At 37.5% G+C, this 144179-nt stretch overlaps 2 protein-coding genes, 1 long non-coding RNA gene, 1 other non-coding gene and 1 pseudogene across 5 annotated transcripts; 3 read left to right on the top strand and 2 right to left on the bottom strand.

The window, feature by feature from the left end:
* The first annotated feature begins 47562 nt into the window (after window positions 1–47562).
* On the top strand, window positions 47563–52151 carry LOC143546404 (polypyrimidine tract-binding protein homolog 2-like). Its single transcript, XM_077038083.1, has 10 exons — window positions 47563–47776; window positions 47842–48051; window positions 50403–50465; window positions 50559–50632; window positions 50744–50836; window positions 50924–50981; window positions 51063–51167; window positions 51240–51321; window positions 51396–51508; window positions 51579–52151. The coding sequence occupies exons 1-10, from the start codon at window positions 47591–47593 to the stop codon at window positions 51951–51953; spliced, it is 1359 nt and encodes a 452-aa protein (XP_076894198.1). The 5' UTR covers window positions 47563–47590; the 3' UTR covers window positions 51954–52151.
* A 2425-nt stretch (window positions 52152–54576) lies between these two features.
* Window positions 54577–119235, top strand: LOC143546406 (uncharacterized). Its single transcript, XR_013137585.1, has 4 exons — window positions 54577–54692; window positions 54804–54922; window positions 55046–55096; window positions 119225–119235. It is a non-coding gene; the product is annotated as an uncharacterized LOC143546406 (long non-coding RNA).
* LOC143546405 (ATP-dependent zinc metalloprotease FTSH 11, chloroplastic/mitochondrial-like) lies at window positions 55632–58636 on the top strand (annotated as a pseudogene). The gene is made up of 9 exons (XR_013137584.1): window positions 55632–55858; window positions 55937–56062; window positions 56132–56212; window positions 56294–56423; window positions 57114–57262; window positions 57350–57632; window positions 57704–57793; window positions 57871–57924; window positions 58265–58636. The product of XR_013137584.1 is annotated as an ATP-dependent zinc metalloprotease FTSH 11, chloroplastic/mitochondrial-like (transcript).
* LOC143546402 (trehalose-phosphate phosphatase B-like) lies at window positions 59071–72483 on the bottom strand. Its single transcript, XM_077038080.1, has 7 exons — window positions 72349–72483; window positions 72206–72277; window positions 71990–72118; window positions 59836–59892; window positions 59665–59766; window positions 59364–59582; window positions 59071–59232 (listed from the first exon to the last, which is right to left on the bottom strand). Exons 1-7 carry the CDS (start codon window positions 72451–72453, stop codon window positions 59071–59073), a joined length of 846 nt encoding a protein of 281 aa, XP_076894195.1. The 5' UTR covers window positions 72454–72483.
* TRNAT-UGU (transfer RNA threonine (anticodon UGU)) lies at window positions 87751–87823 on the bottom strand. The gene has a single exon. It is a non-coding gene; the product is annotated as a tRNA-Thr (tRNA).
* Window positions 119236–144179: the final 24944 nt, after the last annotated feature.

Genomic DNA, 144179 nt, shown 5'->3' with positions numbered 1-144179 from the left:
CCACTTGGCCCAATAGATTATTATTTTAATCTATATAATTTATATACCCCAAAATCCAAATATGTGAATCATGGGCCATTTTAAATGATCAAAATTAATAATGTGCCCGAACTTTAACTTCTATGTCGATAATTGCGTTAATTTAAGGTTTTGGTTAAAAGATGTAAATAACACCTCAAAAAACATATAAAATACATTGTGTGCTGAAATTTTATCAAATTTGTGGTAAATATGTGTTTAAACTTTGAAGATATCTTTAAGACTTTTAAGTTTAAATTTTGGATAAGTTAGCATTTCTAAGAGTTAACTGTCTAACACATAGAATGTATTATTTGAGGTAAAAAAACCAAAAGAATTAATGTTAGCTAAAAACATATAATAAGTTTTGTTGTATTGAATTAGAATGATACACGAGATTCATACCCCTAATTTAATTGAAAAAATTTTAAAACTTAGTTATTATTCTATAGAGTAAACCATTTTTATAAACCAACAACCCTAACAAAATTAACCCTATCACACCCTGCCAGAGAGCAACTGTAATATCGTGAAAGTTTCGGGTTTAAAATACCAAGTTTTAAAGTTAAAGGACCAAAATTGTCAAATTCTAAACTTAAAGGTTTTAAATAAAAATTCTGATTTTATGTCCTATAGCGATACACGATGGAACAAGGGACAAGCCCATCGCGTATCGCGAAGGGTTTGGTCAAAAATCAAGAAGAGAGGTCAACGGCGATACGCGATCGCTGATAAACCAACGTCATCGCGTATCGCGATGACGTGGTCTGACAGGCCAGGACACGTGTCGCCACGTTTCACCACGTGGCGCCACATGGCAGACCTAGTGGTGACTGGTGAAGGCTACGTCGCGATACGCGAAGAGCAAACCCAAGGGTCATCGCGTATCACGATGGGCCCACTGGATTGGCTATAAATAGCAAGCTCCGGGTTTGTTCATTCTCACACCTAAATTTCACATACATATCTCTTTCTAACTTCTCTCTAAAGCCTCGTAAAGTGTACCCTCTATCACCTCGAAAACGTGCCCAAATCCTCGATTCCCGTGCCCGTTTCCTGGATATTCATGCCACGTACCAACGACGTTCCAACCAAGAAAGTGTTTCCATCCTAACGTCCCGACGACCCGCCTCGTAAAGCATGCCAACGTGGGAAGAAGTGTTGGTGCCTAGTTTTGCGTGCAAAGGATAAGGTGTCGAAAGGAAGGTGTTTGATCAAGAAGATAAAGAAGTCAAGGCGGTGCTGAAGTGCGGCTCAAATGTATAAGGTTTTCTATAAGCCGACCAAGGTAAGCTTGATGTCTGAATAAAATAATAATAAAATATTGAAAAGGCTTAAAACCCTAAGTCGAGGTTATACTCGATACCTCGATAAATAAAAGAAAATATAACAAAGAAAAGAAAAGAAAGAATATGAATATATATATATATATGTGTGTGTGTGTGTGTGCGCGCGCGTGTGTGTGTGATTAATATATAATTCTTTGTTACAAATTATTATTTAAGTAATTATGAATATTCTTAAATAATAAAGAGAAGATAAGAATATGTTTCTTAAAGAAGAATAAACGTAGGGTTTTAAAGAAAAAAAGATTTAACTAAAGGTTATCTTATAAAAGAAAAGGGAAAGAAAATGAGTTAAAAGAATGAGTTTTAATTTATAAAGAAAAGAAAGAAAGATTTAACTAAGGTTTTAAAGTAAAGAAAATATAATCGAGGTAAAGATTATAAAAAGATTAAAGGTCTTAGGCCGGATTGTATATCCGACTAACAAAAGTTATACTCGTACTATAGGTGCGAGATAGCAAGGGAAAGACCCTCGGACAGTGTATTGAAGCTGATCCAAATCAAAAAGATGAATACGCCCCAAACTTTACTTGTTTAAAACAAGTCAAATGTATTAAATGAAAAGGTTTACATGGGACTACGTGACTCTAAAACATTATAAACAAAAGTAAAAGCGCTAGCCCTCAGGCTGTCGTGTACGTTTGTCTGGATCCTTACATATGTGGTATACGTAGTGGGCACGTCGCACCACACCTGGTCATATGACGCTTTCCTGCGGGGAGCATGACCATGTGTATACGAATAGTACTTAACTAAGTCGAACGCTGCGGTGTTTGCTGGGGTATTTAGTGTAGAGACTTGAGTTTATAATTGTATTTTTTTAAGCTTGATTATTCCTAAGCCACGATGGGCCTAACATAACTTTGTTCGAGGGGTAATCAAGTAAAAGAAAATATTTTAGCGTCAGCATATTCACCAGCATGTGTTGCTGACGTATTTTCTAAACATTTTGCAGGTAATCAAGAATATGGCTTGGGATGACGAAGTGCTCAAGATATCTGATGGCTCAGATCTTTTAGTTAAACTTAAATATGAAATGGTGGTTTTGTAATTAAACAAGTAATCTTTTTGATAAACTTACTATGGGTATTTATAATCCCTTCTTTTGTTAATGTAAATATTACATTTTAGATCCACATGTTTTAAAGACTTCCGCTTTAATACGTAACTCTGATTTATTTTCAAATGTGGTACCAACATATGTGTCGCACGCCTAGGCCGAGGTCTGGGGTGTGACAAGTGTTGGTATCGGAGCCATCGATCTTAGCGAATTAGATATTAAAAGATAATACCTAAGCTTCGATCCAAGTATAAGAAAAATGTTTTATTTACTTGTTTAAAATTTAAAATTGGGATAAGATAGGTTGGTAAACCTTTTCTATCCCTCCTCAATCTAAACCATCTAACCTATAGATGTCATTCAAGAAGATCATGGATGGATTTATGCGAGGTACACGAGGAGCTGGAATTCCTGAACCTCTACCAAAAGATAACATGAGTGAGGATTACAATGAGTCTTTCTTCAACCAAGACCAATTCATTGCCTGAACCAAACCAATATACTTCCCTGGAGCCGAGCAATGTCCGATTAACCTACCTAATAGCCCACCAATGCCAAGGAATAATCCTCCAAGACACTTAAGCTATCACCCGACAAGTATACCAATGTACCACCCATTCGAGATCCCGACATATCACCCTTCCGAGATTCCGACGTACCAACCATCCGAAGTTCCAACATATCAACCGCCAAATCCTCATCCATCGTACGCCTTCCTCTCCAACAAACAAATCAAGGAGGAACCTATGCCCGACTCGTCCGATTGGATGCAATGCCACTCTGACAACCGAAGATGGCACACCGAAACCTCTGCTTTTGACTCTGTTGACTCTCACCCCAACAACAATGGAGGACCTTCTCGAAAGCCAAAAATGAGAGTCATGATGCAGTATGAGGGTTTTCGAATGCCTCCGATAGTGAAGGATACTGCCCAATTGATGGAGGAGGAGGATCCTGAAGAAAAGGAAGACCTAGAGGAAGAAGAGGACCCTGAGGAGGAGAACCCCAATGAAATGAAAACACCAATGGAAGAACCGTTCGACTGTGACTGCCCACCTGGACAAAGATGTGTGCAACCACTCTTCCATAAGAACTTGAGTTATGGCTCCGTTGATCCCTATGTGCAATACCTCGAAGAGCTCAAGAACAAAGCATCATCAAGTTTCCCACCATATCAAGGCACGATCCCGTCAATAGAAGAGCAAGCAAATGAGATCCGCGAGCAAAATGAAGCGGCCGAAGCTTTCTTTAACTACCCATCTGACATGACATCATCGCCATATCCAAACCCAAAGAACCACTACGATATAGTCATGATGGGGTACCGCAATCCACCAACTCGTTACGGATATCCGAACGAGATTCCGCAATCGCATGAGGAACATCTTGATAGGGCGTTGCACGCGACTGATGACTTGAGGAAGAAGGTAGCCATTGATGAAGTTAAGAAGAAGAAGATAGGAGATAAGCTTTTTCGAAAGTGTAACAAAATGACAAAGATGGTGAAGAAGTACCTGAAAGACTGAAGAGAATCGAATAGGGTTGTTTGTAATGTTTGTTGTAATGCGTGTTATAATCATGTGTGTGATAAAGGATGTTGAACCGTCCCAGTAATAAGGATAGGTGTATATATATAAGTATGTGTATTGTAATAATATATATCAACTTTGATATATATAAGTGTTTTAATGATGAATAAAACGTGTGTTTTAAGAAAAGAATAGTGTTTAAAATTTCAGCTAAAAAGAAAAGGTTGAAAAAGAAAAGAAAAATGTCGCAACAAAGTAACAATGTTGAAGCTTATCGAAAAGAAGCAGACAAAAGAAAAGAAAAAGAAAAAGAAAACGAGAAAGAACCAGAAGAGAGAATTCCCGATAAATATATGAATCAAATTCAGCAAATGATCAAAGAAGTCGTTAGGGCTGAATCTGAAGCTAGATCTCAATCTAGGAAATCTCAATCTGTTGAACCCTCTCGTAAGTCCGTCAAATCTCGTCCGAAACCGTCTCACGTTGAAGAGAGTGTTCATGAGTCAAATGTTGATGGTGATGTGAAACAAAAGTTAAAGAAAATGAAAATCAATAGTTGTTCCTTTAAAGACTTCAAGTATTTTGGACCCAAGGAGTTCTATGGCGACAAAGGCGCCATTAAGACCGTTAGATGGCTCGAGGAGATGGAGTCAATCGTGACCATAAGCAAGTGCTCCGACCAAGAAATGATTCAATACTCTACCTAAATGCTCAAGGGAGAAGCATTAGAATGGTGGAATACGCTGATTTTGAGCAAAGGTCGACAAATGCTGTACGACTTGAAATTGGAAGAATTCAAGGAAATGATGATGGCGAAATTTTGACCGATGCATGAAACCGACCAAATCCAAACTAAATTTCTTAATCATATGGTCGTAGGAACTAACCTCCGCGAATATAATACCAAATTTAACGAGTACTGCCGACTCGTTCCCCAACCGGTTAACCCTGAGTCCAGCAAAGTCACGCGATACATATGGGGATTGCCACAGGAAATCCACGACATGGTGAGGTCACACCTCCCACAAACCGCTGAATCTGCGATGGAGTTGGCTGGATATCTCATGGGCGGCCTTGTCCGCAACAAGGAGGAAGATAAGAAGGTCGTGCCGACTAACGACCAAAGGATGACTGTTGGAAGCGCCTGATTCAAGGGCAAAGGCGTAAACCAACACCGAGCTAGATTCAATGCTAATTCCACGCAATGCAAGACATGCAAAAAGTACCATAAAGGTCAATGCCATTTTGCTCCGTCTTCAACCGCAACTGTTTGGGATTCATGTCATAAACCCGACCATGCCGCTGCTGATTGCTGGAAAAAGACGATGATTTGTTTCAGCTGTAAGGAAATGGGGCATCTAAGTTTTGAATGTCCTAAAAACAAACCCGCGACTGGTGGTGCGGGTGGAAGTGGTCAAGCCAAGAAAGGCAATGCAAGAGTCTTCATGCTCGATGACCGAAAAGGGCCGACATACCCGAAACCATTACCGGTACATTCTTAGTTAACGATACATATGCTAGGGTTTTATTAGATTCAGGTGCCAACTTAAGTTTTGTAGATTATTGCTTTTGTGGTATATTAAACGAACCCTTAACAAACTAAATAAAACTCTAAGCGTCGAGACCGCTAGTGGTGAAATCGTTAAAATCTCCGAAGCTTTAGAAAACGTAAAAATCTTGTTAGCTGGTTATATTCTCCTGATTCAATTGCTACCCATGAATCTTGCTGGTTTTGACATCGTACTTGCTATGGATTGGTTATCCGACAACCATGCTCGTATCATTTGCAATACCAAAACTGTCGAACTTCGAGCCCCTGATAAACGAACCATTCGAATTGAAGGGGACAAAGACGCTGGTCAAGTTAGCATAATTTCCATGATTAGGGCAAACAAATGTTTGTATCAAGGATGCTTAGCATTCATGGCCTACGTCACCAAAGAATCAAAACCGAAGTAGATAAAAGACGTGCCTATTGTCTCCGATTTTGCCGATATTTTCCCGACGAACTTCCTGGAATCCCTCCCGATCGTGAAGTAGAGTTTAGGATCCATCTAATTCCTAGTACTACTGTGATCGCCAAAGCCTCGTATCGTCTAGCTCCAACTGAAATGAAAGAACTGAATAAACAACTTGACGAGCTTCTCAAGAAAGGCTTCATTCGATCAAGTTCATCACCGTGGAGAGCGCCAATCTTATTTGTCAAAAAGAAAGATGAATCAATGGGCATGTGTATCGACTATCGGGCGTTAAACAAAGTCACAATCAAGAATCGATATCCACTTCCTCTAATCGACGATCTTTTCGACCAACTTCAAGGTGCAAGCTGTTTCTCGAAAATCGATATGTGTTCTGGTTATCACCAACTCAAGGTTCAATCCGAAGATATCCTGAAAACTGCGTTCCAAACGAGGTATGGCCATTATGAGTTCACGGTCATGCCGTTCGGACTCACCAATGCGCCAGCCGCATTTATGGATATGATGAACCAAATCGTAAGCCTTACTTGGATAAATTTGTTATCGTATTCATCGAATACATACTTATTTATTCTAAGTCTAAGGTTGATCATGAAAACCACCTTCGAACCTTACTTGAAATACTAAGAACCAAGAAGTTGTATGCCAAGTTCTCAAAATGCGAGTTCTGGTTACACGAAGTACAATTTCTTGGTCATATCATAAACGTCAATGGTATTCAAGTGGACCCCGCTAAGATTGAAGCTATCTCTAAGTGGGAGATCCCAAAGTCGCCAATCGAGATCCGAAGTTTCTTAGGTTTGGCCAGCTACTATTGTAGGTTCATAGAAAACTTTTCTCGTATAGCTGTTCCCATAACTTCTTTGACTCGCAAAAATATCAAGTATGAATGGGGGACTAAACAACAAGAGGCGTTCGATATACTTAAACAAAAGCTTGCCCAAGCATCTATACTAGCCTTGCTAGAAGGTACTGAGGACTTTTCCGTCTTTAGTGACGCGTCTCACTTTGGTTTGGGATGTGTACTAATACAACGAAAGAAAGTGATTGCTTATGCCTCTCGTCAACTCAAGGTGCACGAAAAGAACTATACAACTCACGATCTAGAGTTAGGCACCATAATCTTTGCATTAAAGATATGGAGGCACTATCTCTATGGAGTAAGATTTATCGTGTATACCGATCACATGAGTTTGAAACACATATTTGATAAAAAAGAACTTAACATGAGTCAACGACGCAGGATGGAAACTCTAAATGACTACGACTGTGAGATCGTATATCACAAAGGTAAGGCCAACGTTGTGGCCAACGCCTTAAGTCGTAAAGGACATTCCGAGCATTAAGACTAGAACTCCAAATTTATCTCATCGAACAAATCAAATCCTCCCAACTCCAAGCGATCAATGAAAACAAGATCTCCGACGAAAAACATAACGGCACCGTTGACTCGCTAGTCATGGGTGACGATGGTATACTTAGAATGGGAAACCAAATTTGGGTACCAATCGTTAGGGACTTGCGTGAAAAGATTATGAATGAAGCTCACAAGTCCAAGTACATGATGCACCCTGGCAGTGACAAATGTACCAATATCTCAAACCGAACTACTGGTGGAATGGGATGAAAAAGGGCATCGCTTCGCATGTTGCGAAATGTCTTAACACGTTTGAAAGTCAATGCTGAACACTAAAAGCTATCAGGATTGCTTCAGCAACCCGAACTTCCTATTTGGAAGTGGGAGTTGATAACCATGGACTTCATCACTAAACTCCTGAAGGCGACCTAACACCATAATGTTATTTGGGTTATTGTGGATAGACTAACAAAATCCGCACACTTCATACCCATCAATGAATTGTACTTAATGGATAGATTAGCGCGTATCAATGTGAACAATATCGTTGCTTTGCATGGTGTACCGCTGTTTATTATCTCTGATCGAGGCAGTCGTTTTATGTCTCACTTTTGGAAAAGCTTCCAACAAGCGTTTGGTACAAAGTTATACCTTAGCACCGCCTATCATCCATAAACTAATGGGCAAAGCGAAAGTACAATTCAAACGTTGGAAGATATGCTCTGCACTTGTGTGATTGACTTAGGTGGAAGTTAGGATGACCACTTACCCATAATGGAATTCTCATATAACAATAGCTATAACACAAGTATACAAGCCACACCATTCGAGGCTTTATATGGACGTAAATGTAGAACGCCCGTGTGCTGGTCTGAAACCGGAGATAATCAATTGTCTAGCCTCGAGATAGTCCAAGAAACAACCGACAAAATCTTACAAACCGAGAACAACTTAAGACGGCCCGTGATCGCCAAAAGAGTTACGCCGATGTCTCTCGCAAGCCGTTAGAATTTAATGTCGGTGGCAAAGTTTTATTGAAAGTCTCGCCATGTAAAAGCATAGTTCGCTTCGGCAAGAAAGGATAACTTAGCCCTCGATTCGTAGGACCATTTGAAATACTTGAGCGAATCGGGACTGTTGCATATCGCTTGCGACTACCCGAAGAAATGCAAGGGATACACGACGTATTCCATGTCTCTAATCTGCGTAAATGACTTGTTGAGGAATCTTTGTCTACGCCACTAAAAGACGTTGAAATTAACGAGCACTTAAAATTTTTTGAAAAACCAATTCAAATAGAAGATTCGAAAACAAAAAAATTAAAAGGGATGAACTATAAAGATTGTGAAAGTAAAATGAGACTCACGAAGACGCCCCGAGTATACTTGGGAACTCTAATCTGTAATGAAAAAGAAATACCCCCACTTGTTCTAATGAAGCAATCTCGAGGACGATATTTATTTCAAGGTGGGGAGGATGTAACATCGTGAAAGTTTCGGGTTTAAAATACCCAGTTTTAAAGTTAAAGGACCAAAATTGTCAAATTCAAAACTTAAAGGTTTAAAATGAAAATTCTGATTTTCTGTCCCATAGTGATACACAACGGAACAAGGGACAAGCCCATCGCTTATCGCGAAGGGCTTGGTAAAAAATCAAGAAAAAAGGTCAACGGCGATACGCGATCGCTGATGAACCAACGTCATCGCGTATCGCGATGACGTGGTCTGACAGGCCAGGACATGTGTCGCCACGTGACAAATGGTGGCACTATGTGTCGCCATGTGGCACCGCGTCCGCCACATGGCAGACCTAGTGGTGTCTGGTGAAGGCTACGTCGCGATACGCGACGGGCAAACCCAAGGGCCATAGCGTATCGCGATGGGCCCACTGGATTGCCAATAAATAGCAAGCTTCGGGTTTGTTCATTCTCACACCCAAATTTCACATACATATCTCTATCTAACTTCTCTCTAAAGCCTCGTAAAGTGTACCCTCGATCACCTCGAAAAACGTGCCCAAATCCTTGATTCCCGTGCCCGTTTCCTCGATATTCGTGCCCCATACAGACGAAGTTCCAACCATGAAAGTGTTGCCATTACGACGTCCCGACAATCCGCCTCGTAAAGCGTGCCGACGTGGGAAGAAGTGTTGGTGCCTTGTTTTGCATGCAAAGGAAAAGGTGTCGAAAGGAAGGTGTTTGATCAAGAAGATAAGGAAGTCAAGGCGGCGTTGAATTGCGGCTCAAGTGTGTAAGGTTTTCTATAAAGCGACCAAGGTAGGCTTGATGCCCGAATAAAATAATAATAAAATATTGAAAATGATTAAAACCTTAATTCGAGATTATACTCGATATCTCGATAAATAAAAGAAAATATAACAAAGAAAATAAAAGAAACAATTTGAATATATATATATATATATTTGTGTGTGTGTGTGTGATTAATATATAATTCTTTTTTATAGATTATTATTTAAGTAATTAGGAATATTCTTAAATAATAAAGAAAATAAAATAATATGTTTCTTAGAGAAGGAGAAACGTAAGGTTTTAAAGAAAATAAGATTTAACTGAAGGTTATTTTAGAAAAGAAAAAGGAAAGAAAATGAGTTAAAAGAAAGAGTTTTAATTTATAAAGAAAAGAAAGAAAGAATACTATTAACTGAGGTTTTAAAGTAAAGAAAATATAATCGAGGTAAAGATTATAAAAAGACTAAAGGTCTTAAGCCGGATTGTATATCCAACTAACAAAACGTTATACTCGTACTATAGGTGCGAGATAGTAAGGGAAAGACCCTCGGACAGTGTATCGAAGTTGATCCAAATCAAAAAGGTGAATACGCCCCAAACTTCACAAACTTGTTTAAAACGAGTCAAATTTATTAAATGAAAAGGTTTACATGGGACTACGTGTCTCTAAAACATTATAAACAAAAGTAAAAGCGCTAGCCCTCAGGTTGTCGTGTACGTTTGTCGGGATCCTTACATATGTTGTATACGCGGTGGGCACGTCGCACCACACCTGGTCATATGACGCTTTCCTGCGGGGAGCATGACCATGTGTATACGTATAGTACTTAAATAAGTCGAACGCTACGGTGTTTGCTGGTGTATTTAGTGTAGAGACTTGAGTTTATAATTGTATTGTTTTAAGCTTGCTTATTCCTAAGCCACGATGGGTCTAACATAACTATGTTCGAGGGGTAATCAAGTAAAAGAAAATATTTTAGCGTCAGCATATTCACCAGCATGTGTTGCTGACGTATTTTCTAAACATTTTGCAGGTAATCAAGAATAGGGCTTGGGATGACGAAGTGCTCAAGATATCCGATGGCTCCGATCTTTTTGTTAAACTTAAATATGAAATGGTGGTTTTGTAATTAAACAAGTAATCCGTTTGATAAACTTAGTACGGGTATCTTATAATCCCGTCTTTTGTTAATGTAAATATTACATTTTAAATCCAAATGTTTTAAAGACTTCCGCGTTTAATACGTAAATCTGATTTATTTACAAATGTGGTACCAACATATGTGTCGCACGTCTAGGCAGTGGTCTGGGGTGTGGCAGCAACACAAAACCAACCAAAGAGAAACAATTACATGAGAAGTAAATTTACACCAGTTTAATTATATTTATATTATTACTAGCCAGATGCTTGCGCGATGCGGCGGAGACGCACCTGTGGCACTCCATAAATTAGGTCGTTTTCCGTACAAACATTAATCATGATTTCTTAACGTTAATTCTCACATAATTAAATTTTGCTAAGTTTAATAACAACGAGTCTAGCATAGGCCGCGTATGCACTATACATTGCATATAAATAATTTATTTTTATCTAAATTACTCGAACTTATGGAACTTGCCCAATAAATATGGACGTTGGTGATAAACTATTTTAACGATTCGAATGTATGTAAAAGGACCTATAAGAGTTAAATTCTTTGTTACACAAATTATTTCATAAAATAATTATAAAATATCAACGGCGAATACGGAACGGGTGCTGCTAAACGTACCCCCCTTACACCATTTTTACTAAACATACACTCCCCTTAACTTATTAGATAAATTACTATTACCTCTTAACATTATTTATATACATATTAGTCCCTATAACATTTTTTTCACTTAATAATCTCCACTACATATATCAAATTAAAAACTATCAAGTATTACTATTAATTTATTTTTTTAGTATTAATATTGTAAATATTTATAATATCTATTTTTTTTAATTTTAATAGTATATATATTTATAATATCTTTTCTTTTACAAAATAAACCCGAAACTCGAAAACCTAAAACCCTAAACCCGAACCCGAAACCGTAAACCGTAAACCCTAAACCCGAAAACCTAAACCCTAAACCCGAACCCTAAACCCTAAACCCGAACCCCAAACCCTAAACCCTAATCCCGAAACCCTAAACCTGAACCCTAAACTCGAAATCATAAAAAACGCAACTTGTAAAAATATATATATATATAATCCTTGTTTTTGTGCTAATTTTGTAATTATATAATTTTAAGGGGTAATATGAAAGTTGGTTTTTCCAGGGGGGGGTATGACAAGCAACCAAGGGGGTACGTTTAGCCTTACCCATACGAAACAGGTCAGAGCATTTATTATTTATTTGTGGTACCAGTTTTACAAAACGTTATGGAGATACAAACAAACGCATGCGCCTTTAATCTGATTAAGGGACGTTAGTCTTTATTAGATTACCACTCCATCACCAAAAAAAAAAAAGAAAACTATATCTAGTCATCCTGGTAACCTTAAACTAAGTTGCTCACTTGTTCATAATCACATAAATATCTTTCTACCTACTTGAGACATCAATTTAACCATATCTATGAATCTTATCAAAATCTTCCATCACTCAATTTGTTACCCTACGTCTCTGACCGACAAACATATTCACCACCACACCTCTTTGGCTTTTCAAACTGAAAACCACACTCAACAATCACAACTACTATTCATGAATATTCATAAAATTATTTGATCATTGAACCATGCTCATTCATTTTATGATTTATAAACAACTTAAATTAAGAAATACAACACAACAACTAACTTTCCTTCCCCCTAGTGTACGTTGAATTCACAACCCCTCCAGCTCTAGTTCCATATATCAGCCACACCACACCATCAGAAACCACCACCAACAGCCACCTACTACCACCCAAACACCAACCCACACAATCACTTTCCTTGATTCTTTAGTACCGCATCACACCACTATCACCTTCACGGCAACCGGTGCCCCACACTAGTTGCAACCACCTCCGCCACCAGCAGCAACCGTCACCGCCACCATCCTACTCCTCACGGAAACAGGAGGAACATCGCAAAACCACTACATTCCACCACACAAAACACCACCAACTACCTTCAACTCTCTCTCGCTTCATTTACGTTACACGGTACCACCGGCGAACCACCTCTTCTCCCTACAACCTCTTCGGGTAAGAAAATACACATACTAACACTCACTCTCTCTCTCTCTCTCTACAAAACGCTCTTATCTCTCTAGGGTTCATATACAAATACACTCAATCATCCTAACTAATCTATATCTCATTGTGTTTCAAGAACGAGATGGTGTAGGAGGCCTCTTCCGAAAGTCGAACTTAGTGAGCTAACTTTCCTAAATCTAGTGTATGTTTACATAAATGGTTATGCTAAGCTTTCACTTTATATAATAACCTACACATTCATTATGTTAAAATAAACTCTAAACATATGTATATAAACTTATCATGATTAAAGAGAGTTAAACATATGAGAGAATCACTAAAAATGAGTCAACCGAGCCTACAACAAGATAATAACAAGTGTGCTTAATTACATGACAAGAAGGTCTAAAATAAATAACATGTTTGTAAAGTGGGTTTTATGGTTACAACTTGGTAAAAAAAATGGTTAATGTCTAGATATAAATTTATAAAAGATATAACTCTTTATGACTAGAATTTGGGTTAAGGATTACGAATGCTTAAGTGATAAGATTTCTAGACATGATCTTTAAAAAAGGTGAATTTTATTAGGTAAACACATAAATATATAAATATGATGGATTTTGATGAAAAAATATATGTTGAGATAATATATATGTTTTGATATAAAAACATAATTTTAAAAGGATGTATTTTGTATACGTGAGTATACACGTTCAAAGAGAAAATAAACGTATTATGAGACTAAAACGCATTTTATAGTTTTAATAATGAAAAATAGACTATTTATGGGTTTTCATTCAAAATATAAGATTAAATATCTTTATAAAGTTCATATATGATTTCAAATAAAAGTAGATAATGGTTATGATTGAAACAACAAAAAGAAATATTTTATATTTTGTCACTTATACAACAAATAAACAATCTAAACACAATTGTATAGATATATTTTGGACACAAAATATAATCCTTTGTTAACAGTGATGATTTTTACATAATGTAACTTTTACGGGTCAACTGACCGAAACGGTACATGAAGTTGGGTTTTGAAACTAAAAACGAAAACAATAATATATTATGTTTTACTGAAAACTTAATCGTAACCTTACGAAATAATATTTAAAAATAAACATATACCTTTAAATATATTTATTTATCACCTGATCAAGCAAATTGTTTGTATTTAGCCAAATGACAAATAAATGAAACTGACGTTAAATATGAAGTACATACTTAATATTTATATAGTTATATAAATGTCCATTTTCAAAAAGATTATACAAACTTATCATCAGCGAGTCGTCTAAAAACTAACATATGAAAACTAGTTACAAAACAAGCGAAATGATTGGTTGGTGAAATCAACCGACACGACAAACGAAACGACTGATTGGTGAAAGCAACCGGCATAAACGAATTAACGAAACGACTAGTTGGGTGAAAGCGACTAGCGTAAACCGACTTGCGAGTCAATAACGGTAACTAACTGACCTTGCGCGTTTAGGAAGTGTGAAGGAACCGGGCCATGGGTTTAAACTGAAACTGTTAGAGAAATGAACGCTAAACTAACAAGGTGAGTTTCACTACCCCCTTTTATTGTTTTATTGTTTTACTAATCCGGGGAGGGCATACACATCTACTTATATATGCGATAATTAGAAACAAAACACACAATCCTTATGCGAACTTGAGTTGAACTATGTAGTGCTATAAGTTATCACAACCCCCGACCCCTATACCCTGGGAGGGAAGCCGTGAACATTGATTGGTGGTATCGGTGTTTATTAAATTATTTTGCAGCGGAAAATTTTATCAGAACCGTAGTTAGGAAAAATGATCAGAGTTATAAAAACACCATGATTATTATTATAAACTAAAAATTTAATCCATTTTGATACAAACATAAACTTTACAGGGATAAACCCTAATTTACAAAACACATTTCTTAATTCTTGTGACAAGCCACTTATTTAAGCTGGAAGCCCGCAGGCATCATTCCTTTGTCTCTAACAAGTCACCTGAAACATGTTTAAAATATTTGATCAGCAATAAATACTAGTGAGTACATTCATTTATAAATGACACATTTTACAGTTACAGCATTAAGATGTTTTTACATCTGCCTGCTTACAAATTACCGAAAGGTACTTGTTACTCGACCGTATCTATGACTGTGGTCATATTACTTATTGGCTAACCCTTGTCCAATAAGTAACATGTAATAGCCCAGTAGGCAAGCCTTGTATACAGAACCCCACAATATCAGTAGTAACCATCCCATAAGTCTACAGAGACTTAATCACTGTAATGTATTTAAAATACTTTTAAAAATATAATTAAAAACATTTAGACCATCTGTCATGAGTTTTATAGGTTTTGAAATTATCATGACAGTGTCGGAAATACAGTTGTCTCACGCAAATGTGAGTGGTACAAAAACTCGAATGTCTCACCTTGCAAGTTTACAATTAAAGAACGCTTCCTGGTATTAAGATCCTAATTTAAACACAATGTAGTATATCTATATTAGTATAAAGCCAATAATCATAAAGATAATCACGATATTAGAAACTTTACACGATGGCACAATGTCTTACCTTAATAGGCAGAGCTTTTGGATACGCGTATATAAGTTTCTTTCGATCGGATAGGATATCGTTACGACACTCGGGTATTATACCATCTCCTTAATATATATATATACATATATATGTGTAAATAAATTCAGAGAGAAAGAGAGACTTTGGACGAAGAATGAACATCTCATCTCCAACCTATTTATAGAAAATTCTGGAGCCCGTCGCGATACGCGATGGTCCTAAACAAATATCATCACGTATCACATAGAATCTAATAGTGTTGCCGAGTTAGCCCTAGGCATGCGACGTGGCACGCCACATGTCTCGTCTGCGTAACCTCCATGTCGCGTATCGCGATGTGTTACTTTGATAGCTCATCGCGTATCGCTACGCCTCAAAGTTTCTGGATAATGTTACACGTCATCGCGTTACGTGATAAGGCTAATCCAAACCTGTCACGTATCTCGATGGGAGGATTAATAAAAATCGGAATTTTTCACAAAAAAAACTAAGGCGGCCCTTAAGCGTCGATGCTAGCGTGCGAAGTGCAAAGTGCGCCATCAAAGCGCCACATTGCGCCCATCGCACTTCGCCCAAGCCCGTGCGCGTGCGCATTCGGGTCCTTTGCACCCTCCGCTAGGACCACTGGGTGTGATTTGTCTTATAAGAATATTAACATATGAGTTTTCTTTCTTATAAAGCACTCACTAGTTTTATAATCTAGCGATGTGGGACAAGAACTTACACTCCCATTTATACCATGGTGGAAGCTTCTCCTTTTCTTTCCTCCACCAATGTGAGATGGAATTTTCTTTATTTATTTCTTTATTTTTATTTTGTGGTTTGTTATAGTCTCCCCTTCTTATTTTGAATCTCGTCCTCGAGATTTACTGGAATAAGTGTGGGTACTTTCGTTTCATTTCTGATTCCAATTCCTAAGTATCTTTTAGCCCACGTTTTGAATCCCACTTCACTTTGACCAGAATATTCTTTTATGCTTGAGATTCTTGATCTTTCTATCTTCAATTTGCAAGGGTTTCTCAACGAATTTCCACTTTTCATTTACCTTTATATCTTGAAGGGATACTTTTTATGATTTATCAGCTAAGCATTTCCTTAAGTTGCTTACATGAAATACATCATGTACACCTGTCATTTCTTCTGGTAATTCTAGCTGATAGGCTATTGGTCCAATTCATTTGATAAATTGAAATGGTCCAACAAATCGTTGACTTAACTTTCCTCTCTTACCGAATCGGATTACTCCTTTCCATGGGAATACTTTCAGTAGCACCCTCTCTCCAACTTGAAATTCCAATGGTTTGCGACGATGATCCGCATAACTTTTCTGATGATCTCGTGCGGTCTTTAATCTCTCCTTATCTTGATTTATCTTGTCAGTTCTTTCTTGTATGATTTCAGGACCTGAAAATTGTTTACCTCCTATTTCTGCCCAACACACTGGAGTTCTGCACCTTCGTCCATAAAGGGCTTCAGATGGGGCAGCATTAATACTTGTATGATAACTGTTATTATAGGAGAATTCTAATAGTGGTAAATGGTCATCCCAATTTCCACCAAAATCTATCACACATGCTCTTAGCATGTCTTCCAATGCTTGTATGGTCCTTTCACGTTGATCATCAGTCTGTGGATGGTATGTTATGCTCAAGTTTACTTTTGTTCCCATAGCTACTTGGAAACTTTTCCAAAAATGAGAAGTAAAACGGCTATCCCGATCAGATACAATGGATAATGGAACTCCATGTAATGAGACAACTTTGTCTACATACAGCTTAGCTAATTGTTTCATTTTGAAAGTTTCTTTCATTGGTATAAAATGAGCTGATTTTGTCAATCTATCCACAATCACCCAGATTGTGTCATTACCTCTTCTTGTGGTAGGTAATTTGGTGAAAAAATCCATTGTTAGAAATTCCCATTTCCATTATGGCATTTCTAATTGTCGAAGTAATCCTGATGGCTTTTGATGTTATGTTTTAACTTGTGAACAAGTTAAGCATTTTGAAACATAACTAGTTATGTCCTTTTTCATTCCTACCCACCAATAGATTTTCTTCAAGTCTTGATACATTTTATCTTTTCCATGATGCATTATGTATTCGGATTTATGGGATTCTTCGAGAATCTTTTCTCGTAATCCTCCTATGATTGGTATCCATATCATGTTCCCCATTCGGAGAATTTCATCATTTCCTTTGACAAGTAAATCAATGGTACCATTTCTTTTCTCATCAGCGATATTATTTTCTTCTATTGCTTGTTCTAAGCATTCTTTACTTCATCAATTAAATTGATTTGAAGTTCTAATCTTAGGGCTGGCACTCTTTTAGGTTTCTCACGCTCTTTTCTGCTTAATGCATCGGCTACTATATTAGTCTTACCTTCGATATTGGATTTCACAATCATAGTCGCTATGAATTTCCATCCAACGTCTTTGCCTAATGTTAAGCTACTTTTGCCCAAAAACATATTTTAAACTTTTATAATCTGTGAATACAGTAAACTTACTACCATGTAAATAATGTCTCCAGATCTTTAGACAAAAATTATTGCTCCCAATTCTAAGTCATGTGTTGTGTAATTCTATTCATGCTTCTTTAATTGTCTTGATGCGTAGGCAATAATTTTTTCACGTTGCATTAGTACACATCCTAGTAATGATTTAGAAGCATCACAACAAATTGTGAAATCTTCAGTTCCTTCTAGCAGTGCGAGTATTGGGGCTTTTGTTAATTTTTGCTTCAAAGTTACAATAGCTTCTTCTTGCTTAGGTCCCCATTCAAACTTGACATTCTTACACGTTAACTTGGTTAGCGGTGTAACAACTCGAACTTTTCAAAAATTTATATTTTATTAAAACCCGACCTATTACGATGTTCGAGGAAATTTTACCGCTTTCATCGAGGTGATTCATTATTATCATATTATTATTAGTTCCTTATTATAATTTTTAACCATGTATATATTATATGACTTTCAATATATGGCAAAAATCACCCAAACTCAAACTTTTACCTTTATTGTTTACATCTTCATACCCCAAGGTCTAAAATGCAAATTTATATTCTAACCCATGAAACAAATCTGGATACCCACTATCCAACCCAAACCCGTGACCCGTTTTATTGAACCCGTTTACCCAATTGATTAAATTTGACCACAATTTTCGTCTCAATCTTAGAAATCGAATCAAGAATATTCTTATTATTACTATAACGAGTTGCACCGACTATTGTATTAAGGAAATTGATATCTGTTTGATCCGTATTGCTTAATTATACTAGCCGACACCCTTGATCACCAATCTATATCTTAAATGATAATTCAATTAAACGTGTCTGGAGCATCATATCATCATCGCCAACTGAACCCTATAAACAATTGTGTTGTTTTTACTGTTTGACTAGCTGCTGCTCATCATCCTCCGTCGCCGGCCCTGTTCATGCTCTAGTAACCCTCCTACAATCATCGTTACAGGTAACTGCATATATGGTTATGATCGCATTCAAGTATAGATCAAAAGCCCTAAACCCGTTTTGATCAATTGTAAACGGATGGATCAAATCAGATTTTCTAGGGTTTATGTAACCAATTTTTGATGAACGGCTTTTTATTTTTAATTTATGGAAACTATTCTTAATCAGTTGTAGTTCGTAGCTCAGTTGGTAAAGTGCACTCGTTAAAGGGGCATGGGTCGCAGGTTCGACCCCCTGCACCTGTTTTATGGAAAATTATTAAAAGTATTCTTTTAAGTAATAACTAATTATATTAATAATAATAAAAATAACTAAATAATGTTTATTTTACTAAAAACCCACTTTGTAAATACCGATTAACTCTCGTTTCCATTCTCATATTTACATAAAGGGTTTATACATATATATATATATATATATATATATATATATATATATATATATATATATATATATATATATATATAAAGTATTTTATAACTTAAATAAACATGTTTGAATATTGAATAAACAAACTTTACATATACGTATTCATAAAAATAAAATATATATTAAGTTAAGTTTTCATAAATCAAAATAATAATTTTATATAATAAATCCTTAAATAAATATAATATTATTATAATATCATTTGGTTATTGTTTAACTAGTGTCATAATTAAAATCTCTCAATATTTAACTTTCGTAAGAGTATACCCGATCATTAAATTCCGAACCACTACTTAGTTTTAGACTCTTATTCAACTTGTATTTATTCCACAACTATTGTTACTTAGGACTTCTCATCGGTATCATTCCCGAAGAGCTTTGTTTACGGCTTTCTTACCTATTCATTTCCACTTGCTTAATCATCGAGGTGAGTACTACATTCCCATATTTTACTTCTTTTTCCATGTTTTGGGGACATATGCGTAAATTATATTTCTCATATATACTTATACTCAAAACTGAAACTATTGTCTTATGTGTTAACAACTTATACCTTACTTGTTTATGTGCTTATTTGCTTTATATGCTTCCGCATTCGGAGATGTCCAACATAATCGCAGAATAGTATGATCATACGCCAGTCGTTATAGTCTTTGTGCTTCTCGACATCTCAGCTATACTTGCTCATTTGGTTAATTTGTTATTCTCATATGACTTGTTGCAATTACTTATTTTTATATATACTATATGTACATTTAAACTGGTGTGTTGCTCACTCGACATGTGTTGTGGACAAAATTCTATTTTATACACATATGCAGGTTATCGTAGAAATTTAATGCAGGTCGGTGAAGACCTAGTGAAGAATATAAGTTAGAGAATAATTAATCAAGATCATTTGTGATATGGGTTGTAATGTTGTATGATTATGGCTTATGTGTGTGTTTGTATTATATTTATTTGAAAACTTAATTTAATTAATAGACATTGTCATTTTAATAATGAATGATAGTAACCTTTGAAAAGCTGTGAGCAATCAGTTCGCGCCCCAGCATTTCCGCCGTGGGTTGAGGTGTGACAAACGGAACTGCTATTCGGGAAAAATTTTGAATTGAGCGTCTATAATATGCCGCTAATCCTAAGAAATGTCTAATTTCTGTAGGAGTTTTAGAAATTTCCAAATTAGTAATAGCTTTTATTTTAGCATGATCCACGTGAATACCTTCATGGTTAATCAAATGTCCTAAGAATTGTACTTCTTGTAACCAAAACTCACACTTTGAGAATTTAGCGTAAAGCTTCTCTTTTCTCAATAGTGTCAAAAGTGTATGAAGATGTTTGACGTGATCTTTACTGGTTTTGGAATAAATGAGTATATCGTTTATAAAAACGATTACAAATTTATCCAAATATGGTTTACATATTCGATTCATCATATCCATGAATGCAGCTGGTGCATTGGTTAAACCAAATGACTATAAACTCATAATGACCATATCTTGTTCTAAAACCTGTTTTAGGAATATCTTCTTCTTGCACTTTTAATTGATGGTATCCTGAGCGTAAATCAATTTTAGAAAAATATCGAGCTCCTTGGAGTTGATCAAATAAATCATCAATTCTCGGTAAGGGATACACACGCATTGACCCATCTTTCTTTTTGACAAATAATATTGGTGCTCCCGAGGGAGATGAGCCAAGTCGTATGAAACCTTTTTCTAGCAATTCATCTAATTGCTTTTTTAATTCTAACATCTCTGTTGGCGCTAATCTATATGCTGGTTTAGCAACTGGCGCTATTCCTGGTATTATATGGATTCTAAATTCAACTTCACAATCAGGCGGTTGTTCAGGTAAATCTTTTGGAAAGACGTCATAATATTCCGATACTACCGGAATTTCTTTTAACTCTTTTCCTTTGGAGCTAATGATTACAGAAATCATATATACCACACCTTGTTTCCTTAGATAGCTTACCACTTTCATTACTGGTATGAACTTTCTAAGCTTGAACATTTTATCTCCTTGAATGGTAATGATTTTTCCCGTTGGCAGGCGGATTTCAATAGAATTTGTATTACATAGGATTCGAGCATGATTGGCTGCTAACCAATCCATTCCTAATATGACATCGAATCCAGCCAGCTTCATTGGGAGTAAATTTGCTTTAAACTTGTGACCTAGTAAGTTTATGTTTTCTTCTTGAAGTACTTCATGAATATGAATGGAATTTCCATCAGCCATTTCTACCGTGCAGACGTGATTAAGTATGATTAATGGATGATTTAGGGCTTGGCAAAACTTTGTGTTTATAAAACTTTGATTTGCTCCGGAACCAAACAATACTTTAGCGTAAACGTTATTAATAAGAAATTTACCCGCAATGACGTCTGGAATCATTGCTGCTTCTTGTGCAGTAAGCTGAAAAAGCTCGTGCAGTCTTCTTAGGTCCATTTGTGTTCTTTGCTTTGTTGTCAGGCACCTTTATCAGTTTTGGACATTCTGGACGAATGTGGCCAGGTTCTCCGCATTTATAGCAAACACGACTTTCTTTTCTTCTCCATTCTTCATCCGTATGTCCAACCATTTTGCAATAATTGCAATACTTAGTTTTCTTAAAAGCACATCTCCCTGAATACCTCTTTCTACAAATTCTACAGAAAGGATGAGCATAAGATTGCCCTGTTCCTTTCTTCCAAAATTCTTGGGTAATCTTCTGAGCTATATCTTTTTTTGTTTTCTTCCTAAGTTTGGATTAATCCATCTGTCAAGGTATTAGCTAGCTCAACTATTTCTTCAATAGTCTGAGGTCTAGCTGACTTTACCAAATCACGGATTTCACCTATTATTCCCAAATATAATGAGAAATTAGTACTGATTCTGACGAAGCCAAAGCCGGGACCATTCTTGCATATTCGAATAATGTTGTCGTATACTCACGACACTTCACACATTCCATCTTCTGGTTTAAGAACATAGTAGCGTTTTTTTCTCTTTCATGAGGAGGACAAAATTTCCTTTCTACTATTTCTTTAAATTATTACCCGGTCATAGTATAAACTATGTGACTTCCTTTGACTAGAGGACTGTGTTCCACCATTCTATTGCTTCATTAATGAAGAGGTTAGAAGCATATAATATTTTATCTTCTTCAGCAGATTTACTGATTCTTATGATGGCTTCTGTCTTTTCTAACCAACGTAGTGCTGAAATAGGTCCTTCATTTCCAGATAATTCAGTTGGTTTACAGACCAAGAAATCCATGTAAGTACAATCGTGAACTTTTGACTTTTTGGGTAATGGGTTGCTATTTCCTCCATTCACACTATTACTAGCCTCAATGTTAGACTTTCGTTTATTACTCTTGGTCTTATGGCTAATTACATAAACGAGTTGCTTAATAGCATCAACAATTAAAGGAATTGCTTCAGTGATATTCTGAGCTATCATATTTTCAATAGCATTCATATTTAGACGATTCTTGATTGTGAATTTCATTATTATGCTCGTTTTCGAGATTGTGCTCGTTTACGTGATTGTGCTCAATTTCGTGATTGTGCTCATTCGACATCTGAATTACATACAAGAAAGAAATTATTAATATCGTAATCAAATAATAAGGTAAGCAATATATTAATAACACATAAGCATAAATAACACATAGGCACAGAAAAGTCAAAATTGTCAATCATTGCGACATTACTTTTTTTATATATATTTATATGCGCCACTATAATTTACATCTACACACTTTATATATATGCGTCACTACACACTTTTCTTATATACACACACGCTACTATTTTTTTACAACAAAGAAATTACGATGATGAACATATAAATATTATATATATGGTTTATATTTAGGTGTGACATTTGTCATTTTTTTATTTGTATTCGTTAAACCGACCCTTTGTGTCGTTTCAATAAATTCGTGTTTGTCATTTATCATTTAATATTAATTAAGATGATTTATAGTTATTATTCGTTCATTTTCTATTTGTTTAATTCAGTTAACGAATCTCCGAGCTATGAAAGTTTGAATCTATATGGATATAAAACGTAAACATTCTAAGAATATTAAATATAACAAGTTTTAGTCAATTATGTATAATTATAAAGATAAAGAGTTCAAGATTTATAAGTTTAAAAACAATTTATATGGATTTAAGAAGTTAAGGGGGGCTGAAGTGAAACTTTATATTTAAAATAACCCTACCCAGCCCGTCCCTCCCCCTGAGCCGTGTTTTTCCGGCAACACAGGTCCGGCCGGCGACGGCGGACTTCCGGCGACCTTAAAAGCTTCCAAAAACGCCTTTTGTTAATCAATTTCAATGATTTTAATCCGTTGCACCATCATCTAAATGCTTAATAAAGACCTATTACACGTAATAAACATCCCAACGTTCGAATTCAAAACTCTATACCATCGGAATATAATTAATCATCAATAACACGAATTAAACACCCAACGTATCAATTACCACTATAAATAGCATCTCAATCATCTTCTAAACGTGCTACAGACATAATCTTTCACAAACAAACTCGTTATATCACCAATTCGGTTCTTATAATCCCGATTCCGGCCAAGCTCCGTTCGCCGTCATTCCGACACCAACTAAGGTAATTAATACATGGTTTGATTCGTTTAAAACCCAACAAACAAACCCCCTAACTCAAATTAATCAAACATGGTCTGGTTTAAGAGAATTGGAACCCTAGGGTTAGGATGAGGAAGATGAAGTTGGGTTGTTGTTTATAATTAATAGTTTCCATCTACTAACAATAATAATGTTTACTCCAGTGGTTATGTATGTGTTGTATTGTTGCGGAGACCCGGGTTCGAACCCGCGTCACAGCAAATCTTTTTTTATTATTTCTTTTAAAACCATTGTTTATCAATTTTAATAAGTTAAATATATATTTATAATCATACAAAAATAAATAAAATTATTTTTATAGTTAAACAATTTTTCCGTTAACAATTTCCGTTCAAGAATCAACTTTTACAAACCAAAACACTCGTTAAAACTTGTTAAATAATTTATTTAGAAAAAAAAAAAATATATATATATATATATATATATATATAATAACGTTGTAACTATATAAATTCTAACCGACAACGATAAATTCCGAAAATATGGTTTAAATCTAATATTCAACTTATAAGTAATATTATAAAAAAATTCATGAAAAACCCGTTAACTTAAATATTAATACACTTAAAAATGTGTAACAAAATACTTATAAACCAACCCTTTATTTTCCATATAATTAGTTAGTAATTCTTGTGTTTTATTATTTTAGCTCGTGAGATTCGATCATTCGGTTTCATATAATGCACTTTCGTTTCATTGTCAAGTTTGTCATCCCAATTCAAAGGTAAGTTTCTCACACCCCCTTTTTACCTTTTTAACTATTTTGGGGGGTAGCATATATATTATATCAACAATTCAATTTTGTTTATGTATTATTACAAACTACAATTCGTTACATGGACTTGTGTGTTTATTTTCTTACTTGCTTAAAGATTACTTCGTCATGGTTTCCTCAATAAGTATGATCATACACCCCCCCTATGCACTCAGGACCTCGATGTTATGAGTGGAATAGGGACCCCCGATCCAAGTACATTTGGTTGTTACCAAATGGAAAAGACATTGCTTGCGCTATTACTACACCAAGTTTCATGGAATTGTATGGTTTTTATGTACTTGTATCAAACTTGTGTGAACTCACCAACTATTCAATTAGTTGACTTTATTTTATATATATATGCTACATGTACTTACATTAGGATGAAATGGCGAAAGACACTAGAAGTTAGGTTATTTAAATAATAAACAAGAAGATGTGTTTTATTGTTTTCCTTTATATTTGTCTTATTGAACAACTTGTGTACTTGGGATTTGAATGAATTAATGATATTATTGTCACTTAATAGTGTCTCATGTGTTTTGGGCAATCTGTACGTCACACCCGGGCGTATTCCGCTAAAGCCGGGGTGTTACAGATTGGTATCAAAGTCGTGACTATAAGATAGGACATTAGACGTAGTGTTCTAGTTAGTATAGTTTATTTGCTTAATTGTTTAGGTTGTATGATTAGAAAATTATGTGTGCTATTCGGGTTCTGGGATGGCATGTCAAGGTTGCTGGAGCTTGTTGCACCTATATCATTGAATATTGGCTGAAAGATTTCGCACTCATCTAGGCATCTGCCTAGTCGCTCCTGCATTGGTATTGTTGAAGGGGGTTATGACTAAATTGGTTGTGGTTCAATTGGATGTTCAAGTTGTGGTGGTGGTTGTGTGACTTTGGTTATTCCTTTTTTTCATTTTCTCAACTCTCTTTTCTAGTCTTTGAGTCTTCTCCTTCTTTTGGGCTTTGGTTTTTCTACAGGTTGTTCCATAGGAAAAATGATCAGAATTATAAAAATGCAATGATTATTATTATAAACTGAAAATTTAATCCAATTTGATACAAACATAAACTTTATATGGATAAACCCTAATTTACTAAACACGTTTCTTTATTCTGGTTACAAGCCACTTATTTAAGATGGAAGCCCGCAGACATCATTCCTTTGTCTCTAACAAGTCACCTGAAACATGTTTAAAATATTTGATCAGCAAGAAATTCTGGTGAGTATATTCATTTGTAAATGACACATTTTACAATTACAGCATTAAGAAGCTTTTACATTTGCCTGCTTACAAATTAACGAAAGGCACTTGTCACTCGACCGTATCTATGACTGTAATACCCGGCTAAAGCGGAATACGCCCGGGGATGATGTACAGATTGTGCAAAACACATGTGACACTATTAAGTGACGATAATATCATTAATTCATTCAAAACCCAAGTACACAAGTTGTTCAATAAAACAAATACAAAGAGAAAGGAACAAAACAAACGTCTTTTTGTTTATTATTTAAATAACCTAACTTCTAGTCAATTCATCCTCTAATAAAGGCACCTGTAACATATATATAAAATAATGTCAACTAACTTAATAGTTGGTGAGTTCACACAGTTTAAATACTACATAAAAACCATACGATTCCATTAAAACTTGTGAAAAGCATATAAAGGTTCTTTACACTAGAAACAAAGGTCCTAAGTGTAAAGAATAAATGAAGCTCCTTTCCAGTTGGGATTGTGCACCAACGTACTCAGATCAGAATCCCTTTTTCACTAGAAACAACGGTCCATGAGTGCTAAGGGGGGCGTATGATCATACGTATCGAAGAAATCCATGCATGTAATAATTGAGCAAGTAACAAATAAACACACAAGTCCATGATACGAATGGTAGTTTGTAAATAATAAATAAAATAAATTGCATTTTTTATAGGATATATATGCTACCCCTAAAATTGTTAAAAAGGGTAAAAGGGGGTGTGAGAAACTCACCTTTGAATTGGGATTAAAATCTTGAAAATGAAACGAAAGCGCGTTATATGAAACCAAACGATCGCATCTCACGAGCTAGAAATAATAAGAACAAGAGAACTACTAACTAATTTGATGAACTAAAATGTCGGTTTTATAGTTCATAGGTTTTTATTTATAAGTATTTTGTTACACATTTTTAAGTGTATTAATATTTAAGTTAACGGGTTTTCATGAATTATTATTATAATAGTACTTATAAAATTAATATTAGAATCATGTTTACGGAATTTATTGTTATCGGTATGTTTTATTTTAGAATAACGTTTGTCGGTTTAGGATTTATAAAATTACAACGTTATATATATTATCTATATAATTATTTAACGAGACTTAACGAGCGGTTTAGGTTTGTAAAAGTTGATACCTGAACAAAAATGCAAATGTAAATTAAAACAACTTTTATTTAACTATAAAATTAATTTTATTTATTTTGTATGATTTTGTAAATATATATTAGGTTTATTAAAATTAATAAAACAGTTTTTAAAATAAAATATGGAAGGTTCTGCTGTGACCCGGGTCTCCACAACTATACCAAGCAGACACAACCACTGGACCAAACCATCACTTTTGTTAAAACATATAAACGATTAATTATAAACAAAAACTCATATTCATCATCTTCTTCAGATAAAACCCTAGATTCAATTCTCCATAATCGTTCCATGTTTGTTAGATTTAGGTTAGGGGTTTTGTTTATTGGGATAACATGAATCAAAATGATGTATTAAATACTTTAGGAGATGCCGGTATGACGGCGAACGGAACTTGGCCGGAAAAAAAAATTTGATGAACTAGTGGGATTTTTGGGAGTGTTAGAGAGGAGATTGGATGTTGATGCGTGTTTGGATGTTAGTTTGGGTCGTATTTATAGTGTCAATTGGAGCGTCTAGGTGTTTAAGAGTGTTAATTGGATTTTACTATTATTCCGGCGGTTACCCGGATTAATCGACCGTTATAAGTTGTTATGAGTTTTTAATTGATAATAATAAGTTGTCGATACGTTCTGATGATGCTACACTATTTACACGGGTCAAAAGAAGAGAAAAAAGGGTGTTTAAGGTTCGCCGGAAGTCCGCCGTTGCAGGACTCCGGTCGCCGGAGATTCGCGAGGAAAGGGGGAGGGGACGAGCTGGTTGGGAAATATATTATAATATATTTTTAAATTCAAACTTACACTTTAAGCCCCTCATCTATTAAAACATATTAAAACTTTAATTTCATATTAATCCTTAAACTTTATATTTATACAATAGTTGATTAAAACTTGTTATATTTATAATATCCTTAGATTGTTTGTGCTTTATACCCGACATATATAAACCTTGATTATTTTATAGACTTATATAGCTCGAGGACTCGTTAATTAAATTAAACGAATAGAAATGAACGAGTAATAATTATAAATCGTCGAAATTAACATTAAATGATAAACGATAAAAGGAATTTATTGAACGACATAACGGGTCGGTTTAACAAATACAAATACGAATACGGATTCAAATAAAAAAATTGACAAATGTCACAGCATTCCCTACTTTTGAGAATTTCGTCCCGAAATTAAGTAGAAGAATCCGTAACAAAAAGATGAGGATACTTTGTTCGCATTTGATCTTCTTGTTCCCAAGTGAATTCAGTGCCACCCTTGGATTCCCAACGAACCTTTACCAAAGGTATACGGCTTCGTTTATTTTCCTTGTCTTTGTGATCCATGATTTCCACCGGTTTCTCGACAAAGTGCATTGTTTAATCGATACGCACTTCGTCGAGTGGTACATGGAGGTTTCCCTCAGCAAGACATTTCTTTAGATTTGAAACATGAAATGTCGGATGAACGTTAGAAAGCTTTTGAGGAAGTTCGAGTGTGTAAGAAACACTACCAACACGAGCAAGAATCTTGAAAGGTCCAACGAAACGAGGAGATAGTTTACCTTTCTTGCCAAAACGAACAACACCTTTCCAAGGAGATACCTTGAGAAGGGCACGGTCACCAACATTAAACTCAAGAAGTCGTCGTCGGCTATCGGCGTAACTCTTTTGACGACTACGATACATCGATTATGTACAAGATCTAAATGTTAAATTATTATTTTATTGATAAATATGTAGAGAATACATTATGGTGGATGGAAATAACTTATGGAGAGCATAGTTTTAGATCTAGATCTCTCTCTAAATATGTACACCTACAAATGAGCATGGATATGCGTATTTATAGGCCAAAGCACCAGTTCGTTAACTTATGTCTAATTCGTTATATCTTCATAAACGAATTAGACTCCATTCGTTATGATTCCATAACGAATGATGATAACTTAACGAACCAACCTCCATTTGTTATATTACATAACGAATGGGCTTATAAACTTAACGAACTAGCCTAGATTACTAACGAATGGACGCATTCGCTATACAATCCATAGCGAATGGCCATTTTACAATAAATAATCAATCTAGACTATGTATACATTATTCGAATGCTACGGACAACAATTTCGTGCACTAACAGAGCGGTTAAGAGGTTTTGTCGGATTTGAGCAATCAAATCAGTTGTTTTCTTAAACAAGTTCCGGACCGGTGATTTGGGTTTCACCAATTTCACTCTAACAAGTAGGTGATCGACATTTACGACCATAGAGTGTATGGAACGGAGCCATACCAATACTCGCATGAAAACTATTATTGTACGAGAACTCAATCAAGTGAAGATGAGAATCCCAGTTTCCACCGAAATCCATGACACATGACCTAAGCATGTCTTCGAGCGTTTGAATCGTGCGCTCAGACTGCCCATCAGTTTGAGGATGATAGGCAGTGCTAAGATCCAATCGAGTTCCCAATGCCTTTTGAAGCGATGACCAGAAATGAGAAGTAAAACGACTATCATGATCGGAAATGATACGCAAAGGTATACCATGAAGACAAACAATACGTTGAACATAAATCTGAGCAAGTTGATCAACCGAAAACTTTTCATTGATCGGGATGAAATGCGCGAACTTAGTCAAACGGTCAACTATAACCCAAATACCATCGTGATGGTTTTGAGTAGTCGGGAGTTTGAACACAAAATCCATAGAGATATCCTCCCATTTTCAAACAGGGATGTGTGGTTGAACGAGCAGATTAGATGGTCGTTGGTGCTCGTCCTTAACTTTAGCGCAAGTAAGGCATTTTCCAACATATAATGTGATATCTTTCTTCATACCGGGCCACCAAAATGTGGTCCGTTGATCAAAATACATCTTATCCGCACCGGGATGAACGGAATATCAGGACTTATGAGCTTTGTCCATGATGAATGCGCGAAGATCATCATGATTAGGAACCCACAAACTATTGAGGAAATACAACAAACCATCGCCGCTTAGTTTCAAGTTGATTCTAGACACCACGGGACATTTCATCATACATGTTACCCTCAGTGACAAAGACATGTTGGGCTTCGAAGATATGAAGTTGGAGATCGGTTTGAACAGTCACACAATGAAGCATAATTGATTTCATATGGGTCTTTCGACTAAGGGCGTCGGCTACAACATTCGCTTTACCAGGATGGTAACGAATTTCGCAGTCGCAGTCGCTAAGTAGTTCGGCCCATCATCATTGCCGCATGTTTAGATCTTTTTGGTCGAAAATATGTTGAAGACTCTTGTGGTCGGTGAATACCACACACTTAGTGCCATAGAGGTAATGTCTCCAAATTTTCAACGCGCAAACAACGGCACCGAGTTCGAGATCGTGCGTTGTATAATTCTTTTCATTAACCTTAAGTTGTCGTGAAGCGTAATCGATAACTTTACCTTGTTGCATAAGGACACAACCAAGGCCTTGGTTGGAAGCATCTCAATATACAACAAAATCCTCATTGCCCTCGGGAAGTGCAAGGATCGGTGCATCGCAAAGAATGCGCTTAAGAGTTTAAAAAGCTTCATCTTGCTTTGGCCCCCATACATAAGGTTTATCCTTGTGAGTTAATGAGGTTAGGGGAAAAGCGAACTTGGAAAAATTAAGAATGAAGCGACGATAGTAACCTGCAAGACCAAGAAATGAACGGACTTCGATAAGAGTGGTTGGAGTTTTCCAATTCTTAACGGCTTCGATTTTGGCTGGGTCAACGTGGATACCCTAAGAACAGAATTTCTTTCAACCAGAACTCGCACTTTGAGAACTTAGCATAAAGCCGTTCCTTCCTTAAGAGATCAAGGACGGAATGAAGATGTTTCTCGTGCTCGGCTTTGGACTTGGAATAAATAAGAATGTCCTCAATAAAAACAATTACGAATTTATCTAATTAAGGCTTGCATACGCGGTTCATGAGATCCATAAACACCGTGGGTGCATTGGTTAGACCAAAAGGCATAACCATAAATTCGTAATGCCTATAAAGAGTCGGAAAAGCAGTTTTGGGTATGTCATCTTCATGCACGCGTAGTTGATGATAACCCGAACGAAGATCAATCTTTGAGAAGCATGAAGCTCCTTGGAGTTGATCAAAAAGATCGTCAATACGAGGCAAAGGATAACGATTCTTGATTGTGAGTTTGTTGAGCTCACGGTAATCAATGCACATACGGAAGGATCCATATTTCTTCTTGACGAAAAGCATGGTGCGCCCCAAGGAGTTGAAATAGGGCGAATGAACCCTTTATCCAAAAGTTCTTGGAGTTGATTAGACCACTCTTGCATCTCAGAGGGAGCAAGACAATAGGGAGCCCTAGCAATCGGGGTTGCACCAGGCACGAGATCGATTCGAAATTCAACTTCATGAGTAGGAGGAAGACCAGAAACATCATCGGGAAACACTTCAGGATACTCGCGAACAACAGGAATGTCTTCAATATTTCGTTCCTTATTTTCCACCATATGGGCTACGAAAGATACATACTTCTTGCGTAAGTACGTTTGGGCTTGAAAACAAGTGATAAATTTAGGCTTGAGGAAGAAGGCTTTTCACCAGATACACGAAGAATTTGACCATTGGCAAGCGGAATACGAATGAACTTCTCGAAGCAAACAATTTCAGCACGATGAATAGATAACCAGTCCATGCCTACTATGATGTCTAAACTTCCCAATTGCATAGGAATAAGATCGATTGAGAACTTATGGCCATTTAGATTTAATTTTCAATTTAGAATAATTGAGTCAATTGTTACAGATTTACCATTAGCCACCTCAACAGAATACGATTTTTTAAGCTTAGATAAGGGTTTAGCAAGTAAAGGCTCAAATTCAAAAGACACAAAGCTCATATCGGCACCGGTATCAAATAAAATGGTTGCAAAGTGGTCATTTACGAGGAACGTACCGTTCACCATATCGCCATTTTGTTGATCTTGATTGGCGTTAATCATAAAAGCATGCCCACGATTCTCTTGAGGAGCCTGAGCAGCTTGAACATTTTGACCACCTTGTGGTGCAGGAGCTTGAATGGTTGGATGTGGCTGAACTTGAGCTTGGTTAGCCAACAATAGTGGAACTTGCGGCTGATAATCTGGCTGAGTTTGATAAGTTTGCATTTGATATAGCGAAGTTGGAGCTAGCTGAAGCGAGTTCACAGTTGCGAGTCATGGACACGCGTTACGAAAGTGGTTAGGATCACCACAATGATAGAAAGCTCGCACTTTATTTATGGGTTGAACATAGGGCATAGGACGGGGGTTGGGTGAAGCAAACCTTGGGGGAGCAATTGGTGCAATTGTGACCTCCCGATAAGTGGCACTAAGGTGTCTAAAATGGTTGCAACGACTGCATTGACGGCACAGAATATTAGCTGAATGATGTCGTTGGCAACTGTTACACAATGGGTGAGGTCCGTTGTAGGGTTTCCTGAGTGGTGGGGCAAAGTTGGGTTGGGTTGCAGTTTGTTGAGTTAGCGCGTAATTCTTGCGCTTCCTATGGTTTGAGGAATGAGAAGGCTTGGATGGCTCGGGTTTCGACTCTTTGGGTTCAGTAGAGGGTTTATCAGCAGGTTTCTTCGATCCCTTCAATGTCAAATTCCCTGCTTTAACATGATTATCAGTTAAAGTTGAAGCAAGATTTATCGAGTCACCAAGTTCTTTGGGAGCACTACTCAAAAAACTATCTTGGAGTTGTCTCGGTAGTCCCCGAATGTACTTATCGATGGCACAAGTTGGGGTAACAAGGTGAGGTACCAACATACTGAGTTCATTGAAATGAGAAGTGTAAGCTGCATGCTCACCACTCTCTTGTTTGAGGTTCCAAAACTCAGCTTCCAAGTTCATAAGCTAACTCGAAGGGCAGAACTGCTTGGTCATCAGTTCTTTTAATTCGCTCCATGGCATAGCCATGGCAGCTTCGGCACCACGGGTTGTCTTTTCCTTCACCCACCAGGTAAGTGCCCCTTTTTCAAAGACACTTGTAGCAAAACGGGTTCGCTTGTCATCGGGACACTCAATGTGGAGGAATTTGCTCTCCATTTGTTCGTACCAGTGAAGTAGGGCAGTGGCACCTTCAGTCCCGTCAAACTCTGGGGGTTTGGTACTGGTGAAAGTCTTAAACGAACAGTGATATGCTTTAGGTTCGCTTGAAGCAGAGGCGTTATTATCAGAAAGATTCTGGTGAATTTGGGTCATCATGTCGGGAAGGACTGCGGCTAGTTGTTTGGTGATTTGAGCAGTTAACTTGCGGCTAGAGGTTTGGAAGAATGACACTTGTTGAAATGGATAGACATTCCGGCGAACAATAGTAACGGAATTTGTGAGACTTGGAATATGGTGTGGTATAAAGAAATTCCTTGTTAAAGTTTGTTTTAAAATAAATACAGAAATGAAAATCATAACAATGGTAATAAATCTTGTGTGGAACTTTAGAGTTTTCATGAACCACCATGGACTCTTATTTACCAAACATCAAAGAAACTCGAAATCAAATAGAACCAAAAGTTGGGTATTCGTGTACAGGCTTCCAGTTAAACACATTGTAAAACATAGAGGAGTCCAACCATACTCTTTTCACAAAGAGAACATGATCGCGTTTGAAAACTTAAAGCTATGATTCATATGGCGTTGAAAGTGGTATGCTTTAGCCTAATAGAGTTCATGTCCTTTCCTAATTCTCCAGGTAAGCAACCGGGTCCCGCGTCTGATTGGGATTTATGTGTATTGCTTATCCTTAGGTTTCAATAACCTTGGTGTCAAGAGTTTCGGAAAACAAGCATGTCCCCCTTCCAGTTACTACATACCCGCCATAACGAACCATCTTTAAGAAGTTGAAATATCAGAGCACCACAATAAAATCCATTAGTGAAAATGTTTGAAAAATCTTTGCTTTTAGGCATAAGCCTTGTACTTGTGTGTGCTTTGTGTACATGAGGCGTAAATGAATTGACAATAAAATATTAAGCAAATGCATTGAAAAATCACATAAGGCCCACATAATTTTCTAATCATGCAACCTAAACAATTAAGCAAATAAACTATAACTAACTAGAACATTACGTCTAATGTCCTATCTTATAGTCACGGCTCTAATACCAATCTGTAACACCCCGGATAAAGCAGAATACGCCCGGGTGTGATGTACAGATTGCCCAAAACACATGTGACACTATTAAGTGACGATAATATCATTAATTCATTCAAAACCCATGTACACAAGTTGTTCAATAAAACAAATACAAAGAGAAAGGAACAAAACAAACGTCTTTTTGTTTATTATTTAAATAACCTAACTTCTAGTAACTTCATCCGTTTCATCCTCTAATAAAGGTACCTGTAACATATATATAAACTAATATCAACTAACTTAATAGTTGGTGAGTTCACACAGTTTAAATACTACATAAAAACCATACAATTCCATGAAAGTTGTGAAAAGCACATAAAGGTTCTTTACACTAGAAACAAAGGTCCTGAGTGTAAAGAATAAATGAAGGTCTTTTCCAGTTGGGATTGTGCACCAACGTACTCAGATCGGAGTCCCTTTTCCACTAGAAACAATGGTCCATGAGTGCAAAGGGGAGCGTATGATCATACTTATCGAAGAAATCCATGCACGTATAATTGAGCAAGTAACAAGTAAACACACAAGTCCATTATGCGAATTGTAGTTTGTAAATAATAAATAAAATAAATTGCATTTTTGATAGGATATATATGTACCCCCAAAATTGTTAAAAAGGGACAAAAGGGGGTGTGAGAAACTCACATTTGAATTGGGATGACAGTCTTGAGAATGAAACGAAAGCGCGTTATATGAAACCAAATGATCGAATCTCACTAGCTAGAAATAATAATAACAAAGGAATTACTAACTAATTTGATGAACTAAAATGTCGGTTTTATAGTTCATATGTTTTTATTTATAAGTATTTTGTTACACATTTTTAAGTGTATTAATATTTAAGTTAACGGGTTTTCATGAATTATTATTATAATAGTACTTATAAAATTAATATTAGATTTGAATCATGTTTATGGAATTTATTGTTATCGATATGTTTTATTTTAGAATAAACGTTTGTCGGTTTATGATTTATAAAATTACAACGTTATATATATTATCTATATAATTTTTTAACGAGATTTAACCAGCGGTTTAGGTTTGTAAAATTGACACTCGTATCCCACATAGTCAGGTTTCAATCTTTGAACAAATCAATCACCAATCGAAGAACAACTGCAGTCTTAAACTCAGTCAAACGTAGCTTTGCAAGCATGAATTACCACCCGAATTGCAGTAATTTTTCAAGAAACCTTGCAAACGTAGGAAAATGCAAGCTAAATAAACTCAGATGAAAGTTTTATCTCCCGCTTTTCTTGACAAAATAAGCAAGGTCTTTGAATAATCTTCAAGGTTCACAAACAAACACGCTCCTCCTTAAATTACACGAGATCTCCCCCTCGGCCAGCCGAAACACGTAAACAGTCGGCCGGAAAATATATTACCAAAATTTACACGAAGAGTCTTCAATACCTTAGGAACATCCCAGAAAAATTTCGATTAAGAAAATTTTTCCCGATTATCCCGCCAAAAATTTTCGAAAAATAAATATTATCGCCAAAATTTTCAAGAATGAAATCTCACTTACGAGGAGTATTCAGTAAAAAATTCGCGCAAGAAAAATTTTCCCGCCATTTTACTCTTTTTTTTTAAGTATTTGATTATCGGGATAAAGGTCCTCGGTAATTCTTTTAAAATTAATTTAAATTTATTAATTCTTTAATTTATTTTATTTAATTCATTTAATTAGTTATTTATTATTTTAAAATTAAATAATGTTTAATTCGTTATTTATGGATAACGAATTAGAGTATTTTTTTAACGAACTACAAGTCTAGTTCGTGCCTCTAATTCGCTTCCGCATTCTGTAACGAACCACTTCTAATTCGTTATACATATTTAACGAATCATACAGCGAATCAATTCTAATTCGCTACATTACATGAGTAATTTGAAGAACGAATTAGCTAATTCTTTAGTTTAAATTCATAGCGAATCGGTCTGATTCGTGTCTTGGAAAACATTCAAGGACTGTGTATAAAGGACAAAAATAATACGAATCGTCCTTCACTGTTCCTATTTCTTCCTTATACCTAAAGCAACCATTTTCAAATTTTTTCTCTGAATTTTCGACCTCCGGATTTCGAACTTTCGAGTATTCCATTGTGTTGCTAAGGTATAGATTATCACATCTTTATGCTTTACGTCAAAAATGACACTGTTTTGATAGTCTAATTATGTGATCTTGTTCTAAGGGTTTTACGGATTGATGAACCATGGTTAATCATTGTCATACCATGTTATTGTTGTTTATTTTGGTTTCATTGTAATCAAAATGTGATCCCGAAACCCTTGGTAGACTTTAATCAATGTTTGATTATTGTTTGCCAGGTCGATTGAATGATTATGTTTTCGGGGTTTTAGACTCTGTTAAGAACTCCGAGTATACTTCATTTATTTCATGCTTTTGAGTCACAATCTCAACATCATGTGCTTCGTAATGTGTTTCCGAGATCATTGCGTATGCTGATTCGGTTATCCATCGACGAGTATGGACTTATAGACACTGGATTCATATTGTTGACTTTCTGTGTTCATAATCCAATTTTGACTTTGACAATGGGAGTCAAAGATCAAGTCTTCAGTGACCATTTGTTAACCTTAGTGATTTGGAACTGCTTCGTGTCCAATTCGTTAAGGATACATACGAATTAGCTCAGCGAATCATTTTATCAACGAATCAAGTTTGGATTCGTCAAAATTGGAACGAACTGGAATTTAGTTCGTTAATATTTATAGTTAATTGCTTGGTCTAATTCGTTAACCTATTTACATGATAGCGAATCACTTGATTCGTTACTTGCCTGTAACGAATCAGGGTGATAATCTAACGAATGACATTTTCCTTTTAATTATTAAAATTATTTAACCTTTGTAATTAATAAATTATTCCAAACGTCTAAACGCGTTAATATATTAATTACACATGATATATAAAATTAAACACAACATCTATTGAAATAGTATAATGTTAACTGTAAATTATATCTCCACATTACTTATGCTCGCTTAAATTTTATTCAGTAAAATGGTTGATCAATTGAATCAAGATCCACTGGCTGTTGATCAAAGGCATCAAGAGCAACCACCACAAGAACAACCACCTCAAGAACAGCAAGAAGAAGTCATCTTATTACCATATGACCCAAAACACAACATCTTTGCTTATGTTGATTCAGACGTTGCTGATGAAGCTCTATTCGGGACTATGTTAGCATTTCTACGTCGTTCGGTGATACTTTATGCTATAACTACTCGACCTAAAGTTTATCTGAGCATTATTAGGCAGTTTTGGAATGCTGCTGAGTATGATGAGGTGGAGAATCACATTCGAGCCACGATAAATCAAACAGTTATTACAATTGATGTGAAAGTGGTTCGCCGTGTGCTTCGTTTTGGTGACAATGATGACAACCCAAGTGAATTTGACAAGCGGCTGATCAAGGGTTTGTTTACTCGTTTATGTTACGGTGGGGGTATTGATGAATCTATGTTGAACAAGAATGGATTATGCCCACCATACAAGCATCTTCTACATGTCTTGATTCATTGTATGAGTGGTCGTCGTGGTGGATTTGACCAATGCAGAAGCAGTGTGCAATCGGCTTTTGTTGCACTTATCCTCAACAAGCCATTTAACTATTCTGAGCTAGTCTTCGATCATCTGAAAGAACAAGTTCAGCAAACGACTCAGAAAAAGAAGTTCTTGTTGTATCCTCGGTTTCTACAATTGATAATTCAAAACCTTATTCCAAACCTGGTGATTGATCAAACGTTGGTGGACAATGTTCTTGATCTAGAACACATGAAGGCCGACACTGTACGACGAATGACGATTTACCGTAAGGAGAGGCCACGGGACAAACGGATGATTGGTCATATCATTAACCCGGATTATGTATGTCCTCCCGAGGATCGCTGGATCCATGATGACTCGGATTCCGAGCGTGAGGGAGGAGAAGGTGGGAACGATGGTGATGATGGAGATTATGGTAGTAATGAAGGTGGAAATGGTGGTAATGGTGATGCAGCTCTGAGAGAACAACAGGCTGCTGTTGAAGCTGCGTTGGCTGCTACCATTGCAGCTCAACGTGAAAGGAAACGAAAGGGTAAAGCACCAGCTTCTGAAGTTCCGGCAAAGAGACGTGTATTAGCTGGAGCTGGTGTGATTATTGGTGTTCCACCGCCTCGTCCTGCAATTCCTCAACGCCCGGTTGTGCCAACTACTACTAGCACTCCGGCGCTTACATTGACAACGACAATGGTACCTCATGAGCAGTTGGGTATGATTCAACATATGGCCTTAACTGAGATACCGATGCCTTCTGCTACACCATCTACTGTTCCTCCAACATCGTCAATGAGGCCTCCTACACCTAGTGATCTCTCATTTATGAGAATTACAAGGCCTCAAGGACCGATCCAACAGTTCATCCATCCCTGTACAACATGCCACCGAACCGTCAGACAGATATGCTGCTAAATCTTCTTCATCTATATGAAAACCAAATGTCTGCTGACCGTCAGAATCAAGAACGTTTATTGGAGAATCAAAGACGGATGATGAGTTATATTTCATTTTGTCAAAAGGAGACTAAAGAGCTACGTGCGATTGTTGAGTCTCATGGGGGTGAAAATGAAGGAGCAAGAGGATCTAATTTTGCAGTTGACTTGCAAAGAGGATGCCTTAAAGAAACTCAAGAATGATGATCAAGATCCTGACGAGTCTGGTGCAGGAGGTGAGCCTAAACAAAGGCACGGCTCATCTTCCGGTACTGGTATAAGTGGCGGTGACGATTCGAGTAAACAGATTGTTGAGTATCATGATTCAACTGCTGTTAAGCCAATTGAAATTATTGAAGCCAACACTGTGATATTTGTAGATGGATCGGGGGTGGTTAGAAGTGTGGTGAACAGGGATGAGATCGAGGTTGGTGAGTTTGTTGATAGGTCTCTGACACGGGAGCAGATTTCAATACTGCTAGGGTTAAATGATGAACAGTTGACCGTGTTAGAGACAGAGCCTGACATCGAGGTGGTGAATGAAAGGTATAACAGATGATCCGTCAATTCAAATGAATACGGATTTTATTTATGATAATGAGGAAGTTGATGTGGAAGATGTGACTGCTGAGGAGTATCCTGACTTGTTTCAACACACAAATGTTAATCAAGGTGCTCCTGTATTTAATGAGAAGACTGTAAAAGAAACAGAAGATCATCTCGATAAGATGTCCAAGGGTAAACATGCTGCTGACTTTGATGATACCAGATTCAATCCAAAGATTGATCCGTCTCTTGAAGATATTCTGAGTTGGTTTGTTCATCAAGACCAAAGGATTTGAAAGATTATCAAAACTCACAGGTATGTTGATAAAGAATCACAAGAAGCCGTTGCACGTGCCAAAGCCAATCAAAAGACTACTTTCAAGGCCGTGTCAAAAGTACAAGGTGACATCGTTTCTTGGCTTTACGATTCTGAATTAAAAGTATGCATTGTCAAATGGGAGAAGGGCGTCCAGTATTACGAAAGGATGTCTGACCTTTTCTCATTACCGAGATGGGATGTGTGCACTTTGGCGTATCGTCCGTTTATTAATCGGGGTGGGAATAAACAAGCAAGTTGGTTTCACCAACATTTGCTGTTTGAAGTGAACCACGGGTTCAAATTTATTAAACCACAGATTCCAATCCGTAAGCGTCTCAACGAGATTGACCCAAGGACAGGTTGGAAGAAGTTGGTTCTTAAGGTAAAACCGTCGAAGACTATGAAGCGTGTGCCGGTGAAATTGATGAACCAACACATTAAGGTATCTTTCAACCGCTGGTACTATGACAACAAAACCGGCGAGGCCGTCATTGTGTTGGGAAAGGGTTTGGAAACTGAACTGATTAAGATCATTGACCCAATGTGGTTGTAAACTTAACCGAGACCGACAATGATGTGCTACACAAGAATCAGATTCTGATTGAGCGCAATGAAGACTACGACTTGGCAATGAAGTTCCAACGCGTTGTGCATGTTTTTTATGAAAACGGAATTCATAGTTGCAGAGACTGGCAGTCCAAGCGCTTCAAGTAATTTAAAGACAAAGAGCTCAAGACGAATGGGTATCTGTTAGTGCACGGTTTTGCGTCTCGAGTCTTTGTATTTATCTTTAACGTATTTGTCGTTTTGGTTAATGTAATAAAATATTATTTATCTTGTAGTTCGCTAATATCCAGATTATGAACACCCGATCGGATCTGTCAAAAACGAGCTGACGACTACAGGGGAAGCGGCTGACTGCAGTCCCTGAGCCCAGCTTGTAGCAAGCCAAAAGTTTGACTTGAGCCTACTTTGCTAAGAGAAGAGAGAGAAGGAAAAGACAGACGGCAGAAAGCAATCCTTCCAACCGCGGAGTTGAACACAACACTGACTTCGGCCAGTTTCTTTCATCAATCTCCCGGCCCTTCCTTAACTCCTTGTTCCGTAAACCGTTCGCTGGTTGATCTGATCGGATCCCGGACACGCGAGAGCCTAGCCCGAGAGGAATGCATGGTTCCCCGGCGCTTCATGGGGCGGACGTTCGCAGTCCCCCTCCCTCTAATCTAAGCCTACCTCGCTCGCCCAGGCCTGTCGGCACAATAATGGAATGACGGAGCTAACCTGCTTGCTTGTGCAGGCGATGACCGCTCGGCTAGGGCGCGACAGAGGAGCTTCGAGTGACTTTTTGCGCAGTAGAGGAGTCAAAAGCGGAGGATGAAGCGAATGTAGAGGACACAGCAGATCCCCACAGGGAAGGAAGATGGACTGGACTCACTCTCATTCATGGCATGGGCAAAAGCAGCCCTAATGACTTTCAATGAAGATATGCTTATACGGCGAAGTCAGTCACAAAGTCTATGTTCGTAGGCTTTCACTCTAAGCCAACCATCCAAAAAGGGTGTTCACAATTGATCATTGACCGCAGTCTTCTCTTTTATCTCCCAATGTGGGGAACTTTTTTCAGTTTTTTTCTCTTCAGCACAGCACTCAAGGGTGATGCATGGCGTCATTACTGAATCCTTTCTTTGACCTTTCCTAGTTCGCTAAGGATGTTTAGCGAACTAGATATAAGTTATATCCCTCTGATTCGTTAAGAATGTTTAACGAATCAAGAGGCGATTCGCTAATTTATTTCGTTTAAGTGTATGTAACGAAATGGAAGCTGAGTCGTTACGGCTTGTGTAACGAATCAGTTCCATTTTCCTATTTATAGTGAACCCTGTTCACGATTACAAAAAAAATTTAGAGAGATAATTAACGAAGTGCTATTGAAATCGCTCTCGATCTTCATCTTAATATTATTCATATACAACTATTAATACTGATAATATATACACATATAACACATAATCAAACGTAATTATGAGCTAGATCCGAGTTAAAGTATTAATCATATTAACATAGATCCGAGATCTGTTATAGTTATAGTGATTGATTAATCGGGTTCCAACACATTTAGACCATCTGTCATGAGTTTTATAGGTTTTGAAATTATCATGACAGTGTCGGAAAAACAGTTATCTCACGCAAATGTGAGTGGTACAAAAACTCAAATGTCTCACCTTGCAAGTTTACAATTAAAGAACGCTTCCTGGTATTAAGCACCTAGGTTAAACATAATGTAGTATATCTAGATTAGTATAAAGCCAATAATCATAGCGATAATCACGAGATTAGAAACTTTACACTATGGCACAATGTTTTACCTTAATAGACAGAGCTTTTGGATACGCGTATATAAGTTTCTTTCGATCGGATAGGATATCGTTACGACACTCGGGTATTATACTATCTTCTTAATATATATATATATATATATACATGTAAAGAAATTCAGAGAGAAAGAGAGACTTTGGACGAAGAATGAACATCTCATCTCCAACCTATTTATAGCAAATTCTGGAGCCCGTCGCGATATGCGATGGTCCTAAATAAAGATCATCGCGTATCGCGAAGAATCTAATAGTGTCGCCGAGTCAGCCCTAGGCATGCTACGTGGCACGCCACGCGTCTCGTCTGCGTAACCTCCACGTCGCGTATCGCGATGTGTTACTTTGATAGCCAATCGCTTATCGCTACGCCGCAAAGTTTCCGGATAATGTTATACGTCATCGCGTTACGCGATGAGGCTAATCCAAACCTGTCGCGTATCGTGATGGGAGGATTATTAAAAATCTTAATTTTTCACAAAAATACTAAGGCGACCCTTGCGAAGTGCAAAGTGCGCTACGTTGCATCCATCGCACTTCGCCCGAGCCCGTGCGCGTGTGCGTGCGCGTTAGGGTGCTTCGCACCCTCCGCTAGGACCATTTGGTCTGATTTGTCTTATAAGAACATTAACATATGAGTTTCTTTCTTATAAAAAACTCACTAGTTTTATAATCTAATGATGTGGGACAAGAACTTACACTCCTATTTATACCATAGTGGAAGCTTCTCCTTTTCTTTCCTCCACCAATGTGGGATGGAATTTTCTTCATTTATTTCTTTATTTTTATTTTGTGGTTTGTTATATAAGTCCATTGCTTGCATACTATAACCATTAGCTAACGTAGTTAGCCACCGAAATATACGAATAGTACTATTGACGGTGACATTTCCCCCTACTATTAGGTTAGTCGCACTAACCTCCGATATTGCATCAAAACAGGGTGCATGTATACTATCTGTGAGATTTGAACATGACAAGAATATAAGTCGTGGTGTGGTTATAGGCTCAGGGTTCGTCATATTAATTTGTAGATTTAGCTAGTCTACGGAAGATCATCGTATTTGTTTCAACGGATTATCGTATACTTTCTTGCGAACTGATTCAACATTTTATGGATAACGTTGTAATAACCGGAATTTATAAGATAATAGATAACTATTAAAGTGGTTACAGATTTGCATGATTTTGTATTTGAATTTGAAATTTTCATAAGAAACTCAGTTTGATATTATATCAATTAGTGTGAAATAAGATTATATTATATGTATGTGTTTTATTATATCAAGAAGGAAACGTACATGTTTAAAGTATTAAATTAAGTTAATATTAAACTATATAGTATATTAAATCAAATAACATCAACCTTTTCAAACTCATCCACCGTAATGAACCCACCGGATATATCGGCAAAATAGGTTTTAGTGCGTTATCCGTTATCCCTTACGACGTATAAAACCTCAATTCACGAAACCCTACCAGTCGCTCTACCTCTGTGTATGAAAGCACCACCTGTTACCACGTGTTTCCGTTCCGATCGACTTAAACCGTCGCACCTGCTATTAAGGATAACCTCTAAAGCTCGACGGGAATACAATGACTGGCATCTCTGCTGTATCTGAAGCCGTTTAACTTACGATCTCTGAACCCAGCCATAAGCGTTCGTGTGGTGTCGGCGCAGCCGCTGCCTTATTCCTCAGAATTGTTATTACTCATCCGTCGAGGTATCGAATACGATCACTATTATGTTTCGTCTATGTTTAATCATAGCCAATAACTCGGTGATCGTTGATTTATTTCCCGCGACATTATTTAATTAGAAGTTATTGTTAAAAGTTAATATACAAAGAAGTGCTCATGCACGTTGTATAATCAGTTCGTAAATATATATCTACTATTTAGAAAGTTGATATATAAAAAGTTGATTTCTAGAGTCAAACGTTATATCCATTATGTAACTGTTATAAATTTTTATTTATAACCAGTAACCAAACTTAGAAGTTAAAGTATGAACTATTAAGTAAATAAAGAGTTTGGTTAGTTTTTTTTTTATAATAATTTGAGTAAAGTTAGTTTTCTTTCTTTATAATGAGCAACTAAAGGTCTAGTGATTCGTAATTATATAGTAAACAATTATGTATTTGAGGCTTAAACGTTCTTGGACAACTACTAAAATGATCTTATGAAAGTGGATTTTCAACCATAGATTCTGAATTTAAAATGGGTGTTTGTCGGGGGAAATCAACGAATCAACCCATGAAATTAAGTTAGTGCATCTAAAATAAAAATGTAAAAACCATAGGTTCTCATAATTGTTGAAGACAAGCCAACTTGTTTACTTTTGCTTAATAATCAAGGTACGGATTCTGTTTCTTGTTACTTCATAGTACGGTTTCTGGTTTCTTTCACTCATAGTATTAATTATATTCCGTTACTTCGTAGTACGGTTTCTGGTTTCTTTCACTCATAATATAAATTATATTCCGTTACTTCACAGTACAGTTTCTGTTTTCGTTTACTTATAATATTAATATTAATTCTGATCCGTTACTTTATAGTGCGGATTTTCGTTACGCGCCAGTTATATTTTGAGTTCAGTTATGTTATATAATATATTTTTGTAGCATTCAATAGATTATTTATTTTGTACTCTTGATTGCATGTTCTGGTTTCAATATATTTAGTTATATGATTTTAGTTTTTGTACTCTGTTACCCGAGCAATTTCTGACTTGTCGTTGGGGCGTCAACGGCATGGCACTTGTCGTGACAGTGCATAATTAAAGTTTACGGCGTCTCTAACTAGTACTTGCATAGTATTAGGGCCACTTACGGGCATATGGATCGATCCTAGTTCTGTTCTGACTTCTGACTTCTGATCTCTGGGGGATGGAACAATGCGTGTACGCCACACGTACCATCTCATTGGTGCATAGATTAGCTAACTGTGTACCCCTCTGTTTCTGGCTCTGGGTGTTTATATTATAGTTCTGATATGTTTTTAATATGTTTATATATGTGCATCTGATTATGTTTCAATTGTGTATCGGATTATGGTAAGTATATGTTTCTGATTTTGGTGTTGGTCCCGATTTGTATTTGAACCAATTTTAGAGTCAATCTAGTTTCAGTTCCAGTTCAGTATGAGTTTTGTTTTTTTGTACGTCCGTCTTTACATGTACTATTGTTCTTTCCGTTACTGGGCAATTTTTGGCCCAGCCGTGTTTTCTTTGTCTGTGTTTTTCTTATTTATTTACAGGCAATTTGGGACTCGAGGGAGTTAGTCATGAGAGAGACTAATGAAGTTCAAGATTTAAAACTTAATTCATTTTGGTTTAACAATATGACTTAGGTTGCTTTGATTTTTGTTGTATTTTGGATTGTGACATTGATTTGATATCTGTAATAGTGACATGTCAACCTATTCCGGGTTGGGGTGTTACAAACGTATTTTCATTTGAGTGTCAAAACCTGTGAACTCACCAACCATTGTGTTGACTTTTTTTTAAACGTATGTTTTTCAATGAATTAACAACGCTCATAAGGAATCATGAAGACGAGACCTCAATGCATAATTATGATACCATTTTGGAGGATTTGCTTGTATAACCCTATTGATGTTTAGGGTTATATACGAGAAATCTCCTATATGTTTTCAACAAATTTTGTTTGAAAATAAGTTATGATTTGTAAACGCTTTTTAATACTATTGGTATCCTAATACATGTATGTTGGCGATAATCATACGCTTACGATATACATGACGTCACTCGCCCGTACCTCCGCCTTGACGGGGTGTGATAGCATGTAAAAACTGCATCGAACGCGTAGCCTCCTTGCAATGGTACGCGTGCAACACGACATTGGACTCTTAACCAGTGCCGGCAAGCGTGTCACATAATGCGTGTATGTGCGCAATCTGGTGACGATACGCACCATAATGAGTGTGAGGATGAGGTTTTCGAGGATACGGATTAAGAAGTCCAGAGTGGAAGATATTGGACAAATAATCAAATAATCGACCCGACACCATTCTTACCCGAAAGCTATTCTAACATGACCTCTTTCAATCTGAACCATCTGAACCTGAATAAAACCAAATTAACCTTTTTTATCGACCCATTTCGACCATAATCCGTTATGACCCATGACCCGAGCCTGCATGATCCGACCCGTTTGTCCTAACAGGCTATCACGTAACACTTTTTTCAAAAATTAAGGACCTATGGTAATACCATACTCAAATTAAAGAGAATAAAATACTCGTTTTTATGGTGTGATGTTTTTCAAAAATATTTAACGTGTGAAAAAATTATAGTCGTTTAAATATCGTTGAGTAGTTGATTTAAAATAAGGGGGCAATATGTAACTATTCATCAAATTAACAAAAGCTTGATTTAAGGTGAAGAACCATATCTATAATATATATAAACGAAAACATAAACATCCTACGTGTCGCGATGTGGTCGCTCCCCCTTTTTTTTGAGTCACCAGATTTGCTTGAGTTTTAAATGGTGGCTTCTCATGCATTTGACCCGAATTCATGGGTATGGGTATTACCAAACCCAGATATTCCTTAAACGGGTTATAACATCTCATTAAATTAAAAATTGTTCTCACCAAATTATTTATGTAAAAATCCTATAAAATAGGATATAATAAAAAATAATATCATATTTTTTTTAAAAAAAAGATATATATATATATATATATTATTTAAATTAAAAAACCAATTTGATAGTAAAAAAAATAAACGAGTCTTGGGTCTAATCAAACCATAAGTATATTATTAACTATCATAAATATTATTTATAATTAAAAAACCAATTTCATAGTAAAAAAAATAAACGAGTCTTGGGTCTCATCAAAACCATATAGCTTTTAAACCGGGTTATAACATCTCATTTATTTGTGAAACAATTTATTATCAAACCATACGCATATTATTAACTTTCATACAATAAAAAATATAAATTAAAAAAATAAATAAATATTAGAACAAACGATATAAAACAACCCCCGTAATACGGGAGATAAAAACTAGTTTGTAACTATATTTTAACTAATGTAACCAAATGACCACATAACTTTTAAGATTCAAAAACTTTATGCAATGTAGATTGTAAATAAAGTTTACCTCTTAAATTTTAAGTGTTACATTGAATTTTGATTATTGTAAATGGTGAAAGGTTGAAAGTTGAAGGGCCGTTACATTCTTTGTTGCACTGTCTGTCTGTCTGTCTGCCGACTCCATCAAAATTAAATTACCCACCCGATTAATTCCCCCAATCTGAAACCCTAATTTACGACAAACAACAACAGCTTCATCCATCAATCAGTCAGTCAGGTAACATAACATCTTCAATCGAACACTAATACTAATTTATTATTATTGTTACATCCAAACCTATATGGATCTCGTCTCTTATTTGATTTCGCTTTCGTCTTTCTTTCGCCGATTATATATCTTTAGATTACCGATTCAATTGGATTTCGGATCGGAAACTTGTCCTTTTAATCTGGTTTTTATTATTATCCTCACAACTGTGTATTGGACTGATCGATGTGTTTTTTCTAGAACTGAGGTTTCTACTGCCAATGGCCTCCGTATCCAGTCAGCCTCAGTTTCGGTACACGCAGACTCCGTCCAAGGTTCTTCATCTGAGGAACTTGCCTTGGGAGTGCACTGAGGAGGAGTTAATTGAGCTCGGGAAGCCCTTCGGTAAAGTCGTCAACACCAAGTGTAATGTTGGAGCTAACAGAAACCAAGCCTTTATTGAATTTGTGAGTGCTACTCATTACTCAACAGTATGAATCTTTTTCTGATTTGTTTCTGTCTGTTTTACTAGGCCGAACAAAATCAGGCGATTGCAATGATATCGTATTATGCTTCCTCATCAGAACCGGCGCAGGTACGGGGGAAAACCGTCTACCTACAATACTCAAACAGGCAAGAAATCGTGAACAACAAGACATCTGCCGATGTCGCTGGAAATGTACTTTTGGTAACCATTGAGGGCAACGATGCCCGCCTCGTCAGCATCGACGTGTTACACCTGGTAAGTGATTTCTCTTCATGTTCTGCGTGATATCTGATAAAGGTAAGGTAAGACTTTATTAATAAATAAATAGATAGATAGATTTTGCCAAATGTTATTGGTTGGTAAGTTGTAGTACATGCTTGTTTGTTTGTTAAGCTTAATGGTTTGACCTGAAATGTAAATGGATCAGCAGGCCCATTTCAAGGAAATTATCTTCAATGGCAGCTTATTGCTTGGGGAGAAAGAGCGCATGTGTGTTTGTCTCTTTTCTCCTTTCCCCTTCCTTCCTTAACACTGGCTCTTTCCTCCTCTTCATCTCTTCCTATCCCTAAAACTTTTAACAGTTTAGGATTAGTTTATTCTGTTTTTTCCTCTTTTCTTGCTTTCTTTTTTTTGATTGTTTCTGCTTGAGTGATTTGTATGCGGCATGGTTTTTTATGATATATTAAATGTGTAATGCGGTTTACAGAAGTATGCTAATGTTAGTTTCGATTTAAGTTTAAGTTAAGTATTTACTCTAGTAACTGATCACTTTTATGCGTTATATGGCTAACATATACATAACAATTCTCACAGATCGCGTGAGTTGTATTTTGTCTGTAATTTAATGGTTTTGAGTTTATCTTGAAGTGAATTAAGAAGATATTCATAACTGCTTGTTTTCTAATCTTGACTTTGAGTTAGTGGATATGATGATAAAAGCGTAATTATATTTTTGTGCGTGTAAAAGGATGCCATTGTGTGTTTATATGGATAGTAGGATGGAACTCTTGTAAAGGTTACAAAACAAGATTGAGTTTTGGTGATATGATTGACATACAATAAGTCAAAAGGACTTTTAGGGACATAAGGTAAAAGTGGCGATATGTCTCCAGATGTTTTGTTTTATTTTATATTTTGAATATTGCTCACAACTGCATACAATCTTTGGCTTTAGTTGATATAATATTAGATGTGTCAACCCAAACCTTATAACAAGTCTCAGAAGGTCAAAAAAATTGTTTGATGGAAGGATCAATGAACTGCTACGCTAAATTGCAGTTTGAACCATATCCTGACTCATGCTGACCATAAGAGATAGCTGGCGCACTGTCAATTTTCATTGATGATAAAGTAGGCGCCCATGATAAAAATGCTGCAATACTGAAGCACAACTGCACTGGTATTTGATTCCATATATCCATGATACTAATAGAAGTATACTCAAAACTTTGTAGAAGATGAGTAATAGACTAATGGACACAGAGAAGTATATGTAACTTTGGAAAACTTTGAAATCTGAAAGTTTGGGTTTCAATTATTTTGTGACAACGACAAACAGCGATTGGTATTGGTAGATTTGAAAATCATACGGTTTAGATGGATTAAATATAGGAAGCCACTGTTGTTGATGGTGGCGCGTGGCAGCTTTGTAGGTGTTTGGGTTGCTTGGATCTAGTTTAAAATTTTTAACTCCAAAGCTTTCTAATGCTAGGTTAGTTATGATGAAGAGTAGATTTTAGAAAACAGATTTGTTTTGAGAAGAGAGAGTGGCTGCTGGAAAAAAGAAACATGTCGGCAGCAGAATGGTGCTTGCCAGATGTATCTTTTTCGCTGTGATATCATTCAGAGATAAAAGAGTAACTGTATTTATGTGTGTAAAAGGATTTACTGTACAAGTTCATATTTAAACAAGAGGATGAACCCCTGAAAAACTTATGATTGTCTATAATTTAGCAATGGGTTCAACCATAACCCTGATATATTACTATAAGTGACTGATAGTTTTATTTGTTTTTTTTTGCTTGTTGAGTTTCATATCTACGAAAGTTATTTAATTGTGGCGATGAAAACTGCTAAAAGCTTGGTTTGGAATAAGGCAGATTTTGTTGTGTGTACTTCGACATGGATAATGCCTGGTATTTGAACTTTGAAATTTATATTAATGTGCTTTTATGATGAGGAGAATTCATATAATTTTGTATACATGAAACTTACCACCTTAATGCATCCCTATGCTTTATAATTCATAGCTGCACTCAGCTGCTGAGTTAATACATATACCCTTTTCTTTTTGTTTTGCATATTTCTTGCTTTGTAAACTTAAGTGTTTTATAATTTGTATTATTATTCAGTATATATCTTTGTAAGCTGCAGTTAGTCCTATGTTTGCATATTATATGGATCTTTATTATGTTATGTGTACAAAGATGCTTTAGCTATATTTGATTTTATTACTTGTTTGTCATCATACCTAGAAAGTAATCTGTCATTTGATATTGCATACTGTATTGAAAAAGCAAATAGATGAATTGTTTTGCTGCATATGCTGAACAATTGTATTATAAAACAGTCCTTTTCTCCATGGATACTAAAAGTCTGTTATGTAGGTGTTCTCTGCATTTGGGTTTGTGCATAAAATCACAACTTTTGAGAAGACAGCTGGGTTCCAGGTGTGTGTAAATTTTGTATATTGAGTTGTATTTGATTTCTCAAGTTTTACCACATTAGAAAATAGATTTATTAAAACATATTTGTTTTTTCAGGCCCTTGTTCAGTTCACTGATTCAGAAACTGCTACCTCTGCTAAAGATGCTCTTGATGGAAGAAGTATTCCCAGGTATTAAAGGCAATTATAGATTTGCATAATGCTACTGCTTTCTTTGATATGCATATTGTCAGATAAATCAGATCTAGAATATTTGACTTGATATATTATATGGATTTGCAGGTATTTAATTCCAGAGCTGGGACCGTGTTCTCTAAAGATAACATATTCCGCACATACAGATTTAAGTGTAAAGTTCCAGTCTCATCGTAGCAGGTGAGACAATTTTTGACAACTTTGTCATTTTTTTTTTGTTTGTATGTTTTTTTGTTGCACTTTTTAATAAGCTTTCTGTTGGTTCAGGGACTACACCAACCCTATGCTTCCTGTTGCATCTTCAGCAATAGATGCTACTGGTCAGGTATGCCTTTAAATATGCTCTTATCAATTTGTTATATATTTTTTCTTTCTTATTAATTTTTTTAGTTTGATACATTTGCAGTTTAGCTTGGGTTTAGATGGGAAGAAAATAGAATCCGAGAGTAATGTTCTTCTTGCTTCTATTGAGAACATGCAGTATGCAGTCACTTTGGATGTGCTACAAATGGTATATCTCAAATTCCATTAATATTACATATTTAATATTTGTATTTCATTATAATTTATGTGTGTGGTTCAGGTCTTCTCTGCTTTTGGACCTGTTCTAAAGATTGCTATGTTTGACAAAAATGGAGGAGTCCAAGCTTTAATTCAATACCCTGGTGAGTCAATCATTTCATTTTAAGAGACTTGTATACTCAATATAGTTATAATATAAAAACTTTTTAATGGGCAGACGTTCAGACGGCTGTGGTTGCAAAGGAAGCGTTAGAAGGCCACTGCATTTATGATGGAGGTTTTTGCAAGCTTCACGTCTCGTATTCTCGTCACACTGATTTAAGTATCAAGGTAATTCTTTAATGTTTACACTTTAAAAACAATATTATTACTAACTTCTAATAAAAATTATGGTTTTAAGGTGAACAATGACAGGAGTAGAGATTACACAATGCCAGCCGCCCCTATCATGAACCCACAACCATCAATCTTGGGGCAGCAACCGCCATCAGCCGCTCCACAATACACTGCAGCCGCCACCCAATACATGCCTGGTCCAGAAGGGTATGCAGCGGCAGCAGCTCTCCACCCCCAGTCTTCAGCAGGGTGGGTTCAAGGTCCACCACCGCCACCAGGGCCTCAATCTATGCCAATGCATGGCCATCCGTACATGCCGCCACATCAGCCGAAGGGTATGCAATCTGAAATGGGTCCGGGTCCTGGTCCCGCCCCACACTATAATGGTCAAAATGGATATCCGCAAGGCGGGCCGCCACCACATCGTTACCATTTATAGAGTCCTGATTATCCGTTTGGACGTTTTATGATTTTTGTTTAGTGTTGTCGAGATTGGTTTGTTATTTAGTAGTGAAAGCGGGCTGCAAAGGTCCGTTGGCGACTGATTATTATTTTCGTTTTGTTGGTTTTTTTTTTGTGTGAATTTCAAATTTATTGGTGACTAACCAGGTACAGTATATCATATCATTTATGAGTTGTAGTAGTGTTTTCTGATAGTAACATTTAGGGTGAAGTAGGCAAGCCAACAGGTTTGACGCTATGGCTTTGGTGGGTATAAGCGGGGTGTATCACAGCTCGCTAAAACCTTTTAGCGCATAAATAGTGAAGGTTTTTCTAGAGGGGTGTTTTCATGGGTAAATTAAATGTGTAAATGATGGTTTATGTGCCTAGGGTATACGTGACTGAAAGTAAACTACCGTTTCCTTTGGTCACCAAATGACCGTTTAGCGTAAGAGGTCAATAATCTAACAACATATCAAATAGACATTGTCCACTAACCCAAAAGAGTGTTTGCTTTCTTTTGCTTCACACAGATCCACTTTTGGTGTTTGTTTGCTTTCATCTCCAAAGCATATACATAACACTTACAAATCCATTAGTGATTTAACTGCCTTGTTTCTTTTTTTCTTTGCGGTTTCAAATTCGGCGTAAATCATCAAAAGCATCTCTCTAACCCACTAAACCCAAACGCCCGCCCCTTCTTTCGCAGGGCAAATGCACGTGGGCTCACGCAATGAATGGGATGTGATGTTAGTGTCATTAAGCTATTTGAGTGTTTGAAATTTACAAAATAACAAAACAAAAAAATAAGAATATAAACTGATACGAGTTAGGAGATGTAGAGTACACGGTAACGCCATAGCCATGGGTGAAAAACATTTCTACTAACCTCATAGAAATATAGCTAAAAGTTGCTTTAGAATTATATATTGAAAAAGTTTTATCTGAAAAATGACGTTCAATTAAACTGATAATTAGTGGTAACGAGTCATTAGTGAGTACTGGGCATTGGGATCAAGTATGCATAAATGATTTCCACTGACGATTACCCATCGTATAATTTTCAAACATCGATAGTTACAATTATATTATTTCATGAAAGTTGTAAGGTTTCGTTGTGTATCTCCCCAACAATATAAATAGCATCATTTATTTCAATTCCACCTTATTAATCATCCTTCAGTTTCACCCCATCTATTCAACTTCAACCACTTTTCTGCACAAATTATTCAACCTCATTCTCACCAACAACAACCATGAGCTGTTTTTGTTGGCCAAGACAGAAGAAGCGCCTGCAAATGCTCTTGGCTCAAGCAGACTGCTTTATTGGTTGAGCTTAATAAACACAGGTAGGTTCCTTCGATATATATAAACTTTGAATCTTTATGCTTATAGGAGGACCTGAGTTTACATGATTTTGCAGTCCCGAGTCTGTGATCAAAGGGAATATGCAGTAGATAGTAAAGGTGTCGTGGAGTATATTAAGGCTCTTGTTGCCACTTCCTCATGCCTTCCGCTCTTTCTGCACTGGTAACTAAAATCATTATGTTGGTGCTGTTGTATTTTTACTACAAGTTTATGTGGTTTGTATTCTACTTTCAGTTGCAAGAATTGAAGGAACGGGCATCCGGGAACTTGGATGAATCTTTATTAAGCCCTGGTATATCGGTGAGGCAGCCATTGCATGTGATGATGGTAAGACTTTAATTCAGTTATTTGTTTTTAATGAGTGTTTTGTGTATTCAATGCGTTATTTTCTTCATGTACTTTTGACTACTTGTTTTGAACTGTTGTTTGCTTATTTTTCTAATTCTGGTGTATGATTTAGCAGCGCATGGTGGGGACCAGTAACCATATTTTGTTCATTTTACTAAAATCATATACATAAATCATAATAATACTTAATGTTTTTTAAAACATTTTGGGTATTCTCTACCAGTTTGTCCCGTTTCAGTTTTTAGCTATTTTCTTATATCCGTGTGACCTATTAGAGTTATATACGCACTTCAGATTGACCCTTTCATGAGTAAATGGGTTATATCTATCTCTACACTACACTACACTACACTGCATAAAGGTGATTTTGAGAATTATTGTAAAGTTGACTTTGGTATTTCTTGTAATCTATAGGTTGATCAAAAAGCATCAAATCGATCATCACATTTTGCACAAGACCTCATCTCAACAATCTTGTTCAATGTTGCTGCTGGTTTAATGTGGTATAAGTTTTTCTATTTCAACTATATATGTGAAGTTTGAAAGTGATCATATTATATTTAGTAATGAAAATGAGATAATCAACTGTGATAAGATGTGATGCTGACTGTAGACAGTATTCCATTGTGCTTCTACTGTTGGAAGATGTAATAAGTTGATACTAAGATATTCGAGTGTTTGAAAAATGTGATTATTTAAGGGATTAACTGATAAAATAATCAAAAAGGACATTATTGTTAAAAAATATCGACATTTTGTTTCAACAGTAAAAGTTTCTCAGTTTAGGTTAAAAATTTGGAAAATAGGTAATTATATTTTGCCTTTAGATATTAAGTTTTTTTTGTTATTCTTTTAAATAATCAGTTTCAAAATGATTTTTTTTTTTTCGTTTTTCAGGGTAATGGGAGCTGCTGCACTTCAGAGGTATATCAGTGGGCTAAGTGGAATGGGGAGTCCAGGTGTCGGCTCAACTTCTTCATACTCCTCTAAAGATTTAAACAAAGAAATAATGCCAGAAAAGGTAACTTTTTATTCAAGTAACACATGATACTTGAAGAATAATATGAAAAGGATCTTATTAAAGGAAGCATAATAAATGATTTCTTGGAACGATTTATATGATTATGTGCAGAATATAAAGACTTTTAAGGATGTGAAAGGCTGTGATGATGCTAAACAAGAGCTTGAAGAGGTGGTGGAATACCTCAAAAATCCAGGAAAATTTACTCGCTTGGTGGAAAGTTACCCAAGGTTTGCATTTTAATTACAAAATAATTTTAAAGTAATAATAATTATTACTTTTTATGTTTTATACTTTTGTTTTTCCTTAACATGTATTATTGGTAATAATAAAGCAATGTGATTACTTTACAGGGAATACTTTTAACTGGGGCACCTGGGACAGGCAAAACTCTACTTGCCAAGGTAAGGCGTAAAAGAATGTAGAGTCAAATGTCATATATATCCCTGAAAAGTTCATTTACCCATTCAAATGACTTAAGAGTATGACCATAATACCCTTTTCTTCTTCCTTACACTCCCAACTTTCATATCCTAATACAAGTTTTACTGGAAAATTTGATTTTTGGTTGGGTAAATTTGATATTATTATAAGTTTTAAGGTGGATTTATGAAATTATCACAAGTGTCGTATGCATTTGCTACTACTTCCTAGTGTGTTTTTAACATAGCTTTCAAGCTCCAATAAATTATTTTGCATTTGGTTTATTTTGTAAACAACTATATGATATTTTGGATTGGTAAATTTGACGGCTATTGCTGGGGAAGCTGGAGTTCCTTTTTTCTACAGAGCAGGTTCTGAGTTTGAAGAAATGTAAGTTTTAGAGCTAGAATTGGTCAAAGGGGTCAAATTGGTCTAAAAGTAACCCAAAGTGCATATAGGTTATTACTAAAATAGTATGACTTTATAGTAGCATTTCGACACCAGTTATATGCATGTTTTAGAGCTAGAATTGGTCAATGGGGTCAAACCAGTTGAAAAGTCACTAAAAAGTGTATATTTAGCAGTGGTAATTACTAAAATGATATGTTTTTTAAGTTGCAAATATTTCAAAATACTTTACCATGGCTTATTTTGGCCTTTTTAGGTTTGTTGGTGGTGTTCGAAGAGTGAGATCCTTATTTCAAGCAGCTAAGAAGACCTTATTTCAAGCAGCTAAGAAGAAGGTTTATTATTTTACCCACTGCGTTTATTCTTTTGATTATAAATTCAAAAGTTTTTAAGATTATTGTTTGAATTTTTAGGCTCCATGCATAATATTTATTGATGAAATTGATGCGGTTGGTTCGACTAGAAAGCAATGGGAAGGTCATACAAAGAAAACTTTACATCAACTACTTGTGGAAATGGACGGCTTTGAGCAAAATGAGGTACATTTCAGAGACTAATGTTTTGTTATTGTTGCCTTTCAAATCTAATTTGAGGTAAGTTTAATTCAGGGAATAATTTTGATGGCTGCAACAAACTTGCCTGATATACTTGATCCGGCTTTGACGAGGCCTGGTAGATTTGACAGGCATGTAAGTACCTTGCTAATGAGCAAAGATTTATTTTTTAATGTATCTGCTTTCATATGTTATTAATGATGGATTTTTTGGTAGATTGTTGTTACAAATCCAGATGTAAAGGGTCGTCAAGAGATTCTTGATTTGTATTTGCATGACAAACCATTAGCTGATGATGTTGACGTGCATGCTGTTGCACGTGGTACACCTGGGTTCAATGGGGCAGGTAGGTTCATTCTACAATGCATGTTGGCTATTTTTAAAAACGGAAGGTTGGCATGTTGGGTTTTTCAACTTTTGTTAAAGGACGTACTCGTGTCACGTCGATTAAAACTGCCCATAGTTAATATCTTTATTAGTGATTAGTGAAGCAATAAATCATAGCCTTGAAAGTATATAACTAATTATTACGGTAATGTTGTAAGTCAAATGTATCATATACTTACTGCCTCTCCTACATTACTTCGATTCAAAAAACTCAGTTAACTTTTAATGGTATGGTTTCTATGGGGAAAATTCAAATATATCCCTAAAAACTTGCACTATATCATATATACCCAACCAAAAAGTTATTGTTAAACAAACCACTTCAAATGTCATATTGTAATCTGGTATTCTATTGTAATATGACCATTCTATCCTTTTCTTTCTCTTTACACTCCAAAGCATCTCCTATCGTTGATATTACGATTTTTTTGTTGGGTAAATATGGTACTACTAAGTTTTGAAGGGGGTATATGAAATTATATCTAATTAATATCTTATCTTGATTGGATATGCAGTGTAGTTCAAACAAATCCATAGTTTAACAAAGACAGCCCATTTTTATCTTATGCTGGAAAAATCATTTCTTTCTAGTATCAACTAATATGAGGTTGACTGTTGACCCCTGTTTGTTAACTAATATTTGCAACAGACTTGGCGAATCTGGTGAATGTTGCAGCCATTAAAGCTGCTGTTGAAGGTTCCGACAAGTTAACCGCGTCACAGTTGGAATTCGCAAAGGACAGAATAATCATGGGTACAGAGCGAAAAACCATGTTTTTATCTCAAGATTCAAAAAAGGTGTATGCTTTATTTTTATATATTCCTTTTATTATACGATTGCATACGAGTCAACTCTCTAAACTAGTAATGTTTATTATTTTTCAGCTGACAGCATATCATGAGAGCGGTCACGCAATAGTTGCATTGAATACAGATGGTGCGCATCCGATACACAAGGCCACAATTATGCCACGTGGATCTGCTTTGGGCATGGTTACACAGTTACCTTCAAACGACGAGCCATCTGTAAGCAAGAAACAGTTGCTTGCACGCCTTGATGTTTGTATGGGAGGACGCGTTGCTGAAGAGATTATTTTTGGTCCCCGATTATGTTACAACCGGTGCTAGTAGCGATCTTCAATCGGCTACAGAAATTGCCCAATATATGGTAATTAGTTAAATACTTTAGTTTATATTGTTTTCTCAGTTGCTTATATGCAAGTTTTTATTGCATGAAAGGTGTCATCTTATGGTATGAGCGATAAAATCGGGCCCGTTTATTTAAAAGAGCGGCCTGGCTCAGAGATGCAAACGCGTATTGATGCCGAAGTATGTTTACACCCTTTTAAACCTTTTTGTTTACGTGTAGTCGAGGTGTTTATATAGTTTTTTTCTTTGTATTTCAGGTGGTTAAGCTCCTTAAAGAGGCTTACGTGCGTGTAAAATCCTTGCTAAAGAAGGTTTCTGAAACATATATTGTTAAATCATGTGACTCGAATTTGTTAGATATAATATGATATTTATCTTATAGAAAATTAAAAGTATCATATATACTAATTTTCAAATTTATGACATCTTTATCGTTTTCTTAAAACGTGTATTGGTCATATTATAAATTATATATAATAATTAAGTAAATGGGTAAATAATATTTACCCATTCAAAATACAGTAAGTATGAAACTTAAAAAGTATTTTAAATGGGCATATTTGATATTGTATTTTTCGGTCAGGTAAATATGATATGCAAATTTTCAGTATGAAACTTAAAAATTATTATTTTTTTTTTCAATTTTTGCAGCATGAGAAATCACTGCATGTGTTGGCAAACGCGCTGCTGGAACACGAGACATTAAACGCTGAAGAAATTAAACGAGTTCTTGGTCCTTATCGTGAAGGAAAATCGGTCTTACCGGATCAAGAAATGTTACAAGAGCAAGAGGAAGGAGAACTTGTATTAGCATAAAGAAGAAATATTTTAGGAGCAGAGACCCCTGTGTTGTGTACTCATAATTCCGGTCTTGGATAGAATAGATTTTTGTACCTTTTTTTTTAATTATTAGTTTATTGAATTTTAGCACTAGAACTATACAAACAAATGATTTACAAGATTGCAATTGTCCGTACGATTACTGTTGACATAATTATGGATACTCAGTTGATTATGTTCAGTTGTTGCCTTTATTTATCGTTAAACCTGATTTTCTTTTAATCTTGAACATGACAATCGGGGCCAAAAAGACCAGACAGAGAAAGCCGAAATCCACGACATTCTCAATGGTACGAGGCCAACGGGTATAAAACAATATTTAAACAGAAGAACATATGTACCTAATATATATCACAAGTAATTTATTCGAAGCCATAACCATGAATATGATAATGGTTGCAGTTACATAGTTAAGACTAAAGAAGTTTTCTTAAAAGAAAATAACATAAGCTTAAGAAACTAAGGAGAAGCAGCACTCAAGTGAAGACCATAAAAAGAGGGTCCTGCTTGTGCTATCACTAACTTTAACCTGATGATCTTTCTCTTGGCATAGCATATATATATGTATGCACGTACAAGAAGCCAACACACAACTGAACTGAAGGGCGAATTTAATTTTACTGGTGGTGGGTGATGGCGCCATTGTCATAACCCCATCTGCCTAAACAGGTCAAGAAGGATTGTACCTCCGACGGGCTCTTGAGCGAGTACAAAGCCATTGTGTCTCTTGGTTTTGATGACACTATGATCGGATATCCTTGGCCTCTTTCCCTTATTACCTGAAATAACCCATCATCAACGTTTGAATCGTATAATTCAAAGATTGGCATTTACTTTATGACCGATTATAAAAAAAATAATATTATTACATTATAAGTATAATCGATCCATTTAAACCATATATATGTACCTTAAATGCATCTTCGTCAGTCTTATCATCTCCAATGTAAATCGGGAAGACCTTGCTGGCGTTGTGAAAACCAAAAGCCTCCAGTAAATAATTGAGAGCATCACCTTTGTTCCATTCAATAGACGGACGGATTTCAAACACTTTCTTGCCAATCGTAAAGTGAAAATCTGGGTGGTTCGCAAGCATCGACTTCACTTGATTTTCAAGTCTTTCATGATCCTGAATATATAAATAGATTCATATAAACAACGCAAGCAGATATCTTTTGTTCAAGATTACGTACAACAGTCAGTCAGCATACCTCGTCCTTAACATGGCGATAATGAACAGAAAGACAGAACATGTTATCCTCAATCTTCACACCTGGTATGTTTTCTGTCCTTTCCTTAACTTCAGTTAACATCTGAGATGTTACATTACAATCAAACCAGCTTGTTATGTTGGAGTTTATACGTACAATGTATTTTAATACCTCCTTAATCTCAGGCAGAAAATGTTGAGCTGGTTGGAAGATGATAAATTCATTCCCCTGAGAAATTTGATGTATATGATAAACTTGTTATATATATTGAAGAAGCGTTTATCGACTTACTTGTATACGATCAACGTTCCTCGGGTACGAGTGTGCTATATCACCGATGGTTTTCCGAGATACGAGTTCTTCCACCTACAAAACGAACAGTACCGTGAGCTTACCCCTCAGAAAGGGACAGAGGGGTCCTCTTTGGGGTAACCCTCCGGTGTGAGAATCAGATATTGTAGGAGAGGATAATCAGGATGTGAAAATGAGTAAAGGACTTAGAATATATTTTCTTGTCTGCCTCCAACTGTGGAGGCGGCCTAGTATTTATAGTGCTAGGGTTTCCAATGATTTGGCTCAGACCCAATTAGGGCCTTTTTAGCCTCCCCCTATTGCTTCGCGCCACGTGTATTTAGGACACCTGGTGCTCTTTCATTGATTATTCTCTGACCAAGGTATTTCACCTGACCCATGTGCCATCACGTGGTAGCACATGGGCTTTGCTGAGTTGTCCACCTTTCATTGGCAGCTGTCAACCTCAGCACATTCTTTATTCCTTAAAATATACCTTCTGGAAGGTTGTCTGATGAGCACAATCACGGTTGTCCTTATCCTGATTTGGATTAGATTATTGTCTCATTTATGCGCCTATCCTGGGGATGCGCGGGGTCTTCTCTTATTCTCACACTGAGTGTGCGCGCTGTGTGCATATGCGATATGCGCCACGCACAGGTGTTTCGTGCGCTTGCGCATAGGTTTCGGCTTTGTGTCTTCGTAACATCTTGATTTCAAGCTTCTTATCCATACTTTATGGGTTGACCCGCCCCGCTCGATGTTGGGGCGGGTGCATACCCCTTCAAGCCCCCCAGTCTAATGTGTGTCTTGTCTCGCGCGAGCGAGGTAAGGGAGATATTAGACTCAATGGTTCGCTTTCTTAATTGGGTTTGTCTTTTCTTTTTCATTTCTCATATGTGCGTTGCGCGAAATTCCATCCCTTTGGTTAAAACGAATCGTCAATGCACGTGGTTGGTTGGTGTTGACATGCATCAGAGATGGAGGCGTTATGTGTCAGACCTTTCGTGTGCTCGAGGTGCTACAGTGGCCTTTCACGTCTCCTCATACAGTGTCAGGAACACGTGTCGCGCTTATGTTGGCCTACGCCTGCTAGTGTGGGCGCGTGAGCGTAGATCTGATTATTACTTGTTTCTCTTTATCTCCCCTGGGCCTATAAAACCAAACCTTTTTGAACGGTTTTTTCTTCATCTCCATTGTCACTTTAGAGCTTTACTTGTCTTCTAACCCTTCGATTCAGAGCCTTTATCTTTGCTTCCGGATTCTGTGTTTAAACAATCGGATTGCTCTTATTCTGCAATCGCATGTCTCTTAACCCAGACACTACCGAGTCCCCCAGTAAAGGCCGTGTGAAGTCGATGGTTATCTCTAACTTGAAGAAGACCGGCAAGGGTATTCGGGTTGCCGAGGCTTCGTCGGATGAGGGGGGAAAGAATAAAACGGCGAAAAGATGGGACGAGATCCCCTGCAAGTTGAAACAGCCTGAGCTTGATAGTCTCATTGCTTCTCAGGGTTTTCTCCCTGAGTATGGTTGTCTGCTCCCGGCAGCCGGGCAGACGGCTGCGGATCCTCCTGCCGGCTATATCTCTCTATATTCTCATTTTTTTACTCACTGTAACCTTCGTCTTCCGATGACAAGGTTTATAGGTGCGCTCCTTCAATTTTATGGGATTCACATATCCCAAGTTCACCCTTTTGAGTTGGTGCGCATGACTCATTTTGAGTTTATGTACAAAGCTCAGCGCGAAGAGCCTACTCCTCGCCGCTTTCAATATTTCTATAAACCAAATGTTCAAGATTCTTGGTTTTCGTTTACTCCGCGCAGTCAGAAGGTTAAATGCTGTACTGTCACTTTTAAGAGCCTTCATGACTGGACTGAGAAGTTTTTCTACGTCAAGGCTGGTGTGATTCCAATCCGCATGACTATGCGCGCGATCACTTCTGCGCCCGCGGATGACAATGTCCTTAAGAACCCAACGGGCACATGGATTAAGAAGTTATCTGCTGAACCATCCCCCGCCAAGAATATTTGCGAGGAAGCGCTGGTGGGGGTTGGTATGAGCAAGAGGTGGACTGAGAGCGAGACTGAGCCTGTCATCCGTGTTGATGGCTCAGGTGGGTTGTTTGTTCATCGCATTAATTCTGCGCGAGTATAATTCGTTTTGCTGATATCACTTGTCTTGTTTTATGCAGACAGCAAGGAGTACATCCACGCCGCCTATGACGAGCATACGGAGGGTGGATCTGCTGCACTGAACCCTGGGGAAACCGCCTTTCCTGATCGTTTTGACGATATGTTTATTCCTGTTGACTTAGAGTTTGGCCTTGACAGCGATGTGCCTGGTAAGCCTTTGTATTTGTGCTTAGGCCCTTAGAATACCAAATTTGGTTTTATCATTTCTGTTGCGCGTATTGTAGATGCGCTCGCTAATTATGAGTTAGAGCCTGTGGAAGAGGAAGGGGAGGAGGCAGAAGCTGAAGCGCAAAAACTCAAGCGCAAGGCTAAAGGCAAAACTGGCGCAGGGGCCAGTAAAAAACAGAAAAAAGATGATGCCTCTGTTGCCCAGAATCTTCCTCCTACTCAAGTGAAGGGACTTGAGAAAACCAAGGGTTTTACTTCCAAGTTTTCCTCGTCTTCTTTGCCTCAAGGTGTGGGCAATCCTCCAGTCCACACGAGGTATGGTGCTGCCACCTCATCTCTGCGCGCGGCGGACAAGGGAAGCGGTGCTGCGCCTGCTGTTTCGTCTTCTCCAACAGGTATACTTTGTTTATATTTTGTGGTTTTATGAGCGTGATTCCGATAGAGTTATTAATGAAGCTTTGTTCACTCAAATGTTTGTAGAGCCGGCAACGTTGGTGGCTCAACCTCAGGCGCAGCAAGGTGCCAAGGCTATGCCGAAGGTTGTTTTGAAGTCCTCTGTTTTGCCCTCAAAAGGGGGAAAATGGACTTCATGGCGATGCTTAATTCGCGAACTGCGGTGCGCCAAGGTATTTATTGCGCTTTGATTGTCTGATTTTTTCCTTTAGTTCAAGTCATGAATCATTTCTCCTTGTTGCTTTTTTCATAGGAATTATAGCTGGCACACAAGCTGCTGGTGGCACTGCTAGCGCTGGCGCCGTTAGTTCTGCTCCTGCTCCAACAAGTACTGAATCTCCCCTCATTGGGATCACTAAGGAGCAGGAGACTATTTTTCGCGCTGCTCTAACAGCGTCAAGACCTCCCTCACCTCCTCCTGCGCGCAGCCCTCCTCGTGAGACTATTTTTGATTCTTCCAAGTCGCAGGAGAAGAGACCTGTTATAGAGGATGATGAGGAGGTTAATTTTGAAAATTCTGATGGTGGCCGCGTAAGCCCTATAGCGCCACGAGATTTCGTGGCACAGCCTTTTTCTCATGGGGCAGGCAGGAGCTCATCAGCTGGCGCTAATCTTTCTGCCGGTTCTCCTCAGGTATAAGTTTATTTTGCTCCGCTGTGCAGACTTCCAAATTAGTGTTTAGATAACTAAAACGTTTCTTTGCGTTGCTTTGTGTTTGTAGGGAGCCGATCACATATACCGCCCGAGCTGGAGTATCACTGAAGAGAGCTCATTCCAATCCTTGGGCGTATGTGAAGACTTTTGGGCTCACTCTGTTCCTCCAGCTGAAAGGAGGTTTCAAGAGGACCGCGCTCGTGTGGATTTGCTTAATGACCACCTTTTTGCTGGGTCTGCGTTTTTTGCTGCCTCCCAAGAGCTTCGCAATGATTATATAAAGGTACGTGATGCCCTTGCGGAGGCCAAGCAAGAGGCTAAGATTTCTGCTTGGAATCTTTCTGATGCCCGAGAGAAAGCTGAGAAACTCCAAGCAGAACTTAGCGAGAACCGGGCAAGTTCCAACGCTGCTTTTGTGAAGCGCGGGCTTGAGCTGCAAGCTGCGCGGGAGAAACTGCAAGTGGCAGAGGCAGATGCGGTCAAGTACGCGCGTCGAGCGCGTGACCTGGAGTTGGCAGTGGAGGCGCATGACCAAACTATTGCGCAGGTTAATACTGAAAAATCTTTATTGGAGAGTGAGGTTGCGCGCCTGAAGAAAGAGCTCGATGCTACGCGAACGGAAAAGAATGAAGCCTTGGCGGCAGCAGCGTCTGACAAAGAAGAGCTAATACAAGCCAAGGAAACTGTTAAGTTGTTAAACTCTCAAATCCCTGCTCTTGAGACGTCTGTTTCTTCCCTCGCGCAGGACCGTCAATGGTTGATTTCACAGGGTGTGACTCGTTGCGCTTATGCCATGAAATACTCAGACGAGTTTCAGACCCTTGTGATGGACTGTAATGCGGCGTTGCGCTTGGTGGGTCGGGCTGAGGGGTTTAAGGATGGTTATGAATATGGCATGCTAAAGAAGAATCCATCCGACTACCCTTATCAGCTCGACGCTGTCTGCGCTGACATGGCTGAGGTGGGGGAGAAGTACTTGAATACTCAAATGCCCATCCTTGAGCAGGTATTTTAACCTTAATGAGTTTACTTGACTTATTTTCATAATCTTTTGTACTTATACTGTTCCTTGTGACTTGCAGATAGCCGCGCTTGCTGACCAGCCCGATCTTGGCGCTTTAAAGAAATTACTTGATGAATGTGAAGGGACTGGTGGCAATGATGATGGCGCGGGCAACGCTACCTCTGCCAGCGGCTCTGGCGTGGCCAAAGGACCTACTCCTGACGCTATCATGACAGAAGACGACTATATTCAAGACGAACAGCTTGATTATGGTAAGTTTGGAGATGACGAGGAGCGGGCTGCGCCAGATGCTGAGGGAGGAAATAATGATGAGGAAGATGAAGAGGCTGATATTAACATAGAGACTTGAAAAGCCCTTCTTGTTTTTTTTTTTGTGTTTGTAGTTTTTACCTCATCATTTGTAAATTTGTAAACTTCTATGTTTCGGAATGAAATTTTGTTTTTCCCTTATTCACATCTTGCGCATTCCCAATTCATCTCTTTATATTGCATGCGTGTGCTTGTTGAATATAAGGTATGCTTACACATTGAAACTTGAACAAGGTTGTAAGGAAATTATTTTTACTTAATCCTTAACAGTTGTCATATTTCAAGTTATTTTGCGATATTCTGAATATGCTGACACGTGCCTTGGCATTTCATTATTCCTCTTTTGCGCGACGTTATCGTGCATTTATTATAGGGAATTATGAATGAGTTTTTTAGCCTTTACGTGTCAGTATGTGTTACTCTGCCTATATCCATTATAATCCCATGCGCGGCCCCGACCTGAGACCTTAACAACTATGCTTTGGCATGTGCTTTGCCTTAGTTGTGCTTAGGTATTTTTATGGTCCAGCTGCGCAATACGTAGGATGGATGCTATGAGTAATTTGAGCTAAGGCTCATATTATTGGACTAAGGCCCTGACGTTTTAGAGTTAAAGCTCGTTAACGCATCTGAGCTTGAAGCTCGCGCATGTATGTTTTACTTCGTTTTATTTTTAGTTTGATGTCAATACAATGTTGTCATATTGCTCAAAATTAATAAAGGGAAGTGTGAAACATGTATGCAAAAGGTAATAGAACGCATATTAAGAAAAAATAGAGCGTATCATTATTCATAATGGCTTAAAAAGCCTTGATTACAAACTTGACAACTTTTACATGAAACATTTTCTAAGTTGTGCTGCGTTCCATGTGTGCGGAATCTTCTTTCCATTTAAATCTTTTAAAGCGTATGCGCCTTTTCCCAATTCTTCCGAGACTTGATAAGGTCCCTCCCAGTTGGGAGACATCTTTCCCGGAGGTATTGCGCGACTAGCTTAATTGTTCCGAAGGACAAAATCATTATTCTTGAAGTGGCATTCTTTCACGCGCTGATTGTAGTATTTTTCTAGCTTTTTCTTGTATTTGGCTTCACTGATGATAGCCGCCTCTCTGCGTCCCTCAAGTAAATTGAGATCCAACCTCCTTTCTTGCTCGTTATCCGTCTTACTCATCATGAGCACTCTATAGGATGGGCATCCAATCTCTGCTGGAATCATAGCCTCCGTTCCATAGGTTAGGCTGAACGGGGACTCGCCATTGCTGGTTTTGCTTAATGTCCTGTGCGCCCACAGGACATTAGGTAACTCCTCGACCCATGCATGGGACTCTCCCTCCAACCTTTTCTTCAACCCATTCAGCAAGTTTTGGTTCGCGCGTTCCACTTGGCCATTCCCTTGAGGGTGGTATACTGAAGTGAAGACCTGATTGATGTGCAATTCCTTGAACCAACTGGATATCTTCCTGTCAGTGAATTGTTTGCCATTGTCGCTCACAATTTCCATGGGCAGGCCAAAACGGCATACGATGTGGCTCCAAATAAATTGCTTCATTGCCTCGGCTGTGATTTTTGCCAGTGGCTTGGCTTCAACCCATTTTGTGAAATAGTCTACTGCCACTACCAAAAACTTTACTCGCCCTGGCGCTTGTGGTAAGGGACCCACAATATCGATTGCCCACTTATGGAAAGGCCATGCAGAGGTCACCGGAATCAAGTTGTTCTTTGGCCGCATGGTATTTGGCGCATAGCTCTGACACGCTTTGCATTTTTATACCTCTTTTAACGCGTCCAAGTACATGCCTGGCCAATAGTAACTTGCGTTCATTGCCTTGGCGATCACCATGCGCGGGCCAGCATGTATTCCACAGATTCCTTCGTGTATCTCTCTGATCACATAGCTTGCTTCCTCAGCGTCTAGGCATTTCATGAGTGGTCCAAGATAAGAGCATCGATATAACGTACCATCGAGCATTTCGTAGTTCTGCGACTTGTGTCTTATCTTCCTCGCCTGTGCGCGATCGTCTGGTACCTTTCCCTCCTTCAAGAATTCCATTATTGGAGTTATCCATGATGAAGGTGTTGTATGAATTACAAGAACAGACTTCGCTCCCACTGACGGGTTGCTCATTACTTCCACCCTGACATCTTTGCCAAAATGATCGAAGCTGGTTGATGCCATCTTGCTTAGCGCGTCGGCAGACTTATTTTCACTGCGCGGAATGTGTATGATTCTGAAAAAGTCAAATTGTTCGGTGAGTTTCTTCGCCTGCTCTAGATACAGAGGCATGGTGTTCTCCTTGGCATCATAAAGGCCATTGACTTGTGCTGCTACCAGGTATGAATCTACATGAGCCTCTAGCTTTTTAACTCCGAACTTGTGCGCGATGCGCAAACAAGCCAGCAGGGCTTCATACTCAGCTTCATTGTTGGTGCTCTTGAAATCCAACCTGATTGCGTAAGTATACTCATGATTTTCTGGATCCACCAGTTTGAGGCCTGCGCCGGACCCTTCGTTGTTTGAAGCTCCATCAGTGAATAATCTCCAAACGTTTTCTTCATTATTGGCTTGCGGAGGGTCTACTTCGCGCTGAGCCTCTTCGACTTTTCCTTCAGGGATTTCTGCGATGAAATCAGCTAAGACTTGTCCCTTGATTGCTGGACGAGGCTTATAGGTGATCGTGTGCTCCCCTAATTCCAGCGCCCATTTTTTCAGCCTTCCTGAGAGCGCGGGACGTCGCAAGACTTGCTGGATGTTGTAATCAGTCAGGACTTCAATAGGATGACCATTGAAATATCTGTGAAGCTTGCGCGACGCATGCGTTAGTGATAAAACTAACTTTTCTATGATGGTGTAGCGCGTCTCAGGATCTGTCAGCACCCGACTTACATAATAAATTGGTGTTTGGATTCCCTTGCGATCCACCAATAATACTGCGCCAATGGCGCGCTCTCCTGCTGACAGGTACAACGTTAAAGTTTCACCAGGTAGTGGAGCTGTGAGCGCAGGCAGATTTATCAGACATTCTTTTATCTCACTGAAAGCTTGCTCGGCCTCAGGCGTCCACTTGAATTGGCTTTTCTTTAAGCAATTTCTCAATGTGTTAATGAATGGGGTAGATTTGCTTGCATGGTTTGCTAGGAACCTGTTAATTGATACCAATCTACCATTCAACTTTTGAACTTCCTTCATGGTGGATGGTGAGGGCATGCCGAGGATAGCCTCCACCTTCTCTGGGTTCACCTTGAAACCATCCTTGGTGACCATTACGCCGAGAAATTTCCCTTCTTCCACGCCGAATGTGCATTTGCTCGGGTTGAGCTTCATGTTTACTTCCTTTAGGCGCCGAAGGGTTTCTTCGATGTCTTTGAGCATTTGTTTTTCCTCCCTGCTTTTAATCACCAAATCATCTACGTAGACTTCTAAGTTTTTTCCAATCTGCTCGTTGAAAATTGCATCCATGAGTCTTTGGTAAGTGGCTCCTGCATTCTTCAAACCAAAGGGCATTTTTGTGTAACAGAAAACACCCTTGTCAGTTCTGAAAGCAGTCTTGTCTTCATCCTGTGGTGCCATTTGAATTTGGTGATAGCCCTTATAGGCATCCAGGAAACATTTGAGCTTAAATGGCACCACAGAGTCCACCTTCATGTCAATGTTTGGGAGGGGGTAACAATCTTTTGGACACGCCTTGTTGAGGTCCTTGAAATCAATGCACATTCTCCATGACCCATTGCTCTTCTTTACCATCACAGGATTGGCTACCCATGTTTGATATCGTATTGGGTGAATGATATTCGCGCGCAGTAGATCTTCTACTTGCTCATTCATGGCCTCTGTCTTCTCGTCTCCCATGACTCTTTTCTTTTGAGCAATTGGCTCCACGGACTTGAATGTGTTGAGAGAGTGCTGCGCCAGGTCTCGCGGAACCCCAGTCATATCAGAATGTTGCCACGCGAAGACTGACATATACGTTGTGAGCAATCTTTTCATTCTCATTCTTGTGTCATCTGATATCGTAGCTCCGATTGTGATTGTTTGTTCTGGGAATTTTGGGTTGAGAATCCATTCCTCTGGCGCGTTGTTTGCCACTGGAAGCTTCATTCTCCCCTCTCGAGGTATACTTATTACTGCGCATAAATGATCTCGGTACACAAATGTTACTCCTGTTGGTGTTGGGAACCCCAACGCGCCATGCGCTGGTGACGGTATGGCGTTGAATTGGGCAATCGTTCCTCTACCCAAGATCATACTATGGCATGAAGTGGTGGGCAAGACCAGGAAGTTGACAATTTCAGCTCGCTTGTGCTTCTCATCCCCCATAGTTAGTTCGAATTGTATCTGACCTAGGGGGTGAATAATTTCGTTTGAGACACCCGAGATTGGTGCACTCACAACTTCGAGCCTTGCTTGGTCTGCTGGATCCAACTTCCTGAAACATTGCTCATACATGATGTCTGACTCACTACCGGTGTCCACCAGGACTCTTGACACCTCATAATGAGCGATGTGTGCAGTGATGACTAGAGGACTGCTGATAGACGGGCCTCCTCTGATTCTTGGAAATATTACTTGTTGCTCGCGCCAATCCCCTTGGATTTGCGCGCTTCTCTTCCTCGATCCTTGCCCTTACCTTCTTCCTTCAGCTACACAGATTCTTTTGAATTTTTTACTGGCTGAGGCTCCGTCTGGTTGTTCGTTCTCTGGTCTTGGATTTTTTACCAGGTGAGCCAACTTGCCTGATTTCACATCTTTTTCGATCGCATCTTTCAAATGATGGCATGCATCGGTGTTGTGCCCTGTGGATTTGTGAAACTCACAATATTTGCCACTGTTCGGTGGTCCCTTATGGAGTAATGGCCTGAGGTTTTTAAACTGGACATTCTCTGTGCTTAACACTTGCGAAGGCGTTTTGGTGAGGGGAGTCCACATTATTGGTAGATGTCTGTTAGGCTCTCTGCCGCCTTCCTTCTTGTCACCTTCTCCGCGATTAAGAATGTCTTTTTGGGGTTGGGGTGAACTTTGTTGCGCTTGCTTTTCTGCGGGAGAATAATTGGTTTGTTGCAACCTGGACCATACGGAGTTTTGTTTGCCCCTCCTTTCATTGTTGCGTGGTGCTTCTGTTTGATGCCCTTTATCTCTTGCTATGTCTTGGGCAATTTGTTTTTCATTTCGCGCGAAGACTCGCGATGCTTCCATAAGCTTAGCCCAAGTGGTTGGCATGCCTTCTCTGCTCACGAGAGCTCTGCGGAGTTGATCACTGCGCGCACCTTGTATAAAGGCCACGCGCAAGAGTTGTTCAGTGATGCCTCCAATTGCAAGAGATTCCTGATTGAAACGAATTATGTAGTCTTCAATGGTTTCATCATTCCTGCGTACGCAGTGCATGATGTCATCGGGGTCGCGCGTGTGTCTGCGCTGCTGTACAAAGTGAGCCTGGAACTTTTCCAATAGCTCTTCGAACCCATCGATTTGTCCTGTCAGCAAGCTTTCGAACCAGACACGCGCTGCACCCGTGAGGCAGCGAGCAAACATGTGACACCATGTTGGCATCGTCCAGCTTTCTAAGTTTCCAGTGTTATAAAAACCTTGTAAGAAATCATCTGGATCTGTTGTACCATCGTACTTGCCTAAACCACTTGGCATCTTGGTTTTGTGTTGAATGGGAGCCTTCGCAATGCGCTCAGCGAATTTTGAATGTTTTACCAAGATGGCTGGCCTATATGGTGTGGTTACGTCCACTTGCCCTTTCGCTTGTGGGTTGTATGGTGTGTATAAATCCATATCAGCTTTGGCTCCAGGTGCTATGTGCATGTGTGCGCGAAGCTGTGAACCTCCTGCATGAGTATCTCGCGTCTTCTTCATGCTGTGCACCTCTTCCTCATCACTAATATCAGCTTGTTCGGTGTGAACAGAATGACCGTCTTCCAGCGCGCGCGTCTTTTTTGTTGTTCCCTGAATGGTTTGTTTATAAAATGCGAGACTTTGTGTTAAATCGGCTAACTTTTTGTGTTTTACCAACTCATTGTATTTGTCCATTAAACGCCGTTGTTCGTTTATGAGCCATTCTTTAGGGTCATTGGTTTCAACTTCCGGGCCCATTGGTCCTTTTTGTTTTGTACCAGTCAGATTTTGGAACGTGAGATCGTCTGGGGGAGTTTCAGTTTGACTATGAGGTGTTGTGTTAAAGGGATGGTTACTGGTGGTGCGCGTAGTGTCACGCGGCGCCCTCAGAACCTGATGTCCCTCATTAACATCCTCAAGCTCATTATCCTCCATAACTTGATCGTTGTTTCGAACACCGGAAACCATGGTGAAGATTTTCAGAGAGAAAATTGATGAAATAGTGGTTTTGTTGCCGTTGTAACAGGTGATGGCGCCAATGAAGAAGCGTGTATCGACTTACTTGTATACGATCAACGTTCCTCGGGTACGAGTGTGCTATATCACCGATGGTTTTCCGAGATACGAGTTCTTCCACCTACAAAACGAACAGTACCGTGAGCTTACCCCTCAGAAAGGGACAGAGGGGTCCTCTTTGGGGTAACCCTCCGGTGTGAGAATCAGATATTGTAGGAGAGGATAATCAGGATGTGAAAATGAGTAAAGGACTTAGAATATATTTTCTTGCCTGCCTCCAACTGTGGAGGCGGCCTAGTATTTATAGTGCTAGGGTTTCCAATGATTTGGCTCAGACCCAATTAGGGCCTTTTTAGCCTCCCCCTATTGCTTCGCGCCACATGTATTTAGGACACCTGGTGCTCTTTCATTGATTATTCTCTGACCAAGGTATTTCACCTGACCCATGTGCCATCACGTGGTAGCACATGGGCTTTGCTGAGTTGTCCACCTTTCATTGGCAGCTGTCAACCTCAGCACATTCTTTATTCCTTAAAAGATACCTTCTGGAAGGTTGTCTGATGAGCACAATCACGGTTGTCCTTATCCTGATTTGGATTAGATTATTGTCTCATTTTGCGCCTATCCTGGGGATGCGCGGGGTCTTCTCTTATTCTCACACTGAGTGTGCGCGCTGTGTGCATATGTGATATGCGCCACGCACAGGTGTTTCGTGCGCTTGCGCATAGGTTTCGGCTTTGTGTCTTCGTGACATCTTGATTTCAAGCTTCTTATCCGTACTTTATGGGTTGACCCGCCCCGCTCGATGTTGGGGCGGGTGCATACCCCTTCATATATAAAATGATTTAGCAGATAAAAATAATTTGCATATGCATGTTACCTCAGTATCAAAGCTTCTTTTTTGAAAAGTTGCATCATAATTGTTGGTATTTCGTAAGGCCGGTCCCATAGTATCCATCCCATGACTCCCTGAGTAGAATACCCCTTTTAACTGAACAAAATCATAAACCTGTTGCAATATAATTAGCGTAAGGCGGTATATAACTAATAATTAGCGAAAAAAACATGATACAACTAAAATGTAAATTTTATCGACCTTTTTGCGACTCCTGCCACTGATAATAGCAGTGTGAAAGCAGTTAGAGACGTTATCTACTGCTGCACGCATCTGCAGACAAACAAGATTTTAAACCAATAGCTTCGATGTTAAAGAAGCGTAAAATCAGATTTTATAAGCACCTGATTAGTCATGAAGGCACACTCGGGATCACCCACGATGGGGGACAGCATGCCATCATAATCTAAGAAGACGACTATCTGCTTCCCCTTTGCCACATTGATCATTTGACCGAAAGAACTAAGAGCAGAAGGGTGTTCTCTCTTCATGGAATCAATATAACAATCTTTAATTAATTAATCATGGAATAAAACACAGTACAATATTCATATATATGATGAAATGTATGCATACATGCATGCAAAACTTGGCTATATATAAAAGTGATAGCTAACAATGTGAAGTCACTTACCAACCATAAATTATAACTTTGATCAACGCGTCCCATCTGTTAAACATTTTGTGAGCGCGTTAACTAATAATATGTAAAAATGTCATAAAGTGGTGGATTTGTCAAAATGAGTGTGAGTTGTAAGTTTTAAGCTCAAGTTGCACCTTTATATATTAGGGATAACGGAAAAGAATTAAAGAAAATAATACGCGATTCGTGTAAAACTGAGATGTGGTTATACCTCAGAGTCAGTCATTGTTCTTCCTTAATTTTGAGATTTTTTTGCTGTTGGGTTAAATGTTGAATCAAAACCTAAAGGAAACATACAAGTAATTAATAATTAATACTACATTACATGCATATAAAAGTAACAAGTTGACCAAGTCAAAATGACCAAGATATGGTGGAATCCTTATTTGAAATGTGAGACAGTTTGCATTATAACATGCATATATATGATAAAAATGTCTATTATTCAAAAAATTAAAAAAAAAAGAAACATTATTATTTTCAATAATTTAAAAGTATAAAAACAATATTCAAACGTTAGGATATATTGGACAATTATACAACAACTCAACTCTTATATATTAATTATCTCAGAATAAAATTTGTAACTTTCAAGATACTCTCTCTAGTATTATTACCCACAGATCTATCGAACCCAGAAGAGTCGTAGGACATGGAACAAGCAACAACTAATATTTAAAGGTACAAAAAGTACTTACACATAGATTCTTCCACGTGAGGTAAAGACAAATAAATTTGTTTCAAGATGGATTGTGCACTAAGAAACCCATAGTTTTATTTTCTATCATTATTATTAACATCTTTTTTTTCAGAAAATGTTCTCCCTTGGAATTAGCTCTGGTTTTGTATTTATAAAAAAATACATTTAAATTTAGTGCCCGGGGAAAAACATGTTCAGGCTGGGAGTTCGGCTCCCCCTTGTATGGGGACGGCCCTGTTTCGAACCCATAATACGTCAATAAACACATACATTATGAGGTTACACGAGTCTATTTATATGATTGATTATAAATCCTATATAAGTTAAAACATATAGAAAATACATAAAAACATATATGAATTATATAGAATTTTCAAGAAGAGGAGGGTTTTCCCCGGAACTAAAAATAACTTGAAGACGCTTAAGGGTTTTATGCGACTGAGTTGTGTCAGTTGACGTTAGTCTTTTACCATTAGATCACTTTATACAGAGTATCTAAACAATTCTTTATTTGTATACCGGTAAAAAATATAAACAAAAGAAGAGGAGGAGGGTGAGTGGACAGGACGCGCGTGGAAAGTGAGTGAAGGGTTAAAACTGACACGGATCATGGGACCAGGAAGAAAAATCGAAAAAGGTGCATTTGAACTCCAGTTTAATAATAAATTATAACATCAATTAAATCAAAGTCGGTGTTGAGATCCTTTTAGGTTGTAGCCCTTGTTCCCTACACTTAGGCTGAGGGGTGCGGAGCGCGAGAAAGGGCGCAAGTGGCGAGGCGGTCGCGCCCCGGGGCGCGAGGACCACACCACCGAGGCGCTATAGGGGCGCGAGAGGGGCGCGAGCGCGGAAAAAGAGGCAGGCGCGGGTGGGCTAGCGGCTGGGGGGGGGCGTGAATGTGGCTTGGGATGCGTGAAAAAGAGCCGTTGGGTGGGTTTTGTTAATAAAAAAAAAAATTTTCAAACCCTATATATTAACATACCATCCGGAACACAAAATCAAACTCGATTTTCAACCTATATCAAACCCAAACAAACACCAATATCACATACCAATATCACATACCACACCCAAAACCCAAAATCACCCCATCTTCCAAACCTTTTTTTAAAAACATGGCTGGAAATTGGTACCCAAACCTAGAATCAGATTACAGTTACGACGATTTATGGTCGGCACCGGACCAACCGATGTTTTATTCGGGGTCGCAACAACCATCCGGCTTTCAACCATCCAACATACAACCGTCTCCTAACTTTGTAGTTCCGGAGACACAAGAACCAGAACCAGAAGGTGAAGCTGCGGGACAAAGAAGACGCGTCCACCGGAAAAAACAAGTTGCAACGGACGGGTCGGGTTCGGCTTCGACCGGAAGGGCGAAACGGAAAATCACTCCGTGGTCATCGGATGAGAAGGAAGCCCTGTGTCGGGCTTGGATAGCCATTTCTGAGGATCGGCGTTGCGGTAATTGTTTTAACGTTTTTAAAAATGATTTTAAAAAAAAGTTAAATAAAAAAGTTAAATGACTTACAAATTTATTTATGCATTTTGCAGCCGACTACCAAAAGAGCAAGGTCTTTTGGACAAAGGTTAGGGAGACGTTCTATTCGCTCGTTGGGAGTACAGAGCGGAACCCCGATATGATTTCGGGTCGGTGGACCGAAATCAGAAAATTTGTCGGCTTGTTTACTAATCTGTTCAACAGGAACGCCGGTCGTATGAGACCAAGTGGCAGTGACGATTTGGCGGTCTATAATTTCACTGTCGAAGAGTGGAGGCAGGAGTGCCTGCGGAGGTATGGGACGGTGAAGACGTGGGACGGTGTAAAGGTGTGGGAGAGGTTGAGAAGGTGTTCCAAGTGGGTTGAGCTGGTGGCGCCGGACCTTGATGCGGAAGTAGGGCCGAAACGGACTAAAACTAGTTCGTCTGGAGCGTACAGCACTTCCGCCGGGTCGGATTGCCGGGTTGGATTCGACCTAAACGTTGCGGGGGAGGAAACGTCTTCACCGCCGAGGAGGCGGCCATTGGGAAGGGACGCCAGGGGGAAAAAACCGGCTGAGGGGGAAGCCGTAAACATCAACGATCTTGTTGAATCCCTCAATAAATTCAACAAAACCATGGAGGTGGTCTCTATTGACAAAAAGGAAAAAAAAAGAATGAGAGATTTGGACTTCCTTGCAAGAGACTTCAGCCACCTAAATCCGGTCGACCAAATGCTGATGGAAAAACAAAAGGAACGTATCCGGAAGAGGTTGATCGAAGAAGACGAAGCCGAAGAATAAGAATAATGTTTTTCTTTAGTACTTTAATTTTTTTTTATATATTAATGTGTTTTTTTAATTAATGTGTGTTTTTTTAAATAATTTCTTGTTTTTTTAATAATACGTTTTTTTAATACATTTATAAAAAAATAAAAAAATAAACCGCTCGCGCCCCCTCTCGCGCCCCTCCACACCATGGCCCGGGGCGCTATCACCACTACCAACACCCATCTTATCAAGTTTCTCTCTCTGCCACACGTCACAATATTATTGGCTCGCGCCCCCACTCACGCCCCCTCTCGCGCCCCCCACACCCCTCAGCCTTAATATACTATAAATTCTTCACCACACTACCAACCACAACTCTTCCTCTAATTTTATATTTTATAACTAATAATGTAGACTTTGCAACATAAACTATTCACCATCACTTTTATATTTGGCAGCATATTTATTTAAACAAAGCTTGGTTGAGTCACCTGAAGTGAATCTATGGGCCACTTCAAGTTAAAAAGAAACATTATATCCAAAACTCATAACTGAGTGACATGCTAATTAACCAAAACACAGGTTAACTTGAGTGAAAATATTACACTCAACCTCATGTGGGTTGACTCAAATTAAACAATGGATCAGCGACTCTTAAAATACTAATGACTTAAAACTTATTCAAATGCACAATCAATACTCATGATCATTATTTGTTGCCACCACCTACGCTTCATTGCCTCCGCCGCCTAACGTTGGCCCGCTGATCGATGCAACAACCAGAGCATTATTCCTTTTTAAAGCCTTTTTTATAACTTTAAATTTAGACTTGAAAATAAATAATATAAATATACAATCCAAAAGTTAGGATTTCCAAATCCAAACTAAAGCACTAATTAAAAACAAAAATGAGTAACACAATGCAATTATAAAAGTGCATATATATGACAAAAGAAGCCAAATGTGCACACAAAGTCGTGTTGCACTTCTAATCAACAACGACCATATTCTCTGCCAATTTTGTCAACAATAATAATACTTATTGTAGGGGTATGGTACTAAAACCCGGTTCTATGACCCTAAATCTATTATGTTTGGCCTATTTCATTGCATAGACTAATACAATGTTATTGGGCCGAGGGGGTTTTGTGGAGGTAACCCTAACTGGGCTAGGCCCATTAGGGTACCATGATGGTGGCCATGAGACTCTATATAAGGAGGTCTCCACCTCCTTATCATGGGTCATGCTCAATAAGAGCCACCACCACTTTTTGTGTCTGTGAACAAGAAATCCTCAGGATATCTTAGCAGTCGCCTCCACACCCCCGAAACCATTGCAGGTCATAGGCGCAGCCGCTGAAGAAGAAGATCAAGACGTGGTTCGTTCATCTCGAAAATCCGTGGAAACATCGTCATGGATCAGGTAAGATTCGTTTCGTGCTTCGACATTGGCGCCATCCGTGGGACGGCAACGAACTGCCCTTCGATCTTCATCTCGGCTGTCAGATCTCTCTCAAGAAAAACACAGATTTGGAAGTTTACAGAAAAAAGGCTTCAAAGCTTGTTCTATTAAAGCTCAAAAAGATCCATAGATCTAAAAAGAGGCTTCCAGATCTGGGCAAGAAGGAAAATCCGTGATTCGAATGATCAGATCTCCGAATCTGTGAATCTGTGATTCAGGATCTCCGAATCTGTGATGGTCTTAAATCTGCTCCGTGCTTCAGATCTGTCCAGATCTGATTTACAGATCTAGGTCTAGATTACAGACCTGGATTTTAGGTCTAAAGTTGCAGATCTGACTCTTAAATTGCAGATCCAGAAGTTACTAGACTTCCGCCGCCATGTACGCACGCCCGGGGGTTCTCACTCCGCAGCCGTGCATGTGCCGCCGCGGAAACCACCATCTGGGTTTTGCGCAAGAGACCTCCGCCATGCACACGCACTTGCGAGTCACCACTCTATCGCCGTGCATGCGCGCATCAGGCTACGCGCCAAAACTTCAAGGTTGGGAATCCTCCTAATATCCCGTATGGCTACGCGCCAAACTTCAAGGTTGGGAATCCTCCTAATATCCCGTATGGCTACGCGCCAAACTTCAAGGTTGGGAATCCTCCTAATATCCCGTATGGCTACGCGCCAAACTTCAAGGTTGGGAATCCTCCTAATATCCCATATGGCTACGCGCCAAGGTTGGGAATCCTCTTAATATCCCATGTGGCTACGCGCCAAACTTCAAGGTTGGGAATCCTCCTAATATCCCGTATGGCTACGCGCCAAACTCCAAGGTTGGGAATCCTCCTAATATCCCGTATGGCTACGCGCCAAACTCCAAGGTTGGGAATCCTCCTAATATCCCGTATGGCTACGCGCCAAACTTCAAGGTTGGGAATCCTCCTAATATCCCATATGGCTACGCGCCAAAATTCAAGGTTGGGAATCCTCCTAATATCCCATATGGCTACGCGCCAAGGTTGGGAATCTTCCTAATATCCCGTATGGCTACGCGCCAAACTTCAAGGTTGGGAATCCTCCTAATATCCCGTATGGCTACGCGCCAAACAATATCCCGTATGGCTACGCGCCAAACTTCAAGGTTGGGAATCCTCCTAATATCCCGTATGGCTACGCGCCAAACTTCAAGGTTGGGAATCCTCCTAATATCCCGTATGGCTACGCGCCAAGGTTGGGAATCCTCCTAATATCCCATATGGCTACGCGCCAAACTTCAAGGTTGGGAATCCTCCTAATATACCATATGGCTACGCGCCAAACTGCAAGGTTGGGAATCCTCCTAAGATCCCATATGGCTACACGCCAAACTTAGGGGTTGGGAATCCTCATACCATGTGTTCACGCATCACATATGCTCACGCATATTACACATGCTTACGCATCACATGCTCGCACATGTCACAATCTACACGCACGCGCACACAACATCTGCGCGTGGCGCATAACACAAAACCAAAGTCTACGCGCACGTGCATGCAACATCTGCACGTGCGCGCGTGACATAAAGTAGCCCGTAAGTCGCCTCACGCGCAGGCCTTTATTATTCACAGCTCATAAGACGCCTCGCGCGCAAGCTGTTATTATTCTTACAGCCCGTAAGTCGCCTCACGCGCAGGCTTTATTATTCACAGCTCATAAGACGCCTCGCGCGCAAGCTGTTATTATTCTTACAGCCCGTAAGTCGCCTCACGCGCAGGCTTTATTATTCACAGCTCATAAGACGCCTCGCGCGCAAGCTGTTATTATTCTTACAGCCCGTAAGTCGCCTCACGCGCCAGCTCAATTATTATTCTTATAGCTCATAAGACGCCCCTCGCGTGCAAGCTTTATTACTTTCACAGCTCGTAAGTCGCCTCACGCGCCAGCTCAATTATTGTTCTTAGCTCGTAAGTCGCCTTTCGCGCGCAGGCATTATTATTCTTGTAGCTCATAAGACGCCCCTCGCGCGCAAGCTTTATTACTTTCACAGCTCGTAAGTCGCCTCACGCGCCAGCTCAATTATTGTTCTTAGCTCGTAAGTCGCCTTTCGCGCGCAGGCATTATTATTCTCAAAGCTCGTAAGACGCCTCTCGCGCGCAGGCTTTTATTATTCTCAAAGCTCATAAGAAGCCTCGCGCGCAAGCTGTTATTATTCTTATGGCCCGTAAGTCGCCTCACGCGCAGGCCTTTATTATTCACACAGCTCATAAGACGCCTCGCGCGCAAGCTGTTATTCTTACAGCCCGTAAGTCGCCTCACGCGCAGGCCTTTATTATTCTCAAAGCTCGTAAGACGCCTCTCGCGCGCAGGCTTTTATTATTCTTAGCTCGTAAGTCGCCACTCGCGCAGGCTCTATTATTATAGCTCGTAAGTCGCCTTGCGCGCCAGCTTCATTATTCTACAAGCTCGTAAGTCGCCTCGCGCGCCAGCTTCTTTATTATTTTACAGCTTGTAAGCCGCCTTGCACGCCACCTTCATTATTCTACAAGCTCGTAAGTCGCCTCGCGCGCCAGCTTCTTTATTATTACAGCTCGTAAGTCGCCATGCGCGCAGGCTCTCATTATTCTACAGGCTCGTAAGACGCCGCTCGCGCGCAAGCTTTATTACTTTCACAGCTCGTAAGTCGCCTCACGCGCCAGCTCAATTATTATTCTCAAAGCTCATAAGACGCCTCTCGCGCGCAGGCTTTTATTATTCTAAGCTCGTAAGACGCTTCTCGCGCGCAGGCATTATTATTATTTTAGCTCGTAAGTCGCTTCTCGCGCGCAGGCATTATTATTGTTTTAGCTCGTAAGTCGCTTCTCGCGCCAGCTCCATTATTATTCTAGCTCGTAAGTCGCTTCTCGCGCCAGCTCCATTGTTATTATAACTCGTAAGTCGCTTCTCGCGCCAGCTCCATTATTATTATAGCTCGTAAGTCGCCTCACGCGCGAGCTTCATTATTATTATAGCTTGTAAGTCGCCTCGCGCGCAGGCTTTTATTACAACATGTCACCATCATGAAGAAAGCCTCTCAAAACTCAGACAATAAAGACAAGGCCAAAGAAAAGGGAAAAAACCGACTCGCACCTTATAAAGTCCAGCGCTCCACCTAGACGCTTGCGCGCCCAGGAGCAACACTGGACTTGGGGGGGCTTGTAGGGGTATGGTACTAAAACCCGGTTCTACGACCCTAAATCTATTATGTTTGGCTTATTTCATTGCATGGACTAATACAATGTTATTGGGCCGAGGGGGTTTTGTGGAGGTAACCCTAACTGGGCTAGGCCCATTAGGGTACCATGATGGTGGCCATGAGACTCTATATAAGGAGGTCTCCACCTCCTTATCATGGGTCATGCTCAATAAGAGCCACCACCACTTTTTGTGTCTGTGAACAAGAAATCCTCAGGATATCTTAGCAGTCGCCTCCACACCCCCGAAACCATTGCAGGTCATAGGCGCAGCCGCTGAAGAAGAAGATCAAGACGTGGTTCGTTCATCTCGAAAATCCGTGGAAACATCGTCATGGATTAGGTAAGATTTATTTCGTGCTTCGACACTTATTAAATGTAAAATACTAAGAATAAACATTACCATGTCAGAACCATTAATGATATTATTACTTTATTGCATTTAATTAAGCAAAACGAATACTTTTTTACCTTTAATGTAAATAAAAAAAAAATATTTTCTTTTGACTACTCAACAATTATTTGTGATCCAAGAAACAAATAATACAAATAATGTGTGAATAACTGCATATGACGTGGTCTTAACCTTTTTTCAAGACTACTCGGAATATTCACATTGTAAAAACAAATGTTTTCTGTTCAAAAAAACAAAAACAAAAACAAAAGTTTATATTATATATATATTTATACACACCTTCTACATTCTTTTTGTCGAATGTTAATTTCCTAAAGGATCTAGTATAGCCTAATTATACTTATACTATTGGATCTAGATAATTTTCTCATATGGGTAGAAGAATTTCTTAATTAACTATCGCTATATACAACATTAGTCGTTCATGATTCTATACTATAATATTACTAAAAAGATATTTTCAAAGAGAACGGCCAACCATCATACCACAATATAACACATAAAAAATAAGTATTATATATATTTTATAGCAAATAAACCTTTTTACCTGTGTCACGTGGTCACTCAAAAAGCTTGTTCAGAGCACCTGTGTTGATATTCAAGAAGAAAGAAAGCAAATTAGCATAAAAATGATTCACAAACCAAATTTCATAGAATTAAATATACTACCTTAAATGGAAAAAAACTAAATTATTGTGTGCGGAGAAACAATAATAAATAAGGCTACTTGTAGTGATGGGGGTGTTAAACCTTGTTACCTCGCTCGCTACATTACTTTTGCCGTCCTAATCAAGCCTCACAACAAATAACATAGCTTTTTGAAACCTTTTATTTTAACACCAAAATCAGTTTACTTGCTTATATGTTATTAAAGATAAATAATAAATTATTTTCGGCGTGATTTTTGGAAAATATAGGAGTATTTATTATGTTATTAAAAACCTCCTATTGATTAACGCAAGTGCAGTGCACGCGCTGGTTGGGATTCAACGCGACGGAAGAAGAAAACAAAAACCGAACACCAACTGCTTTTGTGTTCGGCGACGTTACCGGAAAACCACCCCGATGTGTTAACATATAACCAATCGACATGGATTAACTATTAATGGTACGTGATCATTGAATGCATAATAAAAATAACTTTGGATGAAAACTGAAAGAATGAGTGTTTAATGTGTGTGTGTGAGAGAGAGAGTACCCGATCGAGTTGAGTTGTGAATGTGTAGAGAGAGTTTGTGTTTGAAGGAGAAAAGCGTGAGAGGGTCAGGGTATTTATAGATAGCATGGAGTGTAGACATCATTTATATTACATGATGATGATGATGATGATGATGATGATGAAGATTTCATTTTTAATATTTATTCAACTTAGGTTTTGTTTTTAAGTTATTCTTTGAAGCTTGAATTAGATTTATTTCATGGTGAAATTATATAACTCATTATATTTATAGCAACTTAATAATAAAAAATATTGTTATAAAATTAAGGTAAGCATTATATATTAACTTTTATAGAAAAGTATGAAGAATTTAAGTCTAAGCATATATAATAATTAAAGATTTTTTTAATAAATGATTAATTAATGAAGTTTAATGGTAATAGATTTATAATTAGATGTAAATTAAAAATGGCGTGAGGATTAGTAGTAGTTTTATAACTTTTCATATTGTGTAATTTTTATTTAATTTTATATTTATACGTATTTTTATAAAACATATAAAATACTACATGTGAAATTGCTAATTAAATAGTTATATGTAGGACAACTATCTAAATTTCCTATGTAACTTATTTGCCACACTAATAGTAAAATAAAATTCATCATGAAAATGTTATCTATATATAAAAACAGTCCAATGTATGATAAATTATAGAACATTGACACGTATACCATTTTCATAGAAAATTTTTTAAGGGAGATCTTCAGCTTAACATAAAAACCTACTCAATTTAATAAGAACTTAGGGCCGGCCGGTGGGTAAGACGAGCCGGATAACAGCTGAGACCCGTAATTCTTGGGGGCCAAATTTTTTTTGTAAGTATTTAAAAAAAATAATTATATAAGATAAGTATGGATCATAATCATCTTAAATATATTTGGCCAAAATTTTATATATATATATATATAATATAAAAAATATATCATGTAGGATAAATATGGATCTTAATTATCTTTTATATTGGGCCAAAACTTTTTTTTTTCGATCCATATCCATTTAAGCTATTGAATTCAAACAAAATTTAGTAAATCAAAAAAAGAGAAAATAAATATAAAATAACTCGTTAGAGTTACGTACCTTCTTATTTTAACTTAACCGACGTATTTAAATATACAGGGCTGGGTTTGCAAGAACTTAAACTTCTATCATTAATTGATTGATTAACAATGTATTCATCATCCATGATTAAATATATATTGTAAGAAACAAATTAGTATCACACTTTTCCTATTGCTTAAAAGTAGTTTTAATGAAAACAAAAGTTTGATAGGAGAAAATAGTTTATCGTAAGTGATTCCACAACAAATCATGAAAATAATTATAAAATTATCATTTGTGTCACAACCAATTTATCCTAATTCACCCATTTAAAGATATTAAAAGAATGCCTGCGTAATGTAGTGGAATACGAGTGCAAATACATCAAACACGTACGGCATATATGTTTGGAATATATTCTATTTTGAGAGAGTTGAACAAGCGCCATCTCATTGAAAAGATTTATCCTAATTCACGCATTTAAAGATATTAGGAGAGTGCTCGTGCAATGCAGCGTGGTACGAGTGCAAACACATCAAACACGTAACGTTGCATTGAACGCGTAATCGGCCCCAACCCGACCTGAACCAAATTAACCTTTTTTTATCACTTGTTCTAACCCTAACCTTAATTTTGAATAAGAAGTAAATGTTTAACTATTCTATAAATTAACAAAATGTGATCAAAGTTAAAGAACTATATTTGTAAACATTTTTGAATTAGTGTTAACTTCTTAAGAAGTGACCAAAAGATCACATTACCTTTAAAATCTCATAACTTTATGCATTGTATGTTATACCTTGTGCAACATCTTTTGTACCTCTTAAAATTTAAGAGGCTTCTTACTCCTATATTATATACTAGGTTAGTTTCACGTGTTACACACAAGTGGAAGATAAAGAAAACGTGATGTACATTTGTATTTTATATATTTTAATGAATTGTAAGTGCCATATTTATAAGAACGGATAATTTTACATAATTAAATTTAATTACATAATATATATTCAATTTTGGTCAATAAGAATAAGAAAAAAAAAAGATATAAATCGTTTGAATATTATACAATTTGTATAAATTTTGAGTTATGGAAAACCCAACAATTAAATATAATTTTGGTTTTACACTTAAAGAAATGACATATTTATATATGTTAAGTTAAAAAAATATAACACAATTACCACTTAAGTGGAGTTGGTAATCTTCAGTTTGAAACATGAGATCTTGGGTTCAAGTTCGCTATCGCACAATAATTTATTTTTCAAAATTTTACATAGCCTTATTACTAAGGAAAACGGGTCACAAGTTATAATAAGAAAACATATCATGAACCATGATATAATAGGAAATAACCTAGAAAACGAGTCATGAATTATAGTAAGAAAACATATCATGGGTTATGATATATAATAGAAAATAACTAACATAACATATATTTGATATCTTATATGGAAAGACTAGTTAAACATGTGTCAATACGTCTATTTTAAGAATATAATTATTATAAGAAATTTTATTTCCTTTTAATGCACCCTTTACTATTTACATATGTTTTGAGTTATGTATTGAGACCTCTTTTCGTGCAGGATTCAAAATGCACATTTAATCGCTTTTTAAAACATTTACCCACTATTAATTAGTAATATGATTACTGTCACAAAAATTACCATTCAATTTGGTAGCCCGATAGATAAATGATACATCATTTGGTATGTATATTATTCTAAGATCATTTACATTTAATTTTTTTATCTTTAAATTTAAAATTATATTAAAAATCACTATTCTCTTATTTTCAATTAAATGTTATTTTTTTATATCTTTATCAATATCTTTTCTCTTTCATTCATTCACAACCACTTTCAATAAATATTAAAAAAAATTATAGGGTGCTACAGAAACTTTTCAAATATAGAAAAAATCATTGCATTTTCTCTCTCTTTCACTCATAATACCCTAAACCACTCTCTAAAATATAAAACACTCTCACAAAATTTGATAGGTTAAATGAGAATGCTATGTGATATATTTTACTTCTCTTTAGTTGGAGTATTAGTAAATACACAAAGTATTCCTAGATGTTAGTTTTAGTTATATTAACACTATACTCTAAAATTTCTAAAACTGTTTTTCTTTTTCTTTGGTATATCTTCATAAGCTTAGAGAAAAAATCAAATAAGAAGTTTGATTATTCTAAAAAGGCTAGGAATGAATGTATTTTTGTCTAATACCTTACTATTAAAAATCCACTTAATTTAAGTTCAAAAACCCACTTAATTAAAACCCACTTAAATTTTCACTTATCTCCTACAACCACCGCCACCCACCGCCACCACCTTGCCGGAAAAGTCTTCTAAAATTTCGTCGGAAAATAAAACACTATGAAAAACACAATGAAAAAGACACAATGTAAAAAACACAATGGAATAAACACTATGAAAATAAAAACACAATGAAAAACACAATTAAATTACACAATGTAAAAAACACAATGCAAAAAACACTATGAAAAAATAAAACACTTGTATAACACAATTTTGTTAAACACAATTTTGATAAAACACACTTTATAAAAAACCCATGAAATTTGTTTTTATTTTTATATAGCAATATGGTACTCATATAAAAGATAAAAAAACACTCGTTATTATGGTGAAATTGTTTTGAAAAAAAATGTCGTATAAAAAAGTTATGAGCGTTTTAAAATGATGGGGGTATTTGACATGTGCCTTGCATGTGGAGAGAGAAAGTCAACAAATATGTTATCTCTATTATGTCCTTACCCTTGTTTTACACTTTATGATCTCTCTAATCTAATCTCAACCATTCAATTTTAAAATGAATGGACAAGATTATTTCCTATAATTCTTAGAAATACTAATCTTCTTATTATAACTCAACCCCATAAGCTTATGTATAAAAGCTTTAATTATAGCATTCTTAATCCATTCTCTATTCTTCATCTCTATAATTACACTAAAAACATTATTTTTTCTCTCTCATTTTTAATTAAATAATATATTTTTTATACTTTTATCATTACATTTTCTCTCTCCTTCAGTCACAACCACAAAATTATAGAGGTGAATAATGTGTTTCTCCAAATTTAACCATGAACAGTAACATTTTCTCTCTTCTCATCTCACAACCATTTTTAACAATCTTTAAAAAAATAGAGAACCCAGTCACATAATTTGGAGAATGGGTTGGAAATGCCCTTAAATGTGATATTTTACTTTTTTTCTATTTGAGTTTTAGTAAAAATACAAAATAATCCTTACGGTTTGGGTTTGAATTTTAAAAAAATCTATAGCTTATAAATTTATATAACTATTATTATGTTATATACTATTAGTTCAACCCACTAGAATAATAGTTAACTTGTGCGTGATAATGTACAAGCAATCTAAGTAAGACGATAAACCTTTTTTTGGCTTTTTTGATTTATGGTTATTAAACGTTAATTCAATTTAGCTATTATTTTCTATGATTATGTTTTACATAGTTTAAATTTTGCAAGTTACAACTTAACATGCTGTAATGAGCGTGTGTGATTCAACACTTTTACGCCTATTTCTTTAGCCACACATTAAAGACTTGAAATTTCCCAAACTAAGATATTTTTGTAAAATTATCCTAAATTTATAAAATATCCGATGTTAACTTTATTGCTTGTTTATGGTTCTCTTTGTAGTTTTGATTAAAAACCAAATATTTGCAAGACTTTTATTAATACAAATACGTACATGTTATATAACAGAAACGTAAACTTCTTTTTTTCTAGTCAAGTCTTTCTTTATAATTGATATGCTATGATTTCATATAAAACAAATAAAAAGACTCAATTATAATAGAGATGCAAGTAAGCGGACAACAAAATGCCCCGCCACCCCTTTTTAAATGAAAAAAATGATGCTACTGAAAACAAAGTTATCGTTCTTCGACGTCATGGAGTTTCTGTGCACGACCCGCTGAACTCTTCATCCAAATGTATCGAAAGCAAAAGGAATGAAGGCGTGTTGATTCTCAACCACGCCTTCTCATGCTTAGCATTTTTTCCCGTTTCTGCCTTTAACACGACCCATTTTAAAGACATAAAAAGTTACAACAGATGAAAAAAACATCAAAGAAAAGAAAAATTAAGATGCGATAACGTATAGAAGACAATATAATTAAACTCTTAAAGTAGTTCTTATAAACCAAGTATAATTGAATGCAGCTTTGATATGGTTCTATTATACGATGTAGGAGAGATGACGGTTTACTACTTTGTGTTTGATGCATCACTTTTAATTCACAGTTAGTCAGGGAAAAGAAAGGCAACTTACATAAATATAAGAAAATTAACGAAAGAAAATATGGATTGGTATAATTCATTGAATATCAATTTACTATTTGGGAAGGGGGGGGGGGGGGGGGGGGTTGGAATGGGTTTCAAGGAGTCGATCACCTATTTGTAGTGGTGATCATCATCCAAACCTAGTAGAATTTTACTAACAAAGTTATTGATAGAATTCGAGAAAATTGAGATGTAGGCAAGCCCTAAATAAAGATAAAGCCAGATTGACTGAAGTATTAAAAATAATGAGATAAGTTAGATAAATATAAAGATATTTTTGTTCTATATATAGCAAAAGAAAAGGACTCTTTTCGTGAGATAGTTGGATATTCCTATAATATAATAACATAATAAATCAACGACTTTTGCATAAAGAGGAAGACACTTTATTTTATTTATTTTTTCAATATTCTTTGATTGCGAAGATGCATTATCAATCATGTATCATGTAAAACATCGAATAAAACAAATAGAGAAAAGCCAACTATCGGAATCGAACCAATGACCATTGCATTACAAATGCGATGCTCTAACCTCTGAGCTAAGCAGGCTCACATAACATAAATTCAACATGCATAGGATATCACTATCTCTAAGGATAACGACGTTGCTTCCAATGAGACCATTGGCTCTAGGCAAAACCTGCATGTAAAACATAAAACCAATAATATACACTAATAGCGTGCTAATTATCGATTCAAAACTACATAATTAAAAAGTTACCACTAACATTGAGTGTCAAGTAAGCATAGATCGAAATTATAACTATTACCACAACATAAAACAACAAATAGACACAATCACAAGAAAACACAAGAAAAGTCGAAATGTGTACCCTTCCCTATGTATCACATACCCTAATCATATGTGTCCATGAACTCCTATTCTGAACCATGTCTTTAAAAATATGTAAATATAACAAATCATGTCTAATATGCTTATCTCAAATGGGTCTAGATCCGTCTCTTATATCATTTATCTTAACTTTTTTATTTAATATATCAATATCTACAACTTTTTTTTTCACTTGATATCTTTCCTTCTTATGTTCAAATTTTTAAGACAAATTAATCGACTAAAGTTTTGTAAAACATTTTGATTTTATGTAAGCATTTATTTTAATTTTATGCATTTTTAACACGTATTTCTTCTTTTCTTTACAAAAAGTGCTTTTGAACATTTTTAGAAATGGGGATGGGGTACCTGGTTTGATATATATATATATATATATATATATATTAGTTTTAGAACCCAAATGTATTACACGGGATGAGTCAATGTTTAAATTAAAATTGATAACATGATACAAATAATATAACACAATGTAAGATAAAACAATAAGTACATAAAGAAGCTTTGAATTTACAATTTACAAAGTTGAAAAAATCTTTTTATAAACGACATGAGTTTATTTCTTCAAAAGACTATTGATGACCATGGGACCTCGGCTTTGACCAGTGCGGAAGCACGACCACCCGTCTATTCAAAATATTAAAAAAGTTATATATTATCAACAAAAAATGATATGAGGAAACGGTTCTAAATTAAATAAAAATTGTTAAAGAACTCACCTCTTTATGAAACCCGATTTGACCTTTTTTTCTTTACTATGAATAATTAGCAAAAAGAAAATTGTTCATGAAGTTAACACAAACTGACTCAGCTTGTGTTGACCAGTAACATAAAAACGCATGTTTCAACTCGAACCAGTTTTCTCTTAAAAAACGAATAATTGACAAAACCGTGTCTATAGGTCAGCCCAAAACGACCCAGCTTGTGTTGCCTAGTAATACAAACAAACATGTTTCAACTCGTTTTGAGTCTAAAAAAAACGAATAGTTGACAAAATAGTGTTCATACGTCCGACCCAAACCAATCAAGATTGTTTTGACCAGTAACACAAAATGTTCCTTTTTTTTTAACTCAAAACCTGTTTGACTTTTTTTTATTATGAATATTTTTTCACTACCAAAAAACCATGATTAACCTAAAGAATGCTATCTTATGATGCATACGCCCCTATTAGTGAATGGAACATACTTAGGATTTACAAAACCTTAACCTAGTTACTAAACCTCAATCATATTTAAAAATAAAAATAAAAATTAACATAAAATTAAAAACCTAACCTTACTCTGTTCCTGGGAAGTAGTTATATGTTTTTTTTCCTTCATTATTTTGCTTATGCTTCTAGTTATCCGTAACTTGAGGCTCAACAACCTCCTCCGCATCTCTCTTGCCTACATTCATATCCGGAGATAATAAATATCATACTAATTTTAATCAAAACATACATAGCTACTCATTTTCATTACCTCCATTTCTTCATATTTATAACAGTATCGCAAATCATCGATGAGCAAAAATGTATCAATCTTTTACAACAAAAACCAATACAAAACCTACTATTTTTAGTACCTATAAAATATGTTCTATTTAAGAAGCCAAAATGTATGTATCTTTACCAGCAAAAATCAAATATAATAATTTCTATTCAAGTTCCAAAAGATACAAAAAAAATAGAAAACAGAAGATCAAAATTATGCATGCTCTTAGGTGGACTACTCTTGGGGATACCTTACTGAATCTCCCAGCACTCTTTGCTGCTCTATCTGCACAAAAAGTTACACTCAGTTAGTCATGTTTGAATTTATGAGAGAAATTAGCTTTCTTTAAAAACCATTAAACTGATGAAACCATTTAGCCCAAAGCCAGCCAGCCAGCCAGCTGGTTTAATGGTTTTTTGTGATTTGATGATTTAAAGGTTCGGTCTACTTTGAAACTTTGAGTTGGTGTCTTAGCTAATTAACCGGTTATTTAACCTTTATTATTTATGTAAAAAAAGATATCAAGTTCTTAAAATATTAATAACTAGTTTTTATCCCCTGTATTACGGAGGTTGTGTTTCTTTTTCGTGTCTAATATTTATAATTTTGGATTTTAATTTTATTTATTGTAAGAAAGTTAATAATATACTTAGGGTTTGATGATGAAAGGGTTTCACAAATTAATGAGATGTTATAACTCGTTTAAAAGTTATGGGTTTGGTAAGACCCATGACCCGCTTATTTTTTTACTATAAAATTATTACTTAATATAAATAATATATTTTTCTTATAAAAATTGGATAGCATATCTCCATTTTATAAGATTTTATCAATGTGAGATTATTAAATATAATGAGATGTTATAATGCGTTTAAGGTTATCTGGGTTTAGTGAGACTCATGTCCGTAAATTCGGGTGAAATGCTTCATTTACAAATATAACAATCTGGTAGCTTGAGAGAATGTTAAAAGCAACCAGAGAGCTTTTAAAGATTTCGTTTATGTATATTTAACATTAAAATTTTTAGTTCTATAGTTTTTCTTAAATAATATTTTTTTTCAAAAAAATGGATATTAATTTTTAGTATATCCCTATATTATAGGATTTTTTATATAAAATATTTGATGAGATTTGTTTTTAATATAATGAGATGTTATAACACGTTTAATGGCTGTCTGGTTTTGGTAAGACCCAGACCCATGAATTTGGGTCAAATGCATGAGAAAACCTTCATTTAAAAATAAAGCAATCTGGTGACTTGAGAGAATTTAAGAAGCTTTCGTTACGGGGGTTTGTTTTTCATTATTCGTTTATAATATTTATATATTTTTTTGATTTTCAGTCTATTGTAGTGTCAAAATTCAACACTATAAACATGACCCGTGAACAAAGAAAAATAGATTGATACACATAACAACAATAAAAAAACATAAAAGCTAAACTATAAATTAAAATATTTTATAATGAAATTGTACGAATTTGCAAGTGATATATACAATTTTGGTTTTCATAGTTTACATATAACAATTATATCTTGTTATAGCAACATACTAATTTATGTTTACATTTAAAGCATAATATAGTTAATATAATATTCATATCTATACTATATATAAGGGTTGAGTTATAATAAGAAGATTAGTTTTTCTAGGAAGAATATGAAATAATCTTGTCCGTTCATTTGAGAATTGAATGGTTGAGATTAGATTAGAGAGATCATCAAGTGTAAAACAAGGGTAAGAGCTTACTAGGGATAACACATTTTTTGACTTTCTCTCTCCACATGCAAGGCACATGTCAAATACCCCCATCATTTTAAAACGTCCATAACTTTTTTATACGACATTTGTTTTTCAAAACAATTTCACCATAAAAACGAGTGTTTTTTTTATCTTTTATATGAGTACCATATTGCTTTATAAAAATAAAAAAAATTTGTGGGTTATACAAGGTGTATTTTATCATAATTGTGTTTTACAAAATTGTGTTATACAATTGTGTTTTATTTTTTCATAGTGTTTTTTGTATTGTGTTTTTTACATTGTGTTATTTAATTGTGTTTTTGTCATTGTGTTTTTATTTTCATAGTATTTTTTCAATTGTGTTTTTTACATTGTGTCTTTTTCATTGTGTTTTTCATAGTGTTTTATTTTCCGGCGAAATTTCCGAAGACTTTTCCGGCAAAGTGGTGGCGGTGGGCGGTGGTAGTTGTAGGAGATGAGTGAAAATTTAAGTGAGTTTTAATTAAGTGTGTTTTAATTAAGTGGGTTTCAATATTAAGGTAGTAGACTAAAATACCTTCCTTCCTAGCATTCTTAGGAAAACCAAACTTCTTATTTGATCATTTCTCCTATATATAATACATAAGTAAAAGGGTAAATATATTACTTTTTAGTATATCACTAATTTATAAGATTTTTATATCAAATATTTGGTGAGATTAGTTTTTAATTTAATGAGATTTTAAAACCCGTTTAATAAATATTTGGGTTTGATGAGACCCATACCCGTGAATTCGGGTCAAATGCATGAGAAGCCTCCATTTAAAAGTCAAGCACATCTGGTGACTTCAAAAAAAGGGGGAGCAACCACATCACGACACATAGAATTTTTATGTTTTTGTTTATATATATTATAGATAGTTATGTAAATTTATTTATTATACAGATAAAGATGGTTCATTTCAAATTCTCAAAGATAAATTTTAGATATATTATCTCAAATTCTTAAATATAATGTTTAGATAGTTCATCTCCATAGAGGTCATCCATCAAACAAGCCTCACCAAACAAACAGTTTACTAAATCGAATCTCACTAAACGATCAATTTCAGATAACCTAATAAATTAAATTAAAAAACCTATATAGAGTTGAAACAGATTATACCGTTGAATACCTGAAATTGACGGAGGCACAAAGTATTGATTCGTGATAGCTGCTCTACAATCGAACAAAGCAACATACCCTAACACAGATGAGGTAGATCCATGGAGATTACAGTTTCAATCCCTAGATCGATTAACAAAATAGATGATGAGCTGAACAGATCGACGGATGACAAACAGTATGGAGATTCCTAGATAGCCCAGATTGAAGAAGGAATTAAAAATAAAACCCTTAGAACAGATGAGAGAGAACAATCAACAATTCGTTAGGGTTTTGAATATGACCCGTTTTAACCGGGTTATTTGAGATGGATCATATCCGGATTCTTTTGAGGCATGGCGGGAATTTTATGATGAGAAGGGCTATGGACATGACAAGTGTCCCCAATATTTTATTTTATTAGTATAGGTATATATATATATAATACTAGTTTATATACCCGTGTAATACACGGGGTTGAAAAAATTATTTTTAAAACATATTAATATATATAAAATTTTGAAAATCAAATGAATATGTAAACTATAACATTTATTTCAGGAAATGGTATATATGTTAAAAGCTAGTTATTGGTTTTATATTTTCTACAATGTATATAAAAGTTGTACCAGTTAAGTCTATAAGCCCGTGTAAAACTTCTAACTTTTACGGGGTGAAGTGTTTCATAATATCATTTACCAATCATATTTCATGGTGAGTCATATTTATACAACCTCAAAAAGAAAATGAAAATGAGCACACTGATGAAAATGTGAGAAAATTTGGGTTCTATGAATATGAGATATGGTTGTTTTCAGCCTAAATGCTTTGCACAAGTTATTCAAAAACATCCACAACCAAATCCAATACCTACCACAACAAAACCGACACTCAAAAACCTTGCACTTGGTAAATTATTATCTTGAATACGCATTTTATAAAGAAATCCCAAACATGACCGTTATTATAGCTCAAGATATTTGCCTACTAATTGCTATAGAATGTCTAAAATACCCTTCAAAAAGCAACACACTCAACCGTCTATAAAACATTCAACCGTTGACTAAAATTGCCCTTTTCTTTAAAATGATCAAAAAACTAATTTTAATTAAAAACTTAAGTACACTTTCTTATTTTTTCTTTGCACTTCAAGTTCTCAAGAACCTCGAAACTGATATCCACAAAACGGAATGAATTAAATGTAGATAAAACATGTAAAGAAAAGGCTATCTTCTCAAAAACCTGTTGTCCACCATAGTATGGATCTGGGACTTCAGTTTCATCATGTCTTTTGCAGTAAGAACACATTAATATAACCTGCATATACACATTCCCAGTCGAATTATATAAAATAAAAGAATTAAAAAATGCCGCATCAAATGAATATTCTTTAAATCAGACCTTCTTGGCTGCATTGGCTGGTAAGGTCTCCTTAAACCCTCACCTATCGAAAGCTACAAGTATATCCTCTACAATATCGATATCAAAAGTAAACATAAAGTATACAAAATCAGTCAACCAGTGGATGTATGAACTTAAATTACCGGTTTCAAGTAAATGTCATTCTGGTAGGCTAAAAGAATTTAACTTATACTTAAACCTTTAATTACTATTAGTATTACTATTATGTGAGTTGATATTAACTTAATAATTTTTTTATGTATGATTTGGGTTTTCTATTAGGTTTTATATTAAATTTAAAATAGATGGTTGGGTTCCTTAGGTTTTTCAAATACGCATGACAAGATACGGTAACAAAGTCTAAAACACTTTTAACTATTGTTTCCGTAACGAAAAATTAAATAATTTTCAAAAACTTATCATCAAGTTCTAAACAACCTTTTATAGTTAAAAATACAACACTTTAAAATTACAAGTTCCTGACTTCGAACCAAAGCTTTAACATTATACATCAAGATCAAACCATTTATTTAGTTGGTCAAATATCAAGTTTAACTATTGTCTATGCAGTTCCAAACTTTGCCCTTTGTGAGATTGACTATCTACCCTAGCCAGCCTTTAAGTTATACATTTTAATTGAACAGATCTGAATACCATGGTAAATCTACACACTTGCACTCCCACAACTAATTATGCTGAACTTTATTTGTGAATAATAATAATAATAATAACAATAGATATGAACATAGATGAAGACTCATACAAATTAGGGTTGTTGCACTTACCTCAATACAATAGTCTGTAATTGGGTTCTGATCCAGACCTCCGATTTGTGTTCCCCTTCCTTACGACACATACCTACCTAACAAATCAATGTTCTTCTCGTAACAAATCAATCTTGTCGAATAGCAGTGCCATATCTTCTTACTGGTGCTCGATTGAAAAGGAAGCACATGATAACATGTGTGCAAGAAGTCGATTTGACCCTAAAAATAGATCGAATTGCATGAGTCAAATGAAAGAATTTCATAGGACATGGTGTTGGTCATTACATGGAGTATGGAGGTATTTGGGATTCTGGTTATATGGAGGATGAATAGATCTGATTTCAAAAACTTTCATAGGAAGCTTGTTTTGTAAAGCCAGCATACCTCTTCTATGGCTGCCACATAAGCAAAATACCCTTCTTGGTTGACATGTGTAAAAATACTCTATATGAATGACAAGCGGCTTTAAGTTCTTCTTTTATTATATAGCGAGATAATATAATATAAACGAATAACATAAATATCATACGTGTCGCGATATAGTCGCTCCTTCTTTTTTTGGAGTCATCAGATTTGCTTGATTTTTAAATGGAGGCTTCTCATGCATTTGACATGAATTCACGGGTATGGGTCTTACCAAACCCAGATATTTTTTAAACGGGTTATAATATCTCATTAAATTAAAAATTATTTTCACCAAATATTGATGTGAAAATCCTATAAAATAGGATATACTAAAAATTATTATATGATTTTTTTAAATATTATTTATAATTAAGAAACAATTTTATAGTAAAAAAATAAGCGGTTCTTGTGTCTTACTAAACCCAGATAACTTTTAAATCGGGTTATAACATCTTAGTTATATGTGAAACCTTTTTATAATCAAACTTTAGATATATTATAAATTTTATTACAATAAATAAAATTAAACCCAAAAAAATATATAAATATTAAAAACGAGTAATGTAAAACAGCATTCGTAATACGGGAGATAAAAACTAGCATATATATATAAATGCAAATTTGATTTGTCTCATATGTATCACTGTTTGTCAATTTTACAAGTGATGATGCTTTATGCACTCCCTTTCAATGCACTTCGATACATACACCGGTACATACATCACCTAGTTATTTTTTAAAGAAAGGGTATATGATGAGTGCAAATATATGTTTAGTCTAACCTAAAATATTATATTAATCAATAACTAATACATTAACATACACTCATTTATAGCATTGTATAATTTGGTCTTTTGAACAAACGTCTATCTATTTAAGGAGAACTATGATATACTTATATATAAAATCGACATTCTTAACATGCATTTTTATTTTGACAAATTGAAAATAAATAATTTCATCTTTTATGAATTGAACGATAATAATCTTACCTTTAAAATGGTCCAACCTGAAGAAACACAGATCTAATCCCCTTGACGGGCCCTAGATCCAATGAGTCCACAGGGTAGGATACAATAACAACCAATACGATACAAGCACAACTTCCTAAAGTCCAGTGACCGGAACCTGCAAAACAGACACTGTGAGCTCTTTACGGGAAGGACAAGAAGGGGGGGGGGGTCTTCCCCTAACCACCCTCCGGCATGAGAATAAGTACAGTTCTTAAGAGAGAAAGTACTTAAGTAATCTTAGTAGATAGTTGGGAGTGAATGGATACCTCATGGAGATGGAGATGGTATTTATAGCCGAAGGAGGTGGGAATGTGATTGAGCCAGCTGTCCCTTTCTAGAAGATGCTCTCGTAACCACCTGGACACGTGCCCTCATATGATCAGTTGAGCTATACGTTGCATGTGCATGGGTTTAACAACCTGGACACGCGTCGTTCTATGATAGGATGAGTTAACTCATGGCCATGTGCACGGTTATAACAACCTGGCCAGGTGTCCTTTATCCATTGGTTGAGAGATCACATATTGCCCAAGAAAACATCTTGGTAAATCTTCTAGAAGGCAGTCGGTTAGCTGTCCTGTTGGCATTGCCTCCAGGTCATCTTGACGGGTAGATGTGCTATCACGTGGATGACGTCCGAGGGTGCCTGAATACTCGCGTATGATAAGCTATGCGGGTGATCCATATGTCCCGCGGGTGGCATATGAGGGGTTTCTCTCTGACCCGCGGGTGATACTTAAGGGTATTTGGGTCTTTTTGGTACCCTACCTCTATAAGTCCCCCTGGTCCAGTGTTTCTTCCGCGTGAAGTTTTTATGCAGGTGAAATTTTGGACTTAAGGTATATTTGGGAGTTTTTGAATTTTGGGGTTTAGTAGAAATATCTTCTGTTGGTGGTGTGGATAACCGTGAAAAAGGACAAGTTGACCACTTGCAGGCGCGTGGACAGATGATGGGACGTTCATGCCGGCTGTCACTGTACCCAACTGTACACCTTTTCTCTTTTTCGAATTTCCCGCTTGACGTGGCGTCTGCTGAGTGAGCGATGACTTTCTCTGTCCACTATTCATATCCCATCGCATTAACTACAATGGGTATAAATAGTGAAGATTATCTTCTTTTCGAAGTTTTATTACCCTTGATTTTTTAATTCTTCTTTGTTTTCTCTCAATCTTCTAACCGATCTTTCGATTCTCTTCACGATTTCTCGTTGTTATCCATATATAGTTGAACCGATGGCTAGGGATACGAGATCTATGATACCGAATATCGATACTGTAGAGATTAAATGGGATATCTCTGAGTACGAAATGTTACTTTGTACTTATTGTATCCCACCTGAATGGGGACCGAAATTCCCTAATGTAAGCCCCGTTACCGGTGCCTCACTTTAACGTTGGATTTACTCATAGACGCAGTTCATAATATCAGAGTTAATAAAAACATTCGCGAAATATTAAAACATTCAAACCATTATATTACATAACCATCCTTTCATGTCTTAATGGGCATTCAAATTATTTAAACATAAAACATTGTCTTTTAAAACATCATAACATAACACTTCATTGAGATGCCAGTGTCTTAAAATCCATGCCATGTGCTTCCCCTCAAGCGTGTTGCCTCATTCTACTCACCTACGTGCATACTAAAAGTCAGCTACGCTGAGTGAGTTCTAGTTAATCAGATGACATACAATACATTCACATACTAGCATATGCACCCGGAGGTACATACCTTCACATCTTCTTACACACTTACTTACATACGTACTTTCATTCTTTCTTTCGTACTTACTTACATACTTTCATTCATACATATACGTTTTAATGAGCATTCCACCCATAACCTTCGCCGATATTATTAGGGTCGGTTCCCTACGTTCGCCGATATTATTAGGGTCGGTTCCCTTCATTCGCCGATACTACTAGGGTCGGTTCCCTTCATTCGCCGACATTATTAGGGTCGGTTCCCAATATTCGTGCTACTATAACATACCTGTCATTTACATACTTTCCTTGACAATATGTGCAATCTCCGAAGAGCGTTCACGTACCATCAACATTTCATACATACATTGTTCATACATCATACATATTCATACATACGTCATTCATACATCATACATATCAATCATACCTTTAACTAACACTTGACGGCATATGCAATATCCGAAGATCATTCACGCACCGTCAAGCAATCGTCATACATAAATCATACAAGGCATACACTTACCACCTAAGGTAAGTGTATTGACTATCACATCGAGTATGCACACAGCCCCGAAAACATAACATGGAAGTGGGGCTAGAAACTCACCTCAATGTGGTTGCGTTCACCGTTTACGGTTATTCCCTTTATGAGCTGTGCACGAGTAACTGTATAATAATTACACGTATCAATAAACTATCACTACACATATCGTTTTTCTAGTTTAATTATTACCCTCAACGAACGGGGGTCCAGGGGCAGCGCCCCTGGCAGCGGGGTTCTAGGGGCGGCAGGCCCTAGCGGGGTCCAAGGGGCAGAGCCCCTGGCTGGGGTTAAGCTGCCAGGTCAGCTTGAAAAAATTTTATTTTCATTAACTGTCTTAACACATTTTCCATTAGGATTTGAATAATTAAATAACTTGCTACTTAAAGTCCAAGGGCTTCTTTGTAATTAAATCATTCTTTTCTAAGTCCAGGGACTGTTATTGTCATTCCGTTAAACTTCTAATTCGTTACTGTTTCATAACGAATTGGCTTATCTTAGCGAACTGGTTCCTATAACGAATTGAACCTTTTAACGAACTGGACTCCTTAACGAATCAGTCCATATAGCGACCCGGTCCAAGTAGCGAATTGGACCTTCTAATTCGTTATTTCTTTTAACGAACTAACTATCACGAATCAAGGGTAATTCGTTACCCTTTCCCTTAACGAATCAGACACGAACTAGAGCTAGTTCGTTATGCCCCCTTATATGAATCAACTAACGAATCACCTTTTAATTCGTTAGGTTTCCATAGTGAACTAGGGTTAGGTCAGGGAATGTCAGAACATTCGCTGACATTCTTACCTCATATTCCCCTTTTTCTGGCGCCGCCTTTCCGGTGCCGTCGCCGGAAAACCGCGGATTCGCCGGAAAAACTAGTTTTAACTCGTTTTTCACCGTTTTTCGTCCCGTTCGATCCTGATATGAGCTAGGGTGATCCCTAAGCTCATCTTAGGTTCGGTTTATACCCAATTCCACCCGGATCTCGCGACTTAAACGGTTTAACGGTGTCGACTCGTCGTTTCGTGACCATAACTAACGGATTTAAGCTCATACAACAAAATACTATCATACCTTGGGTCGGGATCGGTTTCCTTGGTAACTTCGGCTAGAGAGAGACTAGAGATAGAGAGAGAGAGAGAGAGCTTAAGTGTGTGTTTTTGGGAGGTGTAAGGGATATGTGTAAATGAGGGATTAAATGGTGATTATGGTTTATATATTTAGGGATCATGGGCTTAAGCCCATGGTCTTTCCTTCTTTCATTCATACCCAAGTCCATAACCCATATCCATTTAACCCAACACTAGCCCAACTCATTTTCTAGTTATCTAAACCGATAACGACCTACTATAAATAGATGAAATTTATTTTATTATTATAACCAAAAGTAGGATGTTACACCTAATGCCGGATTTGTCGCAAGCATGCCTCCGGCTGGGAAGATGGCAGTGTATTCTGATTACTTTGTATATGGGAATTTTTGGTTTCCGATAACCAAATTTCTCATGAAGGTATTGAGTGCCTATAGGATCCATTTATCCCAGTTACACCCTCTTACACTTATGCAGATTCGACACTTCGATTTTTTGTGTACGGCGAAGGGGATGTTGCCTCGAATTGACCGATTCCCGGTGTTCTACCAGATGACCAACCGTGGCGGATGGTTCAAGTGCAATCCCATAGCTGATAGGATCATTGGCATCGTGCCCGAGGGCGGTTCGAAAGATTGGCGCCACAAGTTCTTCTGGATTTCGGAGGACGTTGTTCCAGATGCTATGGTCTATCGTTCGGCTAACGAGGCGCTCCCGGAAGTTGTTACGGCTTCTCACGAGGGCCGGGAGTGGTTCCGTACTCTGGTTTCAGAACCATCCCCGATGTGGGTTTTGCCTGAGGAAGCCCTAGTATGGGCAGGAATGAGCCGCCTGTGGCCATATCCCGATTTAGAGCATGTCTTTATGGGCGTGAACAAATGTAAGTTGCATTCCCTTTCCTCCCTCTTATTTGATATAAAGCATTTTTGACTGACTTTTTATGTGTTTTTCAGGTGAAGAGCCCATGTTGAATTCCATTTTTGAAAGTAGAGGTTGTATGGGGAAGCGTATCCGCGACGCGAAATAGATTCCTGTCCTGGAGAGGGCACGGAACCAATTTCTCTTCCCTAAGAAATTATGTGCTAAACCGGCCACTTCGGAAGCAATCTTCCAGACAGGCGTGTACATTCTTAATCCTCATCCGCTCAACACTCTTACTTCTGATGGGGTGGTCGTCATTCTTTTTTTGAGTGACGAATCAACATCCCAAGAGGAAGAAGACTCCGATGGCGCTTCTGAAATTTCATCTGTTTCGCGTCTGTTGGCGGAGTTGGAGCGGAAGAGGAATTTTCAATTCTTCCGGTTGAGTGGTTCGGGCGTTAGCCATGCGTACACCGAAGAAGGTCCGGAAACAAAGAAGCCGTGGATACATCGTTCGAAGAAGAGGGTCAGCCTTGCTGAACACATGAAGGGAATGGCTGGTAAGCTGCCTTAATACCTTTCTCTTTGTTTCTGTGTTTTAACCAATACTTATATGTGATTATACTATGTAGATCCATTCGCGACTGTTGGTGGAGGTAATGTATCAGACAAGTTACCGTCCCCAACGTCTGAAGGCGAGAAACTACCATCCCCAACTCCAGAGAAAGAAGATAAGCCCCCAACTCCTCCGCCGGGGAAGGGAGATAGGCCGTTAAATCCTTTGTTTGAGGAAAACCAAGAGACTCCACGTCCTCCACCGGAAACCAAAGATCCGCTGGGCTATCTGTTTAAGGCTGGGGACGATTCTAGTTCCATGGGGAAGGGGCCAGCTACTGATGCGGAAGCGCCCAAAATGCAGACGTCGCCACTTCAGACTACCCCAGAATTTCTGACTTCTTCCTGACCATTTTTGACAGGTGAAGGTGGAAGTTCCTATCAATCTCTACCCCATGTGTCTTCTTCTATCCCGGTGTGTCCCCAAGCATTAAATTCCGATTGTTATGGGGAGGCCAATCCGGGAGAAGATGACCATATGTTTTTCCCTGGTTGGAACCTTGCGAAGGGATTTTGCTTTACTGATCCGGACACCTGTGTGGCTTTTGTCAATCACTGTGTCCCGAATGCAGAACAGACCCATCAGCGTGGTCATCCTCGCCAAGATATTTATCTAGACTATTCCTCGTCTTTAGCCAACACTATGGCTTGTGGACAGAAAATTTTACGCGAGTGGTGATCAATGGGGGTACGATGGGGTGAGTTGGTTCAGTCCTCTGATGAAGCGAAGAAGGAAGCTCGTGAGCAACGCTTGGCTACTGCCAAATTGAAACAATCTGATGCTGAAATCGCTCTCCGAAAAGAGAAAGATAGGCATGCGACATCTGCTCGTCAGTGGGAGGAAGCTTGTAAGAAACAAAACACTGTTCTTCAAGCTGCCTGGGCTGAGACGTAGAAAAAGAAGGATGAATTGGCTAAGGCACTTGAAGCCAATTCAGCGATTGAAGAACAAGTGGCCTGCCAAGGCGTCTTTATCCAGGAGCTCGAGGCGGAATCAAAGTTGCAGAAGAAGCGGGCGGGACTTAATGAAAAAAGAGCTGATGACATGCAAGGCACCTATGACTCGCTTCTACAGGCACGTGATGAAGCGGAAGCCCGTGCAGCTGAATACTTAAAGGAGAAGCAACAGATAGATGACTGGTTTCATGAACTTCAGGAAAGAGCGGAACGGGCAGAGAGGGAGCGACGATGGCTACTGGGCCTCCCACTCTTCCGCTGTTATATTATTTTTGTTGCCAGCTGTTTAAAAAATTTTCTTTTCCATGACAGGTGATTAAACATATTAAGGAAGAGACGGAGATGACGGATTGCCTTGCTTTCCTGCTCATTGCCTCCTCCAATTCTGGCCGCATGGTAGGTTTTAATGAAGGACTGGCTTATGCCCAAGCCGGTCGTTCTTTTTAAGAACATCCGCTTCACGGACTAGATGTTACTCAGGAGTATGACACGCGTATTGAGGAATATGAAAACTTGACATTTCCCTTGCAAGACATGCTTCCTGAGTTCGCAGCACCGAGCGACGGCGTGGAGCAATTAAAAGATTATTTGGGGGAAGGAACGGAAGATACTCCGCCTACTCCTCCGGAAGATTCATCCGCTCAAGACCCTTAGGATGGATTAGGACTTGTAATTTCTTTTCATATTCTGTAATTATTTTTCAATCATGAATGAAAAGAAACCTTTTTGTCCTCTTGTGAGTTTTGAATTATTTCTTATTAGGATAATATCTTGTGAGATATTTTTGAATCATCCATTTTTGAATTTTGCAAGTGGGGAAAAATGATGACGTGGCGGAAAGAGAAATGTTGCAGAACGGTTGATAAGACGTTTCTGACGTCTTTCTACAGTCCGTTGTGCGTTTTCGTCTTTCCCGCCTGACGTGTCAACTATTAATTGGGCCGTTTTTCTCTCTCCACTGGCATCCAATAAGTCGCATTAACTGCGATGTGTATAAATAGATCAAACTCCCATTCCATTCATTCACATCTTCTATTTCTCCTTTTTCTCTCTGATTCCAGATCTGAAACATTCAATTGCTCTCAGCATTTTATCATCCATCAATCTAAAATGGGTAAAGAGAAAAAGGGTGATGCTTTGATACACAACGTTGTTCTCCATTAGAAAAAGAGGGAGTATCAAGACATCGTCAACGTCTATGGCCTAGCGCCTGAATGGGAGCCCGAGTATTCGACGAATGGGTCGATTGCCACTAAACCGCCGACAAACAAGATGGCCGTGTACGCGGTTCACCTCACTACAGGGAACCTCAGGTTTCCTGTAACAAAGTTTATCCAGGCCATTTTGATGGCCTATGGGATCCACTTATCGCAAGTCCATCCCTTTGGGATGTTGAGGATTCGACATTTCGAATTCTATTGCCGGGCTCGTGAAATAGAACCTACCGTTAGCAGATTCTTCGTCTTCTACAAGATTACTAACCGCGGCGGGTTGTATAGCTGGTCTACCACCGGGAAGGGCACTATTGGTACTGAGTGGTATCAGAGTTTCCATGAGTGGAAGCCCAAGTTCTTTTGGTTCCAGGGGGAACTCATTCCATTCGAGATGACATACCGAATAGTCGCAGAAGGGCTGCCTGTGGTCCATGGTACTACAGAAGTGAACCTCCTGTGGTTCAAAACTTTAACCCAAACACCCAGCCCCATGCGTGCGATACACGAGGGAGCACTGGTGGGTGCCAAGATGAGCCGTTTATGGCCATTTCCTGATTTGGAGCCGTATCATGAGAAACCCGACAAGAGTAAGTTTTATCTTTGTTTTTCTAGGGTTCCGCCTCAATTCTGGTAGTTCTTTTCATTTTTGCAGGTGAAGGCTCTATCTTCAGCACGCTTCTGGACAGCGAGGAGGTCCTTATGGTGCGTTGTCCAATTGATCCAACGGACGAGCCCATCCTTGAGCGCACCCGTAACAACTTTTTATTCTCCACCACACTCCGCCCGGAACCTGTGGTTTCCGAGGCGATGTATGAAAAAGGTGAGGAGTTTGTTACCAAAGGTGAGGGAGTCCTAAAACCTCGTCTTATTACTACTATTACTTCTAGCAGGGTAATAGTACATCTTTCGTCTAACGAGGAGTCTTCATCCCGTGAAGAAGGTTTATCAGTTGATGCTACTGACCCTTTGGAAATCCTGCGTTTGACTATAGGTTTGACCCGCAAGCGGAGCCAGAACCCGACCACCAGCAAGGTGGAGGGTGAAGAAGGTGCTGACATCACCACCGAAGATGAATATCGAGCTACTGACGATGTCATCAACGAAGGTGATCACCCAGCAGCTGATGCGGGTGCCTCCAAGGCGTGTGGTAAACGGAAGGTGCAATCCACCAAGCCCGCCGTTGCCCAGAAACCCAAGAAAACGAAGCTGGCAGCTCGTCTACAGCAACTTGCACCCACAGATATTTCTTCAGGTAACTTCAATTTTTTCTAAGCTTTGATATTTGCTTTTATTTTTGTAAGATACTTTGTTGATACAGATGCATTATTTTGCAAAATTCCTGGAGAAATCTTCCAAGGACCCTTCAGGTCCAAGGGGTCAGCACCACCTGCTACGCCGCTAACGTCTCCGCTGACAGGTGTAAAGGAACCGGTTGTTATTGCGGATACCCCTCCTCTTGGGGGTAAGAAATACGGTAACTCAACAGACCCCGTCATTTCTTCACCTTTCCATATTCCTTATAATTTCAGAGATCAAGGAGGGGTTAGCGCCTACGCTTGTGACCCACATGCGTCTTCATCCCAGCATTGGGAAGACTCTTCAATGCATCGTCCACGTTGGTCCTTACGCCAAAATTTAACATTTTCTGACGCAGATGTGTGCCAGTAATATCTGCAATGTCTTTCTCCCTCGGAGAGAGAGAGCGTCAGAGCGGGCGCCCGCGTCAAGAGCTATTGAATTCATATTCTAATAGCCTAGCCAATACTGTCTCCACCACTCAAGAATTATGTCGGGACTGGCTAGGTATGAATGAGGAATGGGAGGAGTTGGAAATTAAGGTAACCCAGGCGGAAAAAGAAGCCGCTGAGGCTATGAAAGAAGCCAAAGACAATTGCCTGGCTGCTGATAATGCTAAGCGACAGTTGGCGGATGCCAAGACGGCGTTGAGGCGGAGAAAGCTTGCCAGTCTGTTGCTGAGGAAGCCAAAATTGCTTTCCAGCAACAACTGGATGAGCGTGCCGAGCTAATAAAGATCCAGAAGGTTGAATTAGCAGCCAAGGACGAATGCCTTGCCACCCTTGCTGCCAAGAACAGGAGCAAGCCTTGGAATGTGCTGAACACAAGATGGAACTTGTCCGAGCCAAGGTGGACAAAAATTGGCTTTTGGCGGAAGGAGTTTCCCAGGTATTTCTCACTCCTTTGTAAATTCTGTTGAAGGTGTCCAAAACAGTTGTTCATCTTTATTGTTTTAACAGGTTATTGTCCACATTCGGGAGGGTGATGAACTTGGCAACTGTCTTGCAACCCTTTTGATCGCGTCTTCTCAAGCTGGCCGCCAAACAGGTTTCCGGGAAGATGATGTGTGTAAAATGATGCTCTCACAACTAAGCTTTAAATTTATTAAACGAAATTCCTAAAGAAGCCACACAAAACCGGCAAGTGTACCGATCACTAATAGTATAGCACTAAGGAAGTCCGAGTGTCGGACACAAGGGCACGAGAAAACGTATCTAATACTTAACCCTAAATAAGACTCACCTAAGAAGAATATATTTTAAATGATTTTTATATTATTAACTATTTAACCTAACTTAATTAACTTAAATTACTTAATTTAAGAAAAACTGGACGAAAGTGTGAAAATACAATTTATCAATGGGAAAATCGTCTACCTAGGCAAGAATCCTATTGAAGGTATAGTAAGCTAATGGATTGTAGAATCTCACGAAATTGGTTCCTAAGGTTGACACAACTAAGGTTCACTCAAGAAAGATAGATTACCTCTCGGTCTCACTAACAAACTCTAACCTACCCTTAATTGATTTAAAGAACAAAACCGGATGACAAATTGTTAACGTGCTCTAATACTGACTCTCCTCTCGGTCTCACCGACACACTACCCTAATGGAGACGAATACCACGCAACCAAGGATAGAGGAACAATTCAGTTTAACTTAAACTAGGTCAACTAATCACTCACAAATCCAAACCCGACAAGAACCGAACCCGCTATCGCGCGATACTAATCCTAACAAGTAAAAGCTATGATACGAGTTTACTTTCTATCACCTCTCGGTCTCAAGGAAGGTGTCTACCCGCTGATTATATTCAATTAAAACACTCACTTAAACCTTACGGTTGATCAACCCGCAAACAAACCCTAAACACTAAGTAAAGAGTCCTAACAAGCAACAATCAATCAAAACTCATTCAATTAATTAAAACAAGAGGTTTATAAGTGTAATTAACAAATTCACAGCCACTAAACACAACCTAATTCAATGTTAAACCAAACTTTACATTAACAATTTAAGCCATGATCATCAACAATCCAAACTACTTACTAAAACCTAACAATAATCATCTAACCTAGGTAGAACTAACTACTTTAGCCACTCATTGATTTTGGACAACAGCAATATATTAAATTAAACATCATATAACTCATCATAAACATAATAAAACTCGTTTAATGATCAAGAACAATCAAACACAAATCAATCTCTAAGTTACTTGCAAAACAATCCAACAAAAAGATCAAGTTTAACTAGTTAGGGTTCTTGAACAAAAGACAAGGTTTATGGATGATTACTTAGGGTTTATGAGCTGAGATTATGAGATTATAAGACCCTTAGCTGCTGCACAAGACTCTCCTTGGTGTTCTTCTTCCTCTCTAGCCGTCACAACCACCAACCCTAGCCGCCAAACTTTTTTCTTTTCTTCCTTGCTTGCTGTCCGATCGGAATAATGGGCAGGTGTTAGGGTTTTTTTTATTTTTTTCTTTTAATTAATATAATAAGGCATAAAAGGCTCTAATTTGTGGGCTTGGGTCGGGCCTTGAGTTGTAGTATTGAAACTTGACCAATTAAGCCCCTAAAGTCTTCAAATATCATTCTTTTTTCACCAACTCTCATAACCTACAAATAAACATTCAACTTTGTAAAATCAAGCATAATCAAACCATAAAACTTAATAATTAAACTAATAAAGTACGTAAATCATGATAAAATTCTATGGAAAGTAAGTGTGTTTTACAACACATCAAACATCCCCACACTTAAGTCTTTTTTCGTCCCTGAAAAAGTCTAATGCAGTTGGATCAGAATCGGAAAATACAGTATTACAAACATATAGGTTAATTTTTAAAGCTCAGAAAAATGCAAAAACCGCGATCACCGTTATTGTTGTCCACTTAAACCCATGCCTTAATCTTTACCGGGACAAATAAGATCCGATAATTATATTACTCAGTGGTTTACACAATTAAGACCCGCTTATTTTCAGCTTTTACCGGACCAGACCACCCCAACTTGACTTAAACCTCAAAGTTAGCAGATTTAAAACTTTTGTTGCTCTAATTTTTTATGAATAGTTAAGACGATCAAGGGTATTGTTTATCCACCTAAGATTAAGCATCAAAGTCTACCAAGCAGCCATGAGATACGATTAAGGTTCAATTAATTAATAGCTAGTGTTCCCCACAACAAGACATACCCCCGTTATCAAGTAATACCCCGAAACCATCACCATAGGTGAGTATGCAAAATTTCATCTGTAGGGCTTACATGTAGCGTGTCCCTTGTGGTCCGTTTCTTAATGGTAATGAGACGCGAGCAAGGGGACCCCACATGGCTAACAGCGTGGATGATCAAGTCTGTAGTGTATTTGTACTTTTGTACTTTTGTGATTATGTTTATAGACTTATAAGAGTATGCTCTTTGGCTTTATTTTAAATATCCACAACCCCACTTAGGAATTGTGAATACCCAGATGAATAGATTGCATACAGACCCATTGTCTCCGGACCCGAAGCATCCAATCAATACAGGATTTAAGGTTATAAAACCATATGCCAATGAGGTGTAAAACACTAAACTAGCAGTTTAAGATTTATATCACAAGCTACACGGCATACTCTAACATTATACTTACCTAAGTATCATATGATAACGTATTCAAATTTTTAAAACTCATGATACTTCCACTTTTTCATACCAAAATTTGAGGCTTGAGTATGGCCCGGCCTTTCATTGCTTATTTTCCACGGACAAAATGCTTTACCCACAAAAGATTTCAGTTTTAACCATTTTATCAAATTTGCCCTTTCATTTTCAAGGCTGAGCCTACCGACACATCCCAAGTTAAGTGCGTTTTCTTTTATTTATCTCATATTATTAGTAGTTTGAAAAACCGATTTCCGATAAATGTCATCATCTCCCACTTTAACGCAAAAGAAACTAAAAACAAGTGACATTTTTTTTAAACATAATACAATGTACGAAAACGAAAAAAAAACCAAAAAAACAAGTGAAAACTTTTTATTTTTTAAAAATTTTTTTCTACAACTAAGTAAAATAAATTCCCATCCCCACACTTAGAACGAAATCGTCCTCGATGAGAACAAGGAAAAGAAATAAAAATAAAATAAAAATAAAACGTAAAGCATAAAATTAAAACTTAAAAGAACAGAAAGTAAAATAGAGAACGGGTTACTCCCCTGGTTTAGATCCAGATTCTTCCTCAGCTGTGTATTAATCAAATGACCGTATAGCATTTCATTCGCGGCCGCAACCTCGGGTGAACCAGTTCCAAAACGCCATCAGAGCTACCATGCATATAATAATACCTGCAATAACTCAAACTCACTCGTATGTAGCGGCGTACAAAACAGAAAACAAAAACATAAGAAATAAACATATTTTTGTGTTTTTGATTTTTTTTTTTAATTTTTATTAAATATTTTAATTTTTTTTGTATTTTTAATATTTTTTTTTGTTTTATAAATAAAAATAAAACAAATAAAAACAGAGAATAAAGAAATTCGTAATACAAACTCTACAACTTGGGCTGTCTTCCGAGTGATGCATCCATCACATCTACTCCTCGGTGAATGAGTCAAGGTAGAACACCTCGACTGTCTGATCAGTTATCGGCTCACCTATGTAGTGTTTCAATCTATGACCGTTGACCTTAAACTTCCCGCTTTGATCTTGTATCTCAATTGTGCCATACGGGAAAACCTCAGTGACCGTGAACGGTCCCGACCATCGGGATTTCAACTTTCCCGGGAATAACCTCAAACGGGAATTATATAGTAAGACCTTATCAACACACTTGAACTGCTTATTACCCTTCAGTTTCCTATCATGCAGTTCCTTCTTATGCTCCTTATACCTGAATGATTGTGCATAAGCGTGATCCCAGAGCTCCTCTAACTCGTGTAATTGATGGAAACGATTACCCTCTGCGGCGGATAAATCAAGATTAACTCTTTGAATGGCCCATGAAGCGCGGTGTTCCAATTCAACAGGGAGATGACAGGCCTTCCTATAAATCATCCGAAATGGTGTGGAACCAGTCAGAGTCTTGTAGGCTGTACGGAAGGCCCACAGAGTGTCATCTAATTTGTCGGACCAATCCCGACGATTTGAACCAACCGTTTTCTCGAGAATACGTTTGATTCCCCGATTACTCACTTCTACTTGCCCACTAGTCTGTGGGTGGTAGGCGGTCGCAAGCCGATGGGTGATCCCATAACGCCGCAACGCCTTATCCATCTGCGAGTTGCAAAAGTGAGTACCTCGATCACTGATCAAGGCTTTCGGGACTCCAAAACGAGCGAATAGACTTTTCAGAAAATGGACTACCACTCGGGCATCATTCGTGGGTAGAGCTTTGGCCTCAACCCACTTAGACACATAATCGACGGCCACGAGTATGTATTTGTTTCCACGCGAAGATGGAAACGGTCCCATGAAATCAATACCCCAAATATCAAAAACCTCACAAACTTGAATGGCATTCTGGGACATTTCGTTTCGCGAAGAAATGTTGCCGACACGCTGGCAACGATCGCAACACTTAGCGAACAGATGAGCATCCTTAAAGATAGACGACGAGTAAAAACCAGAATCAAAGACTTTCTTCGCCGTAGAACTCACACCTTGGTGACCTCCTGTCGGTCCCACATGACAATGGCTTAAAATTTACCATCCTTCCTTGACATCTACACACCTTCTAATAAGATGATCAGCACCAATGCGGAAAAGATATGGGTCGTCCCAAAGGTAAAATTTGATGTCAGCAAAGAATTTCTTCTTTTGCTGGTAAGGTATCTTTGGGAGGTATCCGTCAGCAAGATAGTTCGCGAAATCAGCGAACCATGGAAAACCTTCCTCTTGTGCAGTAACAAACATCAGACTCTCCGCCGGGAAACGATCGTTGATCTTGATCCCCGAATCTCCTAAATCAACTCCTTCTAGACATAAAAGATGATCTGCCGCCACATTCTCGGCCCCCTTTTTTTCACGGATCTTTATATCAAACTCTTGAAGCAACATGATCCATCGGATAAGACGAGGCTTAGCATCCTTCTTGCTGAAGAGATATCGAATAACGGAAGGATCCGTATAAACAATCGTCTTGGACAGAACCAGATAGGACCTAAATTTATCGAAAGCGAACACCACAACTAAAAGCTCTTTTTCGGTGGTGGTATAGCTTTCCTGTGCGCCATTTAATGTCCGGCTCACATAGTAGATCGGATGGAAGTGTTTATCCTTCTATTGTCCAAGAACCGTTACGACTGCGAAGTCGCTCGCGTCACACATCAACTCGAATGGTAACGACCAGTCGGGAGAAACCATGATCGGGACGTTGACGAGTTTGTCTTTTAGAAGATCAAACGCCTCGATACACTGCTCAGAAAAAACAAATGGAGAATCCTTCTCCAAAAGTTTGGTCATGGGTCTCGCAATCTTAGAAAAATCTTTGATGAACCGGCAGTAGAAACCGGCATGACCTAGAAAGCTACGAATAGATCTCACAGAAGTAGGCAGGGGAAGAATGGAAATGGTCTCGACCTTTGCTCGGTCAACCTCTATCCCCGCACTTGAGATCCGATGACCTAGAACAATGCCCTCGCGAACCATGAAATGACACTTCTCCCAGTTAAGGACTAGGTTGGTGTCAACGTAGCGAGACATCAATTTCTCAAGATTTGACAAACAATGATCGAAGGAACTCACAAATACGGAAAAATCGTCCATGAACACCTCCATGGAGTCCTCGATCATATCATGGAAAATGGCCACCATACACCTCTGGAATGTGGCCGGAGCGTTACAAAGTCCGAACGGCATACGTTTGTAAGCAAACGTTCCGTAAGGGCAGGTGAAAGTGGTTTTCTCCTGCGTCGGAAGCTATCGGAACCTGGAAGTACCCAGAGAAACCATCTAGGAAGCAGTAGTACTGCTGACCTGCTAAACGCTCTAACATCTAATCAATGAAAGGTAAAGGAAAGTGGTCTTTCCTGGTGGCATCATTCAGTCTGCGATAGTCGATGCAGACTCGCCATCCCGTCACAGTCCTAGTGGGAATAAGTTCGTTCCTCTCGTTGGTGACGACAGTCATGCCACCCTTTTTAGGAACCACTTGGACTGGACTCACCCAAGAACTATCAGAAACGGGGAAAATGATCCCCGCATCAAGGAGTTTAATGATATCCTTCTTTACGACCTCTTGCATTTTCGGATTAAGTCGCCGTTGCGGCTGGACGACATTTTTGAAATTTTACTCCATGAGGATTTTATGAGTGCAAAACGAAGGGTTAATACCCTTTATGTCAATAATCTTCCATGCAATAGCCTCCTTGTGCTCTCGTAGCACCCTCAACAACCTCTCCTTCTCAACCTCCGTCAAAGCAGATGCAATGATAACCGGAAGCTTCCTCTCCTCATCTAGAAACGCATACTCAAGGTGGGAAGGTAAATCCTTAAGCTCTAAGGAAGAAGGAGGACACTCGACCGAAGGTCGGTCCATTGGATTGTCTCGTACGATCTCAGCAGACACGCCAGATTTAGGGACTTGAGACTTGGTGTCGTCATTTAAGGACTGATTGATTACGGCAACCATTTCAATCTCTGGAATCTCCCTATCAAGAATCTGGGTGTCGGAGGCGGATCCTCCATAGATTTCGCTGAGAAACTCCCCAACATGCTCCATGATGGTATCAATGAAGTATAAGGAGTCATCAACAGACTTGGGGTGTTTCAGTGACTGTCGAACGTCAAAGGTGACGTTCTCATCCCCAAATCTTAAGATTAATTTACCCTCGCAGACGTCGATCAATGCCTGTGCAGTGGCAAGGAATGGTCGGCCCAAGATAAGTGAGACACTATCGTCATCATTCATGTCCAGGATGACAAAGTCCACCGGGAAGATGAACTTGTCGACACGAACAATCATGTTCTCGACCACCCCTAGGGGTTATTTCACAGAACGATCAGCAAACTGGATACTCATACGGGTAGGCCTCGGTTCGCCTAGACCCAACTTGCGATACACGGAATACGGTATGAGATTAATACTGGAACCAAGATCCGACAGTGCATGAACAACCGTATTATCACTCAAGATGCAGGGAATCGTGAAACACCTAGGATCAGACATCTTTTCTGGTAACTTTCTCTGCAAGACTGCAGAGCAACCGGCACTGAGGGGAATGGAAGAGACTTCGGCTAACTTCTCTTTGTTCGAGAGAATATCCTTAGGAAACTTTGCATATTTGGGCATTTGCGTAAGTGCCTCATGGAATGGAATATTAAGATGAAGTTGCTTCAGAAGATCAAGAAATTTGGAGTTCTGCTCCTCTTCTCTATCCCTACGAACTCTCCCGGGGTATGAGAGTCTAGGTTTGTAGACTCTCGGTGGTGTGCTGGGTAGTGGCTGGTTCTCGGCCTGTTCTGTACTTCCCGGGTTGTGCCTCTGATGCACCTTGGCTGATGGAGACTCCAACTGAATCTCCTCGTCTACCTGCTCCTCTACATCTACCGCAGGTTCATTAATGACTCCTCTCGTCGTTTCCTGAATCACGGGCTCGCTACGTGCTCCTGCACCGCTCCTCGTCATCACAGCTTTCGCGAACGCCTTCGGATTTTGTTCAGTGTTACTTGGAAGTGTACATGGCGACCTCTCATTTAGACGACTTGCTATCTCTCCCATCTGACGCTCAAGATTTTTGAATTGACGCTCCTTGATTTCTCATGAATGACTCGTGCTCCCGAAATTTCTCTTGAGTTTCTTTGTGACGGGAGTCTTCTCGAGTCATGAGTTGTGACAGCATCTGTGTCTGCTGTGCCATCATCTCCTCTAATGTGGGCTTATTCTCCCTACTACTCGTTCCTTCACCGGAATCCTAGAATAGGCTCTGATGTTGCTGGAAGCCGGACTGATTTTCGTTCCTCCAGTTGGAATTTTGGTTATCTCTCCACCCCGAATTATAAGAATTGAAAGAGTTTTGATTTCGGTTTGGATTATTAACGAAGTCGACTGCCTCCTCTTGAAAACCTACGGGGCACTGAACGGTATCATGCCCCCCCTCTGCAGATCTCACATAACTTACTTTTCACCTGCAAGTCCTTCACGATCTTTGCTAACGCCTCAACTTGTGCCGCACGTGCGGTTCTCGTGTCGACCGAATACATACCGCGTGATAGGGAATCGACGGTTTTTGTACTCTTAACTGGTGGTCGCTGGTATCCAATCATGGCTAAACCGTTAAACAAGGCAATGCACTCATCCGTATCTTTCATCGTCAATAGGTTACCTCCCGAAGCCGTGTCGAGCATACTCTGAGTCGCGTACGTCACTCCGTTGTAGAATTTCTCTACAACCGCCCAGTCTTGTAGGCCGTGGTTCGGACATAAAGCAAGTATATTTTTGAACCTTTCCCACGCCTCGTAGAAGCTCTCGGTGTCCTCCATCTGGAAAGAATGGATCTGGTTACGCAAACGAGCGGCCTTAGCTGGAGGATCGTATCTTTCAAGAAATTGGGTCTGCATGGCAGCCCAAGTAGCAATGGATCCCTATGGGAGGGACTCAAGCCACAGACTCGCATGATCAACGAGTGAGAACGGAAAGATTCGGAGTTTGATGGCGTATTCGGATACGCCGACAAGATGTAATGTGTCGCAAATTCGTGTAATGCGAGTGATATTAGCATGTGGGTTCTCATGGAGCAACCCGTGAAATTGAGCAGAATAAGCAATCATGTTCAGAACATTAGATGAATCTGCCAAGTCGTTTGAACTCCTATAGCTGGTGGAGCAATGCTGGATCTCGCGCCAGCATCGACCGGTCGGGCCCGGTCTGCAACTGTCCTCCTCGGTGGGGGATTCGCGTTGCCCATAATCCTATCCCTAATGACGGGTTCAGAAAAAGTAGGAGAAGAGAATGTATTACCGACGGACGTAGATGAACTGGAAGACGGTTTTGTACGGCGTTTCTCATGAAGCTCTCTCTGGTTTGGAAAATCCTTCGGTTTCTGGTGGTCCTAGAGATCGAATACGTCGCATACAACTATTAAAATAAACAAATTAAACTAAAATTAGCTAAACTATTTTAAAATAACAAACAAAACAAATAAGAAAAACAAGTAGTAAAGAAGGCAAGTCCTAACTCGAGTCGTTCTTTATACGCCTCTAACCGTGTCCCCGTAAACGGCGCCAAAAACTTGATGTGTGTAAAATGATGCTCTCACAACTAAGCTTTAAATTTATTAAACGAAATTCCTAAAGAAGCCACACAAAACCGGCAAGTGTACCGACACTAATAGTATAACACTACGGAAGTCCGAGTGTCGAACACAAGGACACGAGAAAACATATCTAATACTTAACCCTAAATAAGACTCACCTAAGAAGAATATATTTTAAATTATTTTTATATTATTAACTATTTAACCTAACTTAATTTAATTAACTTAAATTACTTAATTTAAGAAAAACTGGACGAAAGTGTGAAAATACAATTTATCATTGGGAAAATCGTCTACCTAGGCAAGAATCCTATTGAAGGTATAGTAAGCTAATGGATTGTAGAATCTCACGAAATTGGTTCCTAAGGTTGACACAACTAAGGTTCACTCAAGAAAGATAGATTACCTCTCGGTCTCACTAACAAACTCTAACCTACCCTTAATTGATTTTAAGAACAAAACCGGATGACAAATTGTTAACGTGCTCTAATGCTGACTCTCCTCTCAGTCTCACTGACACACTACCCTAATGGAGACGAATACTACGCAACCAAGGATAGAGGAACAATTCAGTTTAATTTAAACTAGGTTAACTAATCACTCACAAACCCAAACCCGACAAGAACCGAACCCACTATCGCGCGATACTAATCCTAACAAGTAAAAGCTATGATACGAGTTTACTTTCTATCACCTCTCGGTCTCAAGGAAGGTGTCTACCCGCTGATTATATTCAATTAAAACACTCACTTAAACCTTACGGTTGATCAACCCGCAAACAAACCCTAAACACTAAGTAAAGAGTCCTAACAAGCAACAATCAATTAAAACTCATTCAATTAATTAAAGCAAGAGGTTTATAAGTGTAATTAACAAATTCACAGCCACTAAACACAACCTAATTCAATGTTAAACCAAACTTTACATTAACAATTTAAGCCATGATCATTAACAATCCAAACTACTTACTAAAACCTAACAATAATCATCTAACCTAGGTAGAACTAACTACTTTAGCCACTCATTGATTTTGGACAGCAGCAATATATCAAATTAAACATCATATAACTAATCATAAACATAATAAAACTAATTCAATGATCAAGAACAATCAAACACAAATCAATCTCTAAGTTACTTGCAAAACAATCCAACAAAAAGATCAAGTTTAACTAGTTAGGGTTCTTGAACAAAAGACAAGGTTTATGGATGATTACTTAGGGTTTATGAGCTGAGATTATGAGATTATAAGACCCTTAGATTCTGCACAAGACTCTCCTTGGTGTTCTTCTTCCTCTCCAGCCGTCACAACCACCAACCCTAGCCGCCAAACTTTTTTCTTTTCTTCCTTGCTTGCTGTCCGATTGGAATAATGGGCAGGTGTTAGGGTTTTTTTTTTATTTTTTTCTTTTAATTAATATAATAAGGCATGAAAGGCTCTAATTTGTGGTCTTGGGTCGGGCCTTGAGTTGTAGTATTGAAACTTGACCAATTAAGCCCCTAAAGTCTTCAAATATCATTCATTTTTCACCAACTCTCATAACCTACAAATAAACATTCAACTTTGTAAAATCAAGCATAATCAAACCATAAAACATAATAATTAAACTAATAAAGTACGTAAATCATGATAAAATTCTATGGAAAGTAAGTGTGTTTTACAACACATCAGAATATTTTAAATTCGCTGAAGAAACTAAACTTCTCGAGGAATACGTCTTGCATGGTCAAGACACCGCTTAGATTCTCGATGAGAAGACGAAGATTTTTGACAATTTGATGTTATCTATTGAAAGTTTAATTATCGAACTTGCGGACAAGAAAGATGGGACCGAATAGTTGAAGGAGTTCCTTGCAACCGCTGATGACGATCAAGAGGATGCGGAAGAAGAAGATGTAGCGTTGTAATTTATATTTTTTGTAAATCACATGTATCCATCTTTCTTGTAATCATCTTGAAAGTCTCTTGTAATCCCATTTGCATATATATAAGAAGTCTGTTTTATCCGGTACACTTTGTCTTATTTTTTATAATATAAGTGTTTGTAGAATCTTTTTGTTTGTCAATAAAGGATTACATCACTCTCGCCATACGGACATATGAATCCCATCTGGCGCGTGGACCAGAAAATGTATATTACATGAAACTAGAATGTTGGATTAATAAACTTCATAAAAAGGGGTAAGCCAAAAGAAATTACAAGAAATGACATTGCATGTCCTTCACTATTCTATTTGGCACTCAGGCCTAAGATAAAAAGCAAATAGCATGTGTTGCTAGATGTAGCATTTTTTTAACTATGCCACATTCCAAGTTCTGGGGACCTCAGTCCCGTCTAACTTCTCTAACTTGTAAGCACCCTTGGTCAACACTTGTTTAACCTTGTAAGGGCCTTCCCAAGTTGGGGCCAACTTGCCCTGGGGCTCTTGGCCGGAAGCCTCGTTACTGCAGAAGACAAAGTCTCTTGCATCGAACATACATATTTGGACCCGCGAGTCATAATATTTCTGCAATTGGTGTTTATAGTTATGCTCGCAGATCGATGCCAATTCCCTCCTTTCTTCAAGGAGGTTGAGGTTCATCCGTAGCTCTTTGTCATTGACATCGATTATCAAAGTGCGTGCGGATGGAACCCCGATCTCCGCTGGGATGATAGTTTCGGTGCCATAGGTTAAACTGAACGGCGTTTCAGAATTACTTGAATTCTTCTGGGTGCGTAAGGCCCAGAGTATATGGGCAATTCGTCGACCCAGCCTGTTCGTTTATTACAAAACCTTGCTTTAATTCCTTCTTTGATTGTCTGGTTGGTTCGCTCGACCTGACCGTTTGCTTGCGGATGTGCTACAGATGAGAAAATCTGAGTAACATGAAGTTCCTTTAACCATTCTTGTAGCCCGTTATCTGAAAATTGAGTACCATTTTCACTCACAAGTTCTAGCGGAAGACAAAATCGGCAAATTATGAATTCCCAAAGGAATTTTTTGACACTTGATGCCGTAATGGATACGACTGGTTTGGCTTCCACCCACTTGGTGAAGTAATCAATGGCCACGATTAAAAATTTGACGCGTCCCGGGGCTTCGGGGAAAGGTCCCATGATGTCAATAGCCCATTTTTGGAACGACCACACGGAAGTTACTGGAACAAGCTCATTCTTTGATCTCAGTGTGTTGGGAGCATGACGTTAATAGGAAACGCATTTCTTGATTTCCTGTACAGCATCCAAATGCATCCCCGACCAGTAATATCCAACATTCATAAGCTTTGCGATGACCATCCTCGGGCCCCCGTGAAGGCCACAAATGCCTTCATGAACTTCCCTAATCAAGTAATTCGCGTCCTCGGCATCCACACATCTCAGAAGTGGACCGAGGAAAGATCGTCTATACAAGATGCCACCTTGTATTTAGTAGTTCAAGGCCTTGTGCCTTATCTTTCGAGCCGCGGCCTTTTCTTCTGGCAGAACTCCTGATGACAAGTAGGCCATGATTGGTGTCATCCAGGATTCTACAGTAGTCTGAATTACTAGAACTTGGTTTGCGGGATGGATGGGCGATCCAAGAGTTCAATGCGGATATCCTTAGCAATGTGCTCGAAGTTTGTTGAAGCCAATTTGCTAAGGGCGTCCGCCGACTTGTTCTCACTTTTCTTTATATGAACAACTTTGCACGAAGAGAATTGGAGAATCAAATCCTTCGCTTGTGACAAGTATGAAGCCATTACATTGTTTTTTGCTTCATAAGTACCATTTATTTTCCCTGCGATCAGCATGGAATCCACCCGCGCCTCTAGGTGCTTCACCCCAAGTTTCTTAGCTATTCGTAGGCCTGCCAAAAAAGCTTCACACTCCGCCTCATTGTTAGTACTTTTAAAGTCTAACTTGATGGCGTAAGTAAACTAATGACCTTCGGGATTGACTAGCTTAAGGCCTGCACCAGATCCCTCACTACTGAATGCTCCATCCGTGAACAATGACCAGACTTATCCTTGTTCAGGGGGTACTTGGGGTTGTTGTTTAATTAAACATTCTTTTTCTTTGTGTTGCGAGACTTCAGTGACGAAGTCTGCCAAAACTTGCCCTTTGATTGCTGGTCTGGGTTTGTATTCAATTGCATGTTCGCCTAGTACGATGGCCCATTTTGCCAATCGCCCAGACAATTCAGGCTTGCTCACCACATTCTTGAGTTTGTACCCTGTCATCACGTTAATGGGATGACCTTGGAAATATCTGCGGAGCCGCCTGGCAGCATAGCCCAATGCTAGAACCAGATTTTCGAGCATTGAGTATCTGGTTTCTGGGTCTGTCAACGTCCTAGTGACATAATAGATTGGTGTTTGGACATTCTTTCTGTTTGTCAGTAGTACGACCCCAATGGCGATGTCAGTTGCTGACAGATATAGTGTCAAAGGTTCACTCGCGTACAGTGCTGATAGAGTAGACAACTCCATTAAGCATTTTTTAACCTCCAGGAATGCTTGTTCAGCTTCTGCGGTCCACTTGAAGTGTGCCTTCTTGAGGCAATTTCTCAAAGTTGAAACGAACGGGTAAGATTTAGCTGCATTATTTGCTAAGAATCTGTTCAATGCAACCAATCTTCCGTTGAGTGTCTGTACTTCCTTAAGGGACGAAGGGGAAGGCATGCAGGCTATTGCCGGGACCTTATCCGGGTTGGTCTTAAAACCCGCACCTGTCACAATCACTCCTAGAAATTTTCCCTCTTCCGTCCCGAAGGAACATTTGGCTGGATTCAACTTCATGTTAATACTTCTCAAAGTCTCAAATGTTTCTTCTATGTCTCTTAGCATTTGATCTTCCTCAATGTTTTGATCACGAGATCATCCTTATAGACTTCCAAGTTTCGACCATTCTGACTCTTAAATGCCTCATCCATCAACCGTTGATACGTAGCCCATACGTTCTTTAAACCAAGTGGCATCATCTTATAGAAAAAATGTGCCTTGGTCTGCGCAAAACGCTGTCTTGTCTTCAACACCCGCCGCCATGCGGATTTGATGGTAGCCTTTGTAGGCATCTAGGAAGCATTTAAACTTGAATGGAGATACAACATCAACTTTGAGGTCGATTTCCAGTTATGGATAACAATCATTGGGACACGCCTTATTCAAATCCTTGAAATCTATGCACATCCGCCATGTCCCATTGCTTTTGGGGACAATGACTGGATTGGCGACCCAAGTCTGGTATTGGATTGGGTGGATGATTCCGGCATGTAAGAGGTCCTGAACTTGTTCGTTCATTACTTTCGTTTGTTCTGGACCCATCTTACGCTTTTTCTGTACTATTGGAGTAAACGCTGGATTTACTCTTAACTTGTGTTCTGCAATGTTCCGCGGGACCCTAGTCATGTCCGTAGGCTGCCACGGGAAGATATCGACGTTTTTTTGTCAGCATCTGCTTTGAGAATGTCCTCACTATCTCAGAAATAGCGTGTCCAATTGTTACAGTTTGATCTTGGAACTTTTTGTTTAATACCCATTCTCGGGCTCAGTCCGCCGATTTTGCTTCGGAACTTTGCTGGGTTTGAACTTTCTGTCGCGAAGCAATGGCGATTAATGTGAATGATAGCCACACCGGTACGAGTCGGGACTCCCACTGCACCGTGCGCTGTAGAAGGATGGGCATTAAAGTCACCATTCGCTTCCCTACCCAGGATGATGTCATGCTTTGATGTTGCTGGCAAGACCAAAAACACAACCTCTTCGGTTCTTGAATGGATTCCGTCACTGAGAGTGCCGGAAAGGATATCACCCCTCGCGGGTGCATCACTTTGCCTCCGAATCCAGATACAGGAGCATGGATGGGTTTTAATCTCTCCTTATCTTCTTCATCTAGCTGCTTAAAGCACTGTTCGTACATTATATTCGATGTGCTACCAGTGTCGAAGAAAACATATTGTGAGAGATAATGGCCGAAGAGAGCGGTGATAATCAAAGGATTCTTGTTACAAGGGCCTCCCTTAACTCGTGGAAAAATCACAGGTTCATTCTTCCATTCTTCATCCAAATATTCTCTCTTCTTTCCTCCTACTTTATACCCGCCTTGGATCATATGAACGTTCAAGTCTTTGACTTGTTTTTTGGGCGGGCCCTTATTATCTCGCGTGGGAGCCTTACTAGTTCAAGGTTTTGCACTCTTGACCAAATGTCCAAGTTTTCCTGATTTCACAGCCGCCTCAATTTCAATTTTCAAAGCTACACACTCGTTCGTATTATGACGGATGTTGTCATGAAACGAACAGTGTTTCTTGGCATAAAGGAAATGATCTCCTTGTGAGTGGATGTGGTTTCCTGAAATTCACTTCTCCGTAGTGAGAATTTCAGCAGGAGTCTTTGAAAGTGGGGTCCAATTCTTAGAACCTCTAGTTGAAGAACCTGCCTTGTTTTTGTTGCCAATCAAAGATCTGGCGTCGAATGATTTGGATGCCTTCGCGGACGGCTGGAGTCTAGACCAAATTGTTCATTTTGCCTACTTGTTCGGCACCGGAGTCTGGAATTCAACTTTTAAATTCTGTTTCTGATTACTGGTTGCCAAAGTCTTTTGAGTCCATGCGAACAGCTACGCCGTAGACATAATATCATTCCAAGACATGGGCATACAATCTCTTCCAGTTAACGTCCAAATCAATTCATCACTCTTCACATTTTTCCGGAATGCTCCCCGCAACATGTCTTCACTCACACCACCCATATTAAGGCTTTCGTTGATTAACCAGGTAATAAAGCCCTCAATCGACTCATTATTCCGCCTAACAACGTCTAATATTTCAGATGGATCACGAGTGTGTTTTTTCTGCTGACTAAATTGCTGGGAAAATTTAGCTACAAAGTTATCCCGGCTCTTTATTTGTCCGTCTGAAGCTTCTCAAACCACTCCCACACTGCACCAGTAAAAGATAATGCGAAAATGTGGCACCAATAAGGAAGAGTGCAACCACTGACTCCTCCTACAGCCAAAAAGTTCAGCAAGTGATCACTGGGATAAGTCATTCCATCATATTTCCCTACGAATGTTGGGATTTTTGCGTTGACAGGGAACGGGGCAGTTGCTATGCGGGCAATAAACTTTGATTTTTCGGCAAAGGCAGCCAGGCAGTATGTCTTTGAAAAATCTTCCTCAGCATCACTGTGATAAACCGCTTGACGAACTACCTTTAGCGGACGGCTAGTTCCCTTGTACAAATGAAGTCAGATATCACCGCTGTAGTAGCTGATATCACCTGGACGATATGACAGTTCGTAACTATCATACTCGTCAAGGTAAGATGGCACACGCATGACCATACGAGGACGGTCATGCTTTCTCCAAACTTCCCTAGGTTCTCTCTCCGTCAGATCGTTGTGACGGATCTGACTCCTTCTCGCTGTTGTAGGAGGAGAGGAAAACTTCCTGGGAGATTCATCATAATTCAGAGTTCGATCTTGGAGTCGCTCTTCACGCACCCTACACTCGTACTCTGCTACAACCTTCTCTTGTTGGAGACGGAACCACTCCTCCGGAGACAAGGGTCCCATAGCTTTGGAACTATGACGATGAGTTCCCGCCGATTCGGAATTATCAGAATCATCCTCTAGGCCTAATTCTAAATGAGTCCGGTGAGTTTCTCTCGTAATTCACCCCGGGTTCCAGATTTGGAACCTCCTGGCGCTGTGACATGTCCTAGATCTGTCAGAGTAGGACCTGCTGGTGCCGTGACATATCCTAGGTCACCTGGAGTGGAACTTCCAGGTGCTGTGATTTGTGCAAAGACACTTGAGGTAAAACCACCCAGTGCTTCAGTATCAGTAGTACGTAAGAGCGGTGCAAGAGTTCCCGTCGGCCCAGTCACACCCTAACCTACGGCGGAAATACCGGGGCGCGAAGTGATTGTCACAGCTCTCAAGGTTACTATCATGCAACATTATTTAAATGACAATATCTATTAATTAAATTAAGTTTTCAAATAAATCAAATACAACAATTACATAATCCATAATCATACAACAATACATCTTATATCACAAATTATCTTGATTAGTTATTTCTAACTTAAATTCTTTACTAAGTCTTCACCAACCTGTATTAAATTTCTATGATAACCTGCATATGGGTATAAAATAGAATTTTTGTCAACAACACATGTAGAGTGAGTAAAACACCAGTTTAAGACACCACAATAATATTATATAATAAATAAAGAAAGATACAAACTGTTCCTGTGAGATAAGCAGTTAAGCCATAGCACATACACAATCAATCAAACCATAAAGAATGCAAACCATAAAGAAAGCAAACCATAACATATAAGCAAGCAATCAAACCATAAAGAAAGGGCTCAAGCAATCCATATAAATGGACACTGGTTACCAAGAAAGGACTAAACAGTTGCCATAAAAATGAACATCGGTTTTCGAAGTAAGCAATAGCGTTCAAATAAAGCAAGTAAGCATATAGCAAGTTAAGCATAAACTGATATACACACAAGGATTAACAGATGTGGTTTTGAATTTTAGATAATAGTTAAATATATAAGATACACACATGTCCCAAAAATTGTTTAAAATAAGTAAAAAGGGGAGTGATTACTCACCTTAGTAAATAAGCAAGAGATATAATTAGGTAAGAAAGCGGTAAAAGAAGTTATTCAGGAATGATACCAATGAGAAGCCCTAATAAAGAATACTTGAGAAAATAAATATGAATCGTATAAAGAAACTGGAACTAGATATAGACTCGGGAATTTATGATCGAGTATGTTATCTGCGAATATATTATATTACAAGATAATTTTATTATCAAAGTTTTATCGTTAATAATATGATTTAATTATAAAAATACTTAAACAAATATTTATAGAACTTCGGATAGTTTATATAAAGAGATTTGTTTTAAATAATTATTTTGTACTAAAAAAAATACATCTAGTGTTTATATATATTCTTATTACTAATAACTATATTCTTTAAATAAATATAGTTGATAATAAATAATAAATAATAATATTTTTGTAAAATCTGATCTTTTATAAAATACGTAAACTTTATTTTTAATGCGTTAATTAACAAGGCGATATTAATATTTTTTAGATTAAAACTCTTTTCTATTATCAAAACTTCTATTAGTTTTAATAATCTAATATATATATATATATAAATATATATATATATATATAGTTTTAGCAAAGATTTGGAAAACGAATAATTTGTATGTCGGTTCTTTGTAAAATATAAATTAATTATTAGCTTATATATTATTTATAATGACATAAGATGATTAAATATAATGTATATATGTTTAAAAAAATGGTTACTACCCAAAAACAAAGAACAAAACGGGCCATGGGGGATTCGAACTTGCGCACCCTGACATCCAAGTCCTAACACACAAGCTTCAGCCAACTGTGCTACTAAGCAATTTGATAACAGTATGAAAACGATTTTTTAAATACACCAACTGTTAATAACCCCAAACTGATAATAAACCCTAGGATATACAATTCGTTAATCTGCTTCATTTTTGTTTAATTAGAGTTAGGGTTAACGTTAAGGGAGTGAAGGCGATCAAAATAGTTTCACTAATTACCTGTCAAGATGATGTTATGATGGTCTAACAGATCGAAGTGCAGACAGCGGAAACGAAGCTTGAACACGAACTAGGATGTTGCTATAAACAAATTAAATATGGGGTCTATGCTGGCGCTGGTATAAGGATGATGACTGCAGGTTCGATCGAATAGGTACTGTTATTTTAATGTATAACAATAAACGAGTTAAATGGTGGTTTGTTAAATAAGGTATTACATATCAAAATTGACCGGGTTTCCTAATCCATTGAGTCGGTAGGCCGAAATAGGAAAGGGGGTCATAATGCACAAACTAATTACTATGTTGGAGACGAGAATTTAGGTTCAAGTAATATAAACGGGTCACTGTTTCGCTAAATGGGTCTCGGTTTTGGGTATGGATACGGGTAAACGGGTCAGATGGGTTAATAGTATAATAATAATAGAAATTGCAAAAGAGTCCCTAGACTATGGAAGTGGGATCAAATCAGGTTAAAACTATTGTTTAGGGTTAATTTTGTATATTTTTCAAAGTTAAATTTATATAATAAATATAATAATTAATAATATAATAATTATTATAATAAACAATATAATAATAAAGGGAAAGATAAATAATATTTTGTATTGATTTAATTTCCCGAAAACGAATACGGATCGGGTACCATGGTATTTGTTTATTATCGAAAGATCCAAGTTGTTACAGTCACTCCTACTTTAGGTAATTTCATCCCGAAATTAAAGGATACTATAACAACACCATTAATTTTTTTTGTGGGACAAAATATCTGAAATATAACTTTTAAAATCTTATCATAGCATAGAACCTTGAATAGTCAAAACAACGCTCCAAATGATAATCCGATAAGGACACTTATATATAGGATGTAACAGCGGCGTATCGACCATTTCCTTATCATCTTTACACTTGTACCATTATCCCAACTAATTTCGATTCTATATTATGACACACAATCGTACGCATTATGATTTCCCTGTGAGGACTCTAATAATTATGTTCCGGACCATAATTATTTAGATCATCAGATGGTCCACATTATCCGTCCCACCGTGTGGATTTACAAAACGTTTGAAAATAAAATTTCAATAGATATCTTATAGGAAAAAGAGTTATAAATGAGACATTTTTAAATAAACAAAAGTTTATAGTTTGGTTATTTAATGAGGAATTTTTTAAAACAACCCTTCGAAAATTTTTAACTCTACTAGAGAGACACAAAAATAGAAAATCTTAATTATTACCTCAATAATAAGAACGTTAATTCTAAGTTTATTAAATAGTCGATATAGAGAAGAAAAGGCCAATTCAAGTAAGATAGAATATGACGAGTGACAAAGTCTTCTAGTAGGTTAAATCTTCAGTTGTGCATGACTTGAAACCTTGGGACTTGAGAATCCTGAATGATTTGATTGATGCGAGTTGAGCAGTCATGGTAGATTTGATCCGGCATAACTTGAGCGTGAACGGTTTGCAAGAGGGTTGATTAGTTAGAGTAGGGTTGGTAAACTTGAGCTTGCAGTGCGGAATCTAATAAGTTTGGGTTATGTGTGAGTGATCTTGCTTGACGAGAGGAGCTTGAAGGACGAGGGATTAACATGTTTGGACTTTATGAGTAGTGTAGTAGGGTGTAAATATAGTTTGAACTTGAGTAGTTTGGATAATCTGAGTGCACATATCGTGGGGAGGATTATGGTCTCTTGAATGGTAGCAAGTACAGGTAGTAGGGGCATCAGGTTGAGCATGAGGTGTATGCGGTGTAGGGCAAGTATATGCAAGGATGATCGAAGCGATTACATTGGGTGCAAAAACGACATGTGGATTGAGTCGAATGATGAAGGTTACTAGTGGGCAATACGAGTGAACACCGATGGAGAGTTTCTTGCTCGGGATACTTTGATTTTGTCGAGGTTGATAATTGAATTGATTAACATCATAGTTTTATAATTAGACATGCACTTGCTGTTGTCGCGAGGATGAGTAGGAGTAAATGAATTAAAATTTCAATCAACGAAGTTAATGAACAAGTTTGAATTGGTTGTATTAAGGTTTTGAATTTGAGTTTATATTTTAGAGGTTGTAGCAGTTAACTCATTGGGTATACACGCGTTGGTCATGAGAACTAGACGATTGATGTCGAGGACGACAGTGATTTCTTAGATAAGACATTCTACGAGGACCAAAACTAAAGATTTATAAGAATAAGTTGAGGAAATCATTTACTAATAAAACGTTAATTTCTTGGATAACTAAAAATTTTTCTTTTAGAAGTGGGGAATTTGTGTCGTATCATGAGGAATAAAGATAAAAGTTTATAAGGTAAGAGGTATATAGCGTAAAAAGTTTTTTTTAGATGTAGTCAATATGATTAAAGTGTGATGACTACACGAGGAGATAAGTCAATTTAAAAATTTAAATTTTTATTTAATTAAGTTTACAATAAACTAACGAAATATAAATTGTGGATGTTGGCCTCCCATGAGTATTCCATGGCAATTTGAATGGCCCAACGAACTAACGAATAAAATAACTGAGTTAGACTGCCCATGAGTGTTACATGACAATTTGATTGTCCCAACTAATTAACGAATTAACAATGCAATGAAGTTTGTCGGCTCATAAGCGTTACATGACGTTTTAACCGACCAAACTAAATAACGAATAAACGAAAGAAAAATACGAGTAGTTGGAGCATCTCGTGAATCACCACGCATGATGACTCCAACAAAAACATAAAACAACGTGAGAAATAGATAGTAGGAGTGCCTATGGGTTCCATGGATTTTCCACCCAACTAACCATTTAAATAACTAAACACAATAATCGAAAAAACAGAATTTAGCCACGAACAACCGTGAATTCGGTTTAAAAACAACCTAAGGTGTCGGTCGTATGACAGTTGTATTCCTCTTTGGCCAAGAGGAACTTGTCATGCTACCTAGCCTTAATGAAGGAGTAAAAACAATAGTAGGGAATTTTTTAAGAAATTTCCCAAAAATAAAAGGCAATCTAATTTAATTTAAAATATTTATGAAAATTTCTTTGAAGGTTGAGGAATCGCCTCGGAGTTATGTGTGTGTGTGTGTGTGCATAATACTATAATAATAAGAATAATCATTATTTAAACAGTTAACTAAGTAGTTAATCCAGCAAGCAATTACGTAAGCTGTAACATTAAAATAGAACACATCAGGTAAACAAATAAGCACGTATGGGGCTCCTAAGCATGTTACTAGGACCCCACTAACGACCTATATTAAACCTTCGGTTTTGATAGAAATCTGTCACACCCCAACCTACGGCGGAAATGTTGGGCGCTAACTGATTGTCACAGCTCTCAAGGTTACTATCATACAACATTATTTAAATGACAATATATATTAATTAAATTAAGTTTTCAAATAAATCAAATACAAAAATTACATAATCCATAATCATACAACATACATCTTATATCACAAATTATCTTGATTAATTATTTCTAACTTAAATTCTTCAATAAATCTTCAACAACATGCATTAAATTTCTACGATAACATGCATATGCGTATAAAATAAATTTTTTGTCAACAACACATGTTGAGTGAGTAAAACACCAGTTTAAGACACTACAATAATATTATATAATAAATAAAGAAAGATGCAAACTGTTCCAGTGAGATAAGCAGTTAAGCCATAGCACATACACAATCAATCAAACCATAAAGAAAGCAAACAATAACATATAAGCAATCAATCAAACCATAAAGAAAGGGCTCAACCAATCCATATAAATGGACATTGGTTACCAAGAAAGGACTAAACCGTTGCCATAAAAATGGACATCGGTTGCCGAAGTAAGCAATAACGTTCAAATAAAGCAAGTAAGCATGTAGCAAGTTAAGCATAAACTGATATACACACAAGGATTAACAGTTGCAGTTTTGAATACTAGATAATAGTTAAATATATAAGATACACACATGTCCCAAAAAATGTTTAAAAATAAGTAAAAAGGGGAGTGATTACTCACCTTAGTAAATAAGCAAGAGATATAGTTAGGTAAGAAAGCGGTAAAAGAAGCCCTTCAGGAATGATACCAACGAGAAATCCTAATAAAGAATACTTGAGAAAATAAATATGAATCGTATAAAGAAACTGGAACTAGATATAGACTCGGGAATTTATGATCGAGTGTGTTATCTGAGATCATATTATATTACAAGATTAATTTTATTATCAAAGTTTTATCATTAATAATATGATTTAATTTTAAAAATACTTAAATAAATATATATATAACTTTGGATAGATTATATAAAGAGATTTGTTTTAAATAATTATATTATACTAAAAAAATACATCTGGTGTTTATATATATTCTTATTATTAATAACTATATTCTTTAAATAAATATAGTAGATAATAATATTTATGTAAAATATGATATTTAATAAAATACGTAAACTTTATTTTTAATGCGTTAATTAACAAGGTGATATTAAATATATTTTAGATTAGAACTCTTTTCTAATATCAAAACCTTTATTAGTTTAATAATCTAATTTATATATATATATATATATATATATATATGTATATATATATATATATATATATATATATATATATATATATATATATATAGTTTTAGCTAAGATTTAGAAAACGAATAATTTGTATGTCGGTTCTTTGTAAAATATAAATTAATTATTAACTTATATATTATTTATAATGACATAATATGATTAAATATAGTGTATATATGTTTAAAAAAACTGGTTACTACCCAAAAACAAAGAACAAAACGGGCCAGGGGGGATTCGAACTCGCGCCCCCTGACATCCAAGTCCTAACACACAAGCTTCAGCCAACTGTGCTACCAAGCAATTTGATAACAATATGAAACGAATTTTTAAATACACCAACTGTTAAAAACCCCAAACTGATAATAAACCCTAGGATATACAATTTGTTAATTTGCTTCATTTTTGTTTAATTAGAGTTAGGGTTAACGTTAAGGGAGTGACGACAATCAAAATCGTATAACTAATTACCTGTCAAGATGATGTTATGATGGTCTAACAAATTGAAGTGCAGAAGGCGGAAATGAAGCTTGAACACGAACCAAAATGTTGCTATAAACAAATTAAATATGGGGTTTATGCTAGCGCTGGTATAAGGATGATGACTGTAGGTTCGATCGAATTAGTATTGTTGTTTTAATGTAACAATAAACGGGTTAAACGGTGGTTTGTTAAATAAGGTATTATGTATCAAAATTGATCGGGTTACCTAATCCATTGAGTCGGTAGGCCGAAATAGGAAAGGGGGTCATAATGCACAAACTAATTACTATGTTGGAGACGAGAATTAAGGCTCAAGCAATATAAACGGGTCACGGTTTCGCTAAATGGGTCTCGGTTTTGAGTTTGGATACGGGTAAACGGGTCAGATGAGTTAATAGTATAACAATAATAGAAATTGCAAAAGAGTCCCTAGACTATGGAAGTGGGATCAAATCAGGTTAATACTATTGTTTAGGGTGAATTTTGTATATTTTTCAAAGTTAATTTTATATAATAAATATAATAAATAATAATTTAATAATTTTATAATAAACAATATAATAATAAAGGGAAAGATAAATAATATTTTGTATTGATTTAATTTCACGAAAACGAAAACAGATCGGGTACCATGGTATTTGTTTATTATCGAAAGATCTGATTTGTTACAGGCCCCTTAGGAAGCTTAATAATATCATACGAATAAAAAAAAACCCAACAAAAATTCTTGCAATTCTAACACCAAAAAAGATGGTGCCAATGAAGAAACACGGATCTAATCCCCTTGGCGGGTCCTTGATCCAATGAGTTCACACGGTAGGATACAATAACAACCAATACGATACGAGCACAACTTCCCAAAGTCCAGTGACCGGAACCTGCAAAACAGACACCGTGAGCTCGTTACGGGAAGGACAAGGTGGGGGGGGGGGGTCTTCCCGTAACCACCCTCCAGCGTGAGAATAAGTATAGTTCTTAAGAGAGAAAGTACTTAAGTAATCTTAGTAGATACTTGGGAGTGAATGAATACCTCATGGAGATGGAGAGAGTATTTATAGCCGAAGGAGGTGAGAATGTGATTGGGCCAGCTGTCCCTTTCTAGAAGATGCTCTCGTAACCACATTGACACGTGCCCTTATATGATAGGTTGAGCTATACGTTGCATGTGCATGGGTATAAAAACCTGGACGCATGTCGTTCTATGATAGGATGAGTTAACTCTTGGCCATGTGCACGGTTATAACAACCTGGCCAGGTGTCATTTATCCATTGGTTGAGAGATCACGTATTTCCCGAGAAAGTATCTTGGTAAATCTTCTAGAAGGCAGTCGGTTAGCTGTCCTGTTGGCATTGCCTCCCGGTCATCTTGGCGGGTAGATGTGCTATCACGTGGATGACGTCCGAGGGTGCCTGGATACTTCCGCATATGATAAGCTATTCGGGTGATCCATATGTCCCGCGAGTGGCATATGAGGGGTTTCTCTCTGACCCGCGGGTGATACTTAAGGGTATTTGGGTCTTTTTGGTACCCTACCTCTATACAACCTTTCAACTAATTTTTTCTCAATGGACCTTCAATAAAAAACACTTAACATCATTAAGTATTTCCAAGTTTCAAACTGATGTTTTAGGCCTTTTGATCGGAAGAAGGACACAATTTGACTGATATAGAATTTATCTCTAAATGGTGATCCAAACGACGAAACCGTGTTTTAATTCCGGTGTTTGAATTTTCAGTTAACAAAAATCAAGTCATTTGAATCCTTGTTTCGAGTTAAGTTTTTTATTAGTCGACTCGTATGTTTCTTCCTATCAAAATCCCTAAAACATCGGTTTGAAACTCCGAAAAAATCTTAACAACGTTAACTATTTTTAACGGAGGTCCATTGAGACAAAATAGTTGAAAGGTTGGACCGTTGGTGATGAATTTTAAAGGTGTGATTATTATCTGCTAATACACAAAATATGATATTATTTATTTCTGTTGTAAACCTATTAGCAATAGAGAGAATGAGAGAATGATTTCTTATTCATATAACAATATGGAGTACAATACCATTATTTATAGGCTCCTCACATTAATACAAAACTAAATACAAAGAGGAGTTAAACATATTAAGAGTCGTCACTTTATGGAAAATAGATGTGGAGAGTCACTTGAGTGGCTAATATTTCATAACACTCCCCCTTGACTATCCACACGATGAAACACGCTTGTTGATGTTGTCTCATTAAAACCTTGCTAGGAAAACCCAGTGGGATAAAACCATAGCTAAGGAAAAAAGAGTGCAACACGTATTATTCATTCCCCCTGATGATTTTAGCTCCTTGAGTCGACGCATCCCGATCCCGCGAACTAATTTTTTGAATGCTGACGTCGGAAGTGATTTAGTAAACAAGTCAGCCAAATTTTCGCCAGAGCGAATTTGTTGAACGATAATATCTCCATTCTTTTGTAAATCATGTGTGAAAAAGAACTTTGGCGAGATATGTTTGGTTCTGTCTTTTTTGATGTATCCTTCCTTAAGTTGTGCAATACATGCTGCGTTGTGTTCAAATCAAATAATTTATTCCTCGTATGTAGAAGAAACAAGATCCACGAATGTGTTGTATTACTGTTCTCAACCAAAACGCATTCTCGACTAGCTTCATGGATTGCCAATAATTCTGCATGGTTAGATGAAGTGCTGTGATTGTTTGCTTCACAAAACGCCATGAAGTTGCAGTGTCTCCATGTGTGAATAAATATCCCGTTTATGACCGGCGAGTATGAGGATCAGAAAAATACCCTGCATCTGCAAAAACCAACCAAACTTGTTTTCGACTGGTTAATAAAATACAAGCACAAATCTTTAGTTCCTAGGAGATATCGAAGTATTTGCTTCACCCTATTCCAAAGCTTCCTTGTTGGGCGTGAATTATACCAGACCAATAAAAATAATGAAAATGATAGATCTGGTCGTGTATGGATCGCAAGGAACATTAATGCACCAATTTCACTCAAACATGGTACTTCTGGACCAAGAATTTCTTCTTTGTCTCCCGGTGGTCAGAAGTGGTCCTTTTCAACATCAAGCGACATTACAACCATTCGAGTGCTTAGTGGATGTGATTTGTCTATGTAAAACCTTTTGAGTAATTTTTCAATACAGGTTTCTTGATGCATAAGTATCCTACCTTCAAGATGTTCTATTTGTAACCCAAGACAAAACTTTGTCTTTCCAAGGTCTTTCATTTCAAATTCATTTTTCAAATATTCGAGTGCCTTTTGGAGCTCCCCAGGAGTTCCATTTATATTCAAATCATCAAAATATACGACAATTATAAAAAATTCAAATTCTGATCTTTTTGTAAAAATACATGGACAAACGGAATTATTTTTGTAACCTTCTTTCAACAAATAATCACTAAGGCGATTATACCACACACGTCCAGATTGCTTTAGCCCATATAATGATTTGTTTACTCTAATTGAAATATGTTCTTGAGCACTTGCTTTACGTGATTTCGGTAGTTTGAATCTTGCAGGTAGTTTCATGTAAATTTCTTTATCAAGTGAGCTATAAAGGTGGGCTATCACAACATCCGTTAGACGCATAACAATCCCTTGTTGTATTACCAAACTTATAAGACAACGAAAATTCGTTGCATCCATCATGGGAGAATACGTCTCCTTATAATAAATTCTAGGTCTTTACGAGAATCCTTGTGCTATCATGCCTTGCAGCGTGTAATATCATTCTTTTCATTACGTCTTCGCACAAAGACCCATTTATATCCAACATGCTTTACACCTTCAGGTGTTTGAACCATGGGGCCAAAGACTTCCCGTTTCGTGAGGGAATTTAATTCTGCTTCAATTGCGTCTTTCCATTTTGGCCAATCATGTCTCTGTTTTCATTCATCAACATATACTGGTTCATGATCCTCATTGATTTCCATTATTTCTAGCGCTACATTATATGAAAATTTATCATCGACGTCGACTTAGTTTCGGTTCCATACCTTGCTAGACATGATATAGTTTATTGAGATCTCTTCATTTCCAGGAACCTTATGTTTGTCTCGAACCATCGTGTCTAGTGTCTCTTTAGGAGTGTTATTCTGGCATTATTGCTACCTCGATTTGACTATGTTCATTATTTGCTCCTTTTTTATTTTGAGGATTTTTGTCTTTGGAACCAATTGGTCTGCCACGCTTTAGGCGTGCATTTGATTCATTACCAATATGTGGTGGTCCTTTTAGGACACTGATTTTAATTGGAGCATTAGCAGCTGGTATATGTGACTTAGTCACTCTCTTTGGGTTAGTAAATGGATCTGGTAATTGATTTGCTAATCTTTGTAAATGAATCATTCTTTGAACTTCAAGTTCACACTGTTTAGTTCAATGATCCAAATGAGATAACGATAATTCATTCCAACATATATCACCATTTGGCTGCTTTTCATCTCCCCCTAATTTTGGGAAATTGATTCATCAAAATGACAATAAGCAAAATGAGTCTTAAAACAAATCTCCTATTGTTGGCTTTATATACTTAATAATAGATGGTGATTCATACCCAACATATATTCTTAACCTCCTTTGAGGTCCTATCTTTGTGCGTTGTGGTGGAGCGATTGGAACATAAATTGCACAACCAAAAATCCTTAGATGGGAAACATTTGGTTCATGCCCAAAAACCAACTTTAGTGGAGAAGAAGTATGATAACTCGTTGACCTGGTGCAAATTAGTGTTGCTGCATGTAAAATTGCATGCCCCCAAGCAGTAACCGGTAATTTTGATTTCATAATCATTGGTCTTGCAATCATTTGAAGTCGCTTAATAAGCGATTCAGCAAGCCCATTTTGTGTGTGTACATGAGGTACATGATGCTCCACAATTATCCCAATAGACATGCAATAATCATTAAATGTTTGGGATTTAAATTCACCAGCATTGTCTAACCGAATTGTCTTAATGGGGTAATCTAGGAAATGTGCTCTTAATCTTATTAATTGAGCAAGTAGTCGTGCAAATGCAATATTACGACTTGATAATAATCACACATGAGACCATCTAGTTGATGCATCAATTAGGACCATAAAGTATCTAAATGGTCCACTAGAGGAATTTATAGGCCCACATATATCACCTTGTATTCTTTCTATAAAACTAAGAGATTAGGTCCCCACCTTAGCCGGTGATGGACGGGTAATTAATCTACCTTGCGAGCATGCAAAACAAGTAATGTCCTTGGGCTGAAGAACTTTTTGGTTTTTCAAAGAATGCCCGCATGTATTTTCAATAATTTTCCGCATCATAATTGATCCGGGATGGCCTAACCGGTTATGCCTAATAATAAAATTTTCATGGTCCATAAACTTCTTGTTTATGACCATATTTGATTCAATTATATTAATTTTAGTATAGTATAAACCGGAGGCAAGTGCGGGTTACTTTTCTAATACACGTTTTCACCCGAAATCGTACTTGTAATTTGAAGGTACTCATCATGTCCCTCGCATGTTGTCTTTAGATGATTCCCATTTAGACGAATATCTTTAAAATTTATTAAATTTGGTTGAGACAATGGGGCAAACGATACATTATTAAATTTGAAAGGTGTTCCACCCGGTAATACAACATTTGCTTCTCTAAAGCCTTCAATTAATTTTGAACTACTGGATATAGTACCAATGTGTGTCTCTTCTATAATTAAACTAGATAAAAAAATTTATTTTCTTTAAAATTTTATGTGTGGTTGTAGTGTTAATTAGACATACCCCTTCATCATTAACAGGACGTTTTAAATGATCCATAACATCAAAACAATAACAAAAGAATCACATAAATAAAATGGCTTACCTGTTTCAAACATAGCAAGTCCTAAAATATTCCATATGCTTAAACTGAAAGTATTATTTCGAAATAAATGTCCAGACACAACATAAAGAAAAACAAAACGTCCAGACATAACATAAAGGGAAATTTTTTTTATTAAAGTCCAATCATTCGTATGTAATTGAAACAGGAAGCATCCAACTTGGGTGTACATCCATGATATCACTAAAATTCATATTTATTGGATCAATAATGAAATCATCCACATCAAGAGCAGCTGTATTAGTATACTCACTGTGACCATCGGGGAAATCAGTGTTGCCATCTTCATAAGAGAAATTCGTTTCTATTCCTTTTCCTTTATTTTTGATTGATTGTTGGTAGAGTGTCACTAAGTGTTTAGGCGTACGGCAAGTATGTGCCCAATGGTTATTACTTCCACATCGATGACAGGCATTTTATGTGGCTACATGTGTCTTTTTATCACTTTCATACTTAGGTTTCTTTCCATTTTATTGCCCTTCATGATTGGATCTTGTGTTCTTAAATTGAACACCATGATTACTTCCCCGGTTATATCCATGTCCACGACCATGACCACGACTACGACTACGAGTACGACCATGACCCTGATGGTAACCACGACCACGACTTCTACTTTGATCGTTATAAGCTGCCACATTCGCTCAAGGAATGGGGTTGTGCCAACCGGCCGGGTCTCATGATTTTTCATCAAGAGCTCATTGTTTTGTTCGACCACAAGAAAATATGAAATAAGGTCACATTATTTTGTAAAAACCCTTTCACGAAATTGTTGCTGCAATATCACATTTGATGCGTGAAATGTGGAAAATGTTTTTTCCGTCATGTCCCCATCAGTAATATTTTGCCTACACAATATCAATTGTGAGGTTATTCTAAACATAGCTAAGTTATACTTGTTTATTGACTTAAAGTCTTGTAACCTTAAGTTGACCCAATCATAACGTGTTATTGGTAATATTACTATTTTTTTGGTGGTCATATCTTTCTGTTATTATGGTCCACCAGTCAAGTGGATCCTTAACTGTCAGGTACTCAGTTTTTAAGTCTTCGTGGATATAATGGCGAAGGAAAATTATCGCCTTTTCCTTATCTTGGGTGGATGTTTCATTACCTTCTTTATTTGTGTCACCAAGATTGTTGGCATTTAATTGTCTTTTCGCATCCAACACCCATGATAAATAATTATTTTTCGGTAATGTCTAAAGCTAAATATTCAAGTTTTGCTAGGTTGACATGATGAACGCTATAATATATAATATGTGAATTAATATGCCTCTCAAATTATATTCACATCAATATTTAAACAATATTGGTTACGAATTTAATTATTGTGAAGGAAAATCATAATAATATGGCAATATATACAACTATATGCAATAATAAGTATGGTGTATAAGTAAAATTATCTTAAACTATTGGTGTGATAATTGGCTTAAATTATTTATATATTTTGTACATTGTGCATGTTGCGATAAATATCACCTACTAAAAAAATAATAATAATATCATGACGTTTTGCCTACTAAGATAATACGAAAAAGATGAACAATTAAAGAACAATATAAACAACTTTTCAAACATAAGTATGTATATGTTCAAACAAAATTATACATGCATTATTCTAACAAAATTGTATTATGCTCAACATTTATGATGTCACTAAAAAAATTGACATGGATCATATTATTATTATTATTATTATTATTACTACTATGGGTATGTTTGACAAAAATAGCTGGTAGCTGGTGACTGGTGTCTTGAAGCTGGTAGCTGTTAGCCGGTAGCAGTTAGTTGTAGCTGGTAGCTGTAGCTTTTTAAATATATTTAGATGTTTGACATAGTAGCTGGAACTTTTAGTAAATGTATAAAATGGGCACAACTAAAAAAATAATAGTAAATGTATTTATTTTGAAAGGTTATTTAAGTAATTAAAAATACTAAAAGCTTGTAGCTTTTTCTAAACACTACTATTTGGTTCAAGGAGCTTGAAGGTTTTAGGTTAGGAGATATAACTTAAAGCTTGAAGCTCCTACTACTAGCGTTTAGAAAAAGCTACAAGCTTTCAGTATTTTAAATTACTTGAATAACCTTCCAAAATATATACATTTATTATTATCTTTTTTAGTTATGCTCATTTTGGTCATTTTATACATTTTAAGAAAAGCTCCAGCTACTCTACCAAACTACAGCTACAAGCTAACAATTACCAGCTTCAAGCCACCAGCTTCCAGCTACAACTACCAGCTAGTTTTGTCACACATACCCAGGTATGTTTGGCAGAAAGCTTTTAGGAGCTTCTAGCTTCAAGCTTTTAAGAAAAAAACTTACTCAATTAAGAGCCTTGTTTGGTTCAAGGAGCTTGAAGCTTTTAGGTTAGGAGAAGAAGCTTAAAACTTCTACTAGTTGCGTTTAGAAAAAGCTATAAACTTTTAGTATTTTAATTCACTTAAATAACCTTCCAAAATTAATACATTTACTATTATTGTTTTTGGTTATGCCCATTTTAGTAGTTTTATTTTTATACATTTTATTAAAAGCTCCAGCTATTCTGCCAAAAATCTAAGTATATCTAAAAAGCTACAACTACCAGCTTCAAGCCACCAGCCACCAGCCACCAGCTACAGCTAGCAGCTAGTTTTGCCAAACATACCAAAGTATTTTAACTGGGTATGAGTTTTTTCTTAAAAGCTTAAGAGTATGTTTGGCAAAACTAGCTGAAAATGAAGGCTGAAAGTTGGAAGCTGAAGGCTGGAAGCTGGTAGCTGATAGCTGTTAGCTACAGCTTTTTAAGTATTTTGAGGTGTTTGGCAGACTAACAGAAGCTTTTAATAAAACTAGATGGATGCCCACGTGGTGCGGCGAAATGGGCGCACAACCTAACATCAACCGCATAATCAGTGTCGGTACATGATTCACCTGATGACAATTCATACATAACCCGAATGTAGACGGGTAATTCATGAAAAAGAAGTAAGCGTGTAACTGATGTCGAAAATTAAGAAACAAAGCTGAAATATACAGTAATTTTAAATAGATAATTTTTTAAACCAATCTATTTTGGTCTAAATCTCATTCTGAACATGCACTGTTCTAATTAGAAGCATGTTCTGACCTGACCCCTTTCGACTCAAAAGCGTACAGACATGAACCGAACTAATTTAACCCTTTTTGTATCGACTCGTTCTGACCCTAATTTGGTCTTACACATGACTCGACTTGTTACCGATCCTAACCGATAATCACACAATATGTTAATTTTTTAAAGTTAAAGAAGTATAATAATATCATACTCAAATTAAAGAGAATAAAATACTCGTTTTTATGATGTAATTTGTTTAAAAAATTATTAACGTGTGAAAAAGTTACGGCCCCTAAAAAATTCATGGGGGTGGTTTGTTTTGAATAAGGGTTAAATGTGTAACTATTATATAAATTAACAAAAGTTTATAGAAGTTCAAGTACCAAACTTGTAAATTCAAATGTAAAATCTTGTAACTACCTTTTTCTCAAACGCTAGTAATAGGGTATGTTTGGCATGAAGGTTTTAGAAGCTTTTAGGAGCTACAAGCTTCAAGCCTTTAAGAAAAAGCTCCTACTCAATTAAAAGCCTTGTTTGGTTAAAGGAGCTTGAAGCTTTTAGGTCAGGAGAAAAAGCTTAAAGCTTAAAGCTTCTACTAGTAGCGTTTAGAAAGAGCTACAAGCTTTTAGTATATTAATTTACTGAAATAACCTTCCAAAATAAATACATTTACTATATTTGTTTATAGTTATGCCCATTTTAGTAATTTTATACATTTTATTAAAAGCTCCAGCTAGTCTGTCAATCATCTAAATATATCTAAAAAGCTACAGCTACCAACTTCCAGCTACAGCTTCCATCCATCAGCTTCTAGCCACCAGCTAACAGCTTCCAGCTACAGCTACCAGCTAGTTTTGCCTAACATACCCATAGTAGCGTTTAAATATGAAGCTTTTTCTATCAACCTAAAAGCTTGAAGCTACCTTAACCAAATAAAGATTTTTATTGAATATGAGTTTTTTCTTAAAAGCTTGAAGCTTAAAGATCATAAAAGCTCCTAAAAGCTCATTGCCAAACATACCCTACATCTAGAAGCTCATAAAAGCTCTCAACCAAACATACCCCTAGTAGAAGCTTCAAGCTTTAAGCTTTTTCTCCTAACCTAAAAGCTTCAAGTTCCTTGAACCAAACAATATTAATTGAGTATGAGATTTTTTTTAAAAGCTTGAAGTTAGAAGCTCCTAAAAGCTCTCAACCAAACATACCCTGTATGCTATATGAAAATCACAAATTAATTATGAGAGACACTCATTAATTCCTTGACCAGTTAATAAAAATGGTATAGACGAAAAACCGTCCATTTATTATGTTATAAAGGAAAAAAGAGTAGTTATCTTTTGTTAGTTACAATACCCGGATAAGTGATGTGCTTGCGCGTGCAGCTTGTAAAATTAATAGATTAGATATTTAGCTTTTGCATATGATCGTGTTTTAAATTTATAAAAGTTATTTCTACAAAGACTAAACACACACAAAATAGGAAAGTGTACCTATCGTATATGTAGAATAGTATTGGTAAGAACCAATTATCGATCCGTGGACACAAATGTTTTCTAATAATGAATCTTTGTTTTACTTTAATCGGAGGTTTTAATCATTTTGGGGTTAATTTTCTTCAAACTTCTTATAAAATATAAATACTTATATATATAATATATAGGTGACCAAGAAAATAAATTCTAAACGAGTTGTTCAATTATGCGAAGGTTACCATCTAAGATCAAGAATCCACTTCATTTTAGCATTGATAAATAATATCTGAACATGTGGTAAACTTGCCATAATAATATATGATAGATAGCTCCTTAAACCTTAAGTGAGCATCTTTGGCACTAAGGAGATAGCATGCGCATTTTAAAGTCCACCCTTTCCTAATGTCATGCCATCTCATTGATGTCAATTTAAGTTGGCAAGTAGTTTCGTAAAGTAGAAAGATTAGGATTGACTTCGATTTCTCAAATACCAATTCTAACAACTTCGGATGGATGTAGTTTAGTCACACAACCTCCCCTTGGTTGATTTATGTAGGTTATAATTACACATTCCATTAACATATGATTTCTTTAAGTAATTTGATATCCTAAGCAAAGCCATTTTCGGATTACCAAGGTTTAGAAAAATACAACATAACTTATATCTCATCATTTCTAAGTACAATATAATGATCCATGTTTCGATAATGTATCAAAGTATTTCTATCTTTTAAGAACATGAATCGATCATAAACGATTTCCAATGGAATTGACAACCACCAACTTTGAATTAGTGATTTAAGATGGTGAAACACTTTTCATCAAAAGATAATTGTAATATAACCATGTACTTTACTAGACTACACCACATGTTTTATATAATTATCAAGTAAAACAAAGCTTCTTCATAGATTTTAGATGGTAAAAGGAGTTTAGCTCATAATGAGCATGATGATAAACATTAAGATGAATGATAATAACAAATACATGATTAAACTTTGAACAATCTAACCAAATGTAGATGAATCTTCCGTCTTAATGATGATGATGATGGATGATGATGATGGTTGATGGTGATGACCTCCAAGCCTTCAAACTCCTCACTCGATCTTCAAATTGAGTGTTAGTGTGTGTTTTTATAAGGGAGAACCGAATAGATTTCTTTTCAAGGCACACTCTTTAAATGGCACAAGAGCCACTATTTATAGGCAATCTGGAGAGTGAGGCACGGCCCCGTGCTTGATGAGCACGCCCCTGTGCTTGATGAGCACGCCCCCGTGCATTTTTATGACATGTGCCAGATTTGTTTTGTCATTTCTCGAAGAAGACCACGGCCCCGTGCTTCTTGAGGCACGCCCCCGTGCTTTTTATTGACATGTGCTATTTATTTTTGTCGTTTCTGGAAGGTAAGCACGACCCCGTTCTTCCTGAGGCACGCCCCCGTGCTTTTTAGTAACATGTGCTATTTATTTTTGTCTTTTCTGGAAGGTAGGCACGGCCCCGTGCTTCCAAAAGCACGGCCCCGTGTCCAGTTGTTCACTATTTTGTCTTTTCTTGTAGATTTTTTTGTCTTTTCTGAAAAGTGACCAGAAGCACGACCCCGTGCTTCCAAAAGCACAGCCCCGTGTTTCCCAAAAGCACAACCTCGTGTTTCCAAAAGCATAGCCCCATGTTTCCTGAAAGCACAGCCCATGTTTCCTGAAGCACAGCCCCAAGTTTCCTGAAGCACAACCCATGTTTTGCTGTTTTCTTAGGTTTTTCTTTGGCTTTTCATTCGTTTCTTCGTTTGAGGCTTGGATTTACCTGAAAATACATTTTAACATGATAAGTAGTTATTTGAACTATATTATACGATAGAAGTTGCAGTTTTTTAGAAATTATTTGGTGCTAAAAAGATGTATATTTTTATATACATCAAACATCCCCACACTTGAACCTTGCTTGTCCTCAAGAAAGCTACTTATAAATATTCTCTAAAAATAGCAAGTCAGGACCATAGCTTAAACATCCCCTAAAAGAGTTCCAAGAAAATGGGAACAAAATAACCAACCTTAAATCATAAGAATATATGAAGTGATATATAAAAAGGCGATTTGTTTTTATGAGCTTCTGTTTGTGCAAAACGTCACGTTCTCACAATGTTCTCGGTTTTACATCTGATCATACGTGTGATGTATGTATGTGAACACTCTTAGTCAAGATGTAACCTGTGAAAATAATCTTGTAACAAGTTCAAATCTCCACCTTTGTGAAGGGTTGCATAGATTAGAAGGTAATATGGGTTGGTTTTGGGTAGGGATTTGGTATTTGGTGGTGGTTCAAGGGTTTTAGGTTAATGAGGATGGTAAATACAACTTCTGCTAATTGTCGGGAGTCTTAAGATGTCTTCAACGGTTAGCTCCTTTCTCCCGATTGCTATTTTTTTTTAACTAGTGACTCTTTTAAGGTCAGATTGTCAAGACCAGTTTTGTCGAGGATGTGGATCAATTCTTCCTCAATCCTGCTATGAACATAACTCCCAACTTTAATGGATCGTTCGGCTTTGAGCCTAATAGCCCCCACCCTTATTAGTTCGGTATATTCATGCTGAGACTGAGTTTGACCTTTTCTACATCTTCCTTCGGGGGACCAGTTTCCGCAGCCTAAGCATCGTTCATATCTTTTTTGCTCTTCTTTTCATTGCGCTGTTGGAAACTCCACAAAATGGTGGCCTTTGATCGTCTTGGCGCCACTTTTTCCTCACCTCATTGATAAAGAGAAAATTCTCTCCCTAAGTTCTGGAGGCAACCTAGGTTTTGCTAAATGTATGTAGCAAAGGAAATTGAAATCGAAATAATGCATTTCCAGTTCTTTAGGGTCTACCGGTAAAAGACCAGTGTTGTATTTTCCGGTGAGAGGGATAAAGTGGTAAGGTTTTGGTTTAGGACTTTTTTGGGATTTGTAATTTGGAGAATGGTTTGTGGGGATTGTAATAATATTACCTTCTTCGTTTTACAACGCTTCGTGTGGTCTTGAAATGACTAATTGCAACAAGTTCTAAATCACACGAAACATATGACTTACTCAATGCTTCCGAAAAAAATTATATATGGCATGAGGATTATCTCACAGTAACGGAGGGATTGGGTATAAACGCCATACTTTGCATAAATTTGTTCTCAGTATTACAAAACTTCTTTTTACTTTTTCACTTTTTTGGTTATAGTAGATTTCTAGTTGATTCTTTGCAAAAAAATTCTCTTGGATTTTCTTTTGGTTTTGTTATAAAAATAGTCTTTATTTGCTACAAAAATTTTGTTATTAAAGAATCTTATAATTAGTTGAGCAAGCAATTGATCAAGTAATTCCCCTCCCCACACTTGAATCTCACATTGTCCTCAATGCGAAAAGATTCATAAAAGATTAATAATAAGATTCATATGAAGTATGGAGGGTAAAATGGAAAGGAACTTCCCTACGGGCCAACGAAATTTTGACAGAGCGTCCCCTGTTGTTCGTCACCGTTTTCATGTAGTGCACCTATATAAAAACTACATACGACCAACAAGCATAATAATACTTAAAATTATTATTATTATTATTATTAATAATATTTTATTTATTTATTACATATTTTTAACCTTATTTCAATGCCTAGTTTAATCAGGGTCTTGGCGAGACCCTACTTCGAAAATGTTCATTGATCTGGGTGGAGGATTAGTACCTCCGAGACGGTCTCGAATGGTCCATCGATGTATGGTTTCAATCGATGTCCATTAACTTTGAAATTCTGGCCTTCAGAATTTGAAATCTCGACTGCCCATAGTTAAAAACTGATTCAACTATGTGTGGACCTGTCCAACGAGATTTCAACTTTCCTAGGAAAAGACGTAAACGTGTGTTATATAACAGTACACGGTCGCCAACTTGAAATTTCTTGTTTCCTTTTAAATGGGCGTCGTGTAAACGTTTAGTCTTTTCTTTGTAAGACCAGGAATTTTCATATGCCAGTGCTCTTAGTTCGTCGAGCTCGTGAATTTGATCTTCTCGGTGTTTACTGGCGAACATTAGATCAAAATTCACTGCTCTCAGAGCCCAATACGCTTTGTGTTCTAGTTCTACGGGTATATGACATGCCTTCCCATAAACAAGTTTGAATGATGTTGTTCCTATGGGGGTTTTGTATGCCGTCCTGAGGGCCCACAAAGCGTCATCTAACTTTTTTGCCTAATTTTTGCGATTCATTTCTATAGTTCTTTCTAAAATCCTTTTAATTCCTCGATTTGAGACCTCCACCTGCCCACTAGTCTGAGGGTGATATGGTGTTACCAGTCGGTGGTGAACCCCATATCGTGCTAAGACTTTGTCCATCAGAGCGTTACAGAAGTGGGTACCTCTGTCGCTGATTAGGGCTTTCGAAGTACCGAATCGTGAAAATAACTTTTTCAGAAATCGTACAACTACTCGAGCATCGTTAGTGGGAATAGCTTGTGCTTCTACCCATTTAGACACGTAGTCGACTGCTACAAGGATGTACTTATTTCCGAATGAGTTAGGAAATGGGCCCATG

The sequence above is a fragment of the Bidens hawaiensis genome, unplaced genomic scaffold, assembly GCF_021521415.1.
Source record: "Bidens hawaiensis isolate Kalapana, Puna unplaced genomic scaffold, B.hawaiensis_p1.1 tig00014336_1, whole genome shotgun sequence".
NCBI classification, from domain to species: domain Eukaryota; kingdom Viridiplantae; phylum Streptophyta; class Magnoliopsida; order Asterales; family Asteraceae; genus Bidens; species Bidens hawaiensis.
Note: the sequence above shows the minus strand (reverse complement) of the source record. Positions and strands in the feature narration are given on the sequence as shown.

What these genes read in the sequence shown, in the direction of transcription:
- LOC143546404 (XM_077038083.1), top strand. Translation starts at nt 47,591, where the DNA reads ATGGCCTCCGTATCCAGTCAGCCTCAGTTTCGGTACACGCAGACTCCG. An exon ending in GATGGAAGAAGTATTCCCAG is followed by an intron (nt 50,633 to 50,743) that starts GTATTAAAGGCA and finishes ATGGATTTGCAG; the next exon opens with GTATTTAATTCCAGAGCTGG. An exon ending in CTTTGGATGTGCTACAAATG is followed by an intron (nt 51,168 to 51,239) that starts GTATATCTCAAA and finishes TGTGTGGTTCAG; the next exon opens with GTCTTCTCTGCTTTTGGACC.
- LOC143546402 (XM_077038080.1), bottom strand. Translation starts at nt 72,453, where the DNA reads ATGATCAATGTGGCAAAGGGGAAGCAGATAGTCGTCTTCTTAGATTAT. An exon ending in GTGCCTTCATGACTAATCAG is followed by an intron (nt 72,278 to 72,348) that starts GTGCTTATAAAA and finishes GTTTGTCTGCAG; the next exon opens with ATGCGTGCAGCAGTAGATAA. An exon ending in GTGGCAGGAGTCGCAAAAAG is followed by an intron (nt 72,119 to 72,205) that starts GTCGATAAAATT and finishes ATATTGCAACAG; the next exon opens with GTTTATGATTTTGTTCAGTT.